The 121,896-nt window shown below is 41.9% G+C and overlaps 3 protein-coding genes across 8 annotated transcripts; 1 reads left to right on the forward strand and 2 right to left on the reverse strand.

Moving 5' to 3' along the window:
- The first annotated feature begins 70,325 nt into the window (after positions 1 to 70,325).
- Positions 70,326 to 80,897, forward strand: CCDC90B (coiled-coil domain containing 90B). 4 transcript variants are annotated; one of them, XM_041414132.1, is made up of 10 exons: positions 70,338 to 70,647; positions 72,156 to 72,275; positions 74,461 to 74,525; positions 74,874 to 74,977; positions 76,243 to 76,344; positions 76,993 to 77,034; positions 77,119 to 77,190; positions 77,272 to 77,325; positions 78,263 to 78,377; positions 79,516 to 80,897. In XM_041414132.1, the coding sequence occupies exons 4-10, from the start codon at positions 74,957 to 74,959 to the stop codon at positions 79,569 to 79,571; spliced, it is 462 nt and encodes a 153-aa protein (XP_041270066.1). In that variant the 5' UTR covers positions 70,338 to 70,647; positions 72,156 to 72,275; positions 74,461 to 74,525; positions 74,874 to 74,956; the 3' UTR covers positions 79,572 to 80,897. The 4 variants fall into 4 exon arrangements, with proteins under 4 accessions (XP_041270064.1, XP_041270066.1, XP_041270065.1 ...); XM_041414133.1 differs by having other exon boundaries at positions 70,431 to 70,452; XM_041414130.1 differs by lacking the exon at positions 74,461 to 74,525 and having other exon boundaries at positions 70,326 to 70,452.
- ANKRD42 (ankyrin repeat domain 42) lies at positions 78,386 to 96,705 on the reverse strand. The gene is given in 14 exon segments (XM_041414129.1): positions 78,386 to 79,442; positions 81,735 to 81,854; positions 83,018 to 83,162; positions 85,680 to 85,806; positions 86,210 to 86,385; positions 86,991 to 87,096; positions 88,778 to 88,903; positions 89,232 to 89,432; positions 92,292 to 92,427; positions 93,030 to 93,149; positions 93,466 to 93,573; positions 95,116 to 95,279; positions 95,671 to 95,824; positions 96,593 to 96,705. Coding segments are annotated over 13 exon segments (1,581 nt in total). The 5' UTR covers positions 95,690 to 95,824; positions 96,593 to 96,705; the 3' UTR covers positions 78,386 to 79,409.
- Positions 96,706 to 99,269: 2,564 nt separating this feature from the next.
- On the reverse strand, positions 99,270 to 119,845 carry PCF11 (PCF11 cleavage and polyadenylation factor subunit). 3 transcript variants are annotated; one of them, XM_041414058.1, is made up of 16 exons: positions 119,377 to 119,845; positions 114,521 to 114,646; positions 112,081 to 112,269; positions 111,504 to 111,695; positions 109,649 to 110,757; positions 109,199 to 109,388; positions 108,471 to 109,104; positions 106,907 to 108,384; positions 105,455 to 105,542; positions 104,589 to 104,708; positions 103,950 to 104,055; positions 102,607 to 102,790; positions 102,042 to 102,197; positions 100,919 to 101,011; positions 100,338 to 100,373; positions 99,270 to 99,766 (listed from the first exon to the last, which is right to left on the reverse strand). In XM_041414058.1, exons 1-16 carry the CDS (start codon positions 119,563 to 119,565, stop codon positions 99,557 to 99,559), a joined length of 5,100 nt encoding a protein of 1,699 aa, XP_041269992.1. In that variant the 5' UTR covers positions 119,566 to 119,845; the 3' UTR covers positions 99,270 to 99,556. The 3 variants fall into 3 exon arrangements, with proteins under 3 accessions (XP_041269992.1, XP_041269991.1, XP_041269993.1); XM_041414057.1 differs by having other exon boundaries at positions 103,950 to 104,058; positions 119,377 to 119,843; XM_041414059.1 differs by lacking the exon at positions 114,521 to 114,646 and having other exon boundaries at positions 103,950 to 104,058; positions 119,377 to 119,843.
- Between the last annotated feature and the right edge of the window lie 2,051 nt (positions 119,846 to 121,896).

Genomic DNA, 121,896 nt, shown 5'->3' on the forward strand with positions numbered 1-121,896 from the left:
AGATTCTCTATTATTAATGACAAGCAAGAAAATTCCTTAAATAGTAGTTGCCATCTTTTTTTTTCTTTCAATGTAATCCTCTCCCTTGCCTCTATTTAATCATGATGAACTCCTGTGGAAAGATCTCTTGAACTCACTGCCCTGTAGGAATTTTCTGAACACAAAAGGATAATGCATCTTTGAGAGGGACAACTATTCAGAAGCAAAATGCCTGTGCTTAAATGCAGCTAATAATTTCTCTCTTAGGAAGGAGGCATCCTAAATCCCCAAATGTTTTATGGCTCTTCCTGTTTCCCTCAGGGAAATAACAAAAGCATTTGATCTTCCCTCTCTTTGCAGCCAGGTCACCAACTAACTTGTATCTTCATTCATTTCACAGTCAACAAGGGTCATAAAAGCAAAACTGAGGCAATAGACATTTGTGAGGGATTTGGGGAAAGTCTGTGGAATTGCTGTCTGGGGTGTACAGAAGGGGAGAAGGAGGTATTTTTTTTCTCATTTCACATTGCCCTTCTTTGGTATAGTGATGCCATTCCTCACTGACTTACAAGGGGACAACTGCAACAGATGCTATAACAGTAAAACTGAATTGCCTTTGCTGCTGCTGGACCATGTTCTCTATAAAACCCACACTCCTGCCTCTGCTGCACTGCAGGAGTGCAATGCTTATAGCTGGTGGCTACAGCAGCCCTAATGCTTACGGATGTCTTAAGGGCAAATGCTAAATAGACTCCTCTGGCACTTGTCTGTTTGAAGCTTACACTTGTACACCCTGTCCAGCTGACAGGGCTGCCCAGCCACCCTCCGCGCACAGCGCGACGAGCTGGGTGTGTGCAAAAGCCACCAGCGGTGACAGGGTTAAAAACACGGGCATTTTACTGGCTCTTGAGCTGGCCTCTCATGCTTACTGCCCAACTATGGTAACTCTGAGAAGTTCACACTTCTTTAACTATTTTTCTTGCCTGGTCAGCACAGCTTTATAAACAAGGGTTTCAGTTAAGTCTCCAGAAGAGCTTTGTAACCAGAAGGGCTATAAACCTTTTTTTTAAAATATTAATTAATGAATGCTTTGATTTTGGATAATTCTGCAGAAGTCCACAGAGTGACCCCAGATCTTTGGAAGCCATGGATTTTTCCATGCTAGCAAAATACTATTGCCCCAGGTTCGGAAATAGCCCACCAGACCTGAAAAACCAAGTATCCTAAAGCAGGAACTTCATTCTAATTTTCAGCTCTGTTTTTAAGCAATCAATCACATCTGCTTCTTTGTTTCTTAGTTCAGCATGCAGCCTTTTATGGTACTATCCTACTAGTAATTGTTTTGCTTTGTCATGTGCTGTGCTTTACAGTGAACAGTAACACTACGGCTGAGTACAATCAATTTTTCCATCAGTCCTTGGTTACTGTAGTAACATTATTTATTTTTCCCTGTCGGTTGTTTGTGCTTCCATTTTAGAGTTGACATTGCACTTCTTCTTTTTTTTTTTTTTTTAAATAAAACATATATTTAAAAACAAATCATCAAGAGAATCAGTGAGAGGTCTTATTTCCCGTAGGACTTGTACTCCCATTTGTTTTGTATGTTGATGTTTTGCGCTCCATGTTGCAGCATCCTAAGAGCTGCAGTCCATTTTTTGCATTGCAGCTGTTCAGATCATACTGGGTGGTAGTGGGAGGAGGAAGAAAAGCATAAGACTCATGAAAAATTACATCTGGTGAAAAAGAAGAAGTCCAAACTCACAACCCACAGCAATTGGCACCTGACTCCATATTGGTGCTAACACAGCTTAGCATAATCAGATTCCTTTTCTGTCCATGTAAAAGACTTGGGAGCATCTAACCATGAGACCAATGCAAATGCTGGACCCTTTAGGAAAAGTGCCAGATCACACCCCTGGTGCTATAGCTCATGTTCTGGCACAGTGTGTAGCACCATAGGGTCTAAGCAGAATCAAAATTATCACAGCTTTTTGTCCACCCATGAATGATCACAATGACATCTCGCTAGCTTTGTGCAGATGTGCAATATTACAACTTAATTATTTTTCCTTGCCACAAACAAAAAAAAAAAAAAATCTTCCATGCACTGACTCATTGAGAGCTTGCTAACAGGGCTCAGTGGAGTGGCACTTCTTCACTGGTCTTACAGTCTGACCATCAACCAGTGGAAGACCCTCTTTCTTGCTTAATCCCCCTTCCCACAGAGGTACCCTGTCCATGCTAGCGCTTTGTAATTTCTTTGGTAGAAAAGGCTTTTTCTAGATCAATATTCTGTGATGTAATTGTGTTTGTAGCTAGCATGGTTTTATGCTCTGGTGTGGATAGGGTCCTAAGAACCACTTGGTGAAAGTCAAGGATAGGAAATCTCTCCATTGCACTGAAATTACAAATCCTCATCCTGGAGAGCAGTGTGGTACCTGAGCTAATAACCACTACGAGCCAGCAACAGTGTCCTAGGTATACAGCACCCACCTACCTATTTACATTTGTTTTCTATTGAGAAATTGTTGGCATTACACCTTCACTGTTACTCGCTCATCAGCAGCCAGTCAAATTGTATTTTTGTTTTGGATTTCTTGTGTTTTAGTTTTTGTTTTTCAAATTGTTTCCCTGACCAGAGGATTCACTGAGTGAAAACACATGAGGATATTTGTAGGAAAAACCGTGTTGAGGAAAAAGTATCAACCTCCTTTTTCAGATGCAGATTTAAAGCCATAATATCTGCCGTGTTCACAGAAAGTGGTCTTTTATCCTTCACAGCTTTTAATCTCAATATTTTCCCTCTTGAACATTTTTGCCTGTCATGTTATGCATGTGGTTCACTGTGCAACTGCATTCAAGTGCGCAAGCCCATTCCTTGGTGGAATAAACTTTTTTCTTTACCATTAAAAATCAGACATTTTGTCAATTGGTTCAGAAATAAGGATGAAGTTATTAAGCTAAAAAAAGAAAGTTTCCATTCTAGGACACAAATCAGCATCAAAGCTGACAACAGATAACATCTAAAATCTATCCAGCATATAGCTAGCCTAGATCCTCAGCTGGTGGAAATCTCCTCTGATTTCAATGGAGTCCATCCCATTTATACCACCTGAAGTTAAACATCCATCCTCCTCATCACAGATTTTTTTGCACCTCTGTAAAACACCAAGGCCACCTGATCAAACAGCGGCTCAGCACTTTCCATCATTATTTACTGCTTATTTTACTGTAACACCCAGAGGGCCAAGGCATGGACCAAGATCCTTTTGAGGCCAGTGCTGTGAAATTGGTAACAAAAAGACCCCAAGGGCTGAATGGATTCACAGAAGGCTTCAGCTGCACTGACATCTCACCAAGAGCTATAGGAACTACCACTTCATTGACCCTTGTTGAGACTCTGCCTTTAAGGTGAAAGGCAGGAGAGGCAATCCATCATCTCTTATTCCACATTAGCAGCTTACACCTTCTGGCCCTACAGCACAGGCAACTTGCCCTGATGTAAAACAGCATTTCTGGGCATGGGAGCCAGCATCCTAGGCAAGAACTTTGGTGTGGGGGGAAAAAGGATTTAAAGAAAAGTGGGGGGAGGGAAATGGCAACACTGTTGGCTCTTAGTGGGACAGCCTTTTAATTTCTGGATTTGTGCTCCTAAATTTGAATTGGCCAGTTTGAATTTCTGAGTGCAGCAGCCTGTATGCACCAAGCTGCTCCCTCCAGAACAATGTCCAGCGTGCGTCTCTTTAGCAGGATGTTTCTCAGTCCAGCTGTAGTGTGGGGTACTCAGAATCTGAACTGGAGTTTACAAAACACCCTGTCCAGCTTACACTCCTGTTATGTGTAAATACTCTGCGCATCCATTCCATTTGTGTAAAGAATAAAGCACACACAATTATAAAAATTAAGCTGTATATTTCATACTAGCTGTGTCCTTGCTTATTTATTCCAGTCCAAGCTCTCAGCTGTGGTTCAGTTGTAAATGCTTGATAGAGTGTTTATAAATATGTCATGAATTTTATTATAAAATATTAATATTAAAGCATTTTTACACTTTATAGCAAATTGCTTCTTCACAAGGCATATTTTGTCTTTTTTCCTTGGAGCAGAATAGTAAAAGAGAAATATGCTTTTATTTTGTCTTCAGATATTATCACATCTATCACACGAGACTGACACAAGTCTGGATTTAGCAGGATGGTTTCAAAAATTACTAAGAATAAGACACTTTCTTCCTTCTTGCCCTTTTTATTTCTTTTTTAGTTCACATTGATGTGGAAGTTGCCACCAAGAAAATTCATTCTGGTGAAGTACAGCCACTTTCTCCTTACCACAGTTCTTCTGTGAATTCAGTATCATCAGCATCTTGATGAATAATTACCAGAATATTTTTTATAATTAAAAAATCATTCTATGTTTATGACATTGCTGCACAGCCATGGGGAAAAGGACTGTAATAATTACATTATAACTGCTTCTAAGCAGCTTAGTGGAGCATAAATTCACTTGTGCTATGGGATCCCAACAGCTCAAGAACCTTGGGGTTTGGCCATTCCAGGAATATCTTTGCAGATGGTTTGTGGGCTCCAGGGAGGCCATGTGAACATTTTCAGTCCCCAGTAGAGGCAGTAACAGTATGGGGACACTTTTGACATGGACAGTACTATCTGCAGTCTGCAGAGGACCACAGAGCCTCCACATGGCTCTGGGAGCCACAACTGAGACTGTCGGGAAAAACTCTGTCCACAGGGTTTTACATGTGCAATCACAAGGATGGTTAATCATCTAAACATTCATTGTGATGCTTTAGATTTCTCCAGTAGATTCAAAAGAGGGAGAAAATCCAAACAATTTACATTGAGCAGGATCTCTTATTCAAGTACTTTCTTCTTCATCTTCTCTCTAGGTCAATCTGAGCCAATTCCCCAGACTATATTCCACAGAAACAAGAGAAACTTAGAAAACAATATTTATAAAGTGGATAGGAGACAGAAAGTACTTAAAACTGTAAGAAGCTAGACATGCTGTAATGATCAATTCAGGCAGTGGTGGCAAAATTTGCCAGCCTTTTGCCTTGGTCAGGCATAGAGTATGTCCCTAATGGTCACATTTTCTCATTTGTCCCACTGCATTTTAATGGTTCCTTCACACAGACAGCTAAGTATCTGGACCCGGTTGTCCATTCACAACCTGTGGTTTGAAAGACACTATCTCCCAGTTTGGAAAATTATTTGGGACCAAAGCTACAAGGTAGGTGAGCAGTACTTCTGCTGTACAGATACCTCCAAGTGCTAAATTCATCTTAAGGAAGTCACTTCACCGTGATTTTCAGAAGAATTTAGGTGTCTGTCTAGCATAAGCAAGTTGTTAATTTCACTATAATCAGAGCACTTTATAGCTGGCACAATGCAAGGCAATGACGCCTAAAGCACCTGTGGGAAAGCAGGAAAATGGTGATACAGTTCCCAAATATCTGGGCACAGACCAGATCCTCTTCCCCATGAGCCATCCATACTGAAATCTTTATTATCAAAAAGTCCATCCCTGAAAGTATTCAAGGCCTGGTTGGATAGGACTCTGAACAACCTGGTCTAGTGGAAGGAGTCCCTGCCTATGGCAGTGGGATTGGAACTGGATGATCTTAAAGTGCCTTCCATTCCAAACCGTTCCATAATTCTATTGGACAGCTGAGGAAGACCTACCATAGTAGCCCTGCCAGAGCAGGACTCACCACAAGCACCATTACAAAGCCTGCAAGGAAGGTGATATCACAGCTGCAGAGCATGGACTGCTTGGGTTGGATGGCTGGGCATGTCACCAGTGAAAGAGCTGAGCTGGTCTGCAGACCAGTGTGGAAAGCTGTGGACAAAAGCACAGCTTCCCTGCTCAGTGGAGGAGGGCAGTTCTGGACAGCACCCACTGCTGCTCTTACTGATGGAGATGGATCCTGCCTGATCCAGTGGAGAGCTGATGATGCCAAATATCCCAGGGAGGGGGAGCATGGTGCCCAGAAGAAATAAGTCATTCTAGTCAGTGAAAAAATTGAATTGCTTGCTGCAGAAGCTCATTAACTACTGTCAGCTACTCATTAATGCTTGATCTAAGCAGAACCAGGTGGTGGCAACCAGGGAAAATTAATTAGGTCTAACATATTATAACAGTGACAGCGTTGTTACACCTTCAGTAAAAGGCCAATACACAGCTGGACCCTACACCATACCAACTGATTAACTAGTGAATCAGGGCAAGCAAATAGCCTGAGGGCTTCCTCTGGAATGTATGGACAGAGAGCTTTCACTGCAGCCTCTTCTCGCTTCCCTTCCAACAGGGACTCACTGACACTGCCAAAGACTTTGCCTTGCAATAAGAATAAAGGAATGCAGTACGGCATCAGCTATAAATGGCACTTTGAAAATGTCTTTAAGCTGCAAAGCTCTGGGATGGGCTTTAAATATGTAAGAGAAGTATAAAATGCTAGGAATGTGGGGTAAAATCCATCCCTACCAGCTCATATGAAGTCCCAGTCTGAAGCAGAAACTCATCAGTGGCACCACCAAACCCTGTTTGACCTCTGCCTGACTTACCTGCTCCAGAAGACTGTTCTGAGCAAAACTCATGCTGGACTCCAAGGAAACATTTTCTTTAAGGTCTTACTTCTTTCTTTTTCCCAAGAAAGGATGTTGCCACTGTGCCATCTGCAGTTAAAGCTTGTCAGGGGCAGTTCATTACCTTCAAATCAAAGCATTGGGCAAAATTGTACCAGTTATCACCATATTTAAGTACTGCAAGGACCAAACCTATGTCTAACACCCATTTCTTTCTCTATTTTTTTAACAAACCGTGTTTTGAACACTGTCAGCCTGATGATTCACAGAACAAATCTGAAGGGTCTGAGGGCAAATTCGGGCCTTACACTCCTGTCATCTGAAATAGAGGTTTTAGACAGGAGTTGTAGGATGCAGGTGTCACCAAAGCACCATTTTTCCTCCCCTGATAGTGTATTTATTGGCTGTATTCTGCTTGCCTGGATGTGATTTTCTGGGAGTCAGTTGCTCATTAATGGCAATACATCTCCAGTAAAATATTAGGCAAATATTTTCTAAGCTATTAACTCCTCATCTGTATATAATCCTTCTTTAACAGCACTGGCATTTGCTGTAGGTAAGTATGCTCATCAGCTTACAGTGAAATCTCACAGGCAGCATATCCAGAGCCTCTTTTCTCAACAGACAACACATCATCCTATTTTAGAGATACCAAATGAGAAGGAAAACACTATTGTGAGACTGTGTCTGTTAAACAGGGAAAAGCCCTGGTGATCCCCAACTCCAAAGGGATTGGCAGAAGACCCATTTCCAATTAAATGAGCTCAGATGTTTGCCTGAACATAGTCCATGGGGAAACTGGATTTGAGGAACAGGTACAGTGTGTGGATGTGAGGCAAACGGATCATGCCTTACTCAGCTGGCTGGATTTGGGCTGGAAAAGGGGAGGTCATTTTGAGAGCTATAGCAGATATCTAAGTGAGGCCATGGGCCCAAGACAGAGCTAATGGAGAGGCATGGGTGTGGGAAGCACTCACATTGTTTAGTGCCTGCTTCACTGCATTAACCAGCAGAGTTACAGATGGAGGCTAACAGGTCTCTGAGCATAAAGTTACACAGGGCAAATACCAATTTCAATGCATTAGAGAACCTGGAGTAAAACACTAGGGACCAGGAAAGCAGTAATTCATAGTCCTGTAGAAGAAGCCAGGTGTTAATTGAGCCTTTGCTCATGCAGACAAATCCCCAGTGGCCACAAATTTCTGCCATAAATACAGCAACTACCTTCCTTTAAGCAAGAATTGAGGCACCACAGAACAAGAGTGCCTGAGAGAGACCCACAGAGCCAAGGCATCATCTCACTGCCCACAAATGCATTCTGAAGGGCCCCTCCAAACACGTGTCCCAAGCCATCACCTTAAGCCAGCTCCACAGACTCTGCAGAGTAGCTGCAAACTTGTTCTTCCCCTCACACACAGACACACACAGGCTCAGACAGAGCATCCAGGGACACAAATCTCTGACCTGAGCACTCTGAGTGCCTCAGCGTCAGAGGAGCTGCTGTGGCAAGCGCTGAGGCAGCAGTGCTGTTATGTCTCTCCCTGGACTGCAAGCACTGCATTCCCATCTTCAAATCCCTGTCCAGAGCCCAGAAACTCTGCAATATTGGGCCTCTGATGCTATCACTTAAGGTGTTGAATTTTTACAGGGCAGCCCTTCAAGGTCCCTCGCAGTCCAACCTAGGGCAGGGAATGCATACAGTGGATTTTCTATATAGCTACCTTGAGATTCAGTGAGATGAAGCTAGAGTCCCCCTGATTTGCCCAGCCTATCTGGAAAGCTTTAAAACAAAAAAGGAGAGCATACACACACCTCATTTCATGGAGGTTTGCCACCTTCGCTGGAGCAGTGTCATTTAAGTGCTGGTTATTAGGAATTAATTCTCTTTAGAGCAGCTAGAACTGTCTTCCCAAATTTTCCATAGAAAAATAGCAAAAATAAATTTATACTGTCCTTCAGGGGCACTTTCTACCTTTTTGTTATATCATCTTGAAGATCTCTTCCAACCTAGTGATTCTGTGATTCTGTGACTAGGGAATTCTGCTCCATATGATGTGTTCCCCATGGGCAGGGAAGTAATAAGGCCACCTCACACTAACACACTATCTGCACAATCTCTGCTGTACAAGCACCATGTAGGCAAGAAATAATCAGCACCTTTATTGTTATTTTTTAGCCAATGATGCAAGAAGTCCAGGCAGGGAATAGAAAAAAAGTCCCTTATATGTTATGTATCCAAATTCCAGACAATGTTATGGAAACTGGAGGGGAAGAAGAAGAGAAAAAGAGCCAATACATCTTGCCTGATTTTGGCCAATCCTAGCATTCTTGAGCTGGAAGGCTGAAAGTTCTTTGAAAATAATTCAGCCACCATTTCACATGAGTAAAGCTTTACAGGCACTACATTAACAGATTAAATTACAGTCAGGCTGGAATTTGGCCAGAACAGTGTGCTAAGCGCATCTACTCCCTTCTGCACTCCTACTTCAACTCCTGCTGTTTCCATAGGTTTGCAGTTATAGGGCACGATGAGTCTTGCTACCTTCAAGTTGTCCTGATCAGTCAGGATGAGAGCAGAAGGGGAAAAGTAGTAGAAAAAGCCAAAGGGTTGGTGCGGCTATGAAAAGCTGACTTGACAACAGCAACAAGGCTTCAGTGAGACTTATCCTAAATCCACACCTTTCCCATAACTTACAGAATTGTATCTTTACTGACTACTGACACTGCTGGTCCTGGGACATGTGTAAGAACTAAATTACACAGACAGAATTAAATAGGAAGAGGATGATAATAACAACAGCAACAATAACAACAAGAAAAATAAAAGTTTTCTGCTCAGTTTGAAATTTCATGGGTTTGGCTGCATGCCAAAAAAGAGATGGCTAGTTGAATGTACTTGAACTTGCCATAAAGAAATAATGCCCCCAAAAATGTCACTACAAAAACATCATGTATTTTGACATTCAGGACTCAGAACAGATCATTTCAGACTGACAGACCATAGCAAACCCATTCTAGCCGCTGGTTACTTTTTTTAATACAAAAACAGCTTAAAAAATATCTGTCTTTTGGTCCAGCTAAGATACTCTGAGATAAACCAGTGTCTAAGGAGAAAAAAAGAGTTTATTCCAGACAGTGTGACCAGCTTTGCTCAGACCCCTGAGAACCTTCCACAATGGAGATGAATTTTATTATGTGATATGGGCACTCACTTGACAGAGAGAGATTTGTGAGCCATTAGTAAGAGACCATATCATACACTTAACCAGATCAATTCCCATCCAACAGTGACAGGAGATAAATGAAAAATGTGTTATATAGCAGGGACTACAGACTTTGACCATTACAATCAAATAATGTTTATTTGACAAGTGAGCTGGAACCAAGTATATCTGAGAAATACTAAGCACCCCAAAATCAAACACCTACTGAAAGTTTCTTTTATATATAATTTTTCTACTATATTTTTTCTACTATTTTTTCTATAATTTTTTTTAGTTTTTTCTACTAATTGTATATTTTCAAAGAATCTATATTTAAACCAGAAAAACAATAAATCCTGCAGAATAGAAATGAAGATAGTTCAGGTAAAAATGTTTGAATATGTTTCAAGTTGCACGAAAACTAAGTTAAGGTGACAAAAAAACAGGGACTTGTAGAAACCAGCTATCCATGGTGATTGGCCATGTGAGACATGCAGAATGAATTATGAGACAGCAAAGAGCAGCCAGATTAAGGGGAGACAAACAGTAAAACAAAATCTGTAAAATAAGACTGGAGGCTAATTTGTTAGAAACCAGCACAGTCAAAAGAGGAAGGAGTAGGAGTAGAGAATGAGGCTGCCTAGAAATGGGTCTGTTTGAAGAATATCCCCTAGACAAAGGCAACCAGAAACTTGATGGGCTGAGAGGACTGGCACTCTTCCCCTACAGTATGCTATGAATGCAATCAGTGCCTTCAAAACCTCCAGAGGACACCACACCTGACTGCCCTGCTGTCTAGTAAACAGCACAAAAATTGTTTCAGAGCTATGAATCTTCGCTTGCCCATTTTTTCTGCTCAGGAATCCAGCAGACCTTCCCACAGGCCTAATTCAACAGGCAGTATGCCTAATATCTTGCTACAGATACCACAGTCTGACCCACTTGAAGATACTTACAGCAGCCAAATCTCATTGTTTTGCTTCTGCCTCTTCCCAGCTAAGCCTCTGGCCTCTTACTTATCCTGCTATTTAACATTCACAATTTGCATGTTCAGCCCAAAGCTAAAATTTCTTCCAAAATAGATAAAGGAGCTGTGCAATAGATGCCAAAATATTCATCCCTACCACTTCAATCATTGACAATGACCACTAGCACTAAGCATTAATCACAGATAGCTAAACCAAGGGAATTTTTGTTGTCGTTGTCCATGGTCAAAGCAAGCACCACAGGCCCAGTCTCTGCCCTGTCCCATGGCACAAACCCAGGCAGCCACCACAGAGCAATGGTGACTCTATGATGAACTCTGGCCCAACAACTCATCTCAAGAGTCTTTAATACAAATGCCTTTTGTTGGGAAAGGAAACTCAATGTACACCCCCTCACCCATCATTGCCTCGGAACTTAGCAGTAAATGTCCTTACACATGAGAGATGTTTCTTGCTACTCAGCAAAGATTACCCTTGAGATTTCCCCTCTCTGACTTAAAAACCCATAACCTAAAAACTACCCTGCAAAATGGTTCACATTTGCGTAACAGCACTAACACAAGCAAATTTGTCTTCCCACACCAAATCCAGGCATGCTCACTTGGCTGTTTTTTCTTACTCTTTTATTACAGTCATAATAAATAATGAAAAATAATTGAGAAGACACCCTAAAAATCTCATTTCAAATTTTGCATCTGAGGTCATCAAGGGGTAATACCATAAATTTTGACGTCATAATTTTACAGACATAAAGACTGGTAAAAGAATGTAAAAGACAACATTATAGTGACATGGTCAGTCAAGCCCTGTAGACTATGAGATGGTGAGAGATGCTGATGGGATTTCAAAAGCTTGAAAAAACTCTCAAAAAATGTCAGCAAGATGTTTTGAAAAAGAAGAAATTGAAGATGACAGGCATAAAAATCATAAAAATAAATAACTGTTGAAGTATAAGGTGCCATTTTTCATCAGAGATCAAGTGAAGCTTAGTCTGCATGTGTTTTTCTTACACCGGTACACTTTCACTGTTTCTCAGTTGGTTTGCAAGTGTAATAGTAAGCTTTTGTTGTTTGCTGCCAAAAATTGTCTGGCAAGCTGCCTTTTCAGCTTGGGAATACAGCAAAAAACTGTTGTTTACCTATCACATATTTTTAAGATGTGGAATTTTTCAACTGGTAATAAAAAGTGTCAATCATATTTTTAGCTGAGGAAACATGGTCCTGACTGCATTCAGGTTATGTCCTTTGTCAGTTACTGCTCCCCACCGGTGACATATTAGTGCCAGAGCTGCAGGCATATTTCAAGTTTAGTTAAGTTCACCAGTGAAACTTAAGACAAAATGGTTGAAATACTAGTTGCAGACTAGCAATTCGGGAAATTAATTTTTTTTCTAATTAAATAATTCATTCGTTTAAAGACAATGCCACTTCAAAAAATCCAAATGCTCCAGTTTGATATGTGATGTCCAAACTCAGTGGGCAGAAGAAAAAACCTTTCCAGCCATTCATCATGGACTCTATCCTGGCTGGACAATTCAAGGTGATTCTGCTGATGTTTCTCTCTTGCTTGCTCTTAAAAACATCCAGTCCTAATAAAAAGTCACAAAACACTGGTCAGGTGATGCTGTCACCAGAAAACAAGAGAGGGAAGATATGTAGTGAGAAGGTAATGCCTGAAACTCTTCCAGGGATTTGTTTGCACTCTACACTGGCAGTGCTGTGTAGTCCAGAAGAATCAATAAACTCAGTGAACAGGAGTCTGCTGGAGCCCCTGGCAGCAATGAGAGGTTACATGGTTCAGACTTTATCCAGGAGTGTGACAGCTGCTGTATGCAGAAATACACACTCCCCTGATGAACCAGAATATACTCAGAGGGATTTTGCAGATACCTGCCAGGCAGCCACATGAGCCAGTTTGACCCCGTGGTTCCGATTATGCAGCTGGGCTTGGGACTTCCAGACACTGCTGCAACCACTCAGCGATGAGTGAGGGGCTAATAGCTACATGGGTGAGTACACAGGGTGAATTAACAATCTGCTATCACTCATTGCTGTTTGATTCTGTTAATAACAAAACAGGCTATTCCTAAAAAATAGCTGTGATCTGTGTCTCCTCCAAACACCTGCCCAACTGTGAAGATCACCAGACTCCTGGGACTGTCCTTCTTTCGGCAGCAGTGTCAGCTTAAGCAGTTGCCTCTCTCAGCCCCTTCTTTTCCTGCCTATAAAATGCCATTTTGTGTCATTTTTGACATGAAAGAACTCTCTAGGATGGTTCACACCATGAGAAGAAGCTGAGGTAGACTTTATATGGTCTTCAGACAACTACAAGTAGCAAGGAGATCTATCTTTAGATTCAGATACCCCAGTGAATATGAGCATCCAACATTTATGACTCATTTCCTTCTCTGCAACCCAGACAGACACCCAAACCCACTTTTCTTCAGAAACAAAACATCTGCCCAGAATTTTGTGGATCTCATCAAAAGCACTTAATCTGCTATTGTGCTCCAAAGAGTATGAAGACCTGTAAAACTACACCTAGATACCCATCTGTTCTTGAACACCAGGAAAATCAGTTAATCTACAGATGACTAATGAAAGATCCTTTTTGGGGCTGAGTTGGGAATTGAGTCCCATCTGCTGTACCTGATCTTGCAGTTTGGCCAAAAAAGACATCCTTCTGTCTGAGATTCAAGGATAAAGACAGTTGACCTCACTTGTAAATATTCCTTTCCTTCCATTTCCTTCAGAAGATTAGACACACCCACTAGGCCTGTGTTTACCTGCCTGTGCAAGATTTAAAAGAGAAGTGAAAACTCCACCATCTACAAGTTTTTAAATTTATAGGCCATGACATTATGGGAGAAGAGGAAGCATCTAGTCAGAATGAGGAAAAGACATTATACCTATGTAAATCAACACAATCATAAAACAGCTGATACAAATAAACTGATGTGTTTGCATGAAAGTCCAATATTCTTTCTAACCTCACAAATATCATTGACTAACATTATGCTTGCTAAAGGTTGACTGCTTTTGAAATCTCTAAAAACATAATACCTAGTACCTCCATAGGGAGAAAATTATTTAAAATTAAAGAATGGGTCGCAGTATGCATCTATAGCCTGATCCTAAAAGACATTTTCATACAGCTTTTACACTGGTTCAAGTGCTTTTGTAACTTTAGACCCTTACATTCATGCAAGCCAACAGACATCCCATGTCACTTGTTTTCCTAGGACCAGTGGGGCTCTTCATGCAACAGGATATCTGTTACTAGGTGTTTTTACAAGATCAAGACCACAATCAGTAACTTCATTTCTCAGTGGCCTCAACAGCTTCTGGCATATCAAGGACTAGTTGACTTTGCAGTTAAGCTGCTGTTTCAACGCATCTCTGCAGCAAAGATGTAATTGCACCCTGCAGGAAATGCATCAGGTAGCACCTTGGTAGGGATGACTGAAAATGCAAAACACAGGCATTTAGAAAAATAAACAGGACTACAGAAGCACTTTATGGATCTTGATGAGTCCCACTGACTTCAGAATTGTCTTCACTTCATAAAGACATTCACATACAAATTTTCTCAGCCATTGCAACTGCTATTTCTTAATTCACACAGGTCCTGGCCATGGAAAATTCAAAGACATCTTCTCATTGGTCTTTTTGGAAGGAGATAAGTCTCTGATCTGCAGAGAGACCATCCAGTGACCAAACCACATTTAATATTATATCCACAGAGGTGTCTAAGGAGAAGGAGTAGGTGAGCACTGGTCTGTCCTGCCCAACCCTGGCTGTGCAGTCATCTGTCATCACTGGCTCACCACAAAACTAACAAGCAGCCTGAGGATGGAAAAGATTCAGTATCGGTGACGCTAACCGATTTGTTATCATAATTTGTGATGATTGTGCCCAAGAATGTGTTAGGGTAGGATTTTGTTAGCATGCTGCTGAGTAGTACGGTCAGAAACAAGGATTTCTTCAGTTTATAGAGCTATTTTTAAAATGGATTAACACAATGCTTCCTGTATTCAGAAGAATTCCTTCTGTTTGTTTGTTTGTTTCACCCAGCACCCAGAGGATGATGTATCTCTTCTTGGGTGTTTTGGGAATCACGTCTTGTCTCTTGCCTCTGAACATCAATGAGCTGACGTGGTTTCCAGCATGGAGTTCTCTCTGCCTGACCTGCCTGCCTCCTCCCTGTGCTGCTGAAGTCTTAGAGGAGCTAAACCTTCAATCTCCTTAGGCAGATGATAAATTGAAACTCGGAATGCCTTGATTCCATTCCAGCTTCTTTCCATGTCTCAGGTTCCCCACTGATATGTAATATAGACAAACACAAATCCAAAATTATTTCAGGCCTTATTCAGAAGGAAGCCTGAGCTTCAAATTCACAGTTGTGTGAGATGATGCTGAGTAAGGACAGACAGTGATTTCTTACCTTCCCTTGCCCTGAGTGCCAGACCATATGCCACAATGCAATGCACTTGAATGAATACAAACCCAAGTTGCATTTGGTCTCAGTACTGTTGAGGTTTTTATCCGGCACAGAGCAGAGGGTTTCAAAACTGGCTGTCAAAAGCTTATTTTTTGTCCTTCCATGGAGTCATTAACTTATAAAACTAACTCCCACAAAAAAATAGTCTCAGTCTTCAAACACTGAGCACATTCTATTTAGTATTTCTTGGCCAAGCCAACTCAGCTGCAACAGATTTGAAATATAATTAACTCTCACCAGATGTAGCAATTTTTTTTTCATCTCAGCATCATCCAAAAAGATAAGGTAATTTTGTCCTTGAAATATTCTGTCCTTGAAATACCAACAAATACTAGCAAAAGCATATGCAAGCTTATTCAATCAATGATAACTCTTCTGATCAGTATGAGTAGAAGGGTTCACCTCGGCAAATGTGTGGGGTGGTTTTAGAAAGTAAAAACCTGATCTGAATGGCCAAATAGTTGTTGCAATTGAAGATGAATTATTAAACATGTTAACACTCACAGTGAGCAGTGAATTTGCAGAGATACAGACACTGAGCAAATACAGTCTGTATACTTTGGGATGCAGAGCAGAACAAAAAAACAAATAAGATCTTGGGGGAAATTCTTAAGAGCTGAGTCAGCTGGACATTTCCTGCAGCTTTCTCTCAAAAAACTTTTTTTTCCCAAGGAAAATACACAAAGGGGAAAAATAGAAAAGAAAGGTGGAAGGGTGTAATATTGCCCTGCTGTGATTTTTTTCTTTATTTGCCAAAGTCCTTATGGAAAAGTTCATGAGAGCCATGTGCATTGAGACTGGTAGATGATTCAGATCTCTTACGCTACTTAACTAGTTGGGTGCTCATGCTAATTGTACACTTTGGCTCTCATGCTTCTTTTCATTTGCTGCATCGCATTAAGGGAAGCCAAGAGTACATTACATATGCAAGTTTAATGGCTTCCAGCCTTGGAAGAGCAATGGATATTGCTGTTCCTGTTGGCTGGTGAGCAGGGTAAGCAATTCAGAGGCTTCTGCAGCCTCCCAGCATCTCCTCCCAGGGTGCCCTTGAAGGTCCATGACTGAGTGGCCAAGGCCTTTTCTGCACTCAGTTTTCACAGCATGTTGGAGACCTCCCATAAAGCTACACATTTATCCAGGTTTGGAAAAAAAACATGCTGGAGAAACATACCCAGTATGCACAGTGTGCTGCAGGCTGCAGCACTGGAATGATGGAACGTGGACAAGGAAGCAGTGGTAAGGAAGAGGGACAGACTCCCTCCAAAAAAGCTGACTGCCCATCATGAGGAATCAATTTCATTTCCATTGTCCAAAGCACTGGAGAGACTGAAGTGAGTGGAGAAGGAGGAGCTACTTGGTCATACCTGGGCTCCACTTGTGCTGGCCTAGGGCAGGAAGTGCCCACAAAGTGCCATGGTCTCTCTGAGAATGAGATGGACCCTGTAAACTCCTTTCCAACCCAAACCGTCTGGTGATGAGGATGATGATGACAATGATGATGATGACACCTTGAACCCAGGCACAGTCAGGGATGACAAGGCAATGAAAATAACTTCTTGCTGTCCCAGAAGCCATTTACAACCATGGGAGAAGGACTGAGTTAAGATTTTTATAACCCACAATATCCTGAGATGGCAGTAACAGCCTCACTGCTGATCTGTTATTACTGTTGAACACCTTTGTGCTTTCTCAGGTACTGATGTGAATCTTTTAGGACTCTTGCTCTTGTACATGGGTATAATCAGCAGCAATCAATGCTTGCCAGAGGTATCTGATAGGAAGATTACAACTATTTTCGAATATTAATCTCCTATGTGCTGTAGTGCTTCTGTTGATTGCTACCTCATTAGTAGAAGGCAAGCCACGAGATGAGCAGACTTATAACCATGAAATAGGGGGCTGTGTAAGGTGGGCTATCTACCTGTAATTCTGCTGTGCATCCCAGAGACACTGATCCTTTACAGAAATGCTTTCAATATTTGTAGCTCTCATTTCAACATTTAGTTTATTACACATGCAAAAGCTCTAAATGCTATAAATAAGGCAATGTGACATTTTTGTTTTAAAATGTGATTTCTGTAATTTCATACTGTGCTTACTGACTTTTAAAACCTTTCTTATACAGGTAAAATTTGTACATTTAATTCCATGTCACTGATTTTATTTTGAAACAAATCATGACTTGCCTATCTTCTCTTGGGTCTTGCTCTTCTCCACTACCTACCTATGTGTGGCCATCAGCCTGGTTGCATTTTGTTTCCAAGATGAAGTTTTAGGGGGCTTTATAGCACTTGGTAACATTGTCTGTGCTTTATTTCATCCACCCCCTCTCTATAAAATGATGACAGCAATACTAACTTTCCTCATCTCTTTAGTTTTCTTATGTAAGTGCACAAAAACTGTGTAGCAGAGATAGACCTTTAGCACATGTGTTTGTAGCTCCAAGCAGATGTGGCCATGATCTCTGCTGGGGCCAGGAGACAGCACTGTTACAGAAATTATAATGTTAATGCACTGCCTGTGGGGGTGTTATCTCTCACTGAGAGAGAAAAGGCTTATGAAAACTGCTGAATTATTGTTGCTTTCTTTGCATGTTGCAGCACTGCCTCTATGCTTCATATAAATACAGCGGCAAAGGAGCATACCCAGGCAGGAGAAACTGGTAAATTATGCTAACTTGTTAACCTCAGTTCTGCATCTATGCTGATCTCCTCAACATCTGTCATTCCTAAAGGCTTTTTAGGGGACCTGCTCTTCTCAAAGCAATTCTCACCAGTCCAGCTCTGATTAAACCCATGCTGCTGCGCTCCTGTGAAGCAGGGAAATTGGTTATAGCAGGGAAGCAACAAGAGGAAATTTCAGTTGTATAGTGAGTTTCCTTGAGCTGATTAAATTTCCAGGGTAGTATTGTAGATCAATTGCTTGATTTATTTAAAAAGTGGATTGGATAAAGTAGTGGAAAATGTATCAGAAAAGATTCCTGTTCCTGGAGGTTAGACTAAGGAAATGATGAAGCTTGCTTGAACTCTGACTCTTTCTATTCATTTTCTTATCTTCTTCTTATCTATCTAAGTAGAGCACTATTGCTACACTTCTTCAGATGAAGACTAAGAATGAAGAATGCGTAAGAAGCAGTGAAATTTCTTTTTATACTAAAAATAAAAGCTTCCTAGTGTGCAACCTGGAAAAAAGAAAGTTTCTGAGAGTGACACGAGCAATAATAAGATTGTATCTGCTGGCCTCATCCAGCACATTAACCTAGTTCTGATTTCCCTGGCTGCCATGGAGTTATTCCTGATTTAATTCCAGCATAACTAAAATGGCTCAGGAATAAAGGTGATATATCTTGAATACTTCTTATACCTGCTCAGAATCCATATGCCCTTTTTTTATATCATTGCTCATACTTGGCTATATACATAAAAACAGTAAGAGGAGTCCAGACTGGACTCTATTTAAAACAAAAATATTTGTATTCTCACACTAATATCTTTGGTGTTACAAATTAAGTCATCTTTTGAGTCTGATAATCTGTTCTGGATAAGTAGGGAGAACAAAGGTTTCCAAGCAGACTAATGCTGTGCAAATTGACCTGTGCTGCTCCTCAGCTGAAGACCAACAAGGTCACTCGGGTGACTTTGCACATCTGCCGACAGCCCCACTCAAGTAGCAGCTCCGGAGAAGCACAAGGGCCAAGCAAGATCCCTGTTCCCTGATGTATTCCACAGTGCCCCTCTGGGAGGAAGGGGGTGGTTGGATCACAGAATCATCGGATAGTTTTGTTTGGAAGAGACCTTTAAAAGCCATCTATTCCAGTCCTCCTACCATGGGCAAGGATCTTCAACCAGACCAGGCTGCTCAGAGCCCCATGCAACCTGGCCCTGAATGCTTCCAGGGATGGATAATCCACAGCTTCGCTGAGTAACCTGTGGCAATATCTCACCATATTTATAGTAAAAATTTATCTTATATCTAATCTGAATCTCCCCCCTTTTAGTTTAAAACCATTGCCCCATGTCCTATACTACTGGCACTACCAAACAGTACTGAGAGGTGCTAAAAGGCCTTCTCAGAGCCTCCTATTTTCCATGCTGAACAATCTCAAATCTCTCAGCCTTTCCTTGGAGAAGAGGTTCTCCATCCCTCTGATCACTTTTGTGACCCTGCTATGGACCCACCCCAACAGATCCATGTCTTTCCCATACATTCACCTAACTAAAGCCTAACTCAGCTTGGGCATATAGCTTAGGCACACATTCAGCTGCAAACACACGTTAGGGGCTTGCAGTAGTGCAACCAAAGGACTTGTAACTGGTGCCAAGGAGAGCTGGATTGAAGAAGGCACCTAATCCAAAGCAAATCTTACTTCCTTTTAGGTCCCAGAGAAGAGAGAAATTAAATGGGGCAGGCCATAAGTTTTTACTTCTCCCTGAAATTAAATTCTGTAAATTAGAGTTTGTCCTCTTACAGTCATGGAGCATGGCAAAGATTTTACCCAAGCAGCTCTGCAGTGTTTCTCATGTGTGGGTGGTAAAGGAAGTTCCTGCTCCTATCATGAGCTCAGAATGACAACTACAGTTCTCAACCCTCAGTTTGTGTACAAGAAGTGAAGAGTAGGTGACGATAAGCAGAATTGCCTGTCAACCCCTTATATGAGGACATTTCCTTAAATAGGATTTCTTTTCAGAAATAAAAGGCTCCTCAGAAAGCAGAATGCTTTTGTTTGAAGACACTTTGGAATAGCACTAAAGCTGTAAGGAAAATTGCCTTGAGGGTAGAAAATTCCAATATTTTCTTACTCAGCAAGCGGAAGTAATTCTGTTCTTACAGATCTTACTGCTATCTCCAGCTACCTAATATAAAATTGCAGAGAAGATGAAGACAGGCTCTTCCAGGAGATGCACAACAATATGTAAAAAGGCAGTGAACACAAGTTGCATCACAAAAATCTCCAATTAGATATGTGAATTTTTTTAGCACAAGGGTGGTGAAACACTGTAACTGGGACACAAATAAGATTGAATTTGACAAAGCTACCTGCTCCTCAGGGACTCTTTCTGAGTAGGAGGTCAAATCATATGATGTCCAGAGCTCCCTTCCCACCTAAATTATTCGATTATCCTGTGAGTCTTAAAGTCACATAAATTGAAGTTATAGGCTCAATTTATACTTTTTCTTACAGGAATGTAACACGACATTAAGTTTCTTGTTTTGCAACTCAAAATTTGAATTTTTAGCTACCTTTTGCAAGGAACTGTGGAAGCACCTACTTAATCTCTACCGGAGCACTAGCAATTATTTATGTGCGTCATTACAGGACCGTTCTATTCTGTATTGCTGTGTAAAGTCTGGGGAAATACATTTCCACCCTGAATTACTCCTACTTTAAGTAGAGAAAGATAACAAGGAAGAGCCCAAGTAAATTCTCTGTAATATGCAGTGTGGAAATGGGGCTACAATCTCAATGTACAATGTCTGTCAGACAAGAACCAGTCCTCTCTGCTTGGCAGCAGATGAGGACCTGAATCAACCAGTGCACCTCAAAGAGCCAACACAGCTGCTTGCTGTGACTTTTAAAGCCTCAGATTGCCCAGAACAAGACCATCACCTTTAGAGTGAGACTTTAGTAAGACTGGTTCCTAGGCAGTGGGCAACAGGATAAGATAAGAGATGTTCCTGGATCCCCATCTATTGTACTGCTTTTAGTTTTCTGGCATCCAAGTGAGGACTGGGAACACTGAATGGTATTCAGACTGTCTACATTGGTTTCTAAGATTTACGTGGAGTTTCTTGCCTAAATCCAAGAGTACTTCTTAAATTAATGGCTGTCTAGATTGAACCCTTTTGACTTGTACAGCACATAAAAATCTAATGGTACCGTGGTGTTAATGCAGTACTCATTAAGCACCTGAAGACACCTAATCAGCTAAGTGGGAACCTCCCACCAGAAATCTGCAGCTTCTCAGGGAAAGAAGTGAGCACCTGAGGTCCTTCATCTATTTGGTACATCCATCCAAAGGACTCTTGGTGCACTTGAGCTGCGTTGACCAAAGGAGGTCACCTCTCCCAGAGCAGCTGAAGGACAAAAATCATTGCTGAGGTTTGAACTTCCAACAGATCAAAAACATGCTGAAGAAAATGAGTCCTTTTATAAACAGAAATGCACTTGTTCATTATCAATCGCAATACTAAATTAAGAGAATGAGAGGAAAAATTCTACCTATTAACAGTGAAAATTGTTTATGCAAACACTCTTTTGCTTTATTGTCTGGTTATGAAAAATTCAGCTAAATAAGGAGAAATCTATTACTTACAGCTTAGCTTCCTTCAGGACGTTCTTAGAATGGGTCAGGGTATTCCCCAGTGTTTGTTCCAGCAAGAACACAGTTCTGCAGGTGTATGGAATTGTATAACTTAGTGGTACTAACTCAGACAACTGTGGTAAAATTTTACTATAGAATATTTCTGATTAATAAGTAAATCATATTGATTAAAAATTGTATAATTATAAGACCTTTAAAATCACTTTGGGTATTTAGGACTGGGCTGAGCAACAGCAAAATTATGATTCTGACACTCTATCACTACTCCATCTGAAAATAGTAAAAAATGTTGCCTTTAGCCTTCCAGGGAACGGAGCAGGTTCAGAATATTGTCACATAATATTCTCCTTGACAACATAGAAAACCCAGCTTCTTATCAGCTTCTGGCAAAGAGAAGATTCAAGTCATAATGGTCAGGAATCAGTCCTGGGAAATGCTCCAGTCCTATCTTATGCTTGATTCCACAAACAGATTTTTGAGAGGACTGGGGAACTTTCTGCCCAGTAATGTTTAACATGTGGTAAGATAAAGACAGTCAAAGCTCTTCTTCCAGGCTATTTGTACTGGAATCAGGAAAAAACTTTTTCCACTCATCACTGCACAGCTGACACATTAAGGATATTTGCCACTATTTAGAAGCATCATTTACTGCTAGGTTTGATGAACTAGTAAAGGATTCAAATGTATTCTCCCATTCATCAGCATAAACTGCTGTTAAGTGGTGCAAGAATTTTTCTGTACTGGTAGGTAAGAAAAATTAAGAAGACAATGCAACTTTACCAGGAAAGACATCCCTGGTGTCACCTCCTAAGGGATAGGCCCTCATTTTGCCCTGATTATGCAAAATTTTATCTTATCTCTTGTAAACAGAGATTGCAGAGATGCTTGCTGGCAGCACTGAGCAAAGCATTGCCATCACCTGTGTCATTCAGAAGCAAGAAACAGCCTGACTGGCAGCAAAGGAAGTTTCCTTTGTCTACTAATGAAACCTTCTGCCATGACATTTGCAGTAAGTTGCTGTATTATGAAAGCAAAAATTACTTTCTACTCATGGTTAACAGAATAGCACACCTCGTATTTTGCTTTACAAACTGCCAATTACATGATTCATGAGGAATCATTGTATATTGCAGTGTCTTTCCATTCTGCATAAAATAGATTTTCATTGAGTGCTTCTTTCCAGATTCCACATGTTGTGACTGTGTCTGCCATCAGATCACAGGATCACAGAATCATTAAGGTTGGAAAAGGCCCCTGAGATCACCAAGTCCAACCTTTGGCCAATCACCACCACCTCATCAACTATACCATGGCACTAAATACCACATCCAGCCATTTCTTCAACACCTTCAGGGATGGTGACTCTACCACTTCCTTGGACAGTCCACTCCACTGTTTAACAACTGGTTCCATTAAAAAATTTCTGCTGATATCCAGCATATCCAGCAGATATTCCCCACTACTGCATAGTGACTTATAAGCTCTCTGTTCTTCTATGTCCTAAAATTCACTTACAATTTGAATAAAATTTTAAATTCAGTGTCTCAGCAACTTGTGCAACAGAGTTAGAAGTGGAAACTGTCCTTGACCTCCTCTGGGAACATGAAGATTTCCACACACACTATTAGCACACTTTTACCTCTGAGCAATCTGGGCTGTACAAGACTGAGCTGAACCTAAAGGATGCTGGGATAGAAGTTTAAATGGCCAGATGGGGGGGTGGAGGGGTCGGGGGGGAAGGTGACATTTAAATCAACTGCTTAGAACAAAATTTAGGACTCCTCATTAACAGAAAACTACAAAATGTCACAAAAACTCTATGCTATGGGAAATGTAGTAAAAATGCTCTGGGAGGGCAATATCTATAGTGAGATCCACACAGGTTCTGAATCACATCATTAGTATGTTTACACTGTTTGCAGTTTCCACACCATGGTAACTCTTCTTCTCAGGACAGCAGTAGGGAATTGCCATCAAAATATTTTTGATTAAGAAAAAAATCAGTTTCTGTATAATCTAAGTTTTTGGTGAGATTTTCTTTTCTCACTGGGACCACTAATGTTGAAAAGTTTTAAAATCTTTAACTGCCTGAGCTGCTGCAGTATCTCTTCAAAGGCACTGTGCAGCTGATTTACCCTGTGGGCTTGATTATCACATTCATAATTCAGCAATGCCTCAGCTCATGCTGGAGAACAATAGCACATCCCAGGACATGGATCCAACAGAATCAAACCCTGTACAACCACCTTTTCTCCCCTAGAAAGTTTCCATCTGTTGAAAACTGGCAAAAGCAAATGTTAAATAATCAAATATTGATATCTGCGGTATTCACATTCTCTGAACAGACAGACACATACTTCTCCCTCCCAGGATTTTTCCTGGGGAAGGCAGTGAGAAGCTCAGAGAAAAAGAGAAAACAATTCTTATCTCTACTTGCTGCTCCTGTTGTTTGGCACACGTGGAATATGTTATGGAGATTGTTTAGTGAAAGTGATTTGCTAATTGGACTCTGCTGATGGTTGTTTGGACTTATTGATCAATTGGGTCAAAGCTGTGTTGTGACTGTCTCAGACAGTCATGGGTTTTTCTTTAGTATCTCTTTTAGTATAGTTTTAATATAGTATTTGTGTAATGCAACCTAGTTTAATAAAGCAATTGTTCACCCTTCTGAATCATGGAGTCAGAGCACGTTATTCCCTATATTGGGGTCACCCTGTATCAATAGATATCAATAACAAAATTTCAAATAAAAAATATAAAATTATTTGCATTTCAAATTCATAATGAAGTCAATTGAATAAAACCTTGAAAACAAAACTGGAATTTCCCGAAGGACCAAACCAAACAAAAGCAAGTCAAAATGCTACCACTATTCAAACACAACTCATAAACAAACTATTTCCCTGCAGCAGGTTGTTGCAGGTAAGTGTACATTATGGCCAGGTGTACATTTTTCACCAAAATTATTGCACCAAAGGATGGGATGCCATGGGTGAGTGGAAAATTACAAAGATAATGTGCTAGAGGGGAGACTGAGGCAGCCACTTTATTCTTCAATACCCAAACTATGATCAAAGACTTTGCCTTGGAAGGTGGTGAAAAAAAATTGAGTGAGTCTGATAGAAGGGAGAAAGTTGGCAGATTGGCAATAAATCAAGACTAGGCAGTAACCACAAATGGTCACAGGAGATAACGGCAGAGACAGTGAGCTTTACTCCCATTTAAGCAAATGTTTGATGTATTGTCTCTACCTCTGACAGATCCAAGGGTGTTGTCTTCGTACATTTTGGCAAAACTTTTGTCAGTAACCATCTCAAAAAAGTATTAATGAGTTGGCAATAACTGAATCTTTCCGACTTCTCTCATGAACCATCACAACAATATATTGGTCATATTTATTTTTACAGACTTTATTGGCTTGAGCTACAGAACAAACCACAGTAAATATTTCTGTTTTCATTCCACAAGAAATGCAGAAAACAGTGAATATTTCTACTGTCATTCCACAAGGGAGTAACTAGGGCTGAGAGCAGGACAAACAATGTTTTCCAGCTACAGTGGTTGTAAGGGAATTTGATCAGGCTCTGGGTGGGTTTTAGACAGGATATGCAAAAAAATTTCTCTCTTGGAATGAAAGACAAATATGGGAGGAAGCTGGGGCTCTAGCAGCTAAGGCATGGGTTTTCCATATGTCTAAAGTGTTTAAAAAAAATAGTGCTTTTTTTTTTTTTGAGTTGTACAAACAACTGTGTGTCTCAAAGTTCCTGTATCAAATTAATCCATGCTCACTCGTTGCTCATATAAAAATGCTGTACATCTCTGAGTGTAACTGTACTGAGATCTGAAGTTAATTGACTCTTCCTTAGTGGTAGCTGAGGAGGCCCAGTCTGCTTAGGTCCTTTTGGAAAGGCATTCTCCACACTGAGAAGTATGGCATGGAATCTGGCAGACAGACATCAAAGCACACTGCCTCCACTGTGGTATCATCCTTCTCTTGCCATCATTGATATGATGAGGCTGAAAGGCCTCAGTGAGGAACAACTTTGTCACTAGGCTGAGCATCACATAAAAGATGCCCAGTAGAAGTAAGGAAAGAAGAGTGAGATTTGTGGCATCTGTCTTAAAGAGAAGGACTTCGCTGGACACTCACCCACTCTACTTTTGCAAATAGGTGTCTAGGGTCATTTGAGAGTCAATTATGGTACCTCACCTGCTGGCTTCCATATGCTCTGTGTCATATTATCCAATTCCATGCAGATGTCTCAGACACCCTAGAGTCCCTCAGAGACCAGCAGTATCTACAGGCGGGCAACTGAACTGAGACCTTTAAATTCCCTGGCAATCAATGAGCAGTGATTCCATACAGTCAACAGCCCCTGAAGAGCGATTCAGATGACCAGATACCAAGTATCTGCTTTCAGATGATCCCTGGAGGAATCCACTGACTGTGTTAGGATCCACTCACTGTGTTAACCAGGGTCAGGGTTCAGTTCTTCAGGATGTCCTCTGTCACTTCATACACCTTAGGGTGTCTGAGACATGCAGTAATATGATGCAGCATTTGCACATTTTTGGAACAGCAGCTGGAGACCATGTGTGAACCAGTGGTACATCTCAAATGGTACTGTACACCCATGGATGAGCTCTTATCACAGAATCATAGAACACTTCAAGTTTAAAGGGACCTTAAAAGATGGTTTAGTTCTAAATTCCCCTGCCATGGGCAGGATCACCTTCCATAAGACCAGGTTGCTCAAAATCTTTTAAAGGCTTTTTAACCTTGTCTTTAACATTTCCCAGGATGAAGCATACACCTTTCTGGGAAATTTGTTCCAGGGCCTCATAGTAAAAGTTCACCCTCATAGTAAAAGTTTCTAATATCTATTCTAGCCTCTTTCAATTTGAAGTCATTACCCTATCACTATATGTTCTATGTGTTATGTGAAAAGTCCCTCTCCAGCCCTCCTGTAGCCCCAGTCTAGGTACTGGAAAGCTGCTCTAAAGTTGTCCTGGGAGCCTTCTCTTCTACAGGCTGAACAACCCCAGCTCCCTCAGCCTGTCTTCACAGAAGAGTTGCTCCAGCCCTCTCATCATCTTTTGACCTTCCTCTGCACACACTCCAACAGGTCCATGTCCTCATGTTGTGAATCCCAGTGCTGCACACAGTAATCATTCACCCTGAATGCTTAGAGACTGAGTCCACCTGAAGACTCGGAAGTGCCTTAGGCTGGAGCTGCACCCCACCCAAAGGGCCTTACTCAGTTTCCAGCAATCAGCGTTTCGTGCCATTTGAGACTCTCTGCAACCTGGCCTCCATCTGCCACTCCTGAAGGACATGTGCCTCCTCCCAGCCCCATGTCATGCCTGCCAACCCCATGCTGATGTCTCAGTTCCCTAGAGCATCTCACTTGACACTAACAGCCCCTTCTGGTTAGCTGAGTCATGGAAATATCAGTAATATGGTTGCCTGTACTAACTAAGATAATTATCCAAGATTTCCTTTATAACCAGGAGGAAAATTGGTGTTTAGAATGTATTTCAGGTGGCCCATTTCAGGGATTTATTTTAGAAAGAAATATACTGCATCCAGGGGAGCCGATTTCTCTCTGTTCTTAACAAACAGAAGGAGGTCAGCTAAGAAGTAGGCATTTGCAGTCAGGCAACTGCAACCCAGCTCTCAGGAGTGACCCAGAACACAAAGGGAGATCCAATATGAATTCAAATCCACTGCAGAGACACAGAGAAGTTACCAAAGTTTGATGGACCATGGTGACCTCAGTCAAGCAGTGCAACTGGGCTGAGCATAGTTAAGATGCAAGTTCAAGTGAAACATGAATTTGCGATGAAGTAAGAAAACAATCACAACCATGTCCACTTCAGCAAGCAGCCAGCTGAGGCACAGCCACTGTGTGCCTGAGCCCAGAGCTGCAATTCTTGCTTTAACCCACCACTGCTGTTTTTCTGCTAATATTGCTAAGCTTCTCCAAGAGGTGCCATGGTAACAGGCACCTTGGAACCGCTTCCCACATTATACAGCATCTTATGCAAAGTGGCCCAGCAGGTTTTCTGCTTCTAATATTCAAAGGATCACCTTTGAGGTAGCCCATATATTTTCAAATCCCTAAATCCCTTGACACCTGAACACTTTGTATGTAGCCCTAAACATAGCACAGTTTTGCTCCCAGACTTCAGAAAATTATTTAAAAGTACAGCAAGCATGAACAGTACAAGGCACTTCCATCTGACAGAGAGGATGCAAGAGGCACACAAATGAAGACAACAGGAAGGAATATATGCCATAGCTACCCAAGAGAAAGGGTCTGGCTAAAGTAAGGCATTAAGACAGCAAAGGAAAATTGGTCTTGTGGTTTCATGTGAGGATAAAGAATGCTGTTTCTAGCTACACTTGCCACTAGCCAGACTCATGTTTCATTTAGGTAGGATTAAAGCTTTGTTCCATGCATTCAAAGGAACTATTCCCCATCTTCCCATCATACCCTTTCCTCCTTTTGCACCCTTATCATGCTGCTTGTCATCACTCATGTCCATCATGTCCAATAGATGGGCACTAAACTGGTCCCATCATGCTACATTTCCTCAAAACCCTTGGGCCACGAAGTGCCACAGCCAAGGAGGAAGGACAGAGCAGGCAGTGCTTCTCAGCTCTCCTCACTGCAGGGCAGGACATCCCTCCTCTCCCACCTCAGCTGCACTCACAGCTCTTCCTCTGCAGCCCTGACCTGGGCTGGGATGCTCCCAAGGGTGGCAGGGACTACTGGAGCAAAGCACATGCCTGCCTGCCTGCCCACCTAGTGTTACTCTCTCTGTGTGAGTCCCAATAAATTAGACAAAACTTCCCCCAGGAAGCTGTTAGAAAAGCCCTGATTTATGCAGGCCTAGCAAATAGCATTTGAATACCATGACAATTAGCACTGTGAGAGAAGAAAAACAACAAAAAAACCACAGTTTTTCTCTTTTGTTTTGTATATGATTGGTGAATTCTCTAGGGAATGTGGTTTTTTGCATATGCACATACCATATGGACAGGCAAGGACAGAGGCATGGTCTTTCTGAAATCCCTCATGCTCACCTGAATTATGAGCAGTATGGAAATTCAGAACAATTTCACCAATCTCACTTCCACCTTTATTAAGTGCCACAAACACAGTTCTTGAGTGACAGGCAGATTTTCTGTACCAAATGCATTCAGTTGCCCAGATCTGCAAGAGCAAATATTCTAACAGTAAGTACTCTAATTTGTTAATCCTTCTGGTCACTGTCTTTTCCCTCATCCCTGACAATTACAATATCCTCACCACTGGCTCATAGCCTCCTTTATCACTTCATCTACCTATCTGTCTACTTCAGCAGCTTGGAATCACCTCCCAGATTGTCTTGTCTATCCTCCACACCTCTGCTACTTAAATCCTTCCCAAGGAAGCAGCTTGGCCATCTTCTACCTATAAAACTTAAAGCTGTTTTCATCCAAAATCTAACAGCTGGTACCCACAAGCTTTCTCCACTGCCTTACTTTGCTCCAGGACAGGCTTTTCCTCTCCTAAGTGTGCTCATGGAGAGAGTAAAAGCCATTTCAGTGGCCTGACTTTGATTCTGCATGGAGCCTCTTTCCTTCCACTTTCCATAAGGGACACTGGGCTCTTTATGAGTTTGGACTGTGTTTGGTGGGGACAGAGAGCAGATTGCAACAGTGTTAGCTATAAACCACCAGTACGGTGTCTTGTCCATCTAGAGAAAATACATTTCTAGTGTATCCATGCAAAGGCCCTGGATTCTAAAAGATGAACACCTATGGGTCAGAACTGGATATATGACAAGGGCCAGCTGAAGAGGCTCTCCAGGGAAGTGGCCACAGCACTAAGCCTGCCAGTCCAAGGAGTTCAGTGCTCTCAGGCACATGGTGTGCTTCCTGGGGCTGTCCTGTGCAGGACCAGGAGCTGCACTTCGATGATCCTTGTGGGTCCTTTCCAACTCAAGATATTCTAGAGTTCTGTGAACACACCTGAATTGCTGCAATGCTTTTGCTGTTCCCACAGCAGAGGGGACACATCTTTGGGAGATGAATGAAGAACCCATTCCTGACTGCCACTGATAAACATGAAATTCTTGGGCCAACTAGCACATGAAATAGTCAAGTGATAAATAATCAAATAAAAGACGTGATGTTTCATTGTGTTGCCTAACATCAAAAGACAAAAACTCTTGCAACACTGCTAAAATAGTAAACCTAAAAGCAGACCTTTATTGGAAGCTTCCAGGCGTCCTGGTAGTCATGGGCATGCCCAGCATCAGATTTCTACAATTTTTACAAGTTTAACAAATTAGCATATCTAATAAATATTGTTCAATTAGAAAAGTAGTTGGTTATGTAATTTTCCCTGAGTTCTGCCCTACTGGAGTTGTTCCAGGGGCTTCTTTGCCCCATTTCTTGTTGCATCTCCTCAGATTTTGGTTGGAAAGTAAAATGTCCTTGGCTGGCTTCTCTTCTTGAAAAGAAGACTAAACAGTATTTCAGGAATGTTTTAGAAGGTTAGCTTGTTATTCTGAAATCTAAGAGAAAGGATAGAAAAAATACCAGGAGCTATATAACTATGTAATAATAGTCTACAGAGATACAAATATATGAAAAATATATAAAAAGCAAAAATCTTTAAGCATCAAATGGGTGTAATTTTTTTAATCCTTAGAGAAAACTGTTTTGTATAAGAAGAATGAGCAGGTGAATTTCACTGGATGGGACTGTGAGATCTGAAAAAGGAAAAGATGGAGATGAACAAGATATCTTTATTATAACTATATCCTCAGTCTTTTTTTCTGGGACCAATACATCTCAGCCATTGTCCCACCTCTTAATCTCCCCAGGCAACTCTAAATCTTGATCCCTGCTCTAAACCAAGCCTAGAAACTGCCCACAGCTGATGAACTGTCTTGCAGCTGTTGGCCTCTTCTCCCTGCCGCACAGTAATGTAACAGTAAGTGTTAAATAGAGTCACAGAAACACAGAATTATTGAGTTTGGAAAAGACCACTGGGCCATCAAATCCAATCACTAACACAGCTCTGACAGGCCCACCAATAAACCATGTTCCTAAATTACACATTTTTTGAATAAAGACCAAGACATCTTGCAGGACAGACAGGCTGGATTCAAATGTTTTTGGTTTTTTCAACAGATTGTGATTTCTTCATGCCCATTTTCTATGTGTAAGTATTCTTACCAGGCATTACTTCAATTTTCACAGCATTGATAAGTAGTTTCTCAAATCCCACATTATGCACAGTCCATGCACAAATTATTCTGGTAATAGCAAAGGGATTATATAAAAAATGTAAAAGACTGAGTAAACAAGTAGCTCCTAGTTAAAAATCAGAACCTCTCTTTGGCTTTAGTGCAAACATTTCCCCTCGAGTGTGCATCCAATTGAATCATTTACCTCTCCGAGGAAGTGGTTTTTTACAGTGAAATGGTCCCCAGAAGCACAAAAAAAGACAGTGATTTAGAGATGTATGCCTGTGCATATCTCTGGCCATCACCTATGCATATTTACTTGTTGGTGATAGAATCAGAGCAGTTCCCAAGGTCTTGTCCAGATGTGTTTTTCTGTTAGAAGAGGCCAATCAGGAACCAATTTGGACGCTCTGAGTATCTCCTGCTGCCACTCCAAAAACAGCTTGCTTAGAGCAACTTCTCTGAAAATCCTGTTCTTTAGGTTTATCTCCCCCAAGAGAAGTGCAATGGTTTACATTAAAGCCATCTAAAAACAATTTAGTGTTCTAATTTTTTTGCTAAGCAGTAGGCTATATGGTTTTAATTGGAGTTAGTAAAAATTTGACTGAAATCAGCATGAGCTGTTCTACTGTACAAAAAGCTCATTCCTATTAAAAACATGCCTTTATTGGGTTTATGGATGTTTCTTATATAAATCAGACCTCAGAGCCTCTAAAGGGCTTTAAGATGCACAAAGGAAATATGGTGCTTATCTTTATTTTCACTTTTTACTGAATTAAGCTATCCAAAAACACAGTCACCTATCTTACATAGTGCTATTTATTCAGTTTTTGGGCATCTCTCAATGCACCTGGGAAGCAGAGAACAATTTTATTCCCAACTGGCCTACATGAAAGAATGCCGGGGAGCAGCCCTAAGCTCTAACCATACATGAGCTGGATTCTGAGTTCAGCTCACCAGGCACTAATCCATGAACTGCTCTTCTGCTTTAACCCTGTAACTCTCTCTCTGTTCCTACAATGCACCTGGCTTAGGCCTAAAGATGATATAAAGTCTCCGACAAAACCATACATCCAGGATACCCATATATCCCATCTCCCCCCTGAGACTGAGGACAGACCAGAGCATCTCCTACTTCCTCCATGTACCAGAGTTTTCTTCCAAAGCAAAGAGATATGGCATCCCTGGGTCTTAGCCTGACTTACAGTTTGAAGACCACCCAAGGACCCTGAAGTAGGGAAGTGCTCTTGGGCACTAACAGCTTAAATATAACTTAGAACCACTTGCAAAAAACCTATTTTTGGCCAACAGCTTCCTGCCATTTTGTTCAATGTGCTTCATTAAGTCAGATGCATTAAGTCAGTGGTTGATGTTTCAAGAGGCCTAAGTGCCAACACAGTCTGAGCTGCAGGAAGTTCCTCCTGTGGCTGCCAAAGAGGTTACATGAAAAATCATCACAGCAGAAATGCATGGAGCGCAGGAGAGAGCAGGAAAGACAAATAGGTACTTGAAAAAGAGAGGAAACTCTTAAAACCTTAAAACCAGATTTTAAACTGCACACCATGGCATTTGCTCTCCTTTCTTAGGCAAAACTCAAAACCAGCTCTAGTGCTGATGTTTCAGAAAGCCTGATACAAAAAGAGACTTGGTATAAGCACTCAGCAATCTGGCCTCCTTTCCTTTTGCTAGGACTGGAGATCTTCTCAAGGAAAAATCACACTCAATTTTTTGTGAAGAAAATTGTTATACATGAAAGGAAGTATGACCCACTTAATTGTATAAGCCTCCAAAGCCACACATATTATTTATATATGAATTGTATGCTAAGGAGACCTCTTGCTGGCAGAAAAAGCCCTGTAATAATGTGAAGCACTAAAACCCTCATCTGGAGATGCAGTCAGGAGAGAAAATGAAGAGGGGGAATCTGTAGGTGGATTTTTGACAAAAACTGCTGGTTATATCCAGGCAAGGCTAGGAGATGAGTGCCAATACTCATGCAAGTTTTTTCAAACTTGGTGCCCACAGTATGGTTTCCAAATCCATCATTTGGCACCTCTTTCGAAGTGCAGAATGCCCTGACCATTCTCCTCAGGATGTGCAGGGATACATGTTGACACTGCAGGGTCTGTGCTGGAAACCTCAGCAGCCCTGCACATCCCTCTGCTGCTGTCTAACACAGATGTGTTTTGTTTGGAAATGGGGGAAGATGGCATGAATTCATTTATTTCTACTGCACAAACACAAAACAAAAACTAAAACAGGAGGTGCAAGAAGAGGCTGTACTCTACATCCTGATCCCAATATCCTCACAAATACAGCTCAGACCTGCAGGATGCTACCAGATGGAGACTATGGTAATTTTAAAGAAAAAAAAAATACAAATACCATTTTGCAAGGTGGGGGTTGTACACTTAAGTTTGCATTTGGCAGAGCAACAGACCTTATCTGTCTGAAATACACCACTTAGAGTGGCACTCCACAAAAATAAGTCTTTGCTTCTACTGCCCCCACTGCCCACTCTTTTACTGGAGCTCAGAGCTTGAGTAGGGTTTTGGGTGGAGGAGCCAGCCCCCTCCTGTAGCATTCAGAAGAGAAGAGCAATTTTTCTGCCAGAAAAAGGAAATTCAAGGAGGTTGACAGGAACACAGGTGCAGAAGTGAGCTCCCATCATTTTATGCAAAAGACCAAAGATCAGTCAGTCACTGGTGGGTGGGACAACAATTTTAAAGCAAACGCCTGACTTCACCCTGGCCCTGTGCAGGATTTATGACTCTGAGCCACAGCCTCGCCCAGCTAACCCACTGTTTTTCTTGGTTGCCCCACCCCAGTGCTGACCAGCCCTGGAACTATTTAACCACTCATAAAATCTTCATCCATCTAAAACAGAAGGCAAAGCTCTCCCTGTCTGAATTTTCACAGTGGGTTATATCTAAACTCTAAACCCCACAAGAACCAAAGAAGGTTGTACTGTCAATCTCACACATTGTGCCTGGTGTGAAAGTCATGTGGCTGGGTCTGACAGGCTGTATTGCAGTTTTCACCGTATTCAGCATTAATCCAGACCTCTGACTGCACCTGGAGATAACAGGCATGACAAAGGGTGCTGCCTGCATATATGCCCCAGCTTCTGCAGCTTTCTGAAAAGATAAACTGCTGCTTTTAAATAGGAAATTGCCCATGATCTGCCCTTGAGTCTCTGGCAGTATGATTGTACAGAGTTACATTATGATCTGAAGTGTAAAGATGCCCAATTCAATGATTTTTCATCTTAGGTGAGAAATGCTGAGGTGCATTCATTCATCATGATGCTTCATAGTAAGACTGAGAGGGGGTTGGTATGGCAACAGTGAAAAGCTCTTCTCTGTCAGAGACTCCACAGAGCCCACAGCCACTTCTTCCTTCCTCCCCTGTTGCAGTGCGTTTTGAGGTGGGGGCACCCAGACTCATCCCCTAGCACAGCTTAAGAGGGGAATTGAAGTGGGCGCGGAATCAGACTTGGGCCAATGGGATTGCAGATACAGGAGGGTTCAGGGCAGGACCACAGGCTTAGAATGTACCATACATTTCGGAGGGGTGAGACAGAGCATACCATTTAAATAAAATGGAATACAACACTCCCCTACATCAGGAACCTTCCATGAGGTAGTAAGGGCATTACATCAATGCTGTGGAAGAGAGATACTTTGAGCTGCATGGCTTTCAGGGGGCATGCAGAAACCCAACTGCCTGAAGAGGGCAGTTGATGGTTTGCCAAGCTGGGATTTGCAGAAATTATTGCCTAATAACACAAAGGTTGTGGATTCAATCCTTGCATGGGCCATTCACTTAAGAGCTGGACTTCATGATCCTTGTGGGTCCCTTCCAGCTCAGAGTATTCTGTGATTCTGTGATTTATGGAGCACCTTGGAGAATGAGATGGAAAAGGTGTTATCAGACTGAAACAAAAGCAATCTCACTATGGGATGTCTCACTTTCTTCACTGGGTTCCCCCCGTTTCATCTTGTATCCGAGCACCCCAGCAGGTCCCCATTGTGTGCATCAGTCTTACCAAAAAGAGGTGATTTTGCTGAGTGAGATCATAAAGAACAGTCCTATTTACAATGTGTGTAGGAGAAATGTTATGATCCCTCACATAAACTGGAAGAGCAAAAAGTTCATTCAGATTTTTCTTTTCTCAAAGTATGACGTTGTTCTTTTATGTGGTTACCAGGGAGAACATTAGCTGCTGAACTGTGAGTTTATGAGGCTGAGATGATAATGAAGCTGTACTGATTTCAGCACTTCAAAATCCATTTCCTGTTGCTGCTCCTGATTTTGGCTACTGCTTTCTCACGGATGTCTTCACCAAATGCTACACTTTTAGACATCTCATTTCAAAAATTCTTATTTTCTTCCTATATGTTGATTCCTTCCATCATATTTCTGTGCTCTAAATGAAGCTGTCTTACACATTCTAAAAGCAGTACATAATCTCAAAAAGGAGTAGCTGTCCCTTCCATATCTATCTCCAGGCTTTATCTCTGACCTGCTTGCCCTTGCCTCCACTGGGCATATTCACCCATATTTTCCTCCTCAACTGGGAGAACAACCTCATTTTATTGCTATCAGTCTCACTCTCCAAGCAGGACAGAAGAGCTATGTGTGTTCGTATTTTCTGTGTTCATCTAAGTGCAGTCAAGGAGCACTTTGTCCTTTGGGTAAGGACTCAGACAGCAAACTGACTCCTTCAGTTAATGGCTTAAAGCTCACAGCAGAGGAGATGCCACAAAGCACCTCCCTCTGCACTGAAATCAGAATCTATCTGTACTATAAGAAACTTTTTTATGAGTAAAAAGAACTCTCTTTTACTACCTTTTGAAAACTAGATGTATTTTTTTGCCATTTTTGTCCAGTTGTATTATCTTATTGTAATTCTTGAAGCTTGTAGATTACTAAGTCTACGAGTCTGCTTTTTGGTTCTGCATGAAAACAAATATAGACATGGACAGTTCTAAAGTAGTGTTTCTATGTTAATGCTTTCACCTAGCCATTTTTCACCCCAGAGGAAAATGTTTCTAAGCAAAGAGTATTACAGCATGAGACACAAGCTGTGATCTCTGGAATGAAATGTTACATTTTATTAACCTCAAATATAAAGCCTCTCTGTTCTGGCAAAGAAATTGTATTGTTCTAACCAAGATTTTTTAAAATAATTATTGTCAGAGGCAGTAGCTGTGGAAGGTGAAATAACCTCCAAGTAAAAGCCTACTGGTGTTAACAAATTGTAAATTAGATGCTGTGAGCACCTGCCCACTGCTATAAACTGTTTGCCTTTGAGAGAGTCTGAATCTTCTTCTGTGCAAAAGGATAATGAGACTTGATGTTGCAGTCTCATTACAAGAAAAAAGGAGGATCTAATAGAAAATTGCATGTAACTGGAGATGAACATCATGGCAATAACCATGAGGCGAGAACCTGAAAAGTGCTGTCAGGTGGTTATGGGTCACCTTCAGTCTTCTATAAGAAAAAGCTATATGGTTTGTAGACATAAGCCTGCACTGGGGTGAAATGAAGCTCTTCCACCCAATGGAGGGTGGTGACTGACAGCAAACCATTCATACAGAAGGAAGCAGAAAGCACAAGAACTCCCACAAGATGTGGGGGACAAGCTTGGGTACATGAACCAGCTGGCCACGGAGCAAAGAATCATTGAATCACAGAATGTTTTGGGTTAGAAATTACCTTTAAGTTCATCTAGTTGCAATCCCCATGCCACATGCAGGGGCATATTGCACTAGACCACGTTACTCACAGCCCCATCCAACCTAGCCTTGAACAATTCCAGGGATGTGCTTTCTGGGCAACCTGTGCCACTGGTCCATCACCCTCCCAGTCAAGAATTTCTTCCTAATATCCAATCTAATATTTTTTAACTCTCTCAGTTTAAGGTTATTATTCCTTGTCCTATCACTACATGTCCTTGCGGAAAGTCCCTTTCCAGCTCTCCTGTAGCACATTTGAGTACTGGAAAGTGCTCTAAGGTCTCTCTGAAGCCTTCTATTCTCCAGGCTGAACAGCATCAGCTCTCTCAGCCTGTCTTCACAGCAGAGGTGTTCCAGCCCTCTGATCATCATTATGGCCCTGCTCTGGACTTACCCCAACTCACTGCCAGTCTATGTCTTTCTTGTTCTGAGGGCTCCAGAGGTGGGTGCAGTGCTCCAGATGGGGTCTCATGAGAGCAGAGCAGCAGAATCCCTCTCTCATCCTGCTGCCCACGCTGCTCAAGATGCAGCCCAGGGCAGAGTTGGCTTTATGGGCTGCAAGTGCACATTGCCAGGACATGCTGAGTTTCCCATAATTTAAAATCCCCAAGTCTTTCACATCCTGCTGAATGGACAGACAGGGAGTGATGAGAACAGGCAAAGTGCAGTGCTAACAAAGGTCAGGGGCTTCACCAGCCAGTGAGTACTGCTGGGTTATTACTTCGCCACGCTTCCAGTTTCATTTGAAGGTACATCATTACTACAGTTGCTTTGCCTAGTACCTTGGAGTAGTCCAAAATAAAAAAAAAAGAAAAAAGGGAAAGAAAAAGCCAACAAATATTCAGCTTAGGAAAAAAATAGGAGAAAAATATACAAGTTCCTTTACATTCCTCACTTGAAACACTCTGCTCTTGTCCAGTTCTGCTGTTGCAAAGAATGCAGTGGAAAACAGAGAAATTGGGGATAAGCAATGCAAATATTTAATGGCACGTAGGAAGAGCTGAAAAGACTGGGATGGTTGGGTTAGGGAGAAGACAGTGTGTATACAACATGATGTAATTGAAATGATGACTCAGACCTCAGCAGGTAAATTTAACTCCAGAGTGTCATAAACCGGAACAAGGGAATATCTGATGATATTTGTGGAGCACATCTGAGGAATAGGCTGTTAGTGGCACAAAACAAAATTAGTTCAAGCTAAAAATCCCAAGAGAAACAGCTCATCAGGATTTTTTATATGCCATCAGCCACAATATTCACACTTATATCAAATAATGAATAGGAGAGAAGTTAAAAATAGAAATTATTCAAACAGAATTAAAAGCTAAAATAAATAATAAAATAAAAACCGAAGATTAAAAAGTCTTACCACTTAGGGTACAAGTGTCTCTCAGGATGAAATGATCAGGTGGAAACCAGGGCCTTGAGCAATTATTTTCATGTTTTCTAATAATAAGTTTTAGTGATAAATTTAAGAACTTTTCTTCCAGAAGAAAATAATTACAATGTGCAGGGCTAGTACTATCCAAATAGACCATCAAACCTGGCTGGGAAGACAATGCTGGGTAGTCAGCTGTGGTGCCATTTGATATGTGGCCATTGCAGCTATTGGTATATCAAAGTGCAAGCAGCAACACTCACCAAAGCAAAAGCAACCAAGATACTGATGTCTAAGGAGCTTGCTTCTCGTGACTCAGCCATAGGTTGATGGATGGCTCTCAGCCCCTTAAAAAAATATCAAGTTAAAAGTAGTTGTTCCAATCCCTCTAAAAGTGTCTTCTTACATAAAAGCAGGTTTGTGCTAATGGAATTCATTTCACATTTGCAATGGCCTGAGAATACATATTTTCTGCAGCTTACCAGATGAGCAAAATCTTGGCAAGTCAGAAACCCAGTGCTTTGTGAGTGTTCAGACACACTGTGCAGATCCAGACCTGGCTCTGGGTTTAGGACATCAAAAGTCCCTTGAAAGCTCACTCTACTTCTTTTTGACACTACTTCCAACCCAGAATCAAGCACAACTCTATTCTGATTCCCACTAACACTCCTCTCTTGCTGCCTTTGGACATGTTCAGATCTAGGTCTGTTTGGGAGAAAACATAAGGAAGACTTTATCTAGAGCTGGTTATCAGAGGAACTGGCAGCAAGACCGGCAGGATCCTTCTACTATCACTAGGCTTTGGCAAGCTGGTAGGAAGCAAGCCTAGCTGTGATCAAATGACAAAACACAGAAGCTCCTTATTTCTTTTAATTACTGAATTTCATTTTGGGTGCCTGAAAGGTAGCCAAAAAAGTGTTTCCCTCTGAAGTGCACTGCTTCACTGGCCCCTGCAGCTCTGTGCCAGCAGCTTCTGGCAGAAAAGTCCCATCCTACTAGCCTTGGGTCCTGTGCCACAGGGCTTCCAGGAATGCAGGGTGCATGACTGTTTGGAGGTCAACCACCTTTGCCATAAACACCAAACCTGCTCTTTCTGAGACAGGGCAAGCAAAGGGTAAGAAAAGTACTACCTTGATTTATCCTTAAATAAATGATATCTGTCACTCAGCATCAGTTGCAAAATGCAACAGATTTATGAGTTACATACATTTCTCTATTTCTTCAAAGTTAGTCACTGGCTATGCAAAAAGGCAGTTCAGAATTCATTATTTTTTTTCAAAGAATACTCATAATTGGATTGTTTCAAGTATTAATTACTCATTAAATTGTTCCCTCCCTTGCATGAGAGTGCATTTTTCTTTTGCTCACTGCCAATAAATAAGCCTCAGGAAAATATATGAATCTTCAAGGGAGTGAAGGAAAATGTAAAAGAAGCTCTAGCCAGCTAGTTTGGATCCAGGCTTGAAACAGCCTGAAATACAAGCACGTTTAAATTCAGGATTTTGCGTTCAGCCACCATAGGCAGTATTCCTTTATTTTAAAGAGAATAGAAGCAATCTGAACTAGGAAAAAAGCCTTCTTGAAAACTATTTTTAAAATGACCCTTGACAAAGAGTGAACGCGTGCTGTGCAATTTGCAAGGTAAGTGCATTTGGAGAAGTTCACTGATAAAACAGCATGATGAAAGGTGGCAGGGAGTGATTGACTTCACAGTAGCCTGCAAGGGCAGCAGCAGCTCGGGTAATTATAAACATATGAATCTAGAAAATTAAACGTAAGGGATAATTAATTTGTAGAGATACCATTGTTTCTCCAGTTGCACACAGGCACACATAGCTGAGAAATGCTGGAAACAAAGAGTAAGGAGGAAAGAACTCCCACAAGGACTGTTCCAAAAATCTTGCCCAAGCCATGTTGCCACAGGCAAGGTCAGAGCAGTCAATGAAGAGATCGCAGGAGACCAACCAAAAAAAAGGCCAGTGCATGTGGCTTCACATATTCCAGCTCACTATGCCACTACCATGGATGGGCTCCAGCCACACAACAACACTTGGGACAGGGCAGCGTCACACCTGGACAGATGACAATGGTTACAAATGGTATCAAAAATGGCACAAGGTTTATTGATCATGTCGTCTGTGTAAGAAACTAGTGGAGTTCACTTGTGAAAGACTTCTGTAAGCAGAGCCATTGCTACTTCCTACAGGGAGGGAGTGCTGCTGCTCTCTGGCTGCTGCAGCTGGGACAACACCAAAACAGGAGACCAGCTCATGACACTCACTTAAAATCAGAAAGCCACTTATCTAAATACAAATTTCAATGGGGAGTGACTCCACCTATCTGGGGATTTGTTTAGCCGTATACCACTTGCCAGGTGAATTCCTTGATGTGTTAATCATTCCATGATCTGCAGAAATGTCCCAGCACATTAACTCAGATCTAAAAAGCTGGGACACAAGATGTTCATGTTTCATAGATGGAAGCTGAGGCTATAACTTGTCTGCTATTGTATAAGACCCAGATTTGATGTGTTTAACTTAGATGCCTTGCTCACAAGGTCACTGTTTCTTCCGCCTCAGTGAATTTCTGGAGCCAATTGATTTTTCTAAAGTGCAGCCTTGCACTAAGTGGGTTGGTTTGATTTTGTTTATTTGGGACTTCTTTTCCTATTTTGGGAGTTGCATAAATTCAAGCTGTGTCCTGGTGAGATTTAAAACCCCTCACGCTATGCAGAATGAGGTATTTGGTTTTCCTCTCAATACCTTCTTGAGAAAATCCCAGGTCATTTTTTAACGCAGTCATTGCAGTTCTAAGCATAGTCTGCCCCTGACTGCTCATTCATGTCCCCAAGACACCCCTTAATTTGTGACAATGTACCAAGCATGGGCTGTTATGGGAAAATCAGCTAGTGACCTGCACTTCCACAGTGAAGTTTTGTGGTCCCACAAATATCCACCAGTATGGTGCAGAGGTAAGGCTGAGGGAAGGAGTTCTTCCAGCTCGCACGGCAGCTCAGAGATCTGTAGTAGCAATAGACCCTGAGGAGTCAAAAGTTAGTATTCCTGCAAAGCATGGAAATATCACACACTGTACTTTCTATGCTACACCTAATTGTAATGTTACCATCCCATCAAGCAGTTGGACCCCAATGAACTTAATTTTTTAATCCACCAAGGAATATGCTGCTGAGTTACCACATTATTAAGCCCAAAGTGCTTGTCAAATTTCAGTCTTGATAGAGAGATTATCAAATTTCAATTCCTTGGAGCTTCAGCCCAGCGCAGGAGGTATAAGGGAAACAGACAGACCTGTGCATCAAGTAGAGCTCTGCAGTATGCCACAGACATGGGAAAAAAGTCCTCCACATCCAAAAGATTAAGGAAGTTCTTTGCAGACAGTCCCAAAATTGTCATACAACTTAGAGGAACCTTTCTACTTGACTCATTTCCAGAATTAGAAAGCAAGAATCTGATTCCACCCTGGAGGATTTGTTCAAAAGACAAAGAATGTCAAAATCAAACTGATTTACTGGATAAGAGATTAATGGGCAAAGACCACAGATAACAGATAGAGGAGCTCATTGATCAGACAAGGGGAAAGAATACACTGCTGAAGGAATCCTTTCTTGTGCTGAGGACAGGAAGAAAGACAGACCTTAGAGCTATTATTCTTGCCTTTAAGTACAAATACTTCAGCAACAAGATACGTGAGCAGGGTATTTTTTAGCCATGGGCCTCTCCAGAGAACTGAAAGCACTTGTTAGGAGATGACTTTCAGACTCCTCCTTGAGTTTATCTAACACAACAGAAGATAGAACAAATAGAGCCACGTAAATTGAAGCAGGAGAATAGCTATATATAGCACCTTATAGCACTTCCTGTGCATCAGCAATTTTTCTCTTACAAATTCCTACTTTCAAACTCTGCCCATGACTATTTAGTATTTTTACAACCTACGGCTTTGCAGATTTGTGTGTTTGGATTCCCCTTTACGTATATATACATACTTATAAGCATAAAGAAATTCTGTGATAGAATAGTAACAAATGCATTTTATTTCTGGAAATGGCTTCCAAACACACATGTGAATGAAAATGTGATTACAGGAGTACTCAGCCTGGATTTAGGAGGAATAAATCATGCTTTGCAAATCTGACAGCCTTATGTGATGAAATTACTATCTTGGTGGATGGGGTGAAAAAGTTGGCACTGTTTAATCTTGACTTGTCTTTAACTCTTGACTTTAGCTAGATTTTCAACAATTGCTCTCATGACATGTTCATAGGCAAACCAGTGAAGTACAGGCTGGATAAACAGGCAGTGAGGTGGGCTGAAAATTGGCTGAACTGGGCTCAGGTGGCCCTGACAAGCACCACAAAGCCCAGCTGGAGAGCAGGCACTAGTGGTGTACCTCACGGATGGACACTGGGGATACTGCTGTTTAACATGCTCATCAATGCTCTGGATGATGGGACGGGCTGCACCCTGAGCAAATCGCAGATAAAGTGGGAGGGGCTGCTGCTAACACCAGCAGTTGCACTGCCATTTATAGAGGGATCTTGAAAGGCTGGGGAAATGGGACAACAGAAATCTCATAAAGTTTAGCAAAAAGAAACAAAGTCCTGGCCCTTGGGTGGGATGGTCCCAGGCACCAGCACATCCTGTGGGCCACCCTTCTAGAAAGCACAACAACCTTGAAAGGTGACTAAGTATTATGTCCGTAGTAAAGCTAGAAAAGCTGAAGCAGAACAAGGACAGCAAAAAGTGACCTGGAGACTCCAAACAGGAGTACTGCTTTAATACATGGGCAATTTCCCTCCATTCATTGGATACCAAACAGAATACTATGACAAGGACTACTTAAAAATTCTAAAACAGACTTGTAGGAATGAGAGGGCAACATGACCTGAATTTCTGCTGAATCTATTGGTCTCTCAATGAGTCTTAATTCAGTATTGCCTCTTTTGCCATTAATTAGACTTTTGCTATCGACTCCGTTCTGACCAGGCCACTTTAATTAGGAAATAAATCTTTTCTTCTTTCCTTTCCTGCAGACAAAGACTGGGATATATCAGAAAGGGTATTTCACAAGGACATGAAAAGCATTCAGATTAATAATTTTATTTCTGTTAATGAGAATAACTGCCTTGGAACTGGATCAGTGTAATATGCAAGATAGATTTGAAAGCATTTGGGTTTGCTTGTTATGATATTGAGTTTCTTAGGGGGTTGCAATTATGGCTTAGATTAGATAAGCATTAACAGCTGAAACTGCCCAGATGGCTAATTTCTTTTTGATATAACAATTAATATTTCTTGTACTATCAGTAATCCAGTTGTAACTCACATGTTGCTAATATTGTTTGCACCTCAGAGGGAGCAGAAGCAAATCTTTGAGGAGTTTGGTGAAAGTCTTTCTTAAACATGAAAATAAGCACAGAAAACTTTCCAAAAGATAAAATATACACAAATTCAAATACTTGAATTTTGCTTGCGGAGGGACTGATATAATAAAGTGATTTTGAAAATTTCCCAGAAGCTGGTGTATGTGCTGGTGTAAACCCAAAATTAATGGGGTGTCTTTTATTTGCTGCACATTTGAGAGAAAAGCATAACCAAGAGCCAGAATACTAACATTCATGGCTTTAACAACTTTCCTGTTGTGGTCCTCTGAGCTTTGTTTGTTATGATTCTGCACATTTACTTATTTTCATTGCTCCCTGAGGTCCAGGAGAATCCACGATCCTCTATGAAAAAGCACAATGCTTAGGCACTGGAGCCAGGGGCAATGCTAGGTTAGCACTTCCATTCACATCTTTTCCTGAATATGGAACTTACTGGTTTGCATTACTCTTTTGCCTGAAGCCCTTGCAGTCTGATGCTGCACTGAATCACAAAGGACTCAGCAGCACAGAAGGGCTCAGCCTTCAGATTACAGGACTCAAGAGGTCCTTCAAGGCATGAGTGAAGCAGATATTTAAGAATGGAGGTGATGGAAGAAGCAGTATCTATCCAAGCCAGTCAGAAGTTCTTCCTCTACAAAGGAAGGCATGACTAAGTCAGGCCTGGTTGCTGAGGATTACAAATGGAAGCACTGGTTTTCTATGGATCTCCAGATCATCCAGCATTTTGGTTCCTGGTCTAATTAAGATTTTTATGATCATAAAATATTGTAGGTCTTTTCAGTGTAAGAATTAGTATGAACACGTCACTCTATTAAATGTTATCATATTCCTATGTCTTTCTATTTGGGATATAACTGAAGTGTGAAAAGTCCTTAAAAGTCCTTTAGTGACTTACCCTTGTTGGTTTTGCAGATAAATACAATGAGAAATTTGATGCAACTCTCTTGTATGCAGCTTTTTCTCAATAATGTGATATGGCAAATTAATTTTTAAAGCAGATACTAATAGAGCTTGCCTGTAAGCTAGATATTAGTCTTAGGAGAATAAATAATGACAGATTTTTTTTCAGTTAACCCAAGAGCAGCACAACAATTAGCGTATCAGTATTTGCTGTTGTATTTTGCATTCTCTGATGTCTGAATCACTCCACTGTTTTCAGTTTGGATGTCTGCAAAAGATCTCTAAGCACTCACTGTTCTAGATAATAAACAGAACATCAGCTTGGAAGGAAAAATTTGATTTCACTCAAAGTCACATGTCTCTTCTGCTGTGTTGTGAGGCTGTTCTTTCAGTTTTCAAATCTATGGCTCACTCATGAACATTATTGTCTGCTGGCATTTCTGAATTTTTTAGTATAAAAGAATTTTTTAGTATAAAAGGACTATTACAGTAAGAGCAGGAAATTACCAATTAACATTACTTTCAATAGATCCAAGAATGAGGGTGCCGGTAAGAAAGCTACTGAGAAATTTAACCAATCCTCAATACTATTCCCACCAGTATTCCTGCAAAAAGAACTTGCTTCATTAGGGGTCTATCTGTTCAGAAGAAATAAAAAGAGCCAAATTCTGATCTTGAACACGCAGGTTTGTATTGACATAATTCTTCCAATTCCATTCTTATTACCCCTTACTTAGTGTATACCAGCACCAAGCAAATTATGACAAGAATGTCATCTGCCATGTCTCATATTGTACTGTGAATACTTCTGAATAACAGAGAAGAAGGTGGAGAAAATATGTCTACTGATGGCATTTAGCCTGGTTCCAAGCACTACAATGAATATAGCAGATATTTCAGGGAATGCATGATGGAGAGGTTAATTATAAGCCATTATAGACATTAGTATATATATTATGCAACTTTTATGCTCAAAGTATTTTAAACTTTTTTGCCTCCCTTTGTGAAAAGTTCATGACCACAATACCAAAAAAAAAAAAAAAGAAACCTAGCAGTAAATCTCAGTTCCAAAGGTCTGGCTGAGCATTGCCAGAACAGGTCCAAGGATCTTAATCTAGCTTTAAACATCCATAGTATCAATATCCATATCTGAAATACTCCCCATTGGCTCCCTTTCTACTCTACAGGGGGAAACATTCACTTGTAAGTTGTGACACTTCTGGCATTTTTTTAGTATCTATTTTGGCATGAGCTGAAGTGCCCATTACGCTCCCATTGATTACTAAAGTAGATGAGATGAGATCATATGTGTAGGTGTTTGCATTTGGTCAGATGAGACTCACCTTTTAAAAGTATTTTTGAACAGGGAGTGTGGGGAAATAAAGGTACCAAACTTGTTTGAATCTAAGCACTGAGTAACTTATTAGCATGGGGATCAATCTAAGCTGTCTTCACCAGGGTGTATCCATCAAAACACTTCTCTGTACAAATACAAGAAGTTTTGAACAGTCTGTTTCAGCAACCCACCATTCAATTTCTCCAGGTGTACGTTTCTCACCTCTAAAATACAGCTGGCAAAATGCTGATAGGAGATGCAAGGGAAGTTTGCTTCCTCCTCCTCAATTCTGCTCAGGAACTGTCCAAGAATAGTCAAGGCCAATGAATTACAAATTCTAAAAAGTTCAGAAATGTCACTAAGTGGATAAGAGCCAGTGACGGGCATGTAGATTTAGGTACTTCCCATGCACATGAAAACACTCTCTCAGGATTTTGATGGTCACCATATAGAACTATGAAGTCGCCTCAAACATACAGCCCAACCACCTCTTCCATTGACCTGGAAATAATGATGTAGGAAAAAGTCCTGCATCAGTGACAACGTAAGGTTTAACATCTTGTGTTTCTACTCAACTGGGAAAATGAGAATTCACCTCTCCAACAAGGAACTGATAGAATCTTTCTAAAATTTTGACATTTAAAAAAGAGGCATTATAGATGGAATTCTATTTTAGGTCTTTTTTGTGGGTTTCTATAATGCACTAGTTATAAATTATCACTCCCTGAAGGGCTTGCACAGCTTGACTAAGAGCAACTAAAGATAATTGTATCACCAGCAAAATCTCACAACTATTAGAAATTTTCTGTAGCTTTCTCTGTTCCAATATATGGCACAGTGTGGCACGTTCAGAGTAATCCCAGAGTTTCATCTCTAGTTCCTACTCTCCAGCTAAGAGCTATACATGAGAAAGGACAAGAGAAAACTCACCCCAGCTTTGGCACAGGACCACCATCCTACAGCCTGGCCCTTGCAGTGATGTTTAAGAGCATCCAGCAGACCCAAAGAATGGTAAACTCAACACACCCAGAGCAGTCCCACTCCTGCTAACAGTGTTCACCCTCTTGCTGGGAATGCTGCTCCCTTATTTTAACCAGGTACTTATGCTTTATTCAGATAAGATTTAGGGTAAAAGAAATGCATCTTAGTCTATTAATCAAAATATTAAAATGGAATAAAAATGTGCTAATTGGAAGAGTTATACAGGAAAAGTCCTGAGTGACCTACATGGAAGGTTATTATAGGTTTTGTTTTTGCTGTCGCTTGGATCTCCCTTATCTTGGGGTACTGTGGAGGTACAAGACACCAAAATTTCCAACTGCTTGTCTTGGCAGAGGTCTGGAACTTCCAATAATTTTCCCTTTCTAAAATGCTCTAACAATTGTTTTTCCTCAGAAAATACAACATGGGAGTAAGTATTATGGGAGATCAGTTCTTTACTTCACCTCAAGTTTTTGGTTTGGTTCTGTTGGTTGTTTTTTGGGGTTTTTTTTTTTTTGCACTTCATGAGGAAAAAGTGGTATAAATTTACATTTGAATGAATATATCTGTATATACCTACCTGAGGCTGGGAATAAAATGCTTCTGTTCAGTCCCAGTTCCAATCTTCATCTCCCTCTAGAGCATAATTAACCCAAGGGTGGGAGGGAAGATTGAGAATAATATGGAGCTGTTTCACCTTTTACACTCACTAGCAAAAATAGAGATTATTACTGCATGCATCAGTGGAATTGAAGAAGAAATTAGTCTGAGATCACTTGTAAACAGATGCAGTCAGACATGACTGTTGCATGAATGGGAATGCATAAATTAAGCTTTGCCAAAGGTTACTAGTAATTTATAGTTTTGGCTTTTAGGAAGCTCCAAGCATGACGCTATTTACTTGCATTGTTTATTGAACAAGTATATTCACCAGGGAAGTCACAGCATCTAAATGCTACCTTGTCTCTTGAGAATATCTTGCTTGACGAACAAGTCTGTGGTGCCATAGGCCAAACACTGCCTTTGAAGTTGGAAAACATCAGTTGATTGATGCTTGTCTGAAGAGCTGTCACAGTGAACACGGAAGAAAGACTGATTGTCATAACATGCCGAATACTGAAAATTGATGTGTCTCTTTTTCATCATTTCCAAACCAGTAAACTGAAAGTTGCCTGATGACAAAGCATTTAGAAGGGATTTTTTTTCAACACGTGTGTGGAAATAACTAATGTCTTTGATTTAAAGAACATTGTTAATAAGTAAAAGAACTAAAAGAAGCACAAAATAAATATATTTGGATCCCTTTGACCGCCAGCAGTCAGTGGGAAATTCCACAATTCTGCCATGTGTGGGGTGTTGATTAAGTGAGTACCTCAAATTATTCCTTGCCCATGAAGCCATACCAGGAGCTACACAGAAGACCTCACCAGTAGAAGCAGTAGGTTTTCAATTGAAAAGATGGCATTCTTCCTTTACACCTACAAATGCCTCAGCTTTGTCCTGGGGAGGTCTTGCTGCCTTCTTAAAGACAGGGAGAAACAAACTGTGATCATGTGTTAACCCTACGCAGTGATCATGATCAGCACCTTTGAGCAATTACACGGATTGCATTTCAGCAAGATGTGAAGCCTGTCTGTGAACAGCCCCTCTGAACTCTGTTTCCTCTCTTCAGACACCTCCTTCCTGTCCTTCATTTGCCATTTTCTCAGCTTGATGGTCTTCAAGCCATAAGCTTGGCTGCCTCATTATTTGCTCTGACTTCCCTTAGTTGTGAACTCCACTGACAATTGAGTTTGCACTGAACTCTCTTCCATCCTTATTTTCTAACTCCCGTAACACCAAATTTAAATACTTTGTCCTTATCTGCAGTCACATCTTGGGATAAATTAGTTATCTCATCTCATATCTGGAACTGGGGGTTTGCATTTCATGTACAGCTGAAAAGACCTATGAGTGAAGTCACTCAACTTGCAGCTATCTGGTGCAGGGGTAAGATGAAGGAGAGCATCAGGAAGCTGTTTTGGGGCAGCACAAGGAAAAGCATGAGGGAGTTATGTTGGCAAAGCAGACACCATTGGCAAAGTAAATGAAGCTCCTTCACACAAGTGAGAGGAAGGAGACATGGCAGTAGGCCAACTGTGTGGAAGTCCCTTGTCTATGCAGCCAAATTAAACCCTGTAAGAAAGGTTTTCCAGAGCATGAAGTTTTGCCTAAAGAGACTGCATGTCCATCATTCCACAGCATTTCTGCAGCATTTGCCAGCACTGGCTGGAGGTTACAGATCAGGAACTTTCACTGCTCCTGCCACATTACAGAACACATCAGCAGCAAATCGAAGACAAAAATGATGTGCTGCTTTATGTAAAGTTTGTTGCTTTTTGCTAGATGAGGGCATGACTTTGATGTGCTCATCTCCTCTGTCTTCTTTAACAACAGAAAAACATGCTGCTGGAAACACTGTCATAAATCTTACTGCAGTTGATGAGGAATGAGAGCTGATGTCATGTTGAGCTGAATTTTTACAGCCACATAAACAACAGCAGGAAAACTTATCTCACAGCAATGAGTTGAATTCATCCCTGACAAATATAGTGGCAACTCAGTTAATGAGTTTTTAAGGTATTTAGATAATGACAGATGGATAGTCACAATTTATACTGTACTCAGTAGCACTGAGCTGGATTCTTGAGAACACTATTTGACATGAGTCTACATATGTAGGTTGATGGAGAGACTAGATCTGTGGACAGTGGGAGAGCTACACCAAGTTTCTAGAGTTCTGTAAGGCCTTTGACAACATTCTTCATCTCTAAATTGGAGGGACATGGATTTGATGGGAGGACTGTTTGGTGGGTGAAGGTAATGGTCAACAGCTCAGAGGCCCAATGAGTGATGAGTGGTGTCCCTCAAGGGTCTGTACTGGGACCAGTCTTCAATATGTTCATCACTGACATTAGCAGTGGAATCAAGTATACCCTTAGCAAGTCTGCAGACAACACCAAGCTGAGTGGTGAGGCTGACGTGCCCGAGGGATGAGATATCATCCAGAGGGACATGGACAAGCTCAAGACATGGACCCATGGGATCCTCATGAGGTTCAACATGGAAAACTGCAAGGTCTGGCACTCAGTGGGCTGTCCTGAAATCAGCAGACTGTGAAATACACTGAAGCACAGGCTGGCTACCAGCATTCATGACATCAGGTGCACTGTAGCTGGTACAATGAGTAATGGGAATTAGGAGCAGGAGAAATGACAGCTACATGATGTTATCTGCAAGAGAGCTGGGGAAATCGACACAGTGCATGCCATGTCTCTGCAGCCCCAATCTTTGCACTTGGACCTTCCTTCTCATGTACCACTGGTTTGCTCTCCCAGCAGCTACCTGAAAGCATGGATAACCACAGACCTTGGACAAGAGACAGCTGATTCAGTTCATGTTCAAGTTTCTGGTGCTGTCATTCTGCCTCTGCTGTACAGGAGGAAGCTCAGCTAAACCATACACAATCTAAGACCCCAAAAATAAAATTTGAGGTTTCCATGTTATCCTGGGCTTTGGCACTAGCACTCTTATTTCTAATAAATTGGCAAGCCTACAAGTCAAGTATTACTGACTGATTTGCACTGTGTATGGATGAGGAGTGTGTGTGAGGGAAATGGGCAGAAATGGAGGCAGAGAGGCCATGAAGAGTTCAAGGGAAAACAAGTGCCTCTACTCCACCTGCGATGCCATCAACGTGAATCAGCAAAGTTGCTTAGACAGGAGGCACATCCTGGCCTCTAAAAAGAATTGAAATGTTGTCTTATCTTTCCTACTTTATTATTTTAAAAACCAAAGATGCTCATTTCTTCCACCCTGGAGTGTCTGCTAGCCTTCCCTCAGCTGGTTTCTCAGTGCACAAAAGGATGCAAAGTAACAGCTCAGAGAGCAGCTGGGAGGAGCTTCTTTCTCAATGGTTTTTGACTGCGTCAAAAATAGCAGCCACAAGCTGGGTATTCTCCCAGGAGGCATTTCTGCCAGCACAGCACTCACCGCAGTAATACAGGGCAGCTTGGGAGTCTTAAAGTACATTTTCTGACATAAAGCTTTTCCTGCAGTTTTCCCAGCACACCTTGGTGCCCACAAGGCGTGGATGCAAAGTCAGCTCCCATTGGCAGCAACCTCCACTTTTTCCTCCTGTGCAAGAGGCAGGAAGGGCAGAGCCCTGACACCCTCTCTGGGAGACTTTGTCTTTCATTGGCCTCTTTCCTTTAACCAGACTAGAGCTGCATATCACAAAAAGCTGATTTTAAGCCTGACCAAGAAGTCTTACCCCATCTGAAGGGAAAGAAATAGAAAAAGTGAAATCAGGGGGCTATTTATCTATAGCCTTTTGATCACAGATGACACATCCCCACAGACATGGATATTTCTCACTGTAGTTAAGATTCAGAGGACTTTGCCATAACCTTGAAATTAAAGGCAGTTTTTTATACTGGAACACAATTATCCTATTAAATGCATTCAATGAAAGAATAAACCAACCACATGCCATACACATCTGTTTAAAGTCATCCATCAGTCACATCCAGGAGGCACAATGAGCTCTTTGCCAACTAATTAGAGACCAAATATCACTCTGGAATTACTCATCTATGGATTTTAAATACTGAATAAACTCTAAGAAAATGGTTAACAACCAGCACCACTGATTAAAACCAGTAAAGTCCACTAAAAGTTCATTCCCTATTAATTTTTTGCTAAACATTATTACAGCAGCAGGCACAAGTAGTTGGAAAATGCAAATAATTAGCAGAGGAACTTTACAACAAAATATTTTTACCTGAAACCCATTTTGGAACTTCTTAACCATGGGGTCTATCCAAGGAACAGACCTTGCTAAGTACACTCTGTGAGAACTTTGATTTTTATGACATTCTAATGTGACTTTAAAGCTCATTAAAGCAGCTCCTTTTGTGCTGCCAGCAACAAAAGCCTTGATGTTAAGTGTCCCCTGGAGTCCACCGTTCAGGTAAGTGCTGTTGTTTTTCACTAAGCTCAGCCTCCTAAGCTACCAGCTGACAGAATAAAACAGAAGCTTGCACCCAGCAACCTAGAAGATAGATTTCAAGACAATGTACTTGCAGCAAAGACATGGTCCTTTTTGAGCAAAAATGCTTTAGAAATTAAGAAGCAGAAAATAAGCAGCTGTGTGGCATGCTGCCCAGACTGTAACACAGAATATGTACTGGCATTTCTTAAAATCACTTCTCCCCTCTTTTATTTACCAAGAATTCAGGGGAGAAAAAGTTGGGTAGTTATAGCTGCTTGTTTATTTGCAGTGTAGGGAGGATGACTGCATGTTTAAAAAGCTTTATTAAATTTAAAAGACAATTCCTCTCTTTTAAAAGCCCAAGTCTTAGAGTCTCTGTACTTGATCAATGACTCCACATCAAATCTGTCCAATTTGCAAATAAAATCTATTTGGTCTTGTTCCTAACTGACAGCATATTCAGCAGAGGATTGGGAAGTGAGGTTGGTTGGGTTTTATTGACTTGCAAAGCATTCACTAGTAAAAACAGTTTTGTGATACAAAAGCTAAAATAGATTGCAATGCATTCTCCTGTAGCATATGAGCTTTCCACAGATATTAATAGAATTAAACTCCAGGAGCTGCTTCACTGATTTAAAATATGCCACTATAGGTAGGCAGATCAGTTGAGTCAGCAAGGGTGTGAGTTAGGGTTTCTCTATCCATAACTGCACTAAAATGAATAATTGCAAATTTAATTATTGTATAAACTGTTGTGCAAATAATAATTTTGTGGTTTAGTTAAAACATTGTGAATGCCTGAAAAATAAATTCAGTCAACATTTAAGGAGCTAATTTTCACAGGTCAAGCTATAAATCCCTACAACTCTCACTCTCAGTGAAAATTAGATATCTGCATTGATTTATCCTGCAATTCTGTAAAATATGTCATCTTGCCCTTACTATTAGATCTGGCAGCCAGTACCACTCTTAACCTTTGTAGGTGCAAAGAACTGCTTGAGTCAGCAAGAACCTTTAACGGGAACAAACAGAGCTTTCATTGCACATGCTGCAAAATGGAAAAGGTGCCCTCACTCCAAAAGTGGGAGTTATTTTTGCTTTCACTTCAGGCAAACTGTGGTGGAAGCACCCCTGTGACATGCAGACAACTTGGCTAACCCTGGCAGAGTTGCTCAGTTTTGTGTGAGCTCTGGTGTGGTCCTCTTAGAAAGAGAGCACATAGGAGACAACACATTCATCATATTTAGAAGGTATCCAGCTAAGGCTTAAAATCCCTTTAGCAGCATTTCCCCTAAAAAGTAAGTGGCCCTCTTCAGGAAATTAACAGCTGGAGAAAGCTATGATTATTTATGGGCTATGCACAGCAGTGAGAAGATAATCTGAAGAATAGTTTTGGAGCATCCATTCCCATCCTTCATACCAGACTCCCTTAAGATTCTACAACTCACTCTAAAGACCATAATGCTGTGGGATCCTGAACATATGACTGATTCCAGTCCATACAAACATGTGTCAAAACAACCCTCATATCCTCTGACTGCATGCTGTGCTACCAGGCAACCCCCAAGAGCTGGATTTGGGAGCTCCCTGTCACCAGGGCCACCCCAAGGAAAACCCTTTGTGTAACACATGATCTTTAACAGTCACACTACAATGGAGCACAGTGCAACAGTAGGAATGTTTTCCCTTCTCAGGATTGCTCTTGACAACCCTCAGAATGTTCAGAGGAGAATAAGCCATACCTTTATCCCATCAACTATTGGACAGTAAACCTGCTCTTGCTCTCTGGATCACTCTTCAGAGTTATGTTCCAAGAGGCATTTAGATGTCTCCCAAGCAAAGAACATTCCAGTTAAATTTCATAAATGCAAACACCAGTATTTCAGCAGTCAGCAATATTGCACAGTAAATATCACCAAGCACAGCAATATTGCACAGTAAATATCCCCAAGCTAAAGTGAGAAACAGGTTACAACCAATCTTAGTGCTGGTTTCCCTAAAAATTATCTTACAACACCCAATAGGGCAGCTCTTGTTATAGCTGAATTGGAGAGATGCAGCTCACCTGGTCTTTTTGGATTGCAAAGCTTCCCCAGCTGCACAGAATTCTGCATATTTCCCCCTCTCACTACAGTAGCACCTGTTTTTACTCAAGCCAGACACAAAAATTAAGCAAAGAAGCACACAGACCCCCGTGAGGCCTGATCAGATCAGCACACGCCTCTTACAGAGTGCCTAACAGGCCAAAAGCCTACAAAGTACAGGGATAAGCACTTAAAACACAGCCAGAAAGAGAGACCTATCAGTATGTTGCAGCACATGCCACAGCTGAGAGGGCCAGAACACACAGGGTACCACCATACAATTGCAGAAGGCTTCAACCCATACCGAGTAACACCATACCTCATCAGAAGACTTCCAGCATCTGCCCGTACAGAGTAACATCCTATCACATCAGAAGGCTGCAAACACCCACCCTTCTTGTTCTGACAGCCCTGCACAGCTGTAGCCCACTGGGGATGAGGCTCAGCCCCACTCCCAATTACCACAGACTGCATGCCTACATCAGTGTATCACATTTTATGTAGCAGCCTCGTGGTATTGTACTGGGTGGGAGAGTCCAAAATGTCTGTCTTGATTAGGCTGTGAAAACCATTCTCTCATGAGGTATGTTTTTGAATCCCTTTGGCTGGCCTGAATACAGACCTACTACATGCTCATTAACCCTTCACTATGCTAAAAGCAATCATCACTATCTCCTCTATAAAAAGATTTGTTCTTTTCCCACTACTGATTATGGGGGGTTACATCACATGCACAAAATTTCAGCAGAACAGAAATAAATGTAAGACCTTGAACATAAGGGCAGAATGAGAAAACATATATTTTTCCTAATTGAATAATAGGGCCATTAGCATTAAAACATTATTACTGTAGACATTAACACATTAAGGTTTAAAATGTCTCTGTAATAAATCATAAGAGTATTTTAGATAAAATGTGCTTACAAAATCCACTAAATATTAGAATTACTTGCTCTTGTGACTGGTGCTATGGATTGTAAAAAAGGATTAATGTAAATGTACTAATAGCTACTGCAATACAACAGTCAGAGAACAGACTACACCATGCAATACAGTATGTAACTATTGCCTGTAATCTGCAAACTTACATGGAAAATGTATGGTTCAGTGATAAAAACATTATTCTTAAAAGCTTAGAAAGAACATGAGAACTTTAATTTTGGATTTTTTTTAAATCACAAACTACAAATCCTGCGCCTTGAAGGATGAGCTCAGAGCCCTGCCAAGTGGTCATGCACTGGTGTGGGAAGGAGGGAGGGAGCATGGAGGAAGGGGAAGTGCCAGAGGCCTGGGAGGGCATGGTTGCCTAGAAAAGAACGAGAAGGCAGTGGGGTTGGCTTCCATGGAAGGGGAGGAATGCTGAATTCTTTCTTCACTACAGCATGTCCACAAAATGCCTGCTTCAAGCACTTCACCTTTCTTGTGCAATGGGTAGGCTTCAGCCCCATAGACTTGGCTGGTGGAATGTGCTGCTCTCTCTCCAAAAAAAAAAAAAAAAAAAAAAAAAAAAAAATCCCCACCCCCTCCCCAAAGGGGTGAAAAAAGGAGCAGCCATGAAAGAGAGATTTAGGCAACATTGGATGCTGATTGCGGGAACCAAAAGGATGGTAGGTGTGGGTTTCAGAAGGTCTGAAATGTATTGAGTTCCTCCAGAGAAGGACAACAGAGTTGGGGAAGTGTCTGGAGCACAAGTCTGATGAGCAGCAGCTCAGGAATTTAATCCAGTTTAATCTGGAGAAAAGAAGGATCAATGAGGGAACCTTGTCAGTATCTACAACTCCCTGACTGGAGGTTGTAGCCAGGTGGGGATCTGTAACAACAGGAAATGGCCTCAAGTGCACCAGGGAAGGTTTGGATTGGATATTAGGAAAAATTTCTTTATTGAAAGAGAGGTCAGGCACTGGAATAGGCTGATCAGGGAAAGTGGCAGCATCACTATCCCTGGTTGGACTCAATTATTTTAGATGTCTTTTCCAACCATAATGATTCTAGTTGTTGTTGCCGGACTTTTTTTTAATCCTTTTTTTTCCCATCCTGTCTTCCTCCACCCCAGTTTCAAACTGAGTATACAATATCAACCATTTAGTGAGGCAAATTTGTTTCACGTCTATAAACTACCAAGAATCAAGGAATCATTTGAATAGAAATACAATGATTATTTGCAAAATAAATGCACTATCTGCCATTATGCCTAGCTCTGTATTTGTATAGGTATTTCAATTATGCAGCAATTATAATTTGAATCTCTGTTGTGTGTATATCAACTCATCAATTTAGTGGTCATTAGCATAGAAGCTTCCAGTTTATGAGCAATATACACATTTGCAAGGGAGTAGTTAGAATCACAATTAAAAGTTATGAATGGTAGGTGAACCATAGTTACTCTTGCATTGGAATTTGCTGCATAAACTGTATTAGCAACATCTGCAAGTAGGGGAATATACTGGAATATATTATATATGTATGGGAATGTATCCTTCTCTTTTTTATTTGCATTTAATCTGTATTCCTAAAGCTGACTTAAATCACATCACACAGCTTTATAATGTGGAGGGGAAGAAATCTAGTTTCTATATTGAATGATAACACATTATTTTACAATCTTCCCTGCAAGGAGGAAGAAACATTCCTGTCAATGGTTACAAAGGCTGCTGAGCTGCTCCTTCTGAAAACCACTGGGTGAGCTAATGAGGAAAACATCTGATCTAAAGGGCTGCTCCTTGAAAGCCCTTGATGCAATCAGTTCGCAGGCTTAAGCTGTGATTTCCTCCACATCACCCAGCTGTGCTGATGGACACAAGCTGCACCTATAGTCAACAAGCAGAAATTATGAGTGTGTTGTCACTTCATCTCCACAGCCTTAAAGGAGGCCGAGGGAGCCTCCAGACTCAACCTTCACCTTCATTCTGAGACCACACCATGAAAATTGTATAAATTTCTTTTTGGTAATCCTACAATTGTGGACCAGACAAGCACCCAGTTAATTTACCAAAGGCTGAAAATGCCTATAGATCACAGCACCCAGTAGCTCCAAAGAAGTTAAAACTTTGGAGGGATGCAGGGAGCACAACTGTGCAGCAGTAGCTAGGCTATTGTGCTGGGATGTGAGGATAGTCTGGCTATCCTTTCTGAGCCAGACACACTGCTCCTGTGCTCAAGTCTTCTGAGCAGATTAATTCTACATTAAAAGGTATGGTTTACTATTTCCAGTTCTATTCAGAAACAATTCTAAGCCACCAAATATTCAAAATACCTGAGCCTGCCTGTCCCTTTTGAATTCTAAGAATTTCATTTGGCTATTTATCTTGATAAAAGTAGGTCTGAGCTCATGTGAATAGGGAAGAGTTCTTGTTTGGTAACACTTCGTTCTAACGGAAAGAAATAGATTTTCTGTTCAAGGAGCATGGTATTTTCTCCTCTCATGTAGTAACACCTGGATTGGAACTCTTTGTGAATGGATATTACTGATTCTTACCAAGTTTGCACTCATTTGTCACAGACTGATGGCATTGAAAAAAAGAAACAACCCGTTCCCTACTGCAAAATGCTGGTCTTTCCCATTTTAGGAGCAGAAAACTGTTATGCCATAATTTATCTCATCAAGTATGACTGAATTCCATTCGTTCTAGACACTGCCCATTTCACAGCCAGTTTGGAGCAGCAGCTGCTCGAGTTCAGACATCCCAAGAATAAGATTATTAGTAGGCACCAGGATATCTTCACAGAAGAGCAATTGCATGCTTGCATTAGGCTGTTAAAATTAGTGAGACTTAAGGCTTTTGAAGTCAAAACTCCCTGCCTTATTTGGTTGACCAGCTCAATGTAATTCTGTATCAAAGAGCACAAGGAACATCAAGCTCATCATGCTGGTTTCATTCAATGAAAGCTTTTTAAAATTTTGTGTCCTTTATCTAAATCTTGTATCCTTTTTTTTCCTGTCCATAGATTCATTGTTGGTTACTTACGAAGTGGAGCTTACTAATTAGTTTTCACCTAAATTACACTTTTTTGGTAAATGCTTCTTGATTTTGTCCCCAAAAGAAACATCTTTGCAGCTCAAGGAACAAAAGGAAGCAGAAACATCTCTATTTCCTTATCTGCCTTCTCTTTCCACCACACTGGCAACAAAATCAAAATGAAGGACTGCTGCTCTGAGGGACCTAAACAGTCTGCAGGAAGGCAACAACAGGAACCTCCTGAAATTCAACAAAAAGTCCTGCCCATTGGAAGGAAGAGCCCTTGTCAACCACACAGGCAGAGAACTGGCAGACCCGTGCACTGCAGTCACCTGGCTCATGGTAGGGCTTCATGCAGCACCACACATGCTGAAGGTGCAGCACAGCACAAGTCATAGCTCTCCGCACCCAGGAGAGCCCCTCCATTCACATCAGCTCACTTTAAACACACCGGTAACACCTGACAACCCTGGGACACACTTGTTCTTCATGACTACCCAAGTTACAAGGAAAGCACCAAGTTGCCAGTGCTCGTTCATCTTCTATAGGCCTGTCGCCTCTGTACAGCTGCTTCCACTTTCATGGAAATGGGGCTTTTTTGTCATTTGAGGTGGAAGGATTGTTTAGCAGTTCCTGCTCTGACACACTTGTCCCTGTGCAGCTTCCACTACAGACTTTCTTGGGTTCATGCAAAGTGGCATGAAATGTTTTGATCAGACAGTCTGTCAAAAATTCAGATGCTCTCAGCAACTAAAAGTGTCAAATCCTATTTCCACCTTTTTTTTTTTTAATGGAACCCTTGGTTTTTTTGGTTTTTTTGTGTTTTTTTTTTTTTTTTTTACAGAAACAAAGTTTCTTAGCACATCCCTAAATGTATTTCCTCAACACTTAAAAAAAATTAACTGTTCTAATTAATATGAAAGCTATTTGGTTTTACTGTTAGGTTGTTGTCTTTTTGCTCTCGATCAAACCCAAATAAATTAATTTTAGTGATTTTTCACTTAGGCCGTGAATACAGAAAAACAGCTGTTTCCACAGTTCTGCCCCTCAGGACAATGAGAACAGTTTTCTTCTCTAGCAGGAATTGACCACCAAATTTTAACACTCCAGTTAACTCCCACCAGAGTTAAATGAAAATTGATTTTTCTCTCACTTCACTGCCTTGCCATGTTACCTTCCTGGATTTGCTTGGCAGCATAAAGAAGCTGTTTAAATTTATTTGCTATTGGTGATTTAGGAAATTGTTTTATGATGCAACACCTACCGTTCTCCAACTCAAACCAGTTACTTACCTGGACTTGGTATCTGCCAAACCAGAGCACTCATAATTGCTTTTTGGTTGATATAAATTCAAATAACATTAGGTCTGTTTGTCAAGCAGACAGGGCTCTGCTGATATACTCTTAGAGACCAGAAGAGGTACCAGGAACTCCTTGGCTCGAAAATACTTCTGAATTTTTTTCAGACAGATTCATGGGAAAATGGAAGTTTTAACCAGTTTTGCCCATGTTACATCTACTACTCAAAATAACACAGGAGCAGATGAAGAAATGTTTGACTCTACAACAGCAGCAGGAATTTCATCACATCCTTTTGAATTGCTCACTGTCTCCCAAAGCTGCCTCCTTGCTGCTGCTGATCCCAATCAGAACTGACCTGTCTCTGTGGCTGATGTGCCCAAGGACAAGGCAGTGGCCATCATGTCCAGCCTCACAAATGCATTCCTAAAAACAACAATGTCCACATGCTAGTCCTGGTGAAAAGGCTTCCTGAAGAAGGCAGATGATAATTTCAGCCTATAAAAGGAGAGGCCCTTCATTTCCTCACAAAAAGTGAGAAAAACTAGAGAAGAAGGAAAATATAACTGTTTTTACTCTATGCTCCTTTGCATCACCAACCCAGTTTCAAGGAAACCAAAAATCATGGCTTTAAGCTAATAAAAACTATAGTAGCTTCAACTCATACACCTGCCATTGAATAAAGTGATTCTTGGCCCTGGTGAATAAAATCCCACTTATTCAAAAGGAAGATAGGATCTCTGGTTAAGACACTCAGGTTTTAAGAAGTGAGCCTTACTGATCACCTCAGCCCACACTCTCCTCGAATCCATATTGCTTCAATATGAAATTCACTCTCAGTTACCAGTTTTGAGCACATTCTGAAAAAGAAGAAAAAGCTTAGCCTGGTCTACTTAAGCATGAAGGCCCATGAACATCCTTCTTCACCATTTAGGTGCCCCAGGTTTTATGTGAGATGCAGGCTGCCAACCGATCCATATGCAAAGCAGACAGTATGGCAAGTGAGTAAGTGAGGATGTACCCTGTATTTTATCTTGCTCTCCAGGCATTTCTGAGAACAAAAGGAAGTCTGCAAGCCTAGTCTTTAGCTCCTCTATGGATAAAGTTGGCAGACAGGAAGGAAATATCCCCTGTACTGCCAGCTGGGTACAATTCTGATTTAGGACTCACAATCCTAGACCCAGATTAATCTTTTCCTATGTATTTTGTCAGCTACAGGAACTTTTGTAATGAAAATTCATTCCTGTCTCTCAGGAATATGAGAACAGCCAGTTATAAAGTCTTTAAAAGACTTTTCTCTTTTTTTTCAGCTGAATCATCCACACCCATCTTCCTTTTCTGGTTTTTGAGGAAGCAACACACAAATAACTAAAGGTATTCCAAAGGAATTTAAAATAAGTAAAAAGCATTTGCCTATATTGAAAGCAGGTTTATAGAATTGCCTGAAATACTCAGGACCTCTTCCTTTGCAAATGTGAGTGATTCACATGAACATTTGGAGTTCATGTGAGTCACTGAAGTTAAGAGAGTCCAACCTCTCTTTCAACTCATGATCATTTTGTTCAGAGTCAACAAAAGGAGAGGCCCACCTTTTCTCCAGGGAGAGTGATTTATAAAAGTAGACTTGCAAAAGTTTTTGATTTTTTTAATTGTTTTCTTCATGCTAAATTACATGCTCCTGCAAAGAAGATAGAAATCATTAAAACTCTGAGATGGAGAGTAGGCATTAGATTTAATCCCTTCTCTTATCAAATTTCTGCACTGTATAGTTCCTAAGTGATTCAGTGTCAGGTGATAAGCTTTACTTGTCAGGTGGAGTCTCATCATCAGGAAATTTATTATGGAAGCTTAATTTTCCATTCCTTAGCTTAATCCTATTACTCTTTAATCCTATTACAACCAAGATTGTTGCTGCTAGCCATGTCCACATATCAGCACTGAGATGAAGAGTTACTTTAGAATGTGGAAACTCAAATAATTTTATTACAACTCTCAGAGCAGCACAATTTCTAGGTTGGGTCTGTTCCAGGGGGTGATTCATCTCATGCATGGAGAGATTGGCACAGTAATGCTAGTTTACCTATGCCTGTTAATTGGTGTTCATCAATAAGGACTGTTTAAGTAATTTTTCTGAGCCTACAGGAGGGACCAGACCTGGCACAGAACATCTACAACCATTGAAAAATAAAGCAAAATCACTTCTTTGCACTCCTTTTGAACATTTCAGAAATTCCCTATGGGCTTGATTTAGCTCTGAGGTATGATCTTGGGTTAATAGTTTTGATTAAGGCAAAGGAAGAAAAAGAAAGAGAAATCAGAACAGAAATTACATCTCAGATCAAAACAATCCTTTCCACAGCTTTATTTCACTGTTCTGTGTAATTCCCAGTTGCTACTGAAACTGTTGAAGAGGTTGGCTGTTTTTCCATAGCAAAGCCTAAACACATATATTGTGTATATAGACACAGACATATAAATATATATTACATACAGGCTATTAAACCTGAAAATCTAAGCATATGCAAGTACCATAATGCCAGATTTAAGGTTACCCTGCTCATGCTGTGCATGTGTTATGAGTCAGCTCCAAACAACAAGATCACATGGTATTTTCCTAAAGATCTGTGATCATTCAGTGCTTAGTATCATACAGTAATTCTGTATCTCCATGGTTCACAGAAGTGTGGGTTAACCCCTCCACTTGCAGAACTGTAATGAACTTGCAGATTCTTCTAAATTCCTTGTTTTAAAATCTGAAGGTGAAAGCAAAGGACTTGACCCAAGTAAATGCCTTGCCAAAATTCCTATGTTGTTTCAAGATGTGGGAGTACCAGAGCTGCCTGCTCAGAAAGATCTGAACCATTCTGCCTTAAGTTTTCAAATTCAGCCATGAACAGATTTTCCAACTTGGAATACTTCAGCCCAAATGATTAAACTGCAGTAAGGAAAAAGATGTTATACCATGAAGTGACTAGACTCTGGCACAGGACCCAGAATGCCTCTGTGCTACTCTCATCTTTGCTGCAGAACAACTACAGAGCTCTGGGCAGAGTTGTGCCCCTGTTTCCTCAGTTGTTCTCTCTGTGAATGGTACAAGCAGGCAGCGTTTCCATTCCACTCCTGACAAAAGACCTCATCTATTTCACAGAGCCATGCCAAAAACTCTGGTTTTATGCAAACAAGTCTGAACGCCATCTCAAGCCTGCCCCAAATCAATTTTCTTTTGGCATCCCTTTATACAATTTTTTTCACTCTTGGTCTTCAGCATCACACTCCCTTTCATACACTAGAACTGATGATCTACAAAACATTTATTCTGAAGTAATCCTCTTGGCACATCAAACCTGAGAGATTTATCATTAAACCACAAAATTATTTCAGTTGAAAGAGACTTTAAAGATTACCTAGTCCAAATCCTCTGCCATGAGCAGGGACACCTTTCATTAGACCAGGTTGCTCAAAGCCCCATCCAGCCTCATCTTCATTATTTCCAATGATGAACACCTTGAACATCTTACACAAGCATTAATTAGATTTGTCTATTGGGGTAGGAGAGATTTCAGTTTTGCACATTACCTGCAGATACTGAGAATAATTTCATTTTGGGGAAAAGAGAGTCTGAAACTCTGATGCAGATCTGACCATGAACTGATGGCTGAGAGGCCATTTCTTCATGGCTGGATGTGTTCCTCGTGTCCTCGGCCATACATGGGTGGTATTGTTAGGAATGTGTTGTGCACCTCTCTCAGAATAATTTCTTCGTGTATCCTGTAAATTGAGACAGCAGTTACTAGGTGCTTCATAGCTTCAAGCTCTTCCACAACTCCAAAACTTGTATTTTTTTCATTTTAGGAGTAGAGATTGCAAACTGGAAAGGGCAGATAACTGTACACTTGAATTTCTAATACCCAAACTTCCATTTGACCGGGACAGGGAAGATGAAATAGCCAAAACCTGGTTACTAAAAATAATTATAACTTGCTCCTATAAATCTTCTCCTTTGTTGGGACAAACCCTATTGCCCTTAGTGTGAGAAACAGCATAACAACCTCATCAGGGAAATTCATTCCATATTCTGCATATCTGTTACCTAAAGTCAGTAAAAACTATTGAAAAGGAGCATTATAGCCTTAAGCTGGATTGATTGCTGAGGATTCAGCATAATATTGGAGTGACGAATTTCTGCTACTTTAGTATAATAAAATCCAAATATTTAGTATTTGTTTATTCATCCCAATTTACAATCCCCGTAGCAAACCAAGCTGGAGGTCACCAGTACAGAAAGCCTCTGTTCACCTGGTTTGTGAGCTTGTGGCCAGGAACGAAAGAACTCTTATTCATGCATGGTACCAACAGAGGGGACAAATTTCTTGTCAGGGAAAACAATCAGAATTTGAATGACATCAGCAGAGATTTGATTTCAACTGCATTTCAACTAGCATAAAGCATTCTGGAGGTTGCTGCCAAATGAGTCTGACAGTGTTGCAGTAAACCCACCCCTAATTTATAGCCATGATAATGGCAACCGAATTTATCTGAATGAGTGTGTGTGTGTTTCATAAACTCAGAAACTCTGTCACTCAGCTGTCTACTGAGCAAAAGTGCCTCCTAGGGACTGAAGGTCAGGTGTGGGCTCTCTTACTCTGGCAGTTTAGACACTTCCTGTTTAATTAAGTTTTGGGTGAGATGACAGAGCTCCTCAGTGCAAACTGTGGTACCTGGAACACAGGAGAAAAATGACCTCATCTAACTCCATTATGCAACGGCCCATATGACTCTGCATTCATTTCTGATGGTCTGTGGCATTTAGCAGTTGGCTGTAGCATGTCTAACCATTACAGAATTGCTGAGAAGACAAATGTCCTTACAGGCAAATGCAGTTAACAGCACAACGGGTTGCAGGGCAGATGGATGAAATGAGCATCTAGAAATGAGCAGCTGCTACAGGGACACGTCTCCCTTGACACAACCTCGCCAAGCCAGAATGACAGTACCCTCTGCATGTGAGAAAGCTCTAAGTGGGGATGTTGTCATGTCTCTACTTGTCTTGAAGCAAGCAGTGTACCTTTCTGAAGCTCATCTTAAATTTTTTAAGATCCCAGCTGGATTTACATTAACCTGCAAAGAAATATATTTGCTCTGTTTCCTGGCTCATAAGCACTTGATCACTTTGCAAAAGGCTCTTAGTTCTTGTATAACCTATTCAAGCAGAAGAGCTGCGAAAACAGTGGTCTGCAAGCTGTTCCCATGACACAGAGCACTGGGGTTGAGTGGGTGCTATTCATGCCTACATGGCAATGCATCAGTGTCTGTGTGGTCTCAAAACTCTAAAACCCCGCTGTGCAATCATAGTCAAAGCATTTTGGACTCCATCAGAATTTCTGAGCAACATCAGGAGATGTGAAAAACTCTCCCTGGGAGCTGTCAGCCATTTCCATAATAACTTGTAAATAAGATCACAGTGACTTTTATTAACTTGTTTATGAACATGTGCCAGCTTCTCCAGTACAACTGTGTCCTTCAGGATCTTTGTTAGACCTGGGTCTGGCTGGGATGGAGTTACTTTTTCCCTAACAGCCTGTGTGTGGAGCGATGCCTTGAAGCTGTGGCTGAAATAGTGTTGGTAACAAAACAGTGTTTTGGCTGTTGCTGCACAGAGCTTACAAAGCATCTGTGGTTTTCTCTCTTTCCTCCTCTGCCCACCTCACCCAGCAGTTAGCTGGGGATTGGCAAAGGATTGAAAGGGGACCCAGCCAGGACAGTTGATTCTAGCTGACAAAAGGGTGATTCCATACCATATGACATTGTGCTTAGTAGTAAAAGCTCAGAGGAAGGAGGAAGAATGGAGCATGCTAAGAAGAAATTCTTCACTGTGAAGGTGGTAAGGCAATGGAACAGGTTGCCTCATCCCTGGAAGCGTTCAAGGCCAGGCTCAATGGGGCTCTGAGCAACCTGCTCTAGTGGAAGGTGTCCCTGCCCATGGCAGGGGTTTGGAACTGGATGGTCTTTAAGGTCCCTCCCAACCCAAGCCAGTCTGTGGTTCTGTGATTTTGTGATTCTGTGAAGCTATGTTTGTGGTTATGGCATTTGTCTTCTCAACTAAAGTTGAGGTCCTCCTTGCCAAGAAGTAGCGAAACATTTGCCTGCCAGTGGGAAGTAGTAGTAAAATCCTTTTTTGTTCTCCTGCTTTGCCTGTGCATGCAGCTTTTTCTCTCCCCATTAAACTATCACCAGCTCAAATCACAAATCTCTCACCTTCTTTCTGTTTTCTCCCCATCCCAGGAGGGAAGGGAGTCAGCAAGCAGCTGGCTCGGTGTCTGTTAGGCAGGGTGAACCCACAACAGTCTGTTGCAAGCACAGCATGGGGCCTGACATAACGGGTTCAATTTGAGCATTCTATCAGCAGTTAGAGTTGTTAAAGGCAGGCCCTGTGCTGGTCATGCAGCTTGTGTTCTTCACTGTATATTACAGTCCAAGGCTGTTTCTGCTGTTTGCTGTGGTGCTTATTGTTTTACTTCACTGTGCCTGGGCACCTTTTGAAAAAGACAATGGCCGTGTGCCAGGGCTGGCGTACAGCCCTGGCATTGATGCTCCTCTCGTGCTGTGTGAGCTGCCTTGCAGGAAGCATTAGGGATTACACCTCTCTCTGCTCCCCTGGGATGGATCCTCTGCTCCTCTGGGATGGATGTATCCAGCTTTTTTGCATGAGCTCCCAAGTTCCCTGTACGTGATCATGCATGCTGTTTGATTATGTTCTCAAGCATTGTTGGATCACTGTTGGGCCTGAGAATCTGGCTTGGTCCTGGCACAAGAGTAAACAAAGCATAAAGCATTGTTGGTGAGGTGACAAAGAAATGTGCACCAAGATGGCCAGTTGGTACTGGCAAGGTTTGTGGGAGGATTTGGGAAGATGCCTAAAGCCAGTGCCTAGAGCAGTTATCACCTTCAATAGCCTGAGACTTTACACTTGAACAGGCGCATAAACCTGTTGAACTGGCTCACCACTTGAAGGAAGGTGCCTTGCCTAACCCTGTGAGACCCAACGAATTTTGGCAAAGTTTTTGGGCTTGGCCTGTGCCTACTGAGCCTCAGCCCAACCATCAGAGGAGGCAGGATGAGGGAGTGACAAAGAGACCAAGGAGGCGGAAATCACTCAGGCCATAAACCCCAAGTTTTAAAGGACCTGCAAGATCTGTGGAAAAATTACAGCCACAAGCCAGGTGAGCAGATTGCTGCCTAGTTGCTCCAATGTCAGGATACTGGGGTCTGCTGCCAGGAGTTAGCCAGCCAGGAGTTAGCCAGCAAGCCAGGCAGCTGGGATCCCTAAGGAGACACACGGGGATTGGCAATGGGAAGCCTTTGGACATAATTCCTGTTGACAATGAAAGCAGTTACTCCCTCAAGGATGACTTAGTACGATGCCTAGGCAAGAGAACCACCACTGTAAAAGGCATCCAATGCTTGAGGGAAGTAGAGGTGGTGGGACTGCACCCAGTCCATGTGCAGAAGGTGCACATAACTCACCAATGCTGTGTGCCAACATCGTGGGGCTGATGCACTGCACAGACCCCAAACCACAAACTGCACAGTGACTGTTCCAATGGCTCCCAGGATTCAAAGAGAACCTCCCCTCCTCCCCCTGACCAAAGGTCTCTGCTGCCTGAGATGCCCCACAGAGTTGTTTCTGTCCAGAGGGAAAGGGGGATCCACGGCATGCCATGCCAGCCTGTGGCTCCTCCTGCACAATTAGGAGGATGAAGAAGGGGAACAATGTGCCCACCTCAAATCTAGAAGCCCACATGCACAGACTGCAAGGAAAACCACTGCTACAAAGCACCCACCAACAACGCTGATTTGATGGCCTGGCATGTGATCCACAGAAGCAGAAGGCTTTGTTGGACACTGCTGCACAGCGTACCGTAACATCATCTAATTACAAGGGAGCAGAATCCATCTGGATTTCTGGAGTGACCTAGACTGGGTAGTTATCTGTAGTTTAGTGAGCCCATGAAACATCACAACATCTAGGGAAAGATGCAATATGTGGGTGGGCTTATGCTTGAGGGGTGCACCTGGCCACTGAAGTATCACACAGGTGGTAGATGGAGGTTCTGGGAAGGGCAGGGAGAGGGTAATTCAGAAAGATGGGCAAGAGGAGCATTGGGCAACAAGCACCAAAGTCTTTTTTCCTTCACTAATTTCCACACTAGAATTGTATTGACTTTGTCTGCATGCAGGATCTACATAACGAGATTTCACAACGGTGAGACGCTGATGCAGGGTTTGGGCTTCTCAGCACTACAAGATTACAAAGAACAAGCAGTAGCCTCTGCTGATAGAAGTCAGCATGGTTCCATCGACTGCAGCCACCTCACTGACTTAGAGAAGACTTAATCAAATACATTTGTGATCACTCTCCTATTGGGGGTCTCAGTGTTATTCAAGACACCGACAAGGGTGAAAATCAACATCATGTCAACCACAGCTTCAAAGTCTGTCTGTGCACAGCCCATACTCCATCTAAATTCAATTTAGTAAGATTTATCTGAGCCTGATGTAAGTAAATTAATCACGCAGAGCACTGACCTGTCCTACCCCAGGCTACTGTGCCCCACCCTGCATGTTTATTTGGAAGGTAATCTAATTTGCTGCAAATGTGCTTATCTAGATGGAAAGCAAACTGTGATAGGTACTTTAGGAGGAAGAAAGCTTTCCAGGGTGCATGCCTCGGTGAATTCTTTTGCATGAGGAATACAGAATCTATTGTACTGTTGTTGTTCATCTGCACTGGCATTATTCACCTGCTCCCTGCTCTTTGTCTCTGAATGTTTGTGAAGCACAGTTAAGCTCCTAAGCTCCAGTCAGCTCAAAACTGGGTAGAATGCACCAGCTCTTCTCTCTGGGTTCCCATAAAGAGCTTAAGCAACTCTGGAGAGCTGCTGGGCAACACCCTCCCACCTGCAATGTACCCTTAGCAAATGAGAGTGAAATCCTGAGAGATGTTTACTAGCACAACGCTGAAGCACAAGAGCCCACTGAGTAGCCAGCAGAGGAACAGACTGCCTCTGTAATGCAGAAGAGAGTCAGAGCACACTGACCTGAGTAAGAGACACTGTGGAGGTCTCATGTTCCTAAATATATACAATACCAACCAGTGCTGAAACAATTAGAGGACAAAATTATGATTAATAGCATCTTCTAGATGCAAGCTCTCTTCTGTCCCACTCCAGGCTGTTGAATCTTGCTCACCTTTGCCTCCCAAGCTGTATTTTGCACTTTGGCTTTGTCTCACCAGTGTGGTAAGAGAGGGAAGGGAGCCAGTTCTGCTTCCCAGCAATACTCCCCTCTTACCCCCTGAGGTGAAGCAGAACAGAGCTGGGAGGGGGGTGTGCTCATGGATGCTGAGGCAGGGATGACAGATGGATGGTCCCAATACCAGGCAGAGGATGTGTCTTGTTATTTCCCCACTTTCCAACCATCTCATTGGTTTCAACATTTGTCTCTTGGCGGTCCACGTCCACTCGCCTTCCCTATTTTCCCTATTTTCATCTGTTTCAGAGGAGAGCCTTCTACCCTACAGCATCCTTGCAGAGTATGGCAGCATGAAAGTAATCCCTGCTGCAGACCCTCACCCAGACAAACGGACTGATAATATCGAGATGTGCGAGTTGTGTGCGTGCAGAATCTGTAGAATAGCCAGCTGAGAGCGTAGGAATAGCTGTCCTGCACTGAATGCGTACAAATGAGAATAAAACAGAGAAGAGTGAACTGATCAGAACAGTCCCGTCGCCAGTCGATCCGGCTGTAGGCTGCTGCCCTCCTATGGCAAACTGGGACAGCAGCCCTGACGCCCGAAGCAGCTCTGTATATTGCTGAAACGTACCGAGTTCAGCTGCTGGTTCTGGCTGACAGAAATCACAGCTTCCAAACACCCAGTTTGCCATCTCGCTGTTTGTCTGAAGTAGAAAATCAGCACCCTGGGGCACTCGGCCTTTCTGCGCCGCCAGGGAAGCTTTTGTGGATGGAAAGAACTGTGTGCTGCTCAAGGATCATTTGCCATCCTGAGCCTCCGTGTGACAGTGTTAGCGTTTAACAAAAACACCCCTGCAGAGAAGGCGCCGATCTGCGGCTCTTCTCCCATAGTGACAGCTCTTTGCTGCTGTTGTTGGGGTTTGTTTCTAATGTCTGTATCTCGGCAACACAGGAGCTGTTGATTCGTGGGCCCATGAGAACCTCATGAAGCTCAACAACTGCAGGGAGTCGCATCTGGTGGGACAATCCCATATATGAGCACAGACTGGAAGAGGAACTTACCGAGGAGAATGATCTGGGGGCTCTCACGTATAAAAAGCTGAACACAGGCTGGCAGCGTGTGCTCACAGCCCAGAAAGCCAATTGTGCCCTGAGCTACAGCAAAACCAGCGTGGGCAGCAGGGCGAGGGAAGGGGTTCTGCCCCTCTGCTCTGCTCTTGTGACACTCCACCCGGAGTGCTGTGTCCTGCTCTTGGGACCTCAACACAAGAAGGAGGATGTGGATCTGTTGGAGCAAGTCCAGGGGAGGCCACAAAGATGATCAGAGGGCTGGAGCACCTCTCCTACAAAGGCTGAGAGAGTTGGGCAGTTCAGCCAGGAGAAGGCTTAAGGGGAAACTTCACTGTGGCCTTCAGCACCTTGAGGGGCTTGTGAAAAGAGAGAGACTTTTTTGTGACAGGACATGGGGCAAGGGTTTTAAACTGCAAGAGGACAAGCGTAGATTAGATATTAGGAATAAATTCTTTACCGTGAGGGGGGCCAGTCATTGGCACAGGTTGCCCAGAAAAGGTATCTCTGAGGTATAAGATACAAACATCATATCCCTATACTGACCACTTACTTTCCTCCTGAACCAAGAAATTAATTCATTGTGAAAATTAATTTGTATGTATTTCTAAAAAAATATAGAAATAAATAAACAAAAAAGTAGCTTCATGTTCACACAAGCCACTGAGATTTGGATTAGATATAAGGAAGAGATTCTTTACTGTGAGGGTGGTGAGGCACTGGCACAGGTTGCCCAGAGAAGCTGTGAATGCCCCATCCCTGGAAGTGTTCAAGGCCAGGGATAGGTTTTTGAGCAAGCTGGTCTGGTGGAAGGTGTCTCTGGCCACGGCAGGGATTTGGATCTAGATGATATTCAAGGTCGCTTCCCTGGCGTCACAGGGCGGAGCAGCCCCCGCGGTGCAGCGGCAGCTGAGGGCGCACATAGACGGATATGGCGGCCACAGCGCTGGGCTCCTCCCATCCGCACGGGGACGCTGCGCCGCCTACGGCCGAGCCCTGCCGTGCGGCCGCGGACTACAATACCCAGCATGCCCCGCGGGGCCGACCGGAAGCAGCAGTGAGCGGGCGGAAGCGGAGGGCTGGGGCGCCATGAGGGGCGTCGGGAGCAGCGGTGCCATCCGCGCCTGGGCCCGCCCGCTCCTGCTCCCGATGCCGGCCCGGCTGCCCCCGGCTCCTCGCAGAGGTGAGAGGCGCCGCAGCGCCGTGCTGCGGCCCCTCGGGGTGGGTGGCTGCCGGTGTCGGGTGAGCCGGGCCGTGTCTGTGAGCGGCGCTGGGGCTGCGCAGGGCGCTGGCCGGGCTCGGTGCGTGGGAGCGGCCGCGTCCCTGGAGCGCTGTGTGAGGGAGCGCTGAGCGCCTTCCCTCGGGGCAGGAACAAGGGGTGAGTTCCACGGGCGGGAGCAGCCGGGTGAGCGGCGTACGGGGCTGTCCGGCCGTGTTCGGGACGGGAGGAGCAGCCGGGGGCGCGGAGGGGCCTCACCCAGAGGGTGACGGGTTGGTCTAGCTCCGGGCTGGGAGAGGAGCATCCAGTCGAGATCAACCCAGTGAAAAAATCCACCTATGTGTTTAGAGGACAAGAGCAGTGTGTTTAAAAGCTGGGACAGCTCCATAAAAACGATGTTTTCAGATGGTTTGCATTATTTGTATGTAGCATTTGGTGCATCTTAACTCTAATATTGTCATTAATAATAGAGTGCTGTGGCTGGTTTAGTTATAGCCAAATCTTTATAGATAGCACATGACTTGATTTATCTAGTAGCGACAAAAAATTATAAATTCCCTGTTGTTTAAGTGTTATAAAGCTTTTGAGTCAAGATCTGGGTAAGACACAGAATTTGGTTAAGGCAGAGAGCCAGCAGTGCATATAGTTTCAAATAAACAGATTAAGAAGTAACAGGGCTGCTTAGATAACAAAGAATTAATGAGAGCAGAATCTGTAATATGTGAAACCACACAAACATAAGGTGAAGAGAAACATATTCTTGAAATAAAAGTAGGAGGAGCAGTGAAACCTGCTTGTGGGAGGGCACGTCATAAAGATCCATGGAGTATATCTTTAACTAATACCTGAGGCTAACTAATACCTCTTTAGAGATTAGGTGTTCCTGATCTCTAAGGTATTAGACACAAACATCATATCCTTTTACTGCCCTGTTACTTTTCTGGTGAACCAAGAAATTCATCCATCATGAAAATAAGACTTGTGTTTATTTTTTTTTTTTTTTAATTGTAGCTGAAAATGCTACACAAACCACTGAAAATGAGATATTTGGACTACATATAAGGAGGAGATTCTTTACTGTGGGGGTGGGGAGGCACTGGCACAGGCTGCCCGGAGAAGCTGTGGATGCCACATCCCTGGAAGCGTTCAGGGCCAGGTTGGGTGAGGCTTTGACCAGCCTGGTCTGGTGGAAGGTGTCCTAGCCCATGGCAGGGGGTTGGAACTAGCTGATCTTTAAGGTCCCTTCCAAACCAAACCATTCTGTGGTTCTGTGATAAAATAAAAAGCTGTTGGAATTAAGGCTCAGCGATTTAAATAAAACACCAATGAATGCTTAATTGCATAAAGTCATTCAGTGTTTTACAAGTGCAAAAATTATTTAAGTGATGTTTCCCAAATATTATAAAACAATTGGCTGTGGGGTTTATTTGTGCTGTATCAGGATGCTTGTCTGTTGCACAGCTACATGAAAACACTTCAGACAGATCTGTAAGTCCTGTTTAGTGTAAATTCCCTGTGGAAAATTGTTGATGGTTTCTGGTGGGTGCTGTAACCCAGCTTTTTGTTGCAACATCCATGCAGCTTTTCTGTGATGGAAGAAATAAAGATTAGTGTATTGCATAATAAGACAATCAACCTAAGATTAAGGCATGTCTGATTATTTCCAGGTTTTGCTGCCACGTTGGTTAGGAAGTCATATGATGTCAGAAGAGTTGATATCACTCCCCTGGAGCAGAGGAAGGTGACTTTTGATACCCATGCTTTAGTGCAGGATCTGGAAGCCCATGGTAAGTGATATCAGACAAATAATTCAAAGGAAAGCTTTTAATATTAAGTAGTGTAACTTTGAGTGCTGTCAGTTTTCCCAGAGTGCCAGTACCCGGTGGTGTAAAATGTTTTGGCAGCCTCTTGAGCAGGCTGGGGAAGGAGAGACACCTGATGGTGTGCCATACAAGCAATTGGGACATTAGATTTACCTCTTTGGTAGCTGTAGGCAGGTTTATGTGGTGTCTTCCAGCTGAGGAACAGAACACAGGTAACAAATGTAACAGTTAAAGACTTCTATAGCAAAAATGAAGCTTTTCAAGAAATTCCTTCTACTAGCCTGCTAAGAATAACTGAAAGGTTTTTTCCTAATGAGAAATATTTTCAGCAGCACGGTGCTGTGATGCATTCTCAGTGCCCACTCTTCTGTTTTGAGGAAGACTTGCTGAAGTCAGATAAAGACTCCATCCAGCTCTGGGTTCTGTCTCCTGGCAGCAGCTGAGAGTCAGAGCCTGCAGAGGAGTGTTATAACAGGGCAGATGTATGTCACACATCCCCTTGTGCTTTCCAAGTTTCCAGTTTCTGTCATCCTGGAGGTATTTTAAATCAGTGAAGAGTTTTAGTAACCTTCAGTGGAAATCTTTTCACAAGTTTATGCAGTCCCTGAGCCACTATAAACTGATTACTATCCAGAACATCCTTCCTCATGGAACTTCAGACATCCACATGTATTACTTATGCAGAATCTGGCATCTGTGAGGTGAATTTGATGCCCACTCAGCTCTTCTGTGGGAAGGAGTGAACATTTAATCTCTCATGTCACTCATGATTACGCAGACTTCTGCCATATTGCCCCATCGTTTTCCAAAGAGAAGAATCCTAGCTTGTTGCATTTTTCCTGAAGCAGTAGATTTTCCGTATTTTTGATTATTCATTATGCCCTTCTCTTAATATTTTCTGCTTCTGTCACATTCCATTCCATTTCATGCGTTCAGGGAACAGTGCTGGCATTACTTGACAACTGAATGTCCTATGGATTTGCACAGTAAAGTAATGTTATGTCTGTTGTGTTCTCTGTTCCTTTTCCTAGTAATTCAAAGGGTTTGGTTTGTTTTATTCATCCCTGCTGAGCTTTGAGCTGATGTCTTCATCAGACTAGCAACTATCTTTTTAAAATCCCAAGTGACAGTAGAAACTTTGTACAGTCAGAGGTTAGGATTGTTTCCACTATTTGGGTCTAATGATAATATGTATCAGTAGTTAAAAGATTAACAGTAGTCTGCTTGCTATGTTTATTTTTATCATGCTTGTCAGACTAGACAGCCTGCACTTCCCTACATCTCTCTAGAACTGCTTTTTAAAACTGGCACTTGCATTTTTCCAGTCCATGGGAAACCACGATAGGCTGTGAAATGTGACTTGTCCCAGGAACTGATTCAGCTATTTCTTCTTTAAGTTCCTTTAGAACTTGTGGAGTGAAGTCTGGTGCCAGTGGTTACTCAGTTTAATTTGTTATATAACTTCTACCAATACTTCTACCACGGTAACAGGTCTGTATAGGTAAAACCACAAAATTAAGAGAGCCATTTTAGTTTTTCTCAAGCTTTAGGCAGTTTTCAGGCTCCAGTCTCTTGCCTATATAAATTTTTCCTCATTTTCTATCTATATAAAACACAGTCATTTCTTGCTGTGGAGGAAGAGCAACATAAGGAATTGGCAAGAGCTTAAGTAACCCTGAAAATTCAGGGAAACTGAAGCAATTCTGTCACACTTCGTAGTGGAAGGAAGCTGTCATAAAGCATGCGTAGCTTTTTTAGACGCGTGAACCAGTGGTGCCACATGGACAGTGCCAGTATTTTAGAAGGGTGCAGCGGCATAGGCCTCTAAATATGTGCCTTGAAAGTGTTTTTCAGTGTTAATTTAGCGCACTTTATGAGATGGGGTAGTTGAAACACAACATAGTAGTCACATTGCTGGAAATAAGTCTCTAGGGCAAGAACTCTCAGCACTTGACCAGATGCAGCTAAAATGAGAGCAATTTTTCCCCCAGTATTCACCACACATCATCTGTAACACTTCAAATTTACACCAAGCTACAAAGTATACTTTTTATCATCAGAAAGTAGAAATCCCAGTTAAGAGTTCATTCTGCAGGCAGTGGATGCAGCAGTTTAAGAATCAGTTTTGTATATGTTCTTATCTCTGCAGGACAGTTCCAATATATGCAGAATGTCTTGTTATTATTCTATAGAATGCATGCTTTGTAGCTGAAGGTAAGTTTGGTTTTAACAGAATTTGTGAAAGTTCATTATGAAGTGAAGTTTTGCTAAATTATTTTTATAATGCATGAACGGCTGGATCTCATATGAAGAAATTTGGTCTTTCTGTCAGCTGCATGCCTAGACTTTCAGTATATTAAAAGGTGCTGGGCTTCTGATTTTTGCAGCATTAAGTTTGTTTTTTCTAGCTGAAGTCACAGTGCCTGGCTCCTGGCTGTCAGTTCTGAGTCATTGTGTGAATTCCCATGTGCTACTGTAGTTAGGTATGACACTTGAGTGTCTTTTGCTCCTTAACCAGATTTTTAATACCACCTTAACTTGTCATCCTTCAACTGTCCCCAGGCTTTGGGAAGGAGCAAGCACAGACCATCGTGTCGGCGTTGATAACCCTGTCCAACGTCAGCTTAGACACCGTCTACAAGGACATGGTTACACAGGCCCAGCAGGTAAAAACTCACCTGTGCTGTCTAGCTATAAAGGCTCATGTGTGCATCTTTAAAACACAAGTGAGCAGCTCTCTCTAGTACTGTAAACACCTCCCTGTGCCAGGTTTTCCTAAGTTTCACTTGGGATTTTAACAGATAGGCCCTGACCAGCTTCCACTGAAGTCTGACTACTTCATTGAACACAATGAAGCTTTTACAATTCCTGGGAAAACTTCAGTTGCCTTTACACTGAGGAGATAATATGCCTCATACCATCTTAAAATATTAATTATCAATATTGACTACACTATAAAAACCAGTGTTTCTACCTAATGCAATTCCATGCAAATTCTGTTTAGGATGCTTTACATGTAATAGGATTTCCAAAAAGACAGGTTTTCATTTTGATGAAAAAAAATCACAGACAGAAGTTCTTGTTTTCTGCTGAGATTTAGAAGGCAAAAAAAGTTAGACAACTTCTATTACAAGTAAATGCCAGTAAGATAAAATTTTTTTAGAAGAAAGGCTCAGCAGTTCAAATAAAATAGCAATGAATGCTTAATTACATGAAGTAATTGAAGAAGAATAGCACATAATTTCAGCTTGCACAGCCTTCTGGGGCAATGATCAAAACTGTTTCCATGCTAAATAGGAGGGTAACTTCCATATGCTGGGAGAAGGAGTGTTGCTTTCAGCATTCTAAAATTCTGAGTTTCTTCATTTATTTTCTGGTTTGGGTTTCTTCCTGTGTAGTGGTTGAATTCTGAACTTGTTAGTTCAAACCCCAGGAAGGCTTTTCTTTTCAAAGCTTTTTAGCAGTGTTTCACTTCTGTCCATCAGACTTTGAAGCTGGCAGTATGATACTCATTAAGTCTTTGGCTTTCAACGAGTTTGTAGGCAAGAAATGGAAGTGCTTAGGAAGAGCTGCATTCAGATCAACCAACAATTAATGCTTCTGAGGCTACTGAATGTTCACTGAAAGTGGAAGAGACTGCTGGAGTGACCTGTAGTTTCAGGTCTATTTCATTGCTACTTGGAACAACACCTCTGGCCTTTTTGCTTAAGTTCAGAGTTGGTGTATTAAAGCAACAGAAAAAGCACAAAATTCTTGAGTCTTTCAAACAAATTGCTGGTATTAAATTGTCCGTTTCTGTCACATCCTTGTTAGAGACACTCCCCACTTTGGGCTTTGCAGTAGCTAATTTAATCGTTTCAGACCTAAACATTTTTTCTTTACTTGTCAGAAAGAGTGCACCTTAATCAATAGCATGTTTTATTTTTCAAAGGAAATAACTTTACAGCAGATAATGGCACATTTGGACTCAATTCGAAAAGATATGGTCATCCTGGAGAAAAGTGAATTTGCAAACCTGAGAGCAGAGAATGAGGTACTAATATATATCTTCATTAAGCAGTTTAATTGCAGTATTTGTTCTGTTTTACCTGATGTACAGTTTTGTGGAACAAAATATAAATGTAGAAGTAATTCTGGATACTTTCATCAAAGTTGAAGAGTCTGTATGTTACAACTTCAGAGATCACATAAAAATGTATTTCACTTGCTGTGACCTGCCTCAGATGTTCTGTAAAGGATTCTAAGATGTGTACATTTTTTTCAGTTTCTGTAATTTTATTTAAGGGTAACTGCTAGTTTCTGGCCATTAACCATATAGTGCAGGTAGAGGAGTCAGCCATTCCTTTGCAATAATTTAATTAATTTGGTGATTGAGACACATTTTGCTTTTACTTCATGGTATTTTGGTATTTCTCTGCTGTCTTTAGACTCAGAATAACAAGATCATCATTGTTACAAAATAATTCCTTTATTTTGAACAAAATTTCCAGCAGATTATATATGCTTGTACATCCGAACACATTAGTTAGGATATTTAATCAAGAACAAATTGCCCCATTGGGAGGAAAAATGGAGAAAGAATAATTGCATGGATGCAGTGATAACACTTACATCACTGATTCATTTGGTTAAGTTTCCTGAATTTGTAAAAATCTTTTATTTTTTTCTTCTCTGCACTTAGAAAATGAAAATTGAATTGGATCAAGTTAAACAGCAGCTAATGGTAAGTAAACAGCAAGTACCTGCACACTCCCATTAGGGAGAATAAGTTAAGTAGCTATTTTCATAATCTTAATTTGTTTTAAAGACTGAAACCGGTAAAATCCGAGCTGACAGCAAGCTAGACATAAACCTGGAGAGGAGCAGGGTGACAGATATGGTGAGTTGGTCTGTGAGATGCCCTTATTAGCTCTGTGTTGTGTGTCTGTTGCTATAGCTGTGATTTATCTTTTATCCACAGTTTACAGATCAGGAGAGGAAACTGATGGAAGCAACTACAGAGTTTCATAAAAAAGTAAGTATTGAACAAAGCACGATATAGTTGTGCATTGCATGTTCTGTAAACCCCAAACTTTGATGAAAGCTAATACGTTTATGGGTGTGGTAAAGCAAAAGGCCAGGCTTTATCACTCAGGGCTGTTGCAGGTGTTTCTTGCCTGTGGGATTTAAACTAAACTCCAGTCAGCAGAGGGAGGCATTCCAGCCTCGTCCCTTGCTTCCCAAGTGCTGTCGCAGGCTGGCACAGCTGGGATGTGAGCTATCATGCTTCCTTTTTCCCAGTGTTAACTGATGAGCTGTATCACAGGGATGGTGCAGGTGCCTACAGCCAAGCAATTCAAGGGCTGGAGGTCCCAAAGCTGCTAGAGGACACCAAAGTCTATGGGGCTGAAGAGGTACCATGTCCCATCTTGAGCATATCTTCTGTTTTTGTGATATGCCTTGTGAATGTTTAAACCTTTGTTTTTCAGAAATGCAGGAATACTGTTCTGTGTGCTGTAGAGTATCTCCTTCAGGAGGCACTGGCACATCAGAGACAAAAGTCTGTCATGAGGGTCACAGTGAGACAGTGGCACAGGTTGCCCAGAGATGTTGTGGACTCCCCATCCATGACAGTGTTCAAGGCCAGACTGGATGGGCTCTGAGTAACCTGGTCTAGTGAAAGGTGTCCCTGCCCATGGCAGGAGGGTTGGAAGAAGATGGTCTTTAAGGTCCCTTCGAACCTAAGCCAGTCTGTGATTCTATGATCATTGAAGTTTTCTCTTTTATTGTCTCTATCCCTTCAGCAATCTTCCCAGATTGTACGAAGCAAGTTTTTCTGTCTTCTAAAGTCTCTTAGCAGTGATAGGTTGGAAATGTTCTTGTTTCTGGTAGCATGGTTTTTTAGTTCAGCTTTGGAAAGCTGAAGGGGCTAGAGACCATTGTCTAATATATGCTGTCTTTTAATATTTCAGGATGCAAATACGAACAGCATTATCTCAGAAATCAGTAATAAAATTGACACTGAAATAGCTTCCTTAAAAACACTCATGGAATCGAATAAACTTGATACCATTCGCTATTTGGCAGGTATGTGACAGGCAAGGAGGTGAGTACTGGTACTGGATTGTGGCTGTATAAAATTCTGTTCAGAAGTATATGCTAAATGAGGTCAACTGTAGCAACAGGCTACTGGGATTGGGTGGAGATCCTCTCCCTTTCCCCCTCCAGCTGGAAGAAATGTGACAGAGAACACAGAAGAGCTGGGAGCATGCCACCACGGGACTAGGATTGTGCCCAGAACTGGGATTAGGATGAATATGGACATGGTTTAAAAAAAATTAAAAGCCTAAATGCCTTACCCAGTGTGACAGTACCTCTGCTTGCTGCAGCAGCCATTGATGTGATGGAGTTGCTACAGAAGTTTTGCTGAGGTCATTTACATTACCCTGAAGGTTTGTTGTCATTCAGGACTGGTCTGAGAGTGACCAGTTCTGCCTCCCATTGAGTCTCCACAGACACAGTTTCTCTGAGGCAGGACTTGTACTTTCCCCCTGCCAAGCAGAACAAATTTCTGCTTATTCAAAAATATAGTTTGAGATTAGTCTTCTCAATATGTACATAACCAGTGAAGTTTTTGTTGTGTAGGAGCTGGATAAAAAGAGAGCAATGCATTATATCTGGAAGTGAGAATAAGTTCAAAGGAAAATGTAATTAGCTTTATTCTAACACTAATTGAAACAGCAGCATAACAAGTCCAAAAGACAACTCGTCAGGCTTCAGGGCTGCTGCAGTGTTTGAGAGCTCATTTTCAAATTCATTGTCATTTTGGTTCCATGGCAAATCTGGGATGTCTGATGTGAGCCCTGGTCTCCTGTAGCGCAGTTTCCAGTAGCTGTGTGGCAGTAGTACAAGCCCCTGTAGCCTGTGGTGCTCTGAGGTATCCAGCTTAGTTGTTAGGATGTGTCCCTGAAAACGTGGCTCCTCAGGCTGCTGCACTGGGCCTCACATCTCAGTACTGCTGCTGAGCAGGGCACGGCATCTGAGACCAGCCATTGGCTTCTGGAATTGTTCTGCCGCACCTGCAGCAATCTGGGAGCTTTAGGAGGCTCTTCTCTAGAGTTAATTCTTCCATCTGTTTGCAGCCAATTTCCTCTATGGATAAAGTGGTACAACAGCATTCAGCTAATTATCTCCTTTCTTTGTGTTTTGTATTTTTTTTTAACAGCTTCAGTGTTCACTTGCCTAGCAATAGCACTGGGGTTTTACAGGTTCTGGAAATAGATCTACATGGAATGACTGCACTAGATACAGACAGAAAAGGCCACCCAAGCAACACCACTTGGATGATGACCTTGGCACCTTTTGGTTTTGATATTCTAACTGTATAATAAAAATGCTTTCTGAATATGTAACACTGAAGATCAAAATAAGTGGGGGGAAGTAGCCAAATAGTAATATTTCATTGCCTCCTATTCAATACTATATTTGTTTCAAAGTATTTCTTACACTATACCAGAAAGTTTCCTGATATCTTTTAGAATTAAATCAGTTTTCTTTCTGGAAAATTCTCACTCTCAGCTCCTTTCAAAATGGAAACATTAAACATTTTTATATACTCTAGAAATGGGAATACAATTCCCAAATTAGAGTTCCCCAGTAGGGGGATGCTAATACCAGATTTCAACCTACCTAATCTGACCCAAGTAAATTAATCTTGAACATAGGTTCGGGATTTTGCTGCCAGTCTGTTCCTCAATTTTTGATGAATTGAAGCTTTGGGTTTTTTTAATTGAAACCCTTTGGTGTTTTGAATTGAAACCCTAATCACATATCTTCATATGTAAAAACACACTCCAGGGCCTTTACTAAAGAACCCTTTTTTTTCCTTGAAAACTGATTTACATTAATTCAAAATCTCACGTACAAAATGTCTCTATAGATTTTTGTTTGTATCTCCTGCAATTTCTGTAAGCCCAGAGGTCCAAAGAAGGGGGAAACTTCTCTGTCTTTGCCTTTCAAAGGGGAAATGCCTTCACTCCCAGCAGCTGTGTGGAGCCCTGAGACATAAATGCTCTTAACTTCCCCCATCAAGTAGTGCAGAGTATTTCCAAGAAACCTGCACATATTTTCTGGGCATAGTATCTGGCTTTTAAAATGGAAATACTCAGAATCTCAGTGGTGCCAGGGTGGTGGTGGTGGTGATCCTCCTCCCCCCTCCTCCAGGCTCTTTTGTAATCCTGTGGGACACACTGACCCTCGTGTCTGACACTGCCTTCTGAAAGGACTTGACAGCTCCTGTTGCAGAGTTGCAACACAAGTGGCTGCCTTCCAAAAGTGAAGCAGTTCAATCTTATTGAGTACAAATGCATATGCTTGGTTTGATTCTTTTAGTATAATACATTTTTTTTAAGTCTTTCTGGATTAACTTTGAAGTAAGAATAGGCCTTTTATGGGCTAAGGACTATTGTAGTACTGACTACTGGCAATTTTTTTTATTGCTGTTTTATTCTGTTTACAGTTGAATTTCTGGTATTCTGCCAATTCTTATGTTCCCTGCATTAAATTATTTATCATCTTCATTCAGAAAAATAAAATTAATTTCTTATATTTGCTGTCTGACTGAGAATTTCTGCATGAAAGTTTAGCACCAGTGGTGATGGAGGAAATAGCTCTTCTGGTGCAGCTTGTCACCACCACCCTTTCACACACCCTGAAGCAGGCTCTTGATGCAAGGCATATGCTGTTAAGTCAGCATGCCTCTCCTTCATGGTGCACACAAAAACATGGATTTTTATTTTTCAGTATCTTTGAAATTCTCAGAGATTAAGTTTTCTTTGGTACTAAGGAGAGGACAGATTAGGACTGACACTAAAATAATTATCTTCTAAGTCTCAAAATGAGCGTTCCAGAGGGAAAATAATTTCACAATAGCACACAGCTGACAGAAAACCTTTTATATGTGTAGTCATTAAATGGTTTTTAGGTATGGAGGAGAGGTCAGGGTTGCCTTTTCTAACTACAGGTTGCTCCCTAACTTAGTAAACCCTTCAGCCCTGAGTTAGACTCAGAGACCAACTGCTGCAGGTCATCTGGCACCTCACAAAGGAGTCACTTCCTGCCTTTAGGAATGCTTAAAGATGAAAACCAAGGGGCCTGGCACCTCTCTGCAGCTGAGAAGCAGTTCTCCCATCCACTATTCAGCTTCCACACTGAATATGCCAGGAGGTAATGTGCACTTTTTCCATCCTAAGGTGGCAATACAAAATAGACCAGTGAATGGAGATGCATTCCTCAGAATTACGAGGCCTGTGACTTTCTTGTTTTTAGGCCAGAGAACTGGAGAACTAAAAACCGATCAGTAAAAGGTAGGGTAGAGACCCACAGCTCGTCTGTAGAGCTCAGCTGTGCAAACACTTGGCATTATCTGGAATATTGCTTTTGTACCTCCAGTCTGCTGCCCCTCCTTTGAGGTTCGTTCCTCAGTGTAGTCGCACTCCTCCTGGGCTGCAGGCTGACTGCTTCTTTATCTTCGTCTTTGCGAGACTTGGTCATTGTCTCAGCTTCCTGAAACCAAGAATACTGCAGCCATTGAACAGGAACCGCTGGAAGGATGTGAAAATCTATGTCTGGGAGTAACCACAGAATACTGTGTTCAGACTGAAGCTGAGGGCAGAGCACAGTCCAGGGGCATGGGATGGCAGCACAGCAGTGTGAGACTTGAAGGTCCCCTGGCTGTAGCAGTCACTCAGCCAGAAAGGCTGCTTGGTTAGAAGCCAACTAAATAACAAAAAAAAAAAAAAAAACCCTGCCTAATGAAAAATACTGACAAAGAAAATGTTTGCCAGCCTGGCAATCACAAGGCTGAGAAGCAGAAACATCCTTGAAAAAGTGCAGCTGGCCTCTCTGAAATACAGCTGTGGCACCTAGCATCCAGAGCCTGAGATTCCACCAAGAAGCACAAAACCAAAGGACTGCAGAGGCAATTGACTGAAAAGGTGGGAAATAGTCTGGGAAATAAAAATGCCCCCAAAAAATAGAAGCACCATCATCTATTGCCATCCATTGTACAGGTGAAAAATAAAAAAATAGAAACATCATCACCGACTGGCTGCTTGCAGTGTTAGTGTCCCCTTCCCTCTTATGTCTCTATCATATAAAAAGAGCTTAATTTTAAATTCAAAATAGAACCTCTGTCTGAGAACTTCTAGTGCTGCATGTACTGTTCCTTTCCCTAACAGACTGAATTCTCTCCATGAATTTTCTATGAGATCTTGGGCTCTCATTCAGTATGCCTGACTGACTCCAGATGCTGTGACATGGATCAAGTCCCTGTTACTGAATTTGTCCCCCTCTGGGGACCCATGGTAGGAATCTCTACCGCCGTGCAGGCTGGGACACCTCTCCTGAAGCACCGCTCGAGTCTCAGACACCAGGTCTCAGCCGAGGGAAACTGCCAGTCACTGGATATGCAGTATGGAAGTACTCAGGATCAGCCCACTCCTTAGGTGAACATTAAGATGAAGAATAGCAGTGCTTCTCTGCCAGGATTTCTCAGGGAAAGAAACCAATACTCTTTCACAGCAGAGACACTGTCAAGGCCAGACGAGGGCTCCTGCTCACTTCAGCACATTTTCTGTAGACTGTGCCCTCTAACAGAGGGAACAAGCACACACAAGCAACAGGCAGGGGCCTCTGTGCCAGGCCCGGGGAGCTGGTGGGATACTCACCTCGGAGGCAGCAGAGGCGGTGCGGGTTTTCCCCCGGCCCTCTCGGAGCTGGTTTATCTCAGCACGGTAATCATCCAGCTGGCTCTCCAGCTTCTCCCGCCTGACTCACTCATATTCCAGCTGGGCCTCCAGCTCCCTCACAGCCCTGCCAAAAGCAAAAGAGACAACCAGAGCACGAAGTACATCCAAAGCTGCCCCGGCTGCTCCACGTGGCGCAGTGCCTTGCCAGGGAACAGGTCAGTCACGCAGAAAGCAGCGCAGCACGCCTCACGGCAGCTGTGCTCAGGCTCCGGACCCTTGGTGACAGCGCTGAGCAGCAGCTCTCCTTGCTCGGCTGCCAGCGGTGCTCAGCGATGGGTCCACGAGATGGAGCCGTCTGCCCGCACACCGAGCCCGGGCCGCGCTGCCTGTGCCCGGGCCAAGCTCCAGCTGCGGGGGAGGGAGAAGTGCCCAAGTAGCAACGAAGTTCTTATGAAACAGAGAAAAAGCACAAAGCCGGCAGCATTCTGGAAAGGTCAGGGGCAGCCTTCTCATTCACATCTGGTCCTTCTACATCCTTCCTATTGATTGGCTTAGGCACGGATGAGGAATGTTCAGATCACAGTTTGCATGACTGGCTTATACACAGTTGCACAAGATCTCACTGGCCACACCCTCAAGGGCTCCTAAATTATTTGAGATTCCTGGAACTGTTTAGCTGACACATAATTCACACATAAACTGAGTCTCTGCAGTTGAGCTGGCTCTCTTATGTATCAGGATGAATTATCACAGCTACAAGGATGGAAGCTCAGTAAAAGGAAAGGGGAGATATCTGCCCTATGCATTCAAACACAGGGGGAAGGCTCTCAGCAAGACCTACCATGTTTCCATGTTTCTGTTTCTCAGAGTAAGGAATTCCTGACTCAGGCCCTTTGAGCTACCAATCAGCCTTACTGACACTGCAAGAATGGCCTGTGCTCAGGGGATAGCTGACTTCTTCCATGCTTCCAATTAAAGAGGCACAGCTCCCAAACTGTGTGGCACACCCATGGTGACAATTTCCTGCAACGAACCCTGGTTAAAGCACTGTGAAGTGATTCACACCAGGCCTCTAACAGCCAAAAAACCTGGACTAAAGCAGAAATCTTCAAAATCTGCTCTACAGTGGCCTTCCCAAGTGGCAACTCCTGCTTTTCATCTAACAAAATGGTGTTGTCATTAGGTATTTTATCAATAATGAGGTTTTCTGGCTGACAATACAAGCACCTTGGGGTTTATCTACAGATAGGTACCCTGAGAAGGGTAGGCAGGTATTCTGAGAAGCCACATTTCTTTTCAAAAGAAGAGTTTAGAGCTAGGGATGCTTTCTAGTCTTCACAGGTGGAAGAAACCCTTCAGAGAACCTCACAATTTTTATAGTTTAGCCACACATGCCAGAGAAAGCAACACCACTTAAAGAGCCCCAGCAGAGCCTTCTTATAGACATTGTTAGTTTTTGAGCAGCTGCTCTATCCAAAATTAACTTCCCTGTCTGTCATTAGTCAACAGTGACTTTTCCATCATTAAAACCAGATTGCTCTGACCTTTTAATGTGGGCATCAACACTTAAGCTGGTCACTCTCCTCTAAAACCAGGAGAGACACTTCTAGAAGTGATGAGTCTCATCCTGAAGTACACGTCTAATTATGCCCGGGAAGTGCCTACACCTCTCCAAGAAGCTGAAAAAGGAGCTCATGACAACTAACTTGGACAGAGGTGTCTGTTACCTATTGTATACATATCAAGTTGAACAAGATGGACTTTCAGCATAAGCTAAGTCAAAGGGTGACCTGAAACCAGATGAAATCCTGACCTCAGTTTCCTGGCTCAGATATGGCTGTAAAACAAAGTACTTAGTTGCAATCTGTGACACCTATTATCTGCTTCAGATCCACACAGATTGCTAAATCTGCTGTCTTCTTCATGGCATATAATCCTCCCCGACAGTCTCCTCTCAGTGACCAGATAAAGACAGTGGTTTGGGTTGGCCCTAACATATGATGGAGGTGGTTATCTACAGAGACTGAGAACAGAGGGCAGCCAACTCTTTGACAGGCAGACATGGAGACAGGCCTGTCTTTGGAGGCTGCAGTATTGTTAAATCTCTACATCTCTGATAGACTTTTCTTTGAAATGTAGACAGTCTGTCCATCAAATCACCTGACCAACCTAACAGAACCATTTGATTTAATGGAGACATTGAGAATTAGACCTTATGAACAATGCTTCACATGCAAGGCCAGGTTTGCTGATAGTTGCTTTTTTCCCATCTCTGCTGTATATGCACTTCCATCCAAGCCATGCTAAGACTTTTGCCTATATTCAGATTTCCTGAAGGACAAAGCAGCCAGAAGCTATCAGACCTACTACACACATCTGCAGAAAAACCTAAAGACTGAAGAGATGATCTCGCACAAGAGTCATGGACCTATCAAGCACTTGTGTTGTGGGGCTTATCCTGGTGGTAGAAGTTTAGAAATAGCCAGACAAATTGCTGCAGTTCATTTCTTTTGGGCTGGTTGAAGTTGGTAAGTGGAAAAGACAGAATGGCCAAATGCAAATTTGAGTGTAAATCAGCTTTAAATGAGGATTTAAAATGGGTCCCACAGAGTTAAACATTAGCAGGGCAGAATGACCTTACTTCTCAACTTTCCTTTCTTCTTGTCTCATCTTCCTCTCCTCTTCAGTTACTCCCCCCAGCTGTCTGTAGTTGTTGTAGGCAATTTCTAGAAGTCTCTGAAGTTCTTTAATCTTGTTATAGGCCCTTACTGTAAGACAGAGTTCTCCAGGTAGGTAAAATGCAAGAAGACAGTCATGCTGAAATCCAATAGTCTGGAAAATAGTCTCACAAACGTGAGAGCAGAAATCAGACTGCTCAGCAAACACTGAGCTACACCTGACACCCACACAGCAAGCAGATGTCAAAAACAAATAGCAGTCCAACACTGTTGCACCAACATGGATTAAAATGATATAACAATTATGATCTGATTGCCTTCTGCTTGCTTTCTAATATTCCACAATTTGTTTCAATGCTCAGTACTACAGATATCCTGTCAACCATCTCATAACAAAAAGATTAGAGCAGTTGGCTGGGACTGTCCTAATTAGGACTATAATGTCTTGATAACAACTTTTGCAAACAAGGAATGATGGAAATAGAGTGCTTACTGCGTGCATTCATTTTCTCTGCTTTATCCAGGGTTAAATCTTCTTTGCTATCTGTACTCCCTTCTACACCATGTGTTTCAAAAAACTTGATGTTGTTTGCATCTAGTTCTTCATCACTAGAGTTGCTGTTTCTGGTTCTTGGTGTCAGAAGTTCCACAGCTGCCAAGTGGCCAAATCTGCACAGAGAACAGTTAAAATGTGGAAAAACACGTGTGGTAGAAACTCTCAAACTGCCCATGTTCCCATTTATCAGAGGGGTTTCAGAGCTAAAGGAAGCCCTGTACACACACTACAACTATCTATCTGCTTTTTGTAGCATTCTTATGGCATGAGCTCTGCCTCGATGGAATCTTATGGCAATGGCTCCTACATCAGAGGCATCTCTTTCATTTGCAGGGTTTCTTAATTGAATCTCATCAGAATCTGCGTTATTTTTATTAATGCAAAAATCAGCTGGCATCTGCTACTTCTCATTTACTTTGTACAGCAAACTGTGAGCATACAGGCTCAAAGCTGTCCTCTGGCAAATGAGCTAGTTTTCCTCTTTTGTGTCTGACCTCACTAAAAATAAAATTAAATTAAGTGAAAATTAAAACCTTTTGTAGTTACAATATTATAGCTACAATACAACCTTTCTTATCACTCAGAGCTGGAATTCATAAGTTTGATCTGTTTTTTCTCCATCACTGAAAATCAGGATTAACTCCAACAAAGTTGACATGATATTGATACTCAAATAGTAAGTAAATAAGTGTCAGAGCTACAGGATATGTACTGCTACCTCTTGGCTACATCCTTTGGAGTCTCTCCAGCATCATTTGTAATGTTACAGTCAGCTCCCATTTCAGCCAACCACTGTAAGCAATGGACATGCCCCTGTTCAGCAGCTAAGAGAAGGAAGGCATACACAAGTCAATTATATACAACTGAAGTGTTTCAAAGCTAAAATGTCCTCCTCTTGTCATTTTTAGACATGTCAGAGATTGGGTTCACTAAGACACTACAAGGGAGATACTATTTCAAGAGGAGCCTCTGTGTCAAGATGCTGACAATCACTTGGGTACACACAGTTTTGGGGAAGAGCATGCAGAGTGGTTGGTGGCTCTTTCTAGTTCTGGAAATGTACTGGCAGCTCTTGCTGAACACGAGCTAAATTTGCTCAGTCTCATGTACAAAGCACAAGACACACAAAAAACTGCTGCCCCAGTAAGAAAGGCATGCATGCCACAGTTTGGCAGCCAAGCGCTGTCACCTCTCCCTGGCTCTGGGCTCGCAGGGGTCAGACACAGCTGGCAGCCCCAGCCTGTGGGGTGTGTGCTGTGTCTCAGGAGAGAGAAGCAGGGCTTTGTGCTGGAGCTGAAGGTACAGAATTTCTTGGGGCAGACACTCAAGGCAGCAGCTCTCAGCAGCATCCTAACACAACCCTACTCATATGATGTGCCATGGCCACTGCTCCCACCACATGGTGCCAGAAACAATGTCTCACTTATGGAAGATGGTATTTGGCAAGTCTAGATGAAACTGTACATTGATTTTTCTCAAGGAAGAATAAATCCATTTCTTGACAGCACTCCCTGTTGGATATTTTTATTTGTTTTCTCACTGAGAAAAGCAAATGAAGTTACAACATCAGCATGGAAACACTGGGGATGAAATAACTATAGGTCGGTATCATTCCAAGAAAAGAAAGTGGGATTTTAAAATAGCTACATATCAGTTATTTTAATAAGAACTTCAATTATGTTTTTTTAAAATCCTACTATATATCTAGTCAAAAAGAAATGTAGGAAATTTGCTAAAAGCATATTACAAAAATGCTTCCCTCTTTCTTTCATCTTTTGTTTCTTCTTTCAGACAATACTGTGAAACCCCAAACACAAAATAATCAACCATTTTTTCTGTAATGCCAGCAGTCCACTACATGTCAAAGTGTCAACCAGAAGTTTACCTTTCTTCACAACATCCTACCAAATTACTTTGTTGTAGTTTTTACAACATATCCCCACAGTACTGATGTGTTCAGGAAACAAAGTCCCAGGCCACAATACAGATCATTCTTATACTTAGCCAGACAGATGTTTCTAAAAGCCACATCTTGCCGATTAAAAAAAAAAAAAAATCAGAACTATTTAGTTACATTAAACTAAGTGAAAATTAAAAACTTTTACAGCTAGAATATAGCCTTGCTTATCATTCAAAGCTGGAATTCATGTGCTTGATCTGTTCTTTCTCCATCACTGAAAACCAGGATTAATTCCAACAAACCTGACATGATATTGATAGACAAATAGTAAATAAATGTCAGAGCTACTTAGTTTTCCATTTAGATGTTGATTTCTCTTCATTGTAAGCTCTTTTTCCTTGACTTGAGCTTGGCTGTATTGTTTTCAAAGTGACCCATGCACACATGCATTACAAAATATGGAGTTTGGGGCTGCCTTTCCAAGTCCTTAAGAAATGAGATGCTGTTTTTCATTAAGTTTATCTGATAAGCAGCCACTTGAAAAACAAAGTAAATAAATCAACAACAAAGAGTAACAAGCTGAAACACAGATCATATTTACTGACCTTTGTGAAGGAGAGTGGATCCCTTATCGTCCCGCTCATTAATGTTGATTACTCCACTTCTCACTAGTCTTCTAACCACTAGTAAGTCCCCATTGAAAGCTGCATCATGACCTGGGAAAGCTAAAACTGAAAATAAAAAGGCACATGTTTTCAAGCAGATGCCAGCAGTTCTACTGAATATGCCGGTATTTGTCTCACAGCTCACCTCTCATAGCTACTTATGTATGGACACTTCAGAGGTAGCAAGGATAATGCTCCTTAATCAGCTGAAATGCAGCTGTGTAACCAGCAGTGCTCACTAGACACTTGACTAAACATGTCTTAGTTATGGCTACAGGCATCTCATGCAGTTAAGAGATTAATTTCACTGACCTGAAATAACAAGTACATGTTTGTGTACTTCTGCAGAATTACACATAATGCCTTTTTAAAGTGTATCTTGATATACACTCACCTTCCTGTGTCTCTGGATGTTCCTCCTCTTTTTCCACACCATCAATATATTGCAGAATATTATCTTTGTAGAACCGTTCAGCCAAGTCCCTTGGAGTCTCTCCATGGTCATTCCTGGCTTTCAGAGCGTGCGTAACACTGGCCATTTTCCTGACCAAGAACTTAAAGCAATGCAAGTGTCCTTCCACTGCTGCCAGATGTGCTGCAGCACAAATGAAACAAAGGGTGCTAGAGCTGAGCCCTGCTGCCCACTGAGAAAGCAACGCTCCCACCACTGGTTAGAGCTGGCCCATCTACCAGCACATGAGCCATCCAACACTGCACAAGGGGAAGAGCAGCCTCAGCTGAACTGTGGATGTTCAGCTCCCACCCAGGACACAGTTCAGCTCTAGGCAAAGGAGGTAAAGTTGCCAAGGTTGAGATCTGCAAAGATGATTCCCTGGTGGAGCTGACTGCAGGAGACAAAACAGACTCCCAACAGAGCACCGAGGCCTAGCCCAGAGTGCACTGCTGGGGCCTCACTTCCCCAGGAACATGGATCTCCCTGCTGTCCCAGAGATACTCCTTACAGGGGGACAGCAAGCACTGTCCTTGATTAGGAGCTAAGGCCATTTCTGCTTTAGGCTCTACTGTGCCACCACAAACAAGTTGCATCACACCCTTGCTTACCTCACCCATAAAATGAGAACAGTGACAGGTGCTTTACTGGACAAAATATTTGAAGGTACATTCCTCACCTGACCTTTAGGTTATGCAGAGGTTTACTTATTTAATAATGCTACAGTGCTGGGCCTATAACAACAAAAGAGGTACCAAACACATGCTGACTCGTTTGACATAAGTAATTGCCTCTAATCCCATTAATGAGAAGAACTTGCCAAATAAATGCTTGTTATGATCTCTCGCTCCATGAAAATGCTCTATAGCAGCTGGCTGATGTTCTAGAGACAAAAGGATTAATTTGTCTCCAGTTAAGAATCTCACTATCTTCATAAACAACAATGTACACAGGACCCAAAAAACCCATTTTGGCATACACAAATTCATTTTTGGCATACACAAGAAACCATACTATATATAGCAAACCAAATCATCCACAGCTTTCCAGAGCATAATTGCTCTACAAGATTATGGACAATGGTTTTACAGCAAGTTGACAATACCCCTGTACAGATGATTGTTTAAAATGTGAGCTTCACTGAAATAAGGGCAGTTGTTGCCATTGTCTGAATTTTAGTCAGTGAGTTAGGTTCTCAGGGAGAAGGGAAAAGAAGGGTACCATGCTAAAGGTAAGTCACCTAGTGAAAAACTGACTCAACCCTCACGAATCCATTTTCAGATACCTAAAATCTGTTGGTGTCCCAACTTCTCTGTGTTTCATCTTGACTTTAATAAAATCAGACTAACAATATTCACTCTTCTCAAAGCCACAAGTCAAAAAATTGTGTCTGTGAAAAATATTTAGAATAGGTTTGACTAGTGAGCAATAAAAGAAGCATGGACGTGGCCCAAAAATGAATACACAGAGAAAGCAAATTGAAATGTTCAGTTAATAAGCACAGCCCATTCTATGCTCATTGAATGAGACACAATTTTTTTTTTCTTCCAAAATATTGGCAAGGAAATTAGCAAAGATAATTAGACCCCCTTGCTGTAACACAGGTATACAAAAGATGCAGACAGTTTTTAAGTTTCAGGTGCCTGGCACTGCAACCTCAAATAATTTCTTCCAGTATTCTCTTAGGAAAAATTATTGCACCATTCAGCTAATCTTGAAGCTGAAGCGCGTAAAGATAATTTAAGTTCACTTCTGTTACACAAGCAGACAACAAGCTGGTTTGCACAGTACTTCTACTAATCTGTTCCTAGCCATGTTCCAAAATATCCTCTTTCCTTTAGGAGATAACATGATCAAATGAAACAGAACAAAGGTTGGAAGATCAAGCTTCTGTAGATGTCAAAGTACAACAAAAGCAGTTTTCTCCTAACCATTTAATACAGAGCATTTAAGTAGAACTGCGCTGGCATCTGCTTTCTCTCCACAGAAGTCTGTTATCAGGGAAGTGTTCCCAAATGCAAATAAATCTGCCTTCCATGCTGCCCCCAGGGTGCCTCACATCCTGACCCTTATTGCTAATGCACCAGATCTCCTGCTGGGATGTAGGAGCCTCACATCCTTTAACAAGACCCAGGTTTGCAAAACACAGCATGGCTATCTCTTTCCTAGATAAGTAGTCCTTAGTAGAGGGTAAAAGATTTTAAGAAGGGATTTATAAAGATAACTCTGTACAAGTTGTAGAGAAAAACATATGCTCTTTGGAACAAATAATGTGATAAACTATTAGAAGGAACATGCTAAAAGGGAAAGTATGCAAGGAGAATCCAAGACAGGAACAATACCATTGAGCTTACAGAGGATATTGTATGTTAGGGAGAGGGATACTGGAGAAAATACAAAAAGCAAGGAACAATCACTGGCAAATTTTTATGCTGAAGTGAATACACTGATAATTATGAAAATAAGTTACAGATAATCCAGAAAAAGCAGTATTCCAGAAATCAAGATGAAGAAATGACAGGAAAATTAAAACAACTGTTTTACAAAATCAGTTAAGAAACAATGGGATATAAAAATTTGCATGCAAACACACCAGAACCTCATCACACTGGCATCAAGTCAAAAAGTAGCACACAGCAGCTGAAACTGCCCCCCCCCCCACCTGTCCTTCTCCTGGGACCTCCACTGGCACACGAGCTCCATCACACACACACACAGAGGAGATGCTGCTCACCTGCTCCCAGTCAGGCTCAGCCTGCTCCACATCCCAGCATTTGAGAGCTCTCAACCCTGCTAGCAGCAGCAGGAAGTGAATGGGATACTGTCACCAACAGAGTAACACTTTGGATTTTATAAATCCTCCCATCATTGGAAAAATGAATGTGGATTGCATGGAATCAAATAGCAAATGTTGCTGCTGTGCATTAGTTATAATTTGCTCAATCATCACATTTCACAACAACTGTAAACAAAAGGATGTAAACATGATTTATCCTGATATACCTGGAAGGTTTCCATTGTTATCCACATCATCTACACACGCTCCCCATCGAACAAGAAGCTGCAAACATCCCAAGCGACCGTGAAAAGCAGCATAATGAACAGGTTTCCAGTCATTCCTGTCTGAAACATTTACATCCTAAAATGAAAGTAGCAGGTTAATTCATTCACTTCTGAATCCTAAGACACAAGACAAATTTTATATATGGGAATCAGCTGTTCATTGTGTTAAATTATTTAAATCAAACCAAGTAACATTTTCCAAAGTTTATGCATTATACGCAGTTCCAGTTTCAAGACAGGTACTTTTCACAGGTTCTTGCTTTTACTTAATACACTTAGAAAAAGTACATTTTTAGACACGTTTTTATCATCATAATGACCTGCATTGGTCATTATTCCTTAAATAAGCATCAGGACTAATTTTCCTTTTTTTTAAGTTTATGTCTCCTTTACTATAGAAGATTTTTAGAACTGCAAAAAATTACCATCACCCCAGTACCTGATGCTCAACTAACGCCATCCTCAGCGGAAGGTGATTTACTCACATTATAGATTCTCTCTACATTTTTTGATCACGTCCCTAAATGTATATCACAATCTAAAAAAACGGGAATTTACCCACGGAATAAATCCCCCCACAGTAATTAATCCACAGCCCTAAACGTCAGTTTAAGCGAGGGAGAGTTTTGCTCGAGAGAGGCTTGGGGAGTGCAGCGTGCCTGGCGGCAGGAGTCTCACCGCGCCCGTGCGCAGCAGGCTGTGCAGCGTGTACGAGTGCCCGTGGGCTGCAGCCAGGTGCGAGGCCGTGCACCCGCGCTCGTCCCGAGCTGCTGCGTCCGCTCCGCTCAGTAACAGGGCCTGGAAGAAATGCAAAGAACACGTTCATTTCACAAGATGAAAAAGCAAACATTTCCCAGAAGGATGGTTTATGATGACCAGCAGGATAACTCTGGGCTGACCTCAGGGGTCTGGTATTGCACAAAACAGATCTGTTTGCACAGACAGCGCAAATGAGTGCTCAGCTTTGAAAATTACTAACTTAATTTGACATGTCAAGACATCAAGATGAGCTACTCATAGCTCCCTGAGGGGCTCCCTCAGCTGATCTTCATAATGAATTTGTCCAGTATTAAGGTCTGTCCTACTAGCTTTTGCTAGTGAGGATTTGCAGTACCTGCATGCAGGCATCCTGCCCTCGGATGGCCGCCAGGTGAGCCGCTGTCCAGCCTCTCACAGTCACGCGTGCGGTGTCAGCTCCATGCCAGAGCAGCCACTGAAGGCACTGCTCAACAAAACCAAAGGGCTTTTTATGTAACTATTCCCATCGTGTCTCTGAGGCACGTTTCAGCTAGAATTTATCCAGCAAAGTTGCATTTCAAAACAGTGTTGGAATACTTCCTTATGGAAATAGGAGACCCCAGAGCATGCCTTAAACAGGTATTTGTGCCATAGGAAGTTATGGGTAAGTTATACTTTCCAGGATTCACCCAAGGGTTCAAAATGTGCAAATAACCTACTAATTCAGATCCTAGTATCAATGTTACAGTATGACTTTAACATTTCACTCTTCCAGATTTAAAATGTAATCTGTGAGAGTATTCATATGGCATGAGGTAAAAGCACTGGGAAAAACAATGCAAACATGCTCACATGAATTCCAGCTAAAATTAATGGCAGAAAAAAAATCACGTCTAAATTTAAAGACTCATTTAAATTATTAGGCTTCTTAGGCATATGTAATCCCATCTCTCTTCTCATCCTTCCGTGGCCTAGTTTTGTTTTATTCATCTTTTTCCAGCAGATATCATTGCCTGAAATGGAAAGCTTTATGAAATATCCAAAGACAGCTAGAGGAACAGTTAGAACTTTTTATTATATATTATTATGATTTATTATCTTCTTTCAGGCCACCTTACAGCTTCCTCCACTATTTCTGCCAAGGAGCTTAGTGACAAACAGATGACAGATAATTCAATAAAGTCTAACAGACTGATTGCAAAGTAGGAGAGTCAAATGAAAAATGGCAGAACTTATAGAGGCAGAAAGGGTAGGTAAGTAATCTGGTTTTGGGGCTAGCATGATGATTAGCATTTTCTTGACAGTGTCTCTGCATTCCAGAAGCAGCTCTGCACTTAGCAATTCTTGAGTCTAGCAAGAACTTCATGTTTTTTCTTTTGGGACACAGATGGCCTTGCTGCTTCAAGTTTAGATTGCTGTGGACAATGAACAAGGAGGCTGCAAGAAGAAGGAAAATGTTGTGCTGAACACAGCAGTTCAGTCTTTCTGGAAGTTTAAAATACTGATGCAATCACCTGCTGATTTCTCTACCATTATTCAACAGTTTCATTTATTAAAATAAAATGTATTAGGACTACTTCTATGGGGAATGAGGCATGGGACATTGGTAAGCAGAATGAACATATTTTCATGTCACTATTCACCTGTTTCAGGCACCTTCAGAACATTTTACACATCCTACAGGGTTTTCTAGGTGTCTCAAGAGAAGGTGAAAATGCAGTAGAGACAAAAGAAGGTCATAAGTCTGAAAGGGAGGCCATAAAGCACATTTTGCTCAGAGTAAGAAACCAAATTATTTCATAAAATACAGCAGAGCTGATTAGGTAAATTTCCTGGGTCTTCAGAAAGAAAAAAATAAAATCAAAAATCCTGTACTCCTGCCCTTGGTGAATATATTAAATAAGAAAAACAGGCAAAGATTATTGATTTAGTCTGGTCATAGCAATGTTTTGTTCAGCCTCTCCCAAAGAAGGAAATATGAACATATAAAAGCCCAGCTATACTATACAATAAGGTAATGTTTTACCTCCAGACTTCCCGAGTGGGCAGCACACTGCAAGGGTGTGAATTTGTGAACTACATCCACTTCATTAATACTGGCTCCATTTTTTATCATCGATGCAAGCTGTTCTACATCACCAGCTTTCACTGCTTCATGCACACTAGTGTAATTTTGCTTCTTCTTGACAACTAGTGAGGAGTAATAAAAGGGCATTAGTCCACTGCTTAAATCAGCAACATTTAAGAGACAGAGAATGTGTGATGAATCAAAAAAATATCAGAGTTGACATTCATGGCACAGAATCAAACTCTAAATGTAGAAGCAGTAGGATGAAAGAAAAAAAAAAATCTTTGTCACCAAGCCATGGTATCAAATGACATGGGTTCTCCCTTCAGGCCTTTCCACTGATTAACTACATGACTGGAAACAATGAGAATTACATATCCAAACTCCTTGCAACATCTTGATACCTTGACAACACTTGTAAACAGAAATATGAGATGTAAGTAGATCTAATGGCTAAGGGGGCTGACTTCAGATAGCCAAAAATGAAAGGAACCTAAACCAATTAGTATTCACCTTCTGCAGTAGTCATCATCCCAGTACCAAAATGCACCAACACTCTGATTACATTTCACACTGCTGGAAGTCCTGAAGAATTGGGCTACTGTTTAGCAAGTCAAGAAAGCATAAAACTGAAGGTATCAAGGTATTAGTGCCTCAGCTTCTCTGCCTATGGAGAAGAAATAGTAGTAGCAGTTAACACGGTTACACAATTTGAGTAAAAAAATATTAAAGAATATAAAAGAGATATTGCACAGGCGTGTTTGTCATATTTGTAAAAAGTCACTAGATATAATTAAAAACATCCTCTGCAGTTTATCAGTGCCTATTTTCATGTAATCTGTAGTATGATAGTAGAGCTCGGGTAGATTTTGGGGTGCTACAGAGAGGGGGGGGAGTGGAGCTCCAGCACTCCAGTCTGACAGCAACACACCCTGTGCGTGCTGTAACACACCCCTGGGTCCTGTGTCTCACCCCACCTCCACCTCCCCAGCTTGGCAGGCTGCATCACTGCCCTGCACAAAGCTGAGAAAACTTCAAAACCAGGATTCCATCCTTCAAAACACTGTACAAACAAACAGCAGCAGCAGCACAGAAACACAGAAAAATTCTGGCAGGAAGGGGCCTCAAGAGGTCATCTAGTTCATGTTTGAGTTGTTTAGGTTATTTTGAAGAACAGTTTCACCATGACATAATTTTCCCCCAAGGAAGAAATTGCTCATTATACCAAGTGAGGGTTACAGACTTCAGCTGAATGACACATCACAGGCAGGCCTGGCTGATTACACTGCTCGGCAAACTTCTCATGTTTAACACAATGTTTCAGTACAGCAAGTTCAAGGCAACTTTTTTTTTTTTTTCCCTTAACCCAGAAGGAAAGCAAACAAGGCCCACCAGCAGAAAGAATTTTGTCTCCCCTCTCCCCCTGGATACCTACTACTGCACGAAGACAAACGCCAAGGGCGGGTGGCTGCACTGGCTTCTTGGCACAAGACAAAGGTGGCAGCCTGGGACTGAAGCTCAGAAAAAAACTGTTAACATCAATTCTGTAAGAAGACACATTGATGTTGAAAGCGAAGGCCAGGCTCCACAATTCTAGTGCAATTTTTTTTTTTTTTTTTAACCAAAAACTGTTATCAAACACTCGTTCAATGTTCTGGGAGAAAACTTTGCAGAAAGAATTCAGTAAGCACTTTGAGATCGGTACCGGCCGAAAATCCAGTTAAAGAGATTAAGTGAAGGGCATGGCTCGGAATAGGGAAAGGCACAATTCAGGTGTTGCGATGTTTCCGTAACACACAAACCCAATCCCCCGGAGCTCGGCTTTGTCAGCGCCAGCGCCGCGGGAGCCGCCGGCCCGACCCGGCCCGACCCGGCCGGTCCCGCCCGGGCGGAGGCGGAGCTGCCAGGCCCGGGGCAGGGGGAGGGCCCGGCCGCCCGGCGCCGAACACCGCCTTTCGCTGAGCTTTTGGTGGCTATGGAGCCTCCTCCTGCTGTGTATGCATCCCGGCGGAGCCCCGTGCCACAGACCCGGGGGCTCGGGAGAGCCCGTCCCGCCCCGCCCCACAGGGCCGGCCGCGGCGAGGGGCCGGGGGAAGGAGCAGGCGGAGGAGGGGCGGAGCGGTCTCACCGGCCGGAGCGGGGCACAGCCGCCCCTCGCAGCACAGGGGCCGGCAGCTCGCCGCGGTCGCCTGGAGCAGTTCCCTCCAGCTGCTGCTGCTCCCCGCCCCGGCGTTGCCATGGGCCCCGGGCTCGCCCTTCCCGCGGAGGAAAATGGCGGGTGGGGCGGGAGAGGCGCGGGCCCGGCCCTGCCGCTCGGGCTGCGCTGGAGCTGCTCGGGGCGTTCTGCACCTTCAGGCAGCCCGGGGCTACAGCCTCCCACGGGATCCCCACGGGAAATGTAACAGGTACCAATTCTCCTCTCGGAACCCCCCAGTGATGCTCTGAGCAAGAGGTATTAAACCAGCTTGTGCTTGGGATGATCGGACTCCGGTGAAGTTGTGGAAATCTTTAACCCGCATTTCTTTCCTGCTGTGACGCGATCCTGCTCCTCAATTCCCTTGGTCAAAACCAGCTGGTACCCTGGGGCTAAGCCGGGTTCCTTTGATTGGGAAAAAGAAGGACGCTGTATTTCCAGAATCCTGCTTCCAGGCAGAATGAACCCTTCCCAGTCAGATTTACAGGTGTGCAGTGATAATTACATGGACCAAGTGACTTAATGAACCATTTAGGGTTTAATTATCCTTGTCATTAAAGAGCTGTCATAAAGCCTATTTCTGCAACTTATAGGTCTCATTTTTGTTCTATCTCCAGTAGACAGAGTAATTTGTTCCCTCTTCTGAACAGCCTTCTACATATTTAAAGACATCACGTCTCTGCTCAGCCTCTGAGCTTCAGTTGGTGTGATTTCAATTTCACAGTATTCCAGGACCAAAGAATCATATTTGGGCCAGGGGAGCAGGCTACATCCCTGCTCCACGAACAGGTTGCAATAACTAACGCAGGAGTCCCCTTCACAACACAAACAGCAGCCACACACACCACTGCACGGACTGACAGCACCCTGATCCATTGTGTTTTTGTTCCTCTGGACTGTCTCTAATTAAACAGCATTTTTAAGTGTCATACCTAGAAAAGAACAAGCTGACTAGAACTATGTCTAGAACAACTATCTAGAACTACAGCTCCAACGTTAATAGAAGATTCTAAGTATTACTTGCATCTTAAAAACTGCATGAAGCCTGGGTGTCAACATAGAAAGAAGTTTTTGCAGCCAACATCTCCTGCACTTACACAATAAGGAGGAATTCTGACTCACAAGTATAACCTGCTAGGACTGTGACATTGCTTTCTGATTTTTAGTGCTTCTGTCTTGCTCCCAGCAAGTTAAAAATACACACTATAACTAACAGAGTGAATAAAACATCAAAAGCATGCTGAAACACAACTTTATTTCAATACCCACAAACATACCCACCACTGAAAGGAAGAGACTCACACTCAAATATATGCTTAGTTTTATTTATAACATTTAAGAAATATTAACATCTCAGGATATCTGGTTTACCATCTAAGTCCAGTCATAAGCAACAAAAAAGAAAATGTTAACTATGTTTCAAATGAGCATTCTTACATTCATTCCCCCCTGTAATGTAAAGAAAATTCAGCTTTATTAAATTTGTGTTTGACTAATGGAAAAAAAAATCATTAAAAACATCTTAACTACCAGGCATCCTGGTTTGTTAATTTTTTTGTTGGCACTTGTGTTCACCACAATCAAGCACTCCAGTTGGTTGGTTAAATTTTCCCCTTCTACCCAGAACTGTCTTTTTGTGAGTTTTTATATGGATTTTATTATTTTGTTGTTGTAATTGTTTTTTTAAACATCTGGATATGTAAGCTTGTTCAAATATCTTTAAAAAGACAAGGAATCTAGGCCTGTCTGAGAAGCTCCTTCCCTTGATAACCCACCTATGGGATAACTGAAGGAAGAGACTTGCTTTCATTTTTCTGAATCTTATTAAGCAAAAATTAATTTTAATTAATTTTAAACTGAAAAAAAGTACAGAAACACTGTATTTATTTGATGGTGTGCATAAACATTACACTCCATACATAGCAAAAATATCTTTTATTTATAATTTACATTTCAACAAGTGAAAATTTTACATTTTTACATATACCATTAAATTTTCACGCATCTACAGAACTTTCACACAATGACACCTGAAACTGTGCAGGCAATAAGAAATTTCAAATACAAAAATGTATTTATTAACCAAACAGTAGTTGAGGCCCTGCCTCAATTGGACATTTTATTCATATAAAAAGTATTCGCCTCCCAGAATTAACACAGCAGCTCTTCTGTAAAAAAAAAAAAAAAAATCATACCGCAGTTTATTTAAACAGACTCCTCAGGTTCTGTTTTGATTTCTGTAGATGCAGGTGTGCTCTCTTCTGCACAGGCAGGAGGGGTGTCATCAGGTTCTTCTTTGATTTTAGGTGAGTCACAGGACTCTTCTGTTTCTTGTTTAACAATGTCCAACATTATATTTAGTGGATTTTCTGAAGGAGTCTTGCTGGGAGACGGTGTGCAATCAAATGATGATGTCTACAAAGTGAAAGTCAATGTACATTAGCACACTAAAATAATGATTTTTAGCCTCTTACTCCTTTTGTCTTTTTTCAACTTGCAAATATGTTTATGCTCAGGCACTCAAAATCCAAACTTTTACTTTGTCAAACTTTTAAGAAAACAAATTCATTTTTTTAATAGCATCACTTTTTTTTTTCCAATCCCTTTGAAAAGTACCACCAAGCAGTGATGACGTGCTTAACACATTACCATGAACCATTGTAAATCCCAAAGCATTAAAAATGTCACACACACCAATACCCATCTACTCCATTGTTACAAATTCCTAAGATGACACATCTTACTCCACAATAAATCCATCCAACCATGGCTTTGCTTTATGGCACGCCAGCTGTCATGGTACTCACAACCAGAAATGTTATCTCAGTTAATTCTGTATTATAAACTTGCCATGCCCAAGGCCTCCAAGTCTTAGGCGAGAGAAATGGGCAGCACATTCTGAACACATCCGCTCCCTGCAAAGCGAAGAGATGAAGCAAACAAACTGAAAGCAAAATGCTTCCAAAAATATGAAGGATTCACTTACATTCTGGTAATCTTCATAACAAGATGGATGGTAAATCTGAAAAAAAAATTGTTATACATTTAAATATAAAAAATAAATTATAGCAGGATCACTGATAATTAACTGAACAGTGTCTATTACACATTATCACATAACTCATCTGGAGAAACTATGGTCTGAGCAGGCTAAGAATGGTGTCAACTATATCTGCAACAAGATTTTGTGAAAGATTTAGTGATGTTTATTTAGGAAATGTTATCATACAGAAGACTGGTGAGTGTTGGGAATTACAGAAGCCTGGTGAGTGCTGGGAATTATCTGTGCACAGCTGCATGCAGGAGGAACTGAATCCATACCTACACCCACACACAGAGACATCAATTTTTCTTTGAGCATTGCAGTGTAAGGAAAAGCTAGTGAGCCCATAACAATGACACCAGGATTTCAGGCACTTCCAAAGACAGAGATATTTATGTATTTGGAACCCAGAAAAACTACAATAGGAATCCTTCAAGAGAAAAAAACACCTCCTTCTGTTTTTTTTTTAATTATTCAGGGGTTTTACTATAAATTAGCATCACATGTAAATAAGACGAAATTACCTTTTCATCTACCCTGATAGCATTCTTCAAGTGCCACTCTTCCTCTTCCTCATCCCAATACTGTTCAAATTGTTCTTGGCAAATTTCACAGCTCTGAAAAGTTATTGGAATAACAGAGATAAATCATGTTATTGCAATTTGCTGAACACATGAAATTCAAGAATCTAGTAGAAGTCAAATAAGGTTCTTTTAAATTAAGTATATTAAGTCTAGAACATGGTCTTTCCTCAACACTTTAAAAATCACTTTAATAATTAGTAAACCTTAATTAAAAATTGAGTATGGTTTGCAGACAGAGAAAGGATCACCCTCTGGCCCTGAATACTCTGTCACTAGAGACAGGTAAGCTTTACCCCTTTAGCTAGTTAGTCTGCAAAGCATTTTGTAACAGTGTAATGCTGTCTTACTGTCATGTAAGACAATCCATTACAGTGATTTAACTAGTTTTATTTCTGGCAATATCTTGCAATATCATAATTCTTCCCCCTTAACCTGCAATTTCAAGTCAAACAAGGCAGAAATTTTTTAGTACTTTTGTGAAAAAGTATCAACCCAGAGAATAAAGCACAAAAGGTGCTTTTTTAAAATTAAAAAAAAAGAAAGGCCTTTCTGGTTTCACAGCTTCTTAGAGACTTAGCACGTAAAACTAAACTGCAATTCTAACATTTGTATTTGATTATGACACCAATTAATCTACCAAAATACAGCTCTACTGATTATTTTCAATTTGTGGTATTTCTTTCTTCTAAAGCCTATCTGCTACCAAAAAAGAAATTTTTGTGTTTGAAAGTACCAAAAACCCAGTAAATCCTGTAGTTATTTGAATGACAAACAACCAAAGGACAAATCGCTTATGCTATTTTCTCTACATAAACATTTAACAAATTAACACACTTTGCCCATTTAAATCTGGCTAAAACCACACAATGCCAATGGTTGCAGATTTTTTTTAACTACAAGTTTCTACTACTCCTGCCCCTGGGAAGCAACCATTACATACACAAATACACAACCTATGGAGGGGCTGCACAAAGGCCCAAGTACAAAGTCAAAATTAGGAACAAGAATACAGTACAAGCCTTTGAAAAACTAGATTCTTGCTATCTGGCAAGCTGAAACTTACCTCCACTGCTCCAGCTGGTCCAGCTGGGACACTCTGGAACTCCTTCTCTTTGGCAGCTTCCTGTGTCTTCAACACAACCTCTTCATGTGCTTTTTCAAAGAACTGGCTTTTAGCACGCTCCTCTAGATCTGCTATTTCTTCAAATTCAATCCAGTCCTAAGGAAAGTGTTCATTCTCACTCAGACATCCCAAAGCATCATATTTAATAAATGTTACTTTGTTAAAACGGAACTATTTCCCACATGCAGCATTAGCACAGTGTACTCTTTCTCACAATGCAACACTTCAAAAACTTTTACCAAAAAAATCACTATCTTTCAAATTCCATTCACAATGGAATGGAAACAGTGCAGTAAGCAGCTTCAAACTGTTTATTGTCCGTCACACAATTGTCTTTTGTATTCTGACAGGCATTTGCAGACCACTTGAAGTATCTAAGACATCATTGTTTACCACAACCAACTCCTGTGACAATACAAATTTCAGCTGCAATCCTACAGCACATGCAGGAGTAAAGCACAGAATCCAGCCTGTAATTTATCCACACAAATACTGCATTACTTACTGTTAAACTGTAGTACCATCTCCTGTGTGTAATTTTTCTGCTAACATCTTTTTCTGTCCGGTTCTGGCGATAATGCCAATCTAAATGGTCTGCATAAACATCTGTCTGTGAAGTAGTGAATCTCATTCCACAGGAGTAACACTGAATTCCAGTGTACAGTCGATTTATAACACTATCATAGCGCCTACAAAAAGAGAGAAAAATCTTAGCACTTTTTTAAAAATAGACAGTAAGAAGTTTCTCAGTAAAATGCCTTATTTGCCTACAGTAGTAGGGAAAAAGCAAGGATCCGTTACAAGTTAAAAGTACACAACATGACTACATTTCATCCTATTTTCATAGCACAATCTACTTAAACATTCAAAAAACAATGGGCTCTTCTTAACGATTCATGAGAAACATGCTAGTGTTGTGTCTCATTCCTACTAGCTATTCTCACCTAATGATGCACAAATAGCAATGCCTTCATTTGGACCAACTTTACAAGCTGCCACCAAATGGTAAAATTAAAATCACAGAACGGTTTGGGTTGGAATGGATCGTAGAAGACCATCTAGTTCCAACACCCCTGCCATGGACAGGGACACCTTCCATCAGGTTGCTCACGGCCCCATCCAATCTGGCCTTGAACACTTCCAGGGCTGGGACATCCACAGCTCCTCTGGGCAATCTATTCCAGTGCCTCATCATCCTCTCAAGTAAACAATTTCTTCCTACTATCTACAACAAATCTGTTCTTCAGCCTGAGGCCATTTGCCCTTGTCCTGTCACTACATGGCCTTGTGAAAAGCCCCTCTTCAGCTTTTCTTGTAGTCCCCTTTAGGTACTGGAAGGTCTCCCTGGAGCAGTTTCCTCTCCAGACTGAACCACCCCAACTCAGCCTATCTCACAGCAGAGGTGCTCCAGCCCTCTCATCATCTTTATGGCCTCCTCTGGAGCCACTCCCAACAGGTCCATGTCCTCCTTGAGCTGGGGCCCCAGAGCAGCACTGCAGGTGGGGTCTCACCAGAGCAGAGGGTGAGAATCACGTCCCTTGACATCCTTGTCACAGTTTTTGATGCAGCCCAGGCCTGGGCTTCACTGCCTATCACAATCTTAGTGCTAAAGTAACAACGCACACCTTTGTGTGAAGCTAAGCTTTCCCACGTCAAATTGCTGTCTCTTTCCTTTCTCAGCTTCGAAAAGGCTGACATCAAACAATGCAGGTTTAACCTCCTCAGAACCACAAAGTGACAGATAATCTTTTTAAAGCCTTTAACTGTCTTGGATGAAGTATGTAGCTACTGCCACATTTATTGTTATTAATTGTTATTCCTACGGTAAGCCCATTCTACTATACGCACTGTCTAAGTTCTTCGACTATGAAGTTAGTGAGGTCTGGAACATTTTGATCTTCATTCTGATCATCATCTTCTTCTTCAGCATTCGGCTGGGACGATGTTTCGTTCGCTTCTAGAAACCATGAAGATATCATTTTATCAAAATTTCAGTACATCATCAGAAAGAAATTATGTCCTCCTAAAAGTTAGGTTTTTTCCAAACATTATTAATACAATCTGACTATGGTCAAACACAAGTGTGGAAGAGCTAAATCAGTTCTCTTCTGACACCATTTTAAAAAAGCATAAAAGAAAATAAGCCAGAATTTCAATTGAGGAAAACAGTATTTCACCTCAGTGTTTGGCATTAAAATTCAGTCTTCACAGATACAGAAATATTTCAGAAGATGAAAAGGCCCTGATTATAATCAAGAACAAGTTACAAAAGCACAGCACCAAAGACAAAACTGACTGCTCTAGATAGCTGAAAAGCAAATTAAACAAGATACTAAGAATTTACTCAATCACATACACTAAATTCCTTCCCAAAAACAGAGTGCAGTTTAAAAAAACCTATACAAGAATTCACAGAAGTCTGCATACTCAGATTTACATTTGAGCTGTGGAAAAACTCGACAGTTAAGACATAATAAATCTACATACGTGCTGAAGTGGAATCAGTTTTAGACAATTTGAGGATCCCTGTTTTCAGCAGTTTAGCAAACAATTCATTCACATCAACCTGTCCAAGGTGGTTATCAGGATATGAATGGGAAAGGGCTCCTGAGGAAGAACATAGACATTAAGGCAGCAAAAGGTTAGCATCAGAAATCTACTTCACTTTTATCATCTGTGTATTTCACAACACCATTTTCCTGTTGCCTCCCATTTATTTCATTTTTTATTACAAATTATTTACCAACTCTCTGCTTTATCTAGTGTTTGGCTAATTTTTTCCCTTGAAACAGGGAATCTTTGTAAGAAGATGTTCCCTTCCTTCATAATGTATTCTGAAGTGCTATCTAAGCTGGTTGCCCATACACAGATCTCTGCTGGATGGTGGTTCTTGAAATGCAGTACACTATGCTGGATTCATACTTACATATTTCCCCACACTCAATCTACTTTATCACCTAGTTTATAACCTTTCACGATGTTATTGAAGTTTTTCACTACTAACCACTCATACACTGGAATGTTTGCACACCCCAGCACAGCAGGCTAGATCTACAGACTGATGCCTTCCAGAAAAATAGATCAAAACATTTTTTTTTGTTGTTTTTTCAGCAAAACTTTATACCCAAACCATATGGTTAATGACAACTAACAAAAGCCTCCAGTGTCTGAGAAAAGCTCCTTAAGAGATGAAGGTGCTACAGACACTGTATCTACACAGACACTTCACTGAGGAGGTTTCCCTTAATCCACACAGACCCAGTAAATCAGGACATTAAAAAAATGTCCATTTTTGTGGCTACCACCAAACAAACAATCCAAAAGAAATAAAAGGAATTCTGCTGTTAACACACCTGCGGGGTTCTGGACAAAGCTTCCAGGATTTGGCAAATACTGCTGACCTTGGCCATAAGGTCCTGGTTGAGCAGACATGAGAGAAACCTGCAAAAGTAAACATTTATGTAATTCTTTGTATAATAATGTGAGTATAAACTTACTTTTCACATTTTATTATTAACTTCTAGATGTTTCTCAATCATTTCACATACACCAAACTCCTTCCAGGAATGAGCCATGTCAGTTTGAAAAGACCACAAATAACTCCATGACCTTTCTCCCATTTTAATTTCCCACTAGAAAAATTCAGACCACATCCTTGTTTTGCCTAATATTAAAACAAACAAACAAACAAACCAAAGAAACCCTACCACAATACCTTCAACACCTGTCCTACTTAACAATCACATTTTCCAAACAGTACTGCCTTTCAAATTGCTCATGTTCACCACAATAGAGCGCCTCAAGAAATTCAAGGAACCCGTAATGTCTATTAATAAATGCCACAGTTAATTCTTATCAGGAACTGAACCAGCATTTAGTGCAGACACACATCTTGAAAGCAAGACTTTTCAGCACATCAGCTACAGTAAGCTGTAGGTAGAAAAACAAGTCTTTATAACACATTTGTAATAAAAATGTTTGGAGTTTTTTTCCTAACTGGTTGTTTTCTGGATTTACACACTGTTTAAGATTTTATCCCATTAGAGGTCTGCAGGACACATTACCTGCTTTTTGTACAATCAGTTAACTCTTCACATTCACTTTTTATCCCCCAAAATTAAAAACGCTTTTTACAATCTCGAATCTACTGCAAGAAATTGTATCCGTTTCACCACTGTAAAGTACTATTTACTCCTTTTGAAGAGAGCATTTACAAGAGGCAACAGCAAAGACAACTGCAAAGACAAAGCAAGATGGTGCCAAGAGAATTTTCAAGGACAACAATGCAGTTGAGCAAGAAAGTTCAACAATGGCCCTATCTTCCTCAATTCCCCCAAGTTATGGATATCTCTCTAAAACTGGCTTGTAACAGTACAGCTGCAAAAAGACAATTATTTTGGTCCAGTCTAACTTCACACCTTTTATAAAAGTTAATCATGTATCATGTAATCACATTATCTTTCATGCTTTACACAGAATTCGCTTTTGTTGAAACTTAAAGAGAATACCAAAGGCTTCCAATTACCTGGTTTTGTTCTAATGTTGAAAATAATGATTTCAAAGACATATCCTGAACTATGAAGTGATTGCTAAGATCCAGTATTTTGTCTAATACTTAAAAAAAGATTCCTGAAACACAGTAATGCATGTCCTTATTAAATTATCGAGTGATTTTTTTAGTTTGAAAGTGACTCTCAGCCTGCCAACTCTTTAGAAAAATATTCCATTTTTACAGGAAGAAATCCTGCTAATTCTCTAACAAAAACATTTCTGCAAGCAAAGTATTTGATGCAATCAGCTCTTACCTGACTACCTCCCATTGGCATATTACTGAAATTCCCATATTGAGGACCCTGGAGACCTTTTTCTTCGAAGTAATGTCCAGCTGCTCTCAGTGGGAAGCTCTGTGCTCCTGGGCCAGCTGGCCCATTGAAATTTGGTCCGGGTGAACCATCGAATATATCAGGTCTCTGGAACTGCATTCCATGAGCTGGTCCATTGTAGCCTTGGCCAGGATGCTCAACAAACGGACCACCTTGTCCATATGGTGACAATTCTAGTCTTGAGGCAGGATGGTTAGCTACATTTTCAAAACGTGCACCCTGAAGGCCAAGGGGCAAGTCAAACCTAGAGGCTGGCTGGTGAGGTCCATCAAATCTTTGAGGTATGGCTGTTTCAAATCTTGCTTGTGCCTGTTGGCCAGGTGCCAACCTTGGACCAGGCTGTCCATGAAGTCCATCAAATCTTTGCAGGAGAGACAGCTGTCCAGGCTGACCATCAAATCCAGCTCCATGACATCCATCAAATCTCGGACCAGCCCGACCAAGAGGACCATCAAATCTAAGTCCACCAGCTCCCTGGTGTACTGGTCCATCAATCAACCTAGGACCTAGACCTGGCTGACCACGTGGTCCTTCCAGTCTCAGCCCACCACCTGATGGTCCATGTGGTCCCTCAAACCTGAGCCCACCACCTGATGGCCCATGTGGCCCCATGGGCTGACCATGTGGCCCCTCAAATCTGAGGCCACCTCCAAGTTGTCCATGGGGCCCCAATGGCTGTAAATGTGGCCCCTCAAACCTGAGGCTACCCCCTGGTTGACCATGAGGCCCCAAGGGCTGACCATGGGGTCCCTCAAACCTGAGACCACCCCCTGGTTGACCCCGAGGCCCCATAGGTTGACCATGAGGTCCCTCAAACCTGAGACCACCTGAAGGCTGACCATGAGGACCCTCAAACCTGAGACCAACTCCAGGACCTTCAAACCTAGCACCGCCTACAGGCTGCCCTGCAGGCCCCTCAAACCGCAAAGGCCCAAGAGGTCCCTCAAACCGCAGTGGACCTCCTCCACCAACCTGGCCTGGGGGTCCTTCAAATCTCAGGGACCCTGCCAGCTGCCCTGGTGGCCCATCAAATCTTAGGGCTCCAGCTCCTCCTGCTCCTGCCAGTGGTCCATCAAACTGAGATGCACCTGTCCCCACCAAAGGCCCTTCAAATCTCATAGCAGCCTGTCCAGCTGGTCCATCAATTCTGGAACTTGAACCAGCAGCAGGACCATCAACAAAAGGACTGCCTTGTCCATCCACACCAACCCTTGCAGCAGTCGGTCTAGGTGAGCCATCAAACAGAGGTCTGTCTTCCATCAGTGCACTTATCCTCTGCTTTGCTTCAATACTTCCAAATCTGGATCCTGGACTTTCTGGAAATGGTGCTTTCTCTGGATCTTCATATCTAGCTCTTTTGAAACGTTCAGTGAATGGTGACCTTGGTTCCTCCCGAACACCTAAAAACACCAGAACAAATCACATAACCACTCACTAATACGTTGTCAATCACTTAACAGATACAAAATAAAGTAAAATCACATACCAGCTTGCCCAAGAAGCTGTCTTTCTTCACGATTATCAAACCTGCAGAGTGCATCTCCATCTGTTTTCTGGAACTCTGCTGTGCTTTTCCCCTGCTGTCTGAGAGCATCTCTAAATTCATCCGATTCTCCCCAGCTGTCATAAGGATCAGAACCTCTTGCTCCTTTAGTAGCACGCTGGTCTTCAAGTCTTCGTCGACTCTCAAGCGGTGACAGGTTTTCAGCAAATGGTCTTGTAGTGCCACTTACAGGAGAGTGTCTCCTTGATCTTTCTGCAAATGGTTCTTTTCTGTCAAACTGTACCCCCCGCTTGGCTTTTGCCTGCTCACATTCTATTCCAGAAAGCAATGCATCAGGTATATGGTAATCCAAAATATCATCAGGATCCAACAGATCAAGCCTTGACAATGAATGCTGAACTTGTGTCCTTTTTAGTTTAGCTTTATGCTCATAATATGTTAATTCTGCATCCGATAGAAGAGGTTTCTTTTTCAAACCACATTTTTCCTCTGTAGGGCTATCCCAGACATTACATCTGTGCTTTCCTTCCTGATACTGGAACAGCTGTCGGATCTGATGAGCTACCATGAGAAACTCATCTTGTGTTATTTCACCAGACGTCAAGCGGTCATTAGCCTGTAATGTAAAGTTAAAATTTAGACTTCCAAAGAGACAAGAAAAAAACTCCACACCTGGGACACTTCTATGAAGACAGATCTATTAGTATTACCTTCTTAAGTAATTCTCTTTTACTTGCAGATGTCAATTCTTTGGGAATCTGTAAATTGGCATCCACACTTAACCGATGCTGCTGCTTTGGTGCTCGGGGTGATAGAATTCCTTTACCAGCAGGCCAGTTTTCCCGATGTCTTTGGTGAGGGGATTTAACAAGTGCTTGGTGTTCATCATTCTGCTGTGAGCTGAAAACAAGAATATATGTAAAATATAGATTATTCATTATTCAGGATGTAATGGTTCCTACTAGAACTGATCATGGCAAAACATTGCTATCACCTTTAGAATCTAAGTATGCATGACCTAGGTATTTCACTAGTAGAAACAAATTAAACCTATCAATTTTAACAATCTGAACACTGCCTCTCCAAGTCAACTATACTGAAGCCAACAGGAGAATTTCCACTGACTTCACACAGAAGTTGTTTAAGAGATAGTAACTTACTTTTTGCTTTCTTCCCAACCAGATTTCCACCTCTTGCCTGATTTAGATCCCTGCCAGTTTTCTGCATTCTCCTTTGGATCTGGAGAAGCTTTTGCAGAATGCTGGGTGGTTGTCTCTTGGGGTCTTTCTTCTTGGGCTTTTTTCAATCTCCTTGGATCACGCACCTCTTGTTTAACATTTCTCTTATTAGAATTTCTTTCATCTCTTGCTGCTTGTGTGCCTTCCTCAACATGAGACTGCTTAGGGCCTATCTGACGCATCTTTCCAATTTTAGGAGTTGATGAAGTAGGAGATAAACTCCGAAGTCTTCTTTTAGGTGATCTCCTCTCTCGTCTTTTTGGAGAGTGTGTAGATGGGGATCTTGCCTTAGGAGAGCGTGATCGTGACCGTTTTCTACTACTTGATCTTCCTTGTTTCCCACCCTGTTTTTCTGACTCCTCTGTAGTTGTGTCTTGTTTCTGAACAGCACCGTTAATCACTTTATTTCTGCTCCCCACTGGTCTATGTTCACATGTCTTATGCTCCTCTTTCTCCTTCTTCTCTGTACTTCTCCTCTTTTCTTTGACCTCCTCTTCCTTCCCCTCTGACTTATCTTGAAGATGTCTTTTCAGTCTTGGATCCCGCTTACTGATGTCAGAAGCCTTAGTACTTTCACATTCTTGGTTTTTACTGTCTTTAGCATCAGGCAGCTTATTTTTCAAAGGGGATGGCGATTTAGACTTTGCTTTGGACTGTTCAAGTTCTTTCTTCTGTGTTTTTTCACTTGCTTTCGATTTTTCTGACTTCGTTGAGTTCTGTTTTTCAGCCTGTGCTGTTTTGTTTCCCTTGGTCTCAGACTGACTGGTCACACTCGGTGAAAATTCCTTCCTGTGAGACTGATCTTTAGTATGAGAAGAATGCTGACCCATCCTATTAAGCCGAGGATCCCTGTTCACTATTTTGATATCATGAAGTGGAGGACTTGAGGACGGTTTGTTTTTTTCAGATTGCGAAGCAGTTTGATGAGGTGGTTTAACTGTCATATGAGGTGTGGGAGACATGTGTTGCTTGGAAGGTGCTGGAACTGAAGCTATACTAGATGATCCCTGCTGAACACTAAGAGATACAGCCTGAAATTGGAAAAAAATCCAGCATTAATCTGCATGCAACAACTCCTACCCAGAGGTGCCAATATTCTGTCTCAAAACCAAAACTGTAATAGCCACGTCTTGAAAGTTATGAGCTTCAGCCATTTAACAGAAATTGACCCACTAACTGCTAATTATAAGCACTAAAATAATGCAGCACCATTACAAATCAAACACAGTGCAAGATCAATATATAACGTAAATACTGCTAAATACGTAAATTTGGCACACGTTCCAATTACAGTGCTAGCTTTCCTATATATTCTACATGCTCTAGGCAACTCAGCTGCCAAGTATCCTATTTTCACACTTCAGTTCAAAGATGCTTTATTTTGTATTGTCAACTGCCAATACTGTAAGACTTCCCAACTACTGCCAACCAAGGAACAGACTTTGCTTACAAACAATCAGGCTCCCTTGTTCCTTAGGAAAAAACATATTTGAAAATAGCCCAGCTCACTGTCAGTTGAAAGAGGTGAAAGATGGAAGATCAGTCAGGTATCATTCTGAAGAGAGATTAAAACAAACCGCAAGAATTCCACTTTTTTTTTTTTACATTTCAGTGTAATACTTAAGGTAAAAACTGTTGAGGATCACCAGCTCACCTTGCACTGCTGTAGTAGTCCTAAAATAGCTACACTTGCCTAACATGAGTGAAAAACCAATGTACTTGAACTCTCCAAAAGAGAGACCCCAACTATGAAAGTTTTATCAACTATCCTACTCACCAACTGTGCTTTAGTCTGTTCCAGCTCCAGCTCTAGTTTTTTTTGCTGAAGTTCTAACAACTGTTTTTGCTTTGCAAGCAATTGCTGCCTTATCAGTTGCTCCTGTGTCAAATTCTTTTGTATTTCAGGAACAGCTGGAGGAGTAGAGGCACCAGAAGTGACAGCAGAGGTAGGTGCATTAGATTCCTCTGGCTAAAAACAAAATAAAGTAAAGTTACATTTAAAATCCTAATAAAATCAACTAAATCCATCTCCTTTCAGTGTTATCATGATCCAGCACCGGGACTGGATCACATAGCAGTTATAAACTTCAAGTTTTTTGTCCCACTATGATTTGCCTGGTTTGACAGGTGTAGGGAATTTAATATAAATTCCTCAATGTTCCAAAACCTAGAATTCAATTAGTAAATTAAAAAAAAACAAATCCTTCAAATATTCTGAATTTATAAATTTCTCTTACCTGTTTACAAAGGTCAGATAATTAATTCTTAATATTCTAAATTGTCAAAAAGCAGCACACAAACAATGAAAACTACATGTATTACCATCTGTTCTTCCAGAAGGCAGGAAAACTTACCGATTTATTTAAAAACTTAGGATTCACATGGATGCTAGAAGTATTCACATTTGGGGGCAGAGGTTTAATTGGCCAGGCAGGATCTAATGAGTTGACTCTGACATCAAGTGCATATAGTTTCTTCAAAGGAAAAATATCATCCCATGTGGAGCGTAATTTAAATAAACTTTTCCTAGTATTTTCATCCACCTAAAACAATAAAACAATTCTATGGCTTGTTAAGTTAATATAGAACAATTTCTTAAACTTTTCTGTAGAACTTAAGATTTCATTCATCTCCTATTTTTATCTTGCCATTTCAACATACTGAACTTGCTACACAAAATTTGTAAGCAGTGCAGACAACACATCTCTATCAATGGGATCAGTAACAGAAGCTCAAAGGTGCAATTGTTGTTTCAAGGCCATTTGAAGATTTTATTGTGTATTACCATGCTCTGAGAATTTTCTTTCAACTTTTCCATTAGCAAAATTCTCATTTTACTGGCCCAACTTCTGTGGAAAAAAATACAGTAACAAAAGTATTGAAAGGCAACCGCCTCTGAGACAATACATCATTCAAGTGTTTGTGCCGGAGTATAACAGTGACAAACAAATCAATAAAAAACAAACTGAATGGAAAAAAAAGGTGTTTTGCTCAGCTGTTTAGTCACTGAAGGATTTTTTTGGACAAATGCAATAAAATGAGTATTCACTAAAATGAAGTCAATTACTATTTCAGTTCAGCTGCATAATTAGACCCATCTATGTATGAGTCACAGATCAAATGTACTGGTAGGACCAGAAGCCCATTTTATCTCTTTAAAAACAATTGGATTATCTTATGGCAGCTAAATTAGAAATTTACAATACAGCAAAATTTAGTTAATCTCATAACTTAAATCGCTCAATTAAACAACAAATAAAAAATATTAAAGGACAAAATAGACGCAGCTGTCAAATTTCAAAATCCCAATTCAATCATTAAGCACTGCCCATGCAGATGATTTGTGCTGCCATTTTCAGATGACATAGAATATTCTGGAAAGTTTGGAGGTTCTTTTGGGTAAAAGCAGGAGCTTCAATAAAAGTAATTCATACTTAGTAATTGGGGGATGATGCCTCTATACAATTTCCCATGAGAGGCTTCACTGAAGTTCACTGCAAAAATGTGCAGGAATGACTAAGCAAACAGTTCTGAATTCAAGAGTCTAAAGATACCTTAGTGACCATTTACTGATAAAACCCAATGCCTCTGCTGGAATTCTACACACATCTTTAACCAACTAAGCTATCAGAAATTACTGCCACTTTACACACATAATTAGTACACAAAAATAGTTCTAGCTAGATTACTAGCAAGTTAACATATAAAACTCTGAAGGTGAGTTATTATCCAGAGCTTCAATCAGCTGCAACTTTAAACACAACTCAGTAGAATAGCACTCACAATTTAACACCAAAAAACCAAGTAAATCTATCTCTATCTGCTCTACATACAGGAGTTTAAATCTTCTACAGTCACAATCACAATCTATTCCTTACTTCATCACACACTTTACATCTGAAAACCATACACAAAGCGTACTGGGATTTCAGATCCTCACTGATATGTAATGATAAATATGCAAAAGCTTCATTCATCTCATTCTTATGGAACACCACTTTCTTGTAACATACAGGAAACCACAGAAGTTAACCCTTCTTTTCTGATCCAACTTAAACCCATTCAAGTCTGGCCTTTCAAAACATGGACTTTGATATGCTTTTCTCACTGAGAAGTATGCACAATTACTTCAACAGGCTTCAAGACAAGCCAGTGAAGCCAGAATTAAGATATGGCAGCAGCTTTCAATGTTGAATGAAAACTTATTTATAATAGTCACACATTTTAAGGTCCTTCTCTCACACAGTCACAGCATTTTTTTCAGCTGACAGACCACCAAGAGAGAACCAGGCGTCAGTGCTACTCCCTCTTGAGTTTAAGCACTCATTCTGCACAATATGAATTATGTAAATCAAACAAATTAACTACAGGAGAGTGAGGCTTTGAGAAATCCACAAAAAAACAATTCTCAGTCTATTCATCTATTCTTTGCATAAGGACTATTAACTATCTTAAAATTAAACCAATGCTTCATAATGAATTGGTCTATACATTACAAAAAGTCCATCCAGCTAAGCCATTAACAGTCAAGATCCTGTTAGTAAAATCTTGCCTGGACAAGAAAGCTACTGATGTTTACACACCAAATTAAGTAATACTTTGCATCTTTCAGCTAACGTACATGCTTGATAGCAGAAGGAATAATCTTTCACAGTATAGATATTGAGATTTATAAAAACCAATCAATTTGTATAGTTCACCACACAAGAAAATCCAAACCTGAAATCACGTACTTATTTTACCAGGAACAAACTTTGCTTAGAATACAGTACTTTTCTGAAAGTGTATATATACCTTTTCAAATACACAAATAAATGTTGCAACTAGGTTTTTAGTAAATGCTGTGAGATACTCTCTTCCCACATTCTTGACAATGGAATCCATTAGGTACATAACGGGTAGCTTCTCTGATGCAGGAGCCTGGAGTAATAAGAAGAAACTGAGAAGTTTAGTACAACAAAAACATACTTTAATAACCTTTCCAAATAAAGGGATTACCAATCCCAGAAATACAGACCTCTCTTTTTGGTTGCCACTATACATACCAAGGGATTTGGTTTGGGATTTTTGTTTATACAAAAACTTAATCTGAAAAATGGACACTCAGTTCAAAGTATAATGCAGTGGGTCTATCACCAAAAAAAAAAAAAAAAAAAAAAAAAAAAAAAAGAACACCTTAGGTTTGTGTATCAAAGCTTTAGAAAAAAGGGGGGAAAAAAGAGGAAAAAAGAAGCCCATGAGACAGTATTGCCACTAGTGTACCGAGTGTAACCTTTCCCTTGAGGAAGCAACTTAGCACGAAACCACTGTCAGCACTTCAAGGAACTTCTAAAAATCGTTTATAATTCAAACCTCCTGGGTGGATTTTTCTGGTTTTCACAGAACACAAATTAGACTTCTGGCAAATAGCCCAAGTCAGTGAACTTCTGTAGCTGTAAATTATACGTTGATTATCACAGTTTTTTGTAAATTACATGTAGAAAAGGTTGCAATTATTTCACTGTAATCCAACCGGATATAGCAGAGTCCCATTCACTCTTGGCACTTGCAGACGGCGATGGTTCTTATTTCCAAAATGCATGCAAAACCAGTCAGAATAGAGTTCAAAATCCAGTCAAAACTCAATCATCAGTCGACTGGGTAAATGCATAGACAAGCTCAGGAACTGCAACCACCATTTTCACAGAAGGTTGTCTTCAAACTCTGGACACAGCTTTGCTACAGGAGGCTTGGGGGGTTTTTTGTTTGGTTTTGGTTGGGTTTTTTTTAAATCCTTTTTCAAAACTCATACTAAGTTTGTGCGATAAAAGTGTGGTGACCCTGGACTGCTATAGCAACTTCCAATTTACAGAAAGCAGTACTGGACCAAGAGAAGTGATTTTAATGCCTGCCAGTGGCTTTCACAAAGCAGAAGGCACAGCAAAGTTCCAAAAAACATCAGCAAGTACAGAGACTTGTTGAAGAGGACATGAAAGAACACAAGCAGCGTGTGTTGACCATGAACCCCTGGGAAGAGCTTCCACTTGCAATACTTTAAGTTCCTTCCATTCACCATCTGGTAAGCTCTGGATAAAAGCAGAACAACTTCACTCACTGGTCATTTTAAACAGACTACTAGATTAATTAACGAAACCTTAATTCACAGGCCCACGTGAAGTGCTGCTGCTTCACCATTTTAAATTCAATTCCTCCCCCTTTGAGATGGTTGGCAGAAGGGCACTCACTCAACAGTATTTTTAAATGGGCAATCGGGCTTCCTCACCCTTAAAAGGTACTAATTTACCACAACCCAAAACTTATTGAAGAGGGCAGAATTCCTTGTTAGTTGGGTGGGATAGTAGAGGGGGGGTGTCACTGCCTTTGAACATACTGGAAAAAAGTAGAAACAGGCAGGTGATGCATTTTGTGCATAAAAAGACAAAAACCCAGCTATGTTAGCTAGAACTAATTGCAGCACATTAGATGTCAATTTCATGCTGTGACGTAATACTGAACTGTAAACAACCTAATGTGCAAGTGTTAGAAAAAAGCATCACTTAAGTCTCAGACACAAAAGACTGCGGATCTGCAGCTTTTTAAAATTTCTGTGCAATACTGGCTTCTTCTTTGAAGCAGCCTGCACAATGGCACATTAGAAACACTCCAGTTCTGAGTGCCTTCTTTTATAACAAAATGACAGCTACCACTTCTGACTTTTAGTCAGCTGGGTTAGAGACATAAAGAGCTGTCCCAGAAGTACCTATGCCCAAGAGCTACTCCCCAAGTTGAATTCTTCCATTTCACCAATGCAGGAAAGTAGCTCACTACACTCGGCTAAGCTGCAAGTTTGAGATGCTGGGGAAGCATTAGTAGCAAAAGCACTGGAAGAAGTTTAACTGTCCCTTTCATCATGCATCAGACTGTTACAGCAATCATACACGGAAACACCATCATCTAGGTAAGGAAGCCGACTTCCAACTCTGGAGCACACTTAGCAGTTCAGCAGCGTACCCTGCTCCAAATGTAGGCTACTCGGGTGTCGCATTTTAAGAAACGTGACTTAAATATGATTGGAATATTTAAGTCTTCTCTTCTGGAAGTGTTTATTATGTCAAGGTACCTAGCACGTATTGCAATAACCACAAAAGGGAATCCCACACCGGAATGCATTTTGTTTCCAGGAGGTCTCTGCAGCACCCCCAAGCAAGAAAGATGCCCACACGACCCTAATCAAAAGGCAGGGAGGCGCCACATAATCACCAGAACGCAGAAGAACACTAACTCTGAGCTCAGCATAATATTAAAGACTTCTTTACAAAACTCCCACTGTTCCTTCAAATAACGTAGGAAAGCTATTGTTGGAAATGTGTGGCTCTTTTTTATTAGTTTCCTAAAAGATTTCAAGTTTAAAATAATATCTGGCAATTCAACCCCAAGTCACAAACTTGTAAAAAAATTTGTTTAAAAAAAAAAAGAAAAAAGAAAAGAGCAACTTTGTATACAAAATGGGTCTTGGAAACAAACTCTGCACTATACAATGGTAAATAAAAAGACAAATACATATTTCACACTTTTTATTTACAAACTTTATAATACCAGTCACACATTTCAGAACCATTTATTAAATTTTAAAGCAGACCACTCAAGTTTTACACTAAACAAACTGTCTCCAGGCAACACTTTTTAAAAGTGGCTTAGTAAAGGAGATCACTTTCCCAGAAACAACTAAAAACTTGCCTTGAATAAACTACAGTCATAAACAGTAACTAGGCAAAACTAACCATTGATACAGGTTTTAAGACATCCTTTAAAAAACCCCCACACTTCAGGGCAGGTTCTAAATCACCCAGAAATAAAAAAAAAAAAAAAATTTGACAGCATTGTTATTCATCACAAATCATTTTATACACATCCACTGCCCTTTAGGAGATATAATGGTGAGAGCTATTAGATTATGAGGTCACCTCCCCAAGGAATGGCAAAAGGCAAACTCAGCCACTGGCAGCATTTAAAACTAGACTGGAAGAGGTCTGTAGCACACTAAAGACATCCTGCATTGATAGAAAGACAGATTAAAGATCTTAAAAGATGTTTCCCACCCCCACCATTAGGTAGTACAATTCTCACCATTATAAACCACGATTAAAGCCAAAGAAAAAAGCCTTTTAACACCTGAGATCAGAGGGAGCAAGGGAAACAACGGGGGAGGGGTGGCTGGCACGAATAGGGGGGGTGGGGGATTGAAAGAAGAACCCTTTTCTTTTAAAATGCTCGCTAAAAAGGTGGCGCAAACCCCCATGCATGTACAGTAGCTGACTGATGTCAGCAACTGCCTGGGCTGGGCTCAGAGGGAGCCTCCTCTTTCCCTTTTTATATCATGTGCCTTTCAGACGCCATGTTAGGATCCTACAGGCTGCTGCAGTTTCTACAGTCAGGGAGAATTTCTTCTACCACATCCTCAACTAATAAACTTCTCTAGCCAAAATAAAATACGCACACAACGCTAGTGCTACTCGGGGCACAGATCGCCTGAAATCCAAATAGATTATCCCAAGCCCAGAGAATTTTCTCTAGCGAGGCAGAGCAAAACAACCCCCATCACCACCACACACACTTCTCTAACGAAACAGAACCTTTCACCCACAAACTTTTTTACGATATATGGGAGCCTCCACCTCTCAATTAATCTCTTACAGGGACCGCACTGGGGAAATAGCTTTAACTTATACTGGGGAAATAGCTTCAACTTATACTTAAAGGTCACTATACTTAGCCCTTCAGTGGCGGACAAGTTGCGTTCTAGAAACTTAACCTTATTTTCCTTATAGACCACCCCCCAAGAAAAACCCAACTCTCCACGAGGTCTCCCCACTCAGGTCCTCTCTAATGATTGCAGTATCCACCTACGGTAGAAATCGCCTAAATGCAAGGGTTTAGTCATCAGATTCGGACACCGAATCCAGGCTGCATGTCGGGGGAAAACCCCGCTCCAAGGGCGAGGAAGTGCAGCTGCCCAGTCACCGCCGGGCCGCCATGTTGTGCCTGCCATTTACGCGGGGCTCCCAGCGCGAGCCACGCTGCCCTCCTCCCTCAGCTCTTCCTGGGCCGAGTCCCAAACCCCTCCCTACTCCCAACAGGCTGGTGTGGGGGCTGCTCCCCTCCCTCGAGTCCCCTGCTCCCTGTGCGATGGGGGAGTAGAAGCAGCAGCGGCACCCTTAAGCTTCGCGATGGAAGGAGGAGCCCCCGCCCGCCGCTTCGCCCCGTTGCTCCCTGATCCCAGCTGAGACACGCTTCCCTCCTCCGCCTGTTTCCCCCACGGCGATACCCGGCCTCCTACACCCCCGTCCTCCCCCAACTCCGTCCAAATCCTGCTCTCTCTGTTCCCCCCCTTCCTCCCAACCCCCCCCCCCCGCCCGGCACTACTTCCTAGGCCCCCGGCAGCCCCGGCCCAGCCATGCCCACCCCGCCCAAGCCTCTCCCCCTCTCTCTCGCCCCAATTCCCGACCCTCGGGCCCTCTCGTCCCCCGGCCCTGCTGTGTCCCCCTAAACCGCCTCCGCCGCTCGGCTCCCCCCGCGCCTGTCCTGCGAGCCCCCAGGCCGCCCTACCCCGCTGCCCCGGCCGGTCCCCCCAGCAGTATAGGTAGGAGTAGTAGTCGGTGGAATATAAAAACCTTGGCGATTTGCGCCTCGATCAGGGAGACGATGTCCTTGGCGAAGGGCACGTTCTCCTCGGCCAGGATGGTCAGCATGTTGATGTGCGGCTTGCTGTTGAACGTCAGGTCCTCCAGCGACGACTGGTAGTCGCGGCACGCGTCCTCCCGGGCCTCGCTGCTGCCAGCGCTGCTCTCCGGGGCCGACATGCTGCTCCGACCAGGACCCGACCCACCGACCGACAGCCCCCTCCCCGCGATTCCCCGCAGCCGCCGCCGAGCGATGCCGATGCCGCCCCCCCGCCGCTGCCGCTGGGCTCCTCTACCGCATCCTCCACGCTGAGGCTCCCGCTGGCTGCGCTGCCGGTGCCGCCGCTCCTCGGGCCGCCGCCGGCTCAGTCTCCGCGCTCACAAAATGGCGGCGGCGGGCACGGCTCGCGAACCGCTTCCCGCAGCCGTTGCGTCATGTGAAATTGCGCTCAGGAGAGGGGCCGGCGCCTTGGAGAGGCCCTTTTGTTCGCCGGACGCGCCCTGATTGGCTGGCGCCCGCCTGCGCGGCTCGCCATTGGCTCGCCCTTCACCACAGCGGTCTCCGATTGGCTGGCACCGCCCTTCCTCACCGCTGACTGGCTCCTGCGCCCAAGTCCCGCTCTCGCTCGCGCGTCCCGACTCGCCATTGGCCACGTCTCCCGTCCCGCCCAGCCGCTTCCTCCCGCCTTCCCGCGCTGCCCCGAGCGCTGATTGGTGCTGGCGCAGCCCCGCCTCCCGCCGGGCCCGCCCCGCCCGCCGTTGGCTCAGCCTCCACAGCCCCCACACGGGAGCGGCGGCCGCGGCGGCTCCCAGGGTGCTGGGATTGCCCTGCTGTATGGGAAGCGCCTGGGCGAGGAGCAGTGGCCATGAATAAAGCCACATGAAGTTCCACCTCAGCATGAGGAAAAACTTTTTTTACGTTGAGGGTGGCAGGCTGCCCTGGGAGGTTTGTGCAGTTTCCCTCTGTGGAGACATTCCAAACCCACCTGGACGCGTTCCTGTGTCACCTGCGTGCGGGTTTTGGGATAGGTGGTCTCCAGAGCTCCCTTCCAGCCCTGACAGTCCCGTGACTCTGTGAGTCGCTCGCCTCGGCAGCGGCCCTGCCCTCCGTGTTCCTCTGGCGCCGTCCCTTTAAGCAGTCACACCTCGCGCCAGAGTTCCCAGGTCTACACAGCCGGGAGTCGCAGGAGAGAGCTGGGAGTACAGGGAGCGAGAGAAAAGTAACAAAACCTGCCTTTCCTTGGTCATTAGATTTGCCCAGAGGTATTTCTTGGAAGTGAAGTTGCTTGCAGGGCATTTTCCAGGTGTAGCCATTCCTTCCCCCCACACTTCCTATTCCTTTGTAACTGGAGAGCTGTCAGCGTGTTAAACCAGGCAAGGGGTGAATACTTCGTTAAAATAGACGGCATGAAACACGGCATGTGGGATAGTGTTTAAAGCGCAAATGGTGTATATATTTATACATAGAAATGTATTCTGCAAATATAGTAGAAAGATAGTAAAAACGTCAGCCTGATACATTTCTGACAAGAACTGCTGCCTGTTGTTTTATGTGGCTAAAAAATTTAGTTTGTGTGTTCATTTTTGTATTCCCTTTATGAAAACCAGAGAAGGCGGGAACAGGAGATGCAACGGCATCTTCCATTTGCCTGTTGAATTGCATGTTCGTGTTTGTTCCTGGAAACCTCAAAACGCTGTACTTTGAACACGCCACTTTGCCTTTACAGTGTGTCACCAGAAGATAAGAGAATAAAACTGAAGTTCCCGTCCCTGGCTGAACAAAGCTGGGATTGCAAGACCTTTTCTCCGAGTAAATATTAGCCAGCTGTTTGAAGACACACTGTCTATGGAGAATATTAATTATGTACCAGGAATCAAGCCACAATGTATACCCAGTATATTTAGCAAAACCGGAACACGCTGTTCTGCTGCGAGGGGAAAAAAATGTGGGGGTGGGGAAATCTAGCTCCTCCTCCAAAGTCCGTGTTTGTAAGTTAGAATGCTCGTTCCTATTAATTACAGGAGCAAAGCCAATAATAGAAACAAAGCAGCCTTGATGAGGATACCGTGGGGTGCAAGGCCACCCTGAAAACCGGGTTTGCTGTTCAGGAAAGGACCGAGCCTGGTGTGAGGCGGAGCAGTTTGCTGCCCCCGCAGCGCAGAGCCCTCCTGAGAGCGAGCACAAAAATGAGCAGATCTCATGTTTTAGTGTAATATTACTTTGCCTTTTATAATTATAAAGGTTGCCTTTGCCAGTCTTCACGTGAAGCCAGCGGCGCCTCACCAGGCTGGTGGTGGGAAGAAGCCGTGTGCCGGTGAATCGCGGGAACACGCCGTGCTCTAAGCCATTCCTCAGCCAGCTCATTAGGAGTGGCACGGGAATACCCATTGAGTCTGTCCTCGGGCTCTTCAACGAAAAAAGTTGATCGTTATTGCGGAATTGTTTATTATTTGTGTTGTTAATTACAGGAATTGTGTTGTACCAGCAGAGTGTGGGTTTCTCTATGCCTA

Source organism: Onychostruthus taczanowskii, unplaced genomic scaffold, assembly GCF_017590055.1.
Source record: "Onychostruthus taczanowskii isolate IOZ18803 unplaced genomic scaffold, ASM1759005v1 scaffold44, whole genome shotgun sequence".
Lineage (NCBI taxonomy): Eukaryota > Metazoa > Chordata > Aves > Passeriformes > Passeridae > Onychostruthus > Onychostruthus taczanowskii.

Bases quoted from the DNA above. Each gene is read 5' to 3' on its own strand.
- CCDC90B (XM_041414130.1), top strand. From the start codon at position 70,359: ATGAGGGGCGTCGGGAGCAGCGGTGCCATCCGCGCCTGGGCCCGCCCG. The intron at 72,276-74,873 runs GTAAGTGATATC...AACTGTCCCCAG, and splicing joins GCAGGATCTGGAAGCCCATG to GCTTTGGGAAGGAGCAAGCA. The intron at 77,191-77,271 runs GTGAGTTGGTCT...TTTTATCCACAG, and splicing joins GGAGCAGGGTGACAGATATG to TTTACAGATCAGGAGAGGAA.
- PCF11 (XM_041414057.1), bottom strand. From the start codon at position 119,565: ATGTCGGCCCCGGAGAGCAGCGCTGGCAGCAGCGAGGCCCGGGAGGAC. The intron at 114,647-119,376 runs GTTTTTATATTC...TTATTACTCCAG, and splicing joins TCGAGGCGCAAATCGCCAAG to GCTCCTGCATCAGAGAAGCT. The intron at 108,385-108,470 runs GTATGTGATTTT...TGGTGTTTTTAG, and splicing joins ACAGCTTCTTGGGCAAGCTG to GTGTTCGGGAGGAACCAAGG.